The 144,179-nt window shown below is 41.7% G+C and overlaps 1 protein-coding gene across 2 annotated transcripts; it reads left to right on the top strand.

Annotated features, from left to right (window-relative positions):
- Positions 1-42,891: 42,891 nt before the first annotated feature.
- tgfbr1b (transforming growth factor, beta receptor 1 b) lies at positions 42,892-131,932 on the top strand. 2 transcript variants are annotated; one of them, XR_013932362.1, is made up of 10 exons: positions 42,892-43,205; positions 83,339-83,590; positions 96,886-97,149; positions 101,596-101,826; positions 104,985-105,152; positions 105,946-106,102; positions 115,160-115,284; positions 116,104-116,234; positions 126,916-129,178; positions 129,971-131,932. XR_013932362.1 is itself a non-coding variant. In XM_080417712.1 (9 exons), exons 1-9 carry the CDS (start codon positions 43,136-43,138, stop codon positions 127,039-127,041), a joined length of 1,524 nt encoding a protein of 507 aa, XP_080273838.1. In that variant the 5' UTR covers positions 42,892-43,135; the 3' UTR covers positions 127,042-131,932. The 2 variants fall into 2 exon arrangements, 1 of the variants encoding a protein (XP_080273838.1); XM_080417712.1 differs by having other exon boundaries at positions 126,916-131,932.
- The last annotated feature ends 12,247 nt before the right edge of the window (positions 131,933-144,179 follow it).

Here is a 144,179-nt window from a genome sequence, read left to right as displayed (position 1 = left end):
AGCTCTCTCTCTCTCTCTCTCTCTCTCTCTCTCTCTCTCTCTCTCTCTCTCTCTCTCTCTCTCTCTCTCTCTCACTGTACATATGACCTAGAAACTAAAGCAGGAACTACAGCCATTTTAATAACAAATGACAATCAGCCAATTACTACCCACTGTTGCCCTGTGGGTATAAGAGAAGATTTCCACAATTATGCCTTGCCTATATTTGGTGACTTTATATGAAGTAATGAAAATGCAATAAGTATATTTGTTGATAAGAAATGTTTGAAGTGTGTCTATATTTGATATGTATCGCAAAAACAAAACAGATGGAGATAATCACCTATGTGCCATGTCTTATTTTGCAAACAAATGGTTGTTTATTCTTTACCGCATGATGACTGACAATTATGAAGTGTTTCTGCTCTTTAAGAATGTACTATAATGTCTGACCGTGTTGTCTCGTCCCCTTGTGTGTTCACCTCCCTGCCTACACAGCACAATGTCCCTCCATAACAGTATTATCGTGCTAGGCAGCTTCGTAGCAGTCGATCCTCGCCATTGGGTTTGTCATGTATTATTATTATTATTGTTGTTGTTGTTATTATGATTATTATTATCATTACTACTATTATTATTATTTTTATTATTATTACAATATGATATTTCTTTGTCCTCCGGAGTACAGCTGGGTTTGACTGCATTTCAAAATCTGTTTTATAGTTTTTTTTTGTTTTTTTTGTTATTATTTCTGTGATTTATTGAGCATTCTTGGCGCAGTGGAACCAATCAATAGTCCTGAGCACAACCCCACCCTCCTGGAACGATCTCAGCAGCAGGGGGGCTAAGGAGGATGTTGAGGATTCTAACTTACAGTACCGCCGAAAATCTATAATCGTTTTGTCCGGGGGACGTATAAATCGGTCTGGTCCTTCGCAGACTCTGTTCTGGCTCTATCAGATGTGCTCCCAGTGGTGGAAAGTAACTAAGTACATTTACTCAAGTACTGTACTTTTACTCAAGTACATTTTTAATTCAGGACTTTTACTTCATTACATCACTACATTACAGTATTGATACTTTTGCTTAAAAAAAAATTCACCACTGTGTGCTCCCTGTTGCGTGACAGTGTCAACGTGGTGCTGTCTTGTACCAGGGATTCGCTCCACTGCTTCAACATCCTCCTTCAACCAGCCTTTCCACTCTGAAAAAGTGTCTGAACTAAAATGTTTGAGAAGAAATGTGTGTGTGACAAAAAGGTCAAAAATAATGCATATCATCATTGACATATAAAGAAGAGAAAATAAGTGTGTTGTCTGTGTGTTTCGTCATAAAACGACGTAAAAGCAAACAAAAAACATCAATCTGCCAGAGCGAAATGAAATGTGAGCTGTCAGATTTGTCAGATTCCCAGGCTGAGGTAAGACATATTGAGCCTGAGTTGCTTGGTTCGATATTTATGTTTTATTTAACTTTTATTTAACCAGGATAATAGTGCCCATTTTTCAAGGGAGACCTGCTGGCCAAGCTGGACAGCAGCATCACTTAGAACTCAGCTATAGACAGAAAACTCAAAATGAGACAACATTAAAAGAACTTACATTTGAAAACAAAGTTCTAGGCCATGTGTTGTTCAGTGGTTACCGGCCCACAGGTTGAGAATCGCTGTTCTCACTGGTGAACAAAGTAAATACTCAAGTTTTCACAAGCACAAATTTACAAAGTGCATTTTTCTTTTTAATATCAATGCATTGCCGTATTGAAATTCAAAACATTTCCAAAACAAATGTAAAGAAATAAAAAAGAATGCAGGAAGTTAAAAAATAGAGAAAATAGCAGATCCACAGTGCGAGCTCTATGGGGCTTGGCTGCTATACACACACACACACACACACACACACACACACACACACACACGCGCACACACACATGCGTGCGTGTGCACACACACACACACACACACACACACACACACACACTATCTGGGAACCCATTCGGTAAAAAATATATATATATTTCCCTTTTTTTGTAGAATCACACACACACACACGCACGTGCACACACATACATACACAATAGTCTGCATGTGCATAAAATATAAAATAAGATTGGCTCGATACAAATACAACTTTTCTTCAATACAAACAGAACATAGGCCTTGTACTGTAGAAAAATGTGTCCAAAAAGAACACCAAAATGTATAATCCATGAGTGAGAAAAAGCTACAGTAAAGATGGACAATAGAAAAGAAGGCTCTGGCATTATGCCATCATCAGTTGCCAGGAGTGAATCCCAAATATAGCCTTCTGTCCTGTGTCTCTTCATAGGCTGTCTTGCTCACTGCCTTCCTGTCTGACTCAATAAAGATGTAAGCGGGGAGTGGACTGCAATCTACCTATTAGTAGTCACCCACAGTCACTCCGTATCTGAAGTAGCAAACCCTCCACTGGCACTTGAACTCCATCTTTCTCAGGCGGTGTGAGCTGCATATAGCACAAGATCATTAAACTCTAAAGTTGGATTTGCAACTTGAAATTGGATTTACTGCACAACTTATTAAACATAATTCAATGCAATGACAGTTACAGAAAGCAATGCAAGTATAATTAAGTGTCAACAGAACCTAGTCAATTCAATTCCACTATGTCAGCTACAGACGTTATTTTTTTGATCTCATCATATGATTTTCCTTTGTATAGATTATACCCGGTGACATGTCATTATCACTGTAGCTAGCTGCAGGTATATTTATATATTATTTCATATCGTCGCTGTCAGGCACAAACCTTGTATCCCCATATTTCAACTGTTTATGTTTTTTTGTAAATGAATGACCTACTTCATCGAGGTCAGCAGGTCAACGAGCTCACAACGCGTCGCAGCTTGTAGATCGCCTATTTTTTACTATTTTAACATTTTGGGACTTACAAGGTTTTTTCAACAATGTATTATTTCAAACATTGTTTTCTTAGTAGCTTATTTCAACCATTTTCTGCAGGGGCGTGAAGCCTCATCTGTTTGGTGGCAGTCCAACTTTTAAATGCATGTTATTTGTCACTGTCATTTGATTGCCCTGTCATGATTTTTGATCCCCATCAGGTGTGTCATTGTTGGTGTGGCCTATATAAGAGACCAGTGTTAGTTATACCGCCATTTGTTGATTCTGATGAAGGCCAGCAGGCCCAAACGTCGAACTTCATATATGGAGGAGCCAGATCTTGTGCAACACTTTTTTCTTATTTTTATGCAGTCCAACTCGTCATACAGAATATATTATCCTGTAACTTGAACATAGCTAAAAACGTAACCACTAAGCATTCCTGTTTTGATTATGTCATTAGGTTGTCAAAGATGGTCTCTTTTTTTCTAAATCATGGCGTTGCGGTGCGACATTGTAGATCTGCTGTTTTAGCTAAAATTCATCTTACGAGAAGCATAAGGATTAAGTGGTTAACGTGCTGAAAACCATAAATATGTGCCTTTTGTCAGATGTACAAAGGGGCGCTCCAAGGATTTTTTTTTGCAGTGGTGGAAGAAGTAGCCTACTCACATTTTTTACTTTAGTATAAAGTATCAATACCACCATGTAGAAATGCAGTTACAAATAAAAGTCCGGTATTCAAAATTTACCTGAGTAAAAGTACAAAAGTATTGGCATCAAAATATACTCAGAGAGAGTACCAAAAGTAAAAGTACTAATTATGCAGACTGTCCAATTTCGCAAGTTTCCAAATGTATGAAATCCTTTGAAAATAGCAGATCTACAAGCTCACAACGCCTCGCTTTGTGTGCTTGCAGATCGGCTATAGTATTAGTAATGGAAGCAAAGGAAACCAAAGTTCTGCTTGTGGTGAGGCAGACTAGGGAAAAATTACTGAGGCACTCCGTCTTCAGGTGAAAAAATATTGATTTATTTTAGCAGATGATGAGCAAGGCAACAGCTGACCGACGCGTTTCGACACATCGGTCTTCAACAGGGTCTTAACAATCAGAGTGATTAGTCACTCTTTAAGTACAGGTTGTGGGTGGCCATCATGTGACTCCGACCAATGAAAGCATTACACACAGAGATGACGTCATCATATGCAAAATGAATTTAAATAATACATAATATGCCAAAAAATACATAATACTTATGCACACCGTAAGTGACAAAACCAACACCGAAAGTAAAAAGTTAACTGGGGAGACAGAAAAAGCCCAATCATCACAGTATCAGGAAATCAGCTATAAGAACGGCAAAAGGTCAGCTTAATCATTTAGGCCTGGAAATGTAGTGGCTTGTAGAGTGACAATCCGGAAAGTCTCCCTTTGGAACACTTTGTTTAATCTGTCACCACCTCTAATGTCATTAGGGATGACTGCAACAGCTTTAAGAGAGGTCCTTCTCCATTAAGAAGATAGACCACAAAAGTAGTGTTGCTATTAGTCAAGTCATTAATCAAAGTGATTGATTCTGAACACGTCAGTGAAACAATTTGTTTTAGGTACATTATTTGCTACAGTGAACACAGTGACCACAGGAGAAATTACCAACAGGTTTTTGTAGCCATGAAGCTTGAGATGGTATTGGCTGTGTAAAATCAGATAAAAATAAATAAAGATAACCTCTTATTCCTTTGCAACTTGGAGCCACGCGAGAGGGCCTAAGAGCCACATGCGGCTCTAGAGCAGCAGGTTGCCTAGCCCTGTCTTATATTAAAATATTTAAAATGCTCAAAACATATTTTAAGGCTCTTGTTGCACTGCACGAATGTAACGTGGTCCAATCAGAACTGGAATGTTTGCAAATGTAGGCTATATATTTAGTCATGGTGACATTAAAATATGACCTATTAAATGCTGAGCTTGTAGATTTTTCTGGTAAATCGCAGACATCTCCAGAAGGGACCGTACCTATGTTCCCCGGGTCCTATGTTCCCCGGGTCCTATGTTCCCCGTTTCCTAGGGAGAGCGGGGAATATAGGACCTAACCTAAACCTAACCCTAACCATAACCTTAGTGGGGAACATAGAACCCGGGGCACATAGGTATGACCCCCTCCAGAATGTGGGGTCGCACACCTGGCAAATTCATTGGAATTTATTTCTGTCTTGACCTGAGTTAGTTCAATTCTCCTTAAAAGTTGTTGAAAGTAGTTGGCGTTACTCTGCTGTAGGCATTTAGCTATACTGTACTCTCCTAAAAATCTAAAATGATTGATTAGGCAATTAATCCTAGCTCAAATTATTGGTTATGACAACACATAGTGTATTTCTTTTTCCTCTACGTCATCACATCAATGAAGTTCAATGAGGATAGTTTACAATTGCAGGTGTAGTCTGAATCTGATTGATTTAATCACGTTGGTTTATGATTTCAGTCATCTGGCTGAATCCTGCTGTACTGATTTAATCATTTAGAACAGAATTTGTATCTATGTTTATTGCTGATATTACATTTCGTTTGCATGATTAAACATTAAAGGTAGGGTAAGTGATATTTTTTGGTTAAAACAAAAAGTATTTTGTTAAAAGGTTAAAATACTATATTCTGATAGTAATCATTGCTATAGAGTGTTTGTTCAGTAACAGGAGTCTCCCTGTCTCTCCAGCTCTTTAATAAACAGAAAATACATTTTTCGGTAGGTGTCAAAATCTCAGCCAATCAGGAGAAAGTACACATTTTTAAGCTTCATTTGTATAGTGTTCCAGTTCCAATTTTGTCTGCTCATTTCTTAGTGTCATCACTTCCAATTTCACTTGTTTAATCTGTATCCTGATTGAGTTCTCTATCCTGATTGGATAAAATTGAAAATGAAACTGAAACTGAAACGAAAATGCATTTTCTGTTTTATAAAGAGCTGGAGAGACAAGGAGACTCCTAATACTGAACAAACACTCTATAGCAATGAGTACTATCAGAATATAGAGCTATTTAACAATTATTTTAACCAACGCAAATCACTTACCCTACCTTTAAGTAAACAGCACTTTTACACTGCACTGTCCATTGTCAAGTTCATACTCAATTATGACACTTTTTCAATATGTTATTTATTTTTTGTGATACAAGGTATTGTACAGTCGTACAAGCCCCAAACTTGAGCTTTGCTTGGAGCTTTGAAATAGGGCTTGAGTGGTTAATTTATAAGGTACTTCCTAGAAATATAGTGGAGTCAAAAGTTGAATATTTGTCTTTGAAATGTAGTGGAGTGAAAGTCATAATCCAAAAATACAAATACTAAAAAGTATAGTAAAGCACAGATACTGGCAAAATATACTTAACTAAGTCAAGTAAATGCTCTTAGTTACTTTCCACCACTGCAGATCAATAAGCTCATGTTCCGTTTGTAACAGCACGAGGCCAGCAGAACCACTCCAGCCACATCCACTTAAACCCAATTTTTCTAAAAGTAGAAACTGATATCTTTGAATGGAATAGAAAGCATTACCAAGTGCTTGCACTCATACTCAAGTTGATTGCCCTGCTCAAGGACATCACATCAAAATCAGCCATGGCAAAACACTTTCTCAGTCCATTTCAGACACACCAGACAAAACTACACTGCGGGAACCCATTATAAGACCTGAGGCCGATTTACAGCAGTGGTTCTCAAACCTTTCTGACCCCCAAAATGATATGTATTTGGCCGCTGACCCTCCATCTGAATGGTTGGATTGTTTAGAGCAGGGGCTAATGAATTTAGGCAACAGACACTAATGATAAATAATACTAGGCCTTATAACGACAAACGAGATTCAATTATTCTAGTTTAATAGTCCACACATACAGACTGTATAAAAGAGATGGACAAAGCCACACCTCTGGTTTCTACAGACCGAAAATGAAGCCGATTGTTCAGGAATTTGAAATCCGACATCTTTAATATTATGCCAAACAAGCGACCGGGAACAGGAACCGGAAGTCAATCCCTAATGCTATTGGTTGGGTAGCTTGTCAATCAAGAGCGGGGGCGGGGAATGAAGGCTATTGGTTGTGTAGCTTGTCAATCAAATCATCCCGCCTCTCCTAGAGCATAGCCTAAAATAAATGAGACCATAATTTAGCAAAACGCATGATTGAAAGGAGACTTTAAACTAGCGACTGGAAGCATATAGTATTTATGACAATGTTTATTAAGGTAAGAAAATTAAGTCTAAAGTTCGTCAAAAACCCATCCGCTTACATTGAGAGAATATTCTTTCCGACACCAGCAGGGGTAAAACAGCGAAACTGTCTCTGAACTGTCTCTTCCGTATTGGAGTCAATGTAAAAATCTCAAGCTGGCCCCTTGAGTCCACATAACATAAATACACACAACTAAATGTTTATTGTTATGCCACAGTCCAAATAATTCTGTGAATGTATATTAAGAGCTTATTATCGCATAAAATATGATTTCATAGTATAGTTTGTTGCTCAGAAGTCAGTCCATTGTCTTTCATACGTATTCGTCAGGGGTAGGCTACTCAAATAAGAATCTTTAAGGGTCCACAAAGAAAGATTTCAATGAGTCAAAGGTTTGGTCGGTCAAGCCACACTATATATATTTATATAACTACAACTAAAGTAGCCTTGACTTGACAAATTTGCTTTGCTTTGCTTTGCTTTGCTTTCTTTTATTTTATTTAAATATATGTTTTGCACTGTATTAATAATCTAGCTACAGTAGTATGTATCTGCAGTTGGCACCGCTCTTTAAGTTTTATTGCAAATGAAATCTTCCCAGTTCGGTTTGCTTGTAATAGACGACACATACTGTACTGACCTTCTCAAATGCATGGTTCATACTGTACTCTACCTTGCAGATATTGCGTCAGTGTGTGCTCATTATGCTCTATTCCAAGTTGCCAGGACAACGGACTGTAGCAATCAAAGGACAGTGTAGTCATATCCTCATACTTACTGTAAATATCTACCTCAAGTATAATAGGTGAACACGTCATGGGGACTAGGGTGAGCAGAAGGTTCTGGATGCAAAATAGGGAGGAAAATATATAAAAAAATAGGTATGATACATGTTTATCACATGACTCCAGAGATAACGTGTAGACAAAATTTGGAGTAGCAAAAAGTATGTTTTAAAGAAAATGCAAAATGGCAGATGATTCAGTTATTGGAAATGGACATGGCCTATATTGGGAGTTGTATCATGATTCATGATCCAAGGTATCCGGTGAATTCAGATTGTACGGCGTACGGTGAAATAGTTATATGCCAAAAAGTAACAGCTGGTACAGTGCTACCATGAGGCCCTTTTGAAAATGTTTGAATGTCTTCCTTGGCCTTCCTCCACTATGCACAAAAAATTTAATTAAATAAATGTTTGATGCTGATCAGTCCACTCTGAGATTAGCTCTGGACAGTCAGACACAGACAGACAGACACACAGGCACACAGGCACGCACACACGCATGCACGCACACACGCATGCGCGCGCGCACGCGCACACACACACACACACACACACACACACACACACACACACACACACACACACACGCACACAAGAACATAACCTCTGTCACAGGCCTTCGGCCTGGTGGAGATAACATTAATAACCGTTCAAAGCAACTGGAAGTTCTCTCTTCCTGTTGCTTTGAACGGTCATTAATGTTATCTCCACCAGGCCACAAAGCCATCTCAAACAGACACTTCCTCACATTTCTCACCACTTTTTTCAGCCATGGCAAAACTATACCATTGAAAAGGGCTGTAACCTTCAGGGTTGCCAACTCTCACTCTTTTGGTGTGAGACCCTCTTCCAGGCTCCTTCTCAGCTCTCAGCTATCCAATAACCGTGTGTGTGTGTGTGTGTGTGTGTGTGTGTGTGTGTGTGTGTGTGTGTGTGTGTGTGTGTGTGTGTGTGTGTGTGTGTGTGTGTGTGTGTGTGTGTGTGTGTGTGTGTGTGTGTGTGTGTGTGTGTGTGTGTGTGTGTGTGTGTGTGTGTAAAAAGCTACACGACAAGCACCTACAATAAAGCACCAATATCACCCCACTGGAACTAAACAACATAGACACTACCAATAGACACTATCTTTTCTCTCTCTCTCTCTCTCTCTCTCTCTCTCTCTCTCTCTCTCTCTCTCTCTCTCTCTCTCTCTCTCTCTCTCTCTCTCTCTGCGTGGTATTGAGGTTAAATTTAGGCATACTATCTGTGAGATTAGGGTTAAGGCAAGGGTTAGGCATAGTTTTTGTGCGGTTAAGGTTAGGGTTAGGTTTAGGCTTAGTCTTTGTGAGGTTACGGTTAAGGTTAGGTTTAGGCATAGTTGTTGTGCAGTCAAGGTTAGGGTTAGGGGATCGGCGGGTCAATCGTTGTGAAGAATAATATTCTATGACTTTTCAAAGGGGAGTGAAAACACAAAAAAAACTAGTTAAGCAAGATGAATATTATGTCTACATTCAATCATTTTCCCTACAGCGGAGTTGAGTCTCTCTCCCCCCCCCCACCCTCTCTCTCTCTCGTGTGTGTTCCACGTGCTCGTCGCAAAATAAACACAAACTATTTCTCTATTTCTGTGTGCAATTCCTCTCAAATAATCAGCCCCCGACCCCTCGCACACGCTCGCTCCCTCTCTCATTCTGTTTTGTAATGTTTTTTTGGATCTCAATGGAAATATTGCAGGCTTATACAGGACTGGAAGGTAATATTGCGGTACTATGTGGGAGTCGAACTAAAGGGCAAGACATTTTTTGTTGTGGGCAGGAGCGGTGGTCATGTCCAGTGACACCCTCCCCTAGCCATCTGGCTGTAATGCCAGAACACATTCGGACAGTCCGCCTTCTCAGTAAAGGGGGCAAACCTTTGGAACGCTTTGCCTACGATTCTAAAACTAGAGACGGATGGTAATGTGTTTAACAGAGGACTCAAAGTATGGTTGAAATCAATCAACTGTGCTCACATGTATAGTTACTGACCATCTGAATGGTTATGTCTACTTTTATTTCACAAGTTTATGTATTGGGTTTGATTTTAGAAAAGCCTCCCGTGGACAGGTGTTGAAAACTAGCACTCGTGCTACACTTTAAACAGTGCATCTGGTTCATCCAATGCAATTGTGATGTCCGTGTCAAATAAATAAACATAACATAACATGTGCTCTCATTGGCTGTAGCACGGATTTGCTCGGGGGAGAGATCGTAACCCCATTCATACTTATATGATGTCTAGTCGGCGACAGAGCCAAATATTATAGTTTTTGTGCGGTTAAGGTTAGGGTTAGGGTTAGGTTTAGGCATATAACCACGGCCACCTGGGCGAAACGCCAAAGCAAGAGGGAGTCCCGAACAAATACACATCAGGCTACATGGCATGGAAACGGTTGGGTTCATGATGACCACTATAGGCCAACTATCTTCAGCAGCACAGTCACTTTTCATTGTACATATCGCCGTTCCGACGTGCATCTTGCTTTGTGATCCTTGGTACAAAACACTTGTTTTTAAATCAATTTGTAAAACATAAACTAAATACCACTTAACACGGCAGCTGTTCTGCTGCCATGTTAAGTGGTCAGATGAGTGGGCCGCGTGCATTTTCAGATCATGTTTATTTTAACGATCAATCAACCCAGCTTGGATCAGTGTACTTAAAATTCCTATTCATCAACATGAAAACTCATTTTTCAAGGTTTCAAAGAAAACATACCGTGACTTTATTTTCTTCGTGACGTTATTATCTTTTTTTTAAATATTTATGTTATATTGCCAATAACATTTAAGTGTTTTGCAAACTATTTGGGGGCCCACTTGCAATATCCTCACGGCCCACCAGTTGAGAATGGCTGAAATAACCATTGACACGAACTGAACTGACCCCCCCCCCTCCCCCCCCCCCCACACACACACACACACACACACACACACACACACACACACACACACACACACACACACACAAACCTTGATATACATAGCCCTAAACTTAGATAGACATCCCAATTCTCTCTGTGTGTGTGTGTGTGTGTGTGTGTGTGTGTGTGTGTGTGTGTGTGTGTGTGTGTGTGTGTGTGTGTGTGTGTGTGTGTGTGTGTGTGTGTGTGTGTGTGTGTGTGTGTGTGTGTGTGTGTGTGTGTGTGTGTGTGTGTGTGTGTGTGTGTTCTATTCTGGGGCGTATTCTGGCCGGCAACAGCCTCTCAGAGTAAATTCAAAGGTCCCTATTCACCAGGGAAATGACCCTGAGCCGGGAGCCATTGCTCAACCACATGCAACTGCATACAAACAAAAATGTTCCAACCGTGTGTGTGTGTGTGTGTGTGTGTGTGTGTGTGTGTGTGTGTGTGTGTGTGTGTGTGTGTGTGTGTGTGTGTGTGTGTGTGTGTGTGTGTGTGTGTGTGTGTGTGTGTGTGTGTCTGTCTCTGTCTGTGTGTGTGCGTGCGTGCGTGTGTGTGTGTGTAGACACTGCAAAAAGCTAATTGAAGAGCTCCTACGCCTACATACTTTATCTGTGGACAGACAACAGTAGCAGAGCTTCTGTGTTTTTATCTTTGGCTATGACCTTGGGTTTTGCTGCAAGACTCGTAGCTATTCTGTTTTGTTTTCTTTTCTTTCTTTTTTTCCCCTTACATTCTGTCCATGCTGCATATCAGCTGTGTGCGTCATGACTGTGTGCATGTTTTTGTGTACTTAGCAGATAAGTTAGTCATAAATGGTCTGTATTTCTAAATAGTCTAAATAGTCTACGATAAATGGACTGCATAAATAGTTCCAGACCTCCAACCAGTCCATCCTAAAGGTCAGTCCCCCACCTCTGATCAAAGTTATGCACCTAAGGGGCTTAAGTAAGTGGTTAAATGATTATGCACGAGCACGACCATGCACGCGCACGACCATGTACGTGTGCGCACCTTAGGAAGGACGGGAGACAATTATTTTAGCGCTTAGCAGCACACCTGTGACTGCATCTTTCAACTGCATGATAAATGTCTATGTAAGCGCTGAAAACAGCTGTTATTATTTTTAGTCGTGTTGAAAACAGGTACAGTTTGGTGTTTTACAGATGAGTTTAGGAACTCAAGGTGCCCAGCTTGACAGTCCTGGACAAACCGAGGGAATCTGGGCTCCGTATTTAGGTGCATGTGGGCATGCTGGAGCTCTTCAATTTCCTTGTTGGTTCATGTCCAGCTGGTAATCTTTTCCAGATGGAGACTTGGATGAAATGATGCCTGTGACCCATTTACGAGGTAGCAAACAAAAACAAAAATGAGTCCTATACCCTGTTATACCCTCAGTTAGACTGCTCAATGTGACACTAATACTTTTTAATTATCTTCACCAGGGTGGAAAGCCTGGGAGGCAGAGAGTAATCAATGTGCATGTCTTTTGTCTTTGTTACGTTGAGACGAAGACATTAGTTCTTGCACCAGTTTAAGAAATTAATCAACCACATGCTTGCTAGAGAGAGAGAGAGAGAGAGAGAGATGGCCGAATGTTCACCATTTATGACTTGCCAAGAATAGGGACACTAGGGTTCATTGGTTAAGCCAAACTTAATTGTTTTAGAGTTTTGTTTTGTTATATTTATTCGCTCAATAAAAACAGCACGTACGGTGACAATTTTAAAAATACAGAAATAAGTGCAGGTGCCAGTTGAGAAAGGAAACCCATACAGGGCTTATACAAGGTTCTCACCAAAAAATGTAATGTAAAAAAACAAGAAGTAAGTTGAACATAAGTAATCAAACATAAGATACGACAAACTATCTCCAACACACATTGGACAGAGCCTTTCTCCACACTGCTGTCTGGGTGTGGAACAGCCAGTGGTGTAAATTAACTAAGTACATGTACTCAAGTACTGTACTTAAGTAAAACAAATAAAAATGTTTTAGAGTATTTCAAATTTTCTGTACTTTTACTTCTACTCCACTACATTTCAGAGGCAAATATTGTACTTTTACTCCACTACAATTATTTGAAAACTTTAGTTACTAGTTACTTTGCAGATATACATTATTACATTATAAAACATACATTAACCATTTCAGCCCTATTTTATACCTATAGGCTATTTGAAAATAGCCGATCAACAAGCTCACAACGCACCGCGATGCGTTGTGAGCTTGTAGATCTACTATTTTCTACTATACTATATGTTAGAACTTTTACTTTTGATACTTTTGGTACTTTAAGTACATTTTGATACCAATACTTTTGTACTTTTACCCAAGTAAATTTTTAATTCTAGACTTTTACTTGTAACAGTGTACTTTTACATTGCAGTATTGATACTTTTACTCAAGTAAAACATTTGAGTACTTTTTCCACCACTTGGAACAGCCTACCAGAGCATGTATAGTTAATTCCGTCATAGAGGCAAGTGGAGAGGCTTGATTCATCAGGCTGGCCCTCAATCTATGTTTAAAGTTACTGAGTGAAGATGAGGAACTGGCAATAAGTATGTGTGTATTCCAGAGTAAAGAACCTCTGTGTTTAAAGGAGAACTGGCTATAAGTCGTACGGCTCAAGGGAGGATGGAGATTATTCGATTGTCTAGTATTACATGTGCATGAACTTGCAAAACGGTCACAAAATACACTTTTAAAGGTGCAGGAAGCATATTCAAAAGGTAAGTGCATTTATAGATGCCTGGGCCAGGACTGGACTGTGTTAAAGGAGTAGTTCACCCAAAAAAATACACACCCCAGGAAGCATTGAATTCATGGAGACCTTTTTGTTTTTGTCGCATTCCTAAGCCAATAATTTGATGACCGGCGGTCTTTCCGGTAGGAGACTCAAAGAGTCTCCTTTGAGTCTTCATACTGGATACATTAGCATCTTTCGCCGGTAATCAAATTATTGGCTTAGGAATGCGACAAAAACTAAAAATCTCCATGAATTCAATGCTTCATGGGGTGTGTGATAGAAAATTCTGGGTGAACTACTCCTTTAATGTTATAGATACTAGACTAGACTAGAGGAGCAGATGGAGCCAATTAATGGTTAGAACAGGTAGCTATCTTTACTCATTTAATTTGGGTAATGAGTCATTTGTGTTTATTAGATGGGATGAGTACCAAAGTTTTTGGTCATAAGTCATGTTATTGTTGTGTTTAATGCATTTTAAAGCGTGAAATTATTTGAAAAGTCTGGACGGAAATTGGCCCATGAGAAAAACTTTTAAACTAAAATTGGTGCTGCAAGCTCTGTTGCCTCTGTGTGTGTGTGTGTGTGTGTGTGTGTGTGTGTGTGTGTGTGTGTGTGTGTGTGTGTGTGTGTGTGTGTGTGTGTGTGTGTGTGTGTGTGTGTGTGTGTGTGTGTGTGTGTGTGTGTGTCTCTCTCTCTCTCTCTCTCTCTCTCTCTCTCTCTCTCTCTCTCTCTCTCTCTCTCTCTCTCTCTCTCTCTCTCTCTCTCTCTCCCTCCCTCTCTCTCCACCCACTGGTCCCGAGGCCAGAACAATGTCTGGTGTCATTTAGGTGACAGGGAGAGTGGCCAGCTCGTCGTTAAGTGTTAATCGGACAGCCGTTCCCATCTGTTCCCATCGTGGCCTTCCAGACAACCTGCCTGCCTACCATCTGCTGCCCACACCTCCCTCATCATCACATTGAGACCCACAGAACACAGCACACCGTCCTGCATGTGAATGGCTAGAGTCAGAGGTGGAGAAGAGGAGGCGGAAAAAGACCAATTAAAGACAAGTGGGCGAGGGGACAGAAAGTTAACCAGAGACTAGCTCTGGTCCGTATAGCGTTAGGAGTGCTCCTTAACGCTACAGGTATATGGACCAGAGCTCACCAGAGACAAAGATGGAGAGAGGTGGAGACATGAAGGGTGGAGGAAGAGATGATGGAGGGAAGGCAAAAGGGAGAGTGACGAGGGTCAAACGAGGTGAGGGGTAAAGAGAGAGAAAGGGATAGAAATAAGAAACAAATGGAAAGAGGTGGAGAAATTAAGGGCTGGGGGCAGGGAGATGGATTTTAATTATTTGTCGCTTAACCCCTGAAAATGATGACAGCTATCCAATCAAGCCAACGACCTGCGACGGATGGATTCATATGAGGTAGCGGATTAATATGGAGTTTAAGCTTTCCCCAAATCCTCTGCTTTCTTTCTTCTTTTGGTTCTGTACACTGAAGCAGGCAGCATAGGTGGGGTCTGGGGGAAACGAGTAGTGTTGAAGGATCCCAGTAAGATAGACAGAAAACCAGTAGCGCTTAAGGATCCCAGTAAGATAGATAGAAAACCAGTAGTGTTTAAGGATCCTAGTAGGATAGATAGAAAACCAGTAGTGCTTAAGGATCAGCAGGATAGATATAAAACCAGCAGTCCTGAAGGATCCCAGTAGGATAGATAGAAAACCAGTAGTGCTTAAGGATCCCAGTAGGATAGGTAGAAAACCAGTAGTGCTTAAGGATCCCAGTAGGATAGGTAGAAAACCAGTAGTGCTTAAGGATCCCAATGTGTCTCCTAGGGTAGGTACCCTCACAAAAACATGCTGTAATCCTGGTCTCTATACTGCCTCCCTCTGGTCAGCCGGGGCGCCTGATGGAGGGGAAAGGAACTGGTTGGAATAACGTGTTCCTTCCACGTGCTACGTCTAACCAGGGGACCTCCCCCCTGTCAGGTGATTAGAAGCGGTTTGCTAGCTCTCATGCATTGAATGCATTGTAGAGATTGTCCATTTTCACCAAGATATTTAGTATTGAGAGGTAGAAAGTAATGGTAGACTCCGGTCAAGTTAAGTTGTTAACCCTGGGCGTCCCTATTTTGGGTATGTCATTATAGATGCAAGCGTTCAACAACACCTCTTGCCCAATGTCCTCAGGTTTATGCATACTCTATTGATTTTGTTATAACTCCACTCTGCCTACACCTCCTCAGACTTGGCCCCATCAATTTTACCTTATTCCAGAACGTGGGTGCCCAAGGCTGAGGTACTCAATTAAAATGACTGACAGTTGAGGCCACTGCAGTCAGCGAGGAGGAATCTTTGAATCCAGACACCTCAAATTCAGCGTGGGGTGAACATGCCGGCAGTTCAACGCTAATCGACCAGAGACAGTGACACAGTAATAACTGGCAGGACAAAGTGTGATAATAAAATTTAAGTGGCTCAAATATAAATTCTAAACATGTTCTACTACTAACCAATTCAATAAAAAAGAGAGAGAAAATAGGCAATCTTACAAGGTATTTTTGGAAGCGTTTTGAGAATTTCTGCCCATAATGGCATACCTAAATGGGCATACCAGGTTGAAATTGCCGAAGTGCTTTAAAAAACGTAGACTGTAACTTTTACACACAGCATTCATTCACAGTGCTCTCGTCTCATAGAGAACGAATGACAAAAATAGTACCTAACTTCCAGGAGACTGATCAATGAATAGTAAACTTAATTTTATTTGGGAAATTAGTATTAATTTATTAATTTTACTTAATAATATTACATTTCCTGACAGTAGGCTGAAATGGGGAGAGGGATGGGGAGTGACACGCAGCAAAGGCCGTCGGTATCGGGTTCGCTGTCAGGCTACATTGTAGCCCAGGTGCCCGGACCGCTACGCCAGCGGTGCGGGCCGGAGATCTATATCGCTGTCTGTCTGCCTGTGCCTATCTGACCGACTTCCCACCCGGCGCATCACTCACTCAGGTCCTCGACGTTACGCACACCACGTTTGAAGTCAATCGGTTGGCCGGTTCTTGAGATACATGAGGGTCACACTCACTCACATGCACACACAGAGATTTTGTGCATTTATTGAAGGATATTGACAAAATTAAAGTTGCATGTTGCCCTGAAAGAAAACAAAACGTAAATAAGCTGGGCAGAACAGTTCCCTGGGAGCACAATGGAAAAGAAGCTTTAAACATGCAAGGTGCCCAGAGGCAAAAGTCAATCCAAGACTATATTACCGTATGTAGAACATTAATACATAAGGGCAATTCCAGGTCCTTTCCATAAGGCATACAAAGCCATTAAAATGCATGAAAGGAATTAAAAAGCATAAAATGTAGAAATAGCAGTGAGAGTTGGTGCAATACTCTGCAGGTTTGTTCCAACTATGTGTGGCATAGCTAATAACTAAATGCTGCCTCACAATGTTTTCGAGGATCCATATAATATGAATTATGAATCCATGTAATTTGAATTCAATATCCACCATGACTCACAGGATGCCAGTGCAGAGATCTGAGAATGATGGTGTTATGTGTTCATCTTTGTTAGCAGATGCATTTTGAACGAGCTGTAGCTGTCTGATAGCTGTTTTGGAGAAGCCTGAGAGAATGACCCTCTAACCCGCTGGAGATAAAGGCATTGATACGTTGTTCTTGGACAGACATATCATCTAACATTCCTGCTATATTTGCCAGACCCAGGGGGTCGGCCTACATGAGGCTTTGTCGGTCGGTCTGTCCCTCTTTTCCTACCTGTCTGTCCCTCTTTTCCTACCTGTCCCTCTTTTTGATTGGCCAAGCTTCGCGTGACGTAGTGCTCTGATCTTCAGATTTCAACCACTAGGGGTCTGGCAGTGCTCCGAGGAGCACTTTTTCTAGTTTATAATAGCCTGACTTTGTTATTGACTTATGTGGCTATCAAAATTCTGTTAGAAATCCATAAGTACACCAAGAATTCTGGCTTGGCCTATAACCTTCAGAGACAGGAAACCTACAATAGGTGAGCACTAACCTTCAGTATTTCTTCCTTGGCACCAAAGACAATTAATCTCAGTTTTGTCTTAGATTTTGGCACTTATTCAGTCACTGATTTGTTCAATGCATGAATCTTTTAAATGTCGAATAGAAAAGGCCAAACATGTCATAGCAATCGATTAAGGTAAAAAAGTTACAAAGTTGTTGGAATTCAACTCCGTCATAGATTGTACTTGATGAAGAAGGGTAGATTTGATATAGGTCAGTAATTCCTGATTATAGAAGCATCTCCGTTACACTTTGTTCTGTCGTGTTCAAAGCCTTTGGAAGATTGCCTTTTCTGGATAAGGGCCCATTTGAACATCTTGAAAGCCTTCGCGGCCTCACCCATCTGACCTCTTGTTAAGTGGCCAGATGGGTGCGGGAGCGTGTTTATTTTGATGATGCAATTAATCGATTGTGTTTCCATCTTGGATCAATGGAACCAGCGTAGTATTCTGACGTTTTTTTTTCTGATCTGCTCCTTGTAATCCTGCAACACAAACATCGCTCCCTGTCGTTCTGAGTGGCTGAATGTGATTGAACCACTCAAATCTCATGCTGCCCTCCGACCTGCTGGTTTGAGTGCGTGGAACACTGCTCTGTTGGTTTGGACATTATTGTGCTCTACATGCAAGATGGGTGCAGAGTGGGGATGGGCCGATAATCGTCATTATCGTTTATCGTGATAAAATAACGCTCATAATAATCGTGTTGCAGAGATTTTAAATTTATCATGAAATTATCCTCCGTCACATACACTAGGAGGAATTTGTTGAGCTGCAAATTCAGTACGACTTAAACCCTCTATACTTGATAAAACAGACCTGTAAAGAGTGCATTTGGTACGCTCTTATTTCACTCTACACAAATCGATTTGCCAAAAATAGCAAGCTCACTGCAAGCTTGTAGGTCGGCTATTTTTGGCGAACGCTCCCCCCCAGAATAGGGATGCTGGGGGTTTCAGTCGCGATACTATCGTTAATCACAATAATATTTACCACAATAATCGTGACATGGTACTTTTCAAATCGTCCCATCCCTAGTGCAGACCTGCTCAAGATGTCATGGATTTGCATCTGTCTTATGGCCTGTGATGCTCTTTGTCTTTCCCATAGTTGTTATTCTGTGTGTGCTGTCCACAATATTCTAAAAAAATAAGAATGCCTGGCTGTGCCTCAACGAAATGTTACATAGTTATGATTCTGGCACCCGGCTAAAATACCACCACTTGTTTAACAAATGAGCAACCACCACTTCTGCACACCTTCTAGACCCCTTAACAGACGACGTCACACTGATAAGAACCAGTATGCGCGCAATGAAACCCATTCTGTCAGGTCTCGCTAGGACGCGCCTCACTAGCCAACACACAAGAGGAGGGGGTTGGGGTGTGCTGAAACCAGCACACCCCGAAACAACAGGTTGAGAATTGATTGCATGAAACAATCACCTGTGCATCCAGTCTCAATGTTGGTAAACAAAATAATTGGTCCATTGAAGTTGTTTAATGTATTTTCAATTTCTTCTTCACTGGTTAGTACTGTATTGTGGAGAGAGACGATAGTGAGGCAGTGCATACCTCATGTTGGTCTGTGTACGAAACACACGTCATAGTCGCATTTGAGTGCAATGTATCGTACTTGCATTTTGACACCAAGCTAGTCTGAGAATTCATACTGCAGAGAAAGTTCATCCAGGTCATAATGGGTGGATGAGGACAGCTTCCAACCATCCATTGCTAATGTGTTTAGAGTTGGCTGCTGCAAAGCTCCTCTAGAGACTGGAGGTGTGCATATTAAAAATGCTAAGAACAAATATCACAGGGAAACAGCATGGTTTATTTAATCAAATTCACCCACTGGCCTTGAACAGAACACCCACAACTCCCGGCATTATCAATTGGCTGGCATTATTGTCTCCGCCAGGCCGAAAGGCCGTCCGTCCGTCATTCTGTCTGAGGACAGCTAATCTCCGGCACCGTTGGGATGATGGCAGCGAAACTGCACACACACTCCCTGTATGCCAGAGCAGAACCTCTGCCCCAAATGTTTCACATGGGCCTGTTATAGCGCCACCAGGAGGCCAATTTTTTTTACAGTACTCCTACAGATTTTGTCCAAACATCACGCAAATCACACAGTATCTCTATAGCCATTAAACAAAACGGGTTTCAGATTTTTCATATTCCATCCTGATTGGCTAAGATTGGCTTCCAAAGTTTGCAGGAGTGCTCAGTTTTGAACCAAACGCCTCAAATCATGAACACAGCGTGGGATTTCCGTGAAATTGTGCACGCACATTCCCACTTGACTAGGCCGAAGAAGAAACGCCACTTGGAAATGTTCAAATCAGCCTCATGGTAGCGCTATAACAGGCTGATTCGTGCTTTTACCTATAACTGCACCCATCTGTGTAAAACTTTGTATGCGCAATCCGTAGAGGCCAAGGGAAAAACCTTTGCCCTAAATTTTTCACATCTGCCTTTCATAGCGCCACCAGTAGGCCGACTTATGTAAAACTAATTTTTTGATATTACCCCTTCAGATGTTATCAAAATTTCACGCAAATTGGTACATAGTCTATAGTCTATAGTCATGTGATCAAGACGGATCTGTTTGATTTTTAATATTCCATCCTGATTGGCTAAGATTGACATCTAAAGTTTACAGGAGTGGCCCGTTTTGAACAAAATGCTGCAAATCATGAACGCAGCGTCCAATTGCGGTGAAACTTTAGACGCACATTTACACTACGTTGAGGAACAAATGCCACCCTTTTAACATTGCCCTATTACATTGCCTATTTTTTTTTACATTACTCCCACACATTTTGTCCAAACATCACGCATTATCTCTATAGTCTAGTCTAAGTCAAGTGATCAAGACAGATCCGTCCGATTTTTGGGCGGTGAAACCGCCCCTATAAGTGAGATTTGGAAAAATGTACATTTTCCTGCGCTGTGATCTGGGGCCAGGAAATTTGTACAATTATCCTGCGCTGTGATTGGCCAATCACAGTCTATTCAGGACTGTGATTGGCCAGTGTCACATGACACATGTGCATAGCCCTATATAAGAAACCATAACTTGAAAAAAACCAAAAATTTGTTTTTTTCAAGTTATGGTTTCGTCCATCATAAAGAGTGTTTCAATAAATGTATTTATCTTTTGTACATGATTGGTTGACTCCATTCAGTATTGTGATTAGCTAGCAAGACACCGCCCACTTCACACAGGGTGCGATTTTTCATATTCAATCCTTATTGGCGAATTCCGAACATTGCTGGCCCACAATAACCTACCTGACCTGGCGGAGACCTGTGCTCTGAGGAGCACTTTTTCTAGTTTATTTTTTTTTGTTTTCCCCTTTTTCTCACCAATTTAGTCATTATGCCAATTAATTCCCCCCCCCCACACACACACATTTGGTCAGAATTTTGGTCAGAATTTATTGAGAGGATAGCCCCTTGAGATGAAGCATCTTATTTTAGAGGGGGTCCCATACACATAAATAAAACATTACATACAATACAAATACACAATACACAATACACAATACACAATACACACGTACAGATACAGTTCGCTTGCTCACCCTCTCCCACCCACACCCCCAGCCCTCAACTCATTTTAAACAAAGAAATGGGGAATACAGTACTACTATGACCTGTATCAAAGTCAGAAATAAACATAAGTACAAGCAGTATTAAAAGCATGAACAGGACGTTTCGAGATGTGATTACAAGGAAGTCCTGCAGCAGCCAAGAGAGGTAACAGATCGGACAGAAAGATAAAGATTGTTCCAGTCAAATAGTGGAATGACCTGCGTGCAACTTCTTCTTGCCTTAGGCTGCAGCCAATCAAGCGAACTATACAGAGAACGCGTTTGTGTCACTTTTTTATTTGAGCTAAAAAAGCATTATTTTACACTTTGGCTATTCAAATATAGCAGATATACAAGCTCATAGCGCGGCACCGAGTGCCGCGCTACGAGCTTGTATATCTGCTATTTTTGAAAAATCGAGAAAATGTGTGCAAATGAATATATTTATATTCTTTTAAAGCGAAAATTTTTAACTCAAATCCTTGCTTCTGGGGTCCCTGGAACAAAACATTTTCAGATGGGGGTCCGCGACAAAATACATATAATTTTGGGGGTCCTTGACTTGAAAAAGTTTGAGAACCACTGACATACGTTTTTCAGAAAACTGTTAGGATTTAGAAGACATTTTGTAGAATCGGAACCTCAGGCCTCAATGGGTTAAGAGAATTGAGATTAGTATCTGTGGTGTTCTGATAGACAATATCAGCATCATCTACGATGGGAAGTAATACTTGGGACTTCAATTTGAGTGTTGTCACTGCTGTCGTATCCCACTGACTCACCTGCCAGTGAGGAGCCCCCACCGGGAGGACGTAGAGCCTTCGTCCTACTCCTCCCGCCCAACACTCCCTGCTGACAAGTGCCGCCCCAGCCTGTAGGAATACGTGCAAATGACAAATATCATTATCATATATATATCATTTTCAAGTTTTTTTGTGGTTGACATATACAGGAACAGAACAGAAATTATGATTGTTATTGTTATTTACGTCTGTGGGTCTGTTGAAATGTGTACTGTAGCACGCATGTTTTCTTGGTTGAGTGAGAAACACAACAGAAATGATAAATGTCATTGTTTATTTATTGAGTTAATTCTGTCCGGGTCTGTTGAAATGTGTAGCAGAGACTTTGTTTGGGTGAGTCATGCAGTGACGTCAGAACATGGTTAATTAGCCTTATCTCCCATCTTGCCCTGCCTGCCATTTGCATGGCATTCTGGAGGGTTTCCTTCCTTTGAGGACGGGCTCACCCCGCCGCCCAACTTGAGTGTCTTGTCTGTTGGCTCTCAGGCTCCAGCATGGAATTGTGTGTGTGTGCGTGTGCGCGTGCGTGCGTGTGCGTGTGCGCACGTGCGTGTACATGCAGTTTGCCTTCTGTACCACATTGTTCTCAGTAACACATAATTTCACACAAGTAAAGGGCACTATTTGGGGGAAACAGGTAACAAGTGTGGTCAACGGTGTGGCGTGGTGATAGACATTTGGTATTTTCCAGACTGGAGGAAGGCAGAGTACCCGCAGCCTGAATGTCATGCAGGTGGATCCAATCATGACCTAGTCTCTCAAGACAGCCTATCTCTTCCAGAGCTTTCAAATGCTACTGTTACATAGATGGTCTGTAATTCCGTTATTTCAAAAGCTGAGAAAGTGGAAGCTGTCATCTGCAAGAGTGTTTGACCAATCAGACATGGCACTGCTTATGGCCTGTGTCACAGGTGATGCCCTCTGTCCCTTTCTCTTTCGTTCCCACTTCGTTGTTATTCTGTGTGCTGTCCACAATATTCAAAAAAATGTGAATGCCTGGCAGTGCCTCAATTAAATTTCACAGTTATGATTCTGGCCTCCGGGCTATTACACCACCACTTTACAAATGAGCAACCACCACCCAAAAATGTTTTTGAATTTCTATTTCTGCTAAGCAGCTAGCTACATAGGCTTTGACTAATTTGGCTTCCGGTCAGACTTGACTGCACAGGTGAGCGGGAAGAGGGGGATTGACGCGACATCTGCTTTGTTTTCTATTTTATTTTCAGAGCTGTAGTAAGTACACACGGTTAGACAGAAGCATTGGAAACTGTGGGAGCCAACGCTCTTGAGAGACGCATCATGACCAATCAAGTGATCGCTTTTCATTACCTTTAAGAGCAGTGTGCTGTGCTGCTCAGCATAGCAGTATAATGCTAGTCTCAAGGCAATTACCAGAAAGTAACTGTAATTTATCCCAAGCATTGTGTAGAAGGTGCAGAGTCATCAGCAGCAAATCTACAGCACCTCAAACAGACCACCAAGAGCAGATGATGTAACTATCTTTGGTGGAAATAACAAATGCAATTAATACGTCTGGCACTGGTCCTCTGAGAAGCATGTGTCAGTGTAAAGCCCAATTCATAACCGCAATTCATATTCGCGAAATATACTATGCACACACAAAATAATGACTGCTCCGCGGGCCTTTTATTCCAGCCTCGACGGACATCTTTCTTGCCTATTGTCTCTGCCTATTGTCTCTGCATACCTGTCTATGTGAACTGCCCATGAGAAAATGATGCGGGCATGATGAAACTATGAAAAGTGGTCTGCTGGACTCTCCATCCACGTACGTGTCTGCTTCCTGCTTTTAACAAAACATAACTTGTGTTCAGAGCCTTTAGTGCAGTAGCCATGATCATATACTTGGAGGCCAGTCTATGACATCCTTACAATGAAATCATATTGATGACATCAGGGATCTCCATATATGGGAATTGTGGTTGCTTGGCTATCTCTGGAGAACCACTAATCCGACCAACGTCACACCTGCCTGTGACGTGTAAACGCGCTCTTGTAAGTCCTCGGTAATACTACTCTCTCACTTCCATATATGTCACAGGCGCACTCCATATACTGTATGAAGCCATTAGTCATAGCATTATTCCATTCCACATTAGGACTAAGTCATCATCACCAAAGCTCATTATGACTGACTGTCACACAACAACACAATTTCAACCTCAAATACAAATGTCAAAACCGGACACCAATAATGATGCTAAACTAAGCATGATTGCATTAATTTGTCAACAAATCATTTAGATGTCCACCATAGACTAATAATCAATGCATCGCCAGTACAAAAATATATGCAGTCACTCCAGGTCAACAGCAACTAAAATATATTTAAATCTAGGTTTGATCTCTTTAAAAATAAACTTTTTAAGAAACCAAAACAAAAGACTACTATCATCTTTTCACCAATGTATTCTAAGAAGAAGAACGCTCACTTCTGGTCAGACTCGAAGGAGGAGCCAGGCCTGGACAAACAAAGGTCTCGAATCCCACGTAGCTAAACTTGTAAAAGAAAGAAACAAGCTAAGAAACAAGGTTAATGGCATGCTCGAATTAGCAGAAAAAAGCTTCCTCGATGACAAAATTGAGGAAAATAAAAGCAAACCACGAGAGCTTTGGAAGCTATTCAACTACCTAACTAACCTACTAGGCTGCAGCAAGAAATTGAAAACCAGGTTTACAAACATAAGCCTCAAGGTGAATGACACTCTCTTCACATCCAAACATGAGTAAAATCCTCAACATATTCTTCACGACCATAACCTCAGATTTGGTTGAAAAACTACCCCCTCACTCTGGGTGCTATGGTGAAGAGCATGTTGACTCATTTTACGAAAAACAGGGTGTACGCAAAGATGATTTTAAACTCTCCCCTGTGAAAACAGAAGAGGTGTTTAAAAAATGTAGTGCTCTTCATCAACACAAAGCCACAGGCCTCGACAATACCCCCGCCAAATTTCTAAAAGACTCGGCCGCCTCCATTGCTCCAATCATTACCCACATAATAAACCTCTCCATCATACAGGGACGGGTCCCTAACGATTTCAAAAAAGCAAGGGTGACCCCTCTGTACAAAAAAGGAAACAAATTAGACCCTGGCAACTACCGCCCTATTTCTATTCTTAGCTCCATCTCGAAAGTCATGGAAAAAATAGTCTATGAACAGGTCGATAAGTATCTTGCCGAAAAAAATCTAATCTACAAATTCCAATCTGGTTTCAGAACAAACCACTCCACTGACACATGCCTTCTCTATTTGAACGACTCTATCAAACAAGATGTCGACAAGGGCAAATATTGCGGCATGGTCATGCTGGACCTCCAGAAGGCCTTTGACACCGTCAATCACCCAATTATGATCAATAAGCTCAAAGCAATAGGTTTTGATGATACGTCAGTGAACTGGATGAGATCCTACCTGGAAGGGAGGGAGCAAGTGGTGGAAGTAAACGGCACCCAGTCCCCCCCCCCTCCCTGTGACTTGTGGTGTCCCACAACGAAGTATACTAGGACCTTTACTGTTCCTGATATATGTGAATGACATGTCATCGGCCTGCGACTGCAAGCTGTTCCTGTTCGCAGATGACTCGGCCCTGCTAGTCTCGGACAGGGACAGGCTGCAGGTTGAGAAAACTCTCAGCTCCGAACTCAACAAGATCTGCATCTGGCTCTCTGACAACAAACTTTCATTACACCTGGGTAAAACTGAATCCATCCTCTTTGGGTCCAGTCCTAACCTTAGCAAGGCAGAGAGTTTCACGATCAAAGTGGGTGATGATGTCATCAAAAGAAAGGATGAAATTACCTACCTGGGCTCCATCTTGGAGGCAAACCTCTCTGGTAACAAAAACGCTGAAAAAGTGATCAAAAATGTCAACCGAACAACACGCTATTTGTGGAGGATTGATCGCCTAGTCAGTAAGAATACTCTGAAGATTCTTGCAGGGGCCCTCATTCAAGGTCATTATGATTATGCATGCACTTCATGGTATCACAACACCTCCAAGGCCTTAAAAACAAGGCTCCAAACATCCCAAAACAAACTTGTAAGGCTACTTCTTGGCCTCAATCACAGAACCCATCTAACCCCTGCTCATTTTGCTAGGATTGGATGGCTTAGGGTTGAGGACAGAGTACAGCAACTTGCTATGGGCCTGGTCTTCAAGATACACCACAACATTGGGATCCCCCTGTATTTGTCAAAATACTTCCAAAATGTTAATGCAGTCCATGATCATAACACCAGAGGCAGCTCCACAAATCATGTTCAACCCAGATTTGGCTCAACTAAGGGTATGAACTCGTTCTCATGCTATTCATCAAAAATGTGGAATGCCCTACCAAAAGGAGTAAAGGAGTGTAAAACCCTACTCACTTTCAAAACTGCCCTAAAGATACACCTTCAGGAGGCTGCAATTCGAAAATGGCCCCTGTCTAAGTCTTAACCTACCCCCCCCTACCCCCCCCCCCCCCCCTCCTTCATTTTCCTCTTTTGTATATATATTTTTTTTTTCTTCTCTCGTCATACCAGTAACCTGAAAGCTGATTGTATGACATTCTGTATAGTAGTGTGTATATCTGCCTGCCTCTTATATTTCATCATGATTTGTGTGCATGGGGTTCTCATCTTAAACAAGCTTAGTGCTTAATGAGGGTTTCCAGTTTAGTAGACCTTGTATTGTGAATTTGTACTTCCATGTACTGTTATGTACTGTCATGTACTATTCTCATGTCTTTCTAAATAAACTACATCAATCAATCAATCAAAAGGCAACCCACAGTGCCTAGAGCCTCCTGGTGTCGTCCAACACCTGCTGTTAACATCTCACCAGCCACCCTAAAAGCCCCCCAAGAGACAGCGGGGGCAGTAGCATGCCACTTGGACACAGGCCGGGGTCTGATCAGCCTCGGTCGGGTTGCCTGGAGGAGGGTGTCTGTTGCCAGACCCAAAACACCCAGTGACTCCCCAGGTAACAACACTGATGATGTGTCCAAGTTTGTGCATCAGCAGATGTTTTATTAACAGTGTTCAGAACAGAGAAAATGAATAATAACAAAACATAGGCATAATATTGGACTCAGACTGGACCGTGGACCACTGGTGGTTCGTGAACGTATTGCATGTGGTCCCTGACCATGCATTTAGTAATGAAGGAAAGTGAAGATTTTTATTTTAATTCCACAGAAAAGGGAATTAGAATGTCAAGAAGGGGAAGTGTACCAGATTGCCTGATTGAGTCATCATTATTAGGAAATGTGCCCATATATAATCACATGTGTCTGCTTACTCATACATAACAAGATACAAATCAGTTAACATGAGTTTAATGGAAGGTTGGATAAAGTAAGAGAACAGAATAAGGGTAACCGGAATAGATCGGTGGTTCTCAACCTAATTATGCCATGGACCTAGTAGTCCGTGGACCATTGGTTGAGAAACAGTGGGACGTATATGGGATGCATAGCAAGTGTTACCAAAGCACTAGTCTTAGCTCATATCCCCATCCACACAACAGTGGTCCCCAGGTTGACTCTTTAGTCAGGTTGGTGGTCCCTGCATGGTTCACAGTCAGTTGAAAACCCCTTGCTCTAGTCTGAGCAAAACAGACTTGAGTTACAACTGTACTTAGACGCTCTTTTCCGTCTACACCAAATCTTATCTCTTCGCCAAAAATAGCAGATCTACAGTGCAAGCTCACAACACGACTTATAGGACTTCCCACACCCACACTTTCTGAAATGAACAATGAGGCCGTCATACTCTTAGCACTTAGAATAACAAATGACACTGATCATCCCCTGTATCGCTACTTCAAACTCATGCCATCTGGGCGAAGATACAGAACCTTGAAGTGGAAAAAGATTTGTTTTAGCAGGACTTTTAGCAGACCGTGAAGACAAATATCCCTTTGGGGACATAAAGATTATTATCATTATCATTATTTGGGGGCCCTTGGCATGGAAATGTTTAGGAATATTTTATGAGACACAATTATGTGTGCAAAGTTGACATTTTGGCCTTGTGTTGGTGCTAGAGGAAATGTCTCGCGGTCACTCAAATGGTGAAGGCTCTTCCTTCAGGGTGCACGAATGGACTCAGCATGTTTCATGGAAATCTGCCCATTAAAGTTTGTAAACTTTGGAAAGTCACACCGAGATGCATTGCTACCGGCATAGATTCTTCAGAAACGGCAAACAGAAACAGAAAGATATTTTGGTATTTCAGCCCATGGGGGAAACTCTTGTTTTTCAGCATCACCCAGCTCAGTGCTGCCCACAGAGGAGAGTGTGTGGGGGGGAGGGGGGGGGACAGTTAGGGGTTAAGTGTCTTGCTCAGGGACACCTCGACACATTGCCCGTGTCGGGAGTCAAACCTATATGGGACCTTATGCTTCCCTTTTATGTGTATTAAAAACCACTAGAAAAATGCTTAGCGCAAGAGAGGAGCGCATCATGCCGGGGTGTGCTGTACCATAGGAAAACTAGAAAAAGTGCTCCTCGGAGCACAGGTCTCCGCCAGGTCTCCGCCAGGTCAGGTAGGTTATTGTGACCTCCTGGTGGCGCTATAATAGGCCAATGTGAAAAGGGTGACATTTGCTCCTCAACATAGTGTGAATGTGCGTGCAGTTTGACCGCAATCGGACGCCGCGTTCATGATTTGCGGCATTTTGTTCAAAACAAGCCACTACTGCAAACTTTAGATGTCAATCTTAGTCAATCAGGATGGAATATGAAAAATCAAACACATCCGTCTTGATCACATGACTATAGAGATCATGTGTACCGATTTGCGTGAAATTTGGATAAAATCGGAAGGAGTAATATGAAAAAATGTGTTTTATATAAGTCGGCCTCCTGGTGGCGCTATACAAGGCAGATGTGAAAAATGCAGGGCAAAGGTTTTTCCTTGACCTCTAGGGAGTGCGCTTACAAAGTTTGACACAGATCGGTGCAGTTATAGGTAAAAACACGAATCGGCCTGTTATAGCGCCACCATGAGGCTGATTTGAAAAATTTCAAGTGGCATTTCTTCCTCGGCATAGTGTAAATATACGTGCAAAAGTTCAAGGAAATTGCATGCTGTGTTTATGATTTGAGGCATTTTGTTCAAAACGGAGCACTCCTACAAACTTTGGAAGCCATTTTTAGCCAATCAGGATGGAATATGAAAAATCTGAAAGACTTGTTTTGTTTAATGACTATAGAGATACTGTGTACCGATTTGCGGGATCTTTGGACAAAATCTGTAGGAGTACTGTCAAAAAATATGTTTTGCACAAATCGGCCTCCTGGTGGCGCTAAAAATAATATAATATTAAAAATAGAAAATTTTGAGTGTTTCACAAGAAAACTATTCATATATTTGATGCCTCATTCATAAAGATTGATGCCTTTTTTTGGGGTGATAAATCTACCTTGTTCCAAAAAGAATAAACATGTGCATAGCTTTATCACCACGTAATATTTACTTTCTGTGTGGATCTATTCATGATACAAACAGTTCAAAAAACATTCGGGCGAATTAATTGACAGACATTGACATTGACAAAATAACAATTAACTAAACGGTGTGTCAGGATCTTAAGACACACATTGCAATCCAGCCAGTAGATCATATACTGTACAGCATGTTGTTTGCGACCAACATGTTGAACATCATTAGAGCCGATAGCGGGGCTAAAAAGCCAAGATAATAAGATTAAAACAGTGAAAAAAGTAATATTATAGAGCCATGATCCCAGTTGGTACCACACAGTTTACCATAGGGCTGCTTATCAGCCTCCCACAATGCTTGTCTCTGTGGGAACCAAAACAAACCCCAGCTGCCAGAGATTCTCACAAATCTTGTGATCTTATCGCTCTTTGTTTAATTGCTATTTTATTCCAAACATGCAGTGTTTCCTCAACCAACCTTTTCCGGAGCTAAAAGACAGCAATTCTTCTGCTCAGAAACAGAGATGTAAGAGTCACCTATACTATCGATTCATATCTGTGATGAATAGAGTCAAGATTCAAGAATTTCAATTATTTCAATCGATCAAGTCTGTCTGTGGACACATGGAAACTGCTTGGAATGCTCGAGACATTGAAAAGACATAATCACACTGTAATAACAAACCCAATGTATAAGCCATGGCAGCTTTGGATTTGTTCACACTATCTCAAATATGATCATATCTGGACTGACTTTCCAGATCGGATTTGTGCATTAAGACAAAAGGACCACACTGAAAATCAGCTCTCTTACTTTGTTAAAAGTAAGAGAAATAGCTGATCTAGATATGGATCTGCTATTTTCTGCGAGCGACACTGTCATACGACAAAGTATAAATCAGGCTTCGGTGTCTCCAGACCAAAACACATTTTAGAAATCAGATTTGGATCACATTTCAAGTATTTAATTGAAAGGACAAAGGGCTGACACATTGACGCTTTACTGCAAAAAAATAACAAGGAAAAGACAGAGGCACACATGAAGAAAAATATACGCACAAGTGACATATTGGTTTCCCCTTTTTATTTTGCTACAGTGACAAGATGTTTTAGATTAAACAAGTCTGCAGTGAGTGACAATTAATAATGTGTCTTTTGGCAGTGAGTGAGGCTGTATTGAACTTCGCAGTGAAGTGGCAGTAGGATTAAACAACTAATTGTTATCAAGCTCGTAGCTTCTCTTCGCCCACAACTCTACCTTGGGGGCTCCAAGGCACAGTTGCTTTGCATATAAAAGAGTATAATTGTTGCAGTCGTGAGAAGAATTTCCACAATAGTGAAATGATAGGCCGGGGCATCCATTCCTGTAGGTCTCAAACCAGCCCTTATTGGGGCGGTATAGGCACAGATCATGGGTTCACGTCTATAGAAGCTTGTGATCAGTGTCCCATCTCAGGTACTTAAAGGTTTCATGACATGCTGGTTTACAAAACATTAAAAGTCTTCATCATGGTCTTTCAAACGTGTAATAAAAGGATTTAACTGAAAGATCCACTCCAGTGCGCCATGGCAGGTTTTTTTCTCTGTGTTCTGAAGCCTTTTCAGCTGCAATGATCCCCCCAAAGGAGAAAGATAGGAGAGGGGCGGGAGAATATGTGGCGGGATTAATGGACTTTGACATCAAAGTCTACAGGCAAATCACAGCACTTTTATGAGCCTAATTATTCAGAAAACCCCAGACCACAGAAAATCCACTGAATGTTAAAAAAAAAATTGGGGGTGTAATTGAGGTCAGAGAAGCAAAAAAAGAAGAAAAAAAACATTAACCGCACAGAATAGATATACAATACTATGTGTAAATATGTAGATAATTTGTTTGTTTTTATTGATATCTCTCCCTCTCTTACCCTTGCCCCCACCCCCTCCCCTTCTTCTTCTTCTCTTTCTCTTATGGAAATAACAAAAACGATGGAGCTTGCACAAAAATTAATTTCCCCCACTGTTTTACACCTGTAAACCCGTGATGTGACAATAAAGTTGATTCTGATTCTGATTCTCTATGCCCTATTCCTGTCTACACAAAATAGATTATTTTTTTCAACCTGGCATCCCTATTTGGGCATGTCATTATGGGATTTTTATTTTCAAAAATGTTCAAATAACTTGTGAGCTTATCACAAGTTTGATATTCTCCAGATGTCCCCCCCCCCCATTCAGCTAAAAGAATTTTAATTTTATTTAATGTATTACATTTTTTTTCATTTTCCAAAAAAAATATTAAAAATAAATGAAAAAAGTTATCGAAAAAACACGGCCCCCTCGCGCATTAGGATGGCAGGGTGAGTCGCCAGAGCCAAGGACGGGTGTTTTTGATGAATCTAACGGGTTAAAAATGAAGTTTGAAGTTATAATGGGTTTGTATAGGAAGGGGGCGTGTCTGATAAAATGAATATCAAATATCTAAATAATGAATCAAGCAACTTAAAAACTGTCTGGGGGGCTCACTAAAGCCTGAGTAGACGATAAAATGAGCAAAAGTTTTTTTGAAAGTGAAATATCCCTTTAAGTGGTTTGTTTCAATGTAAATCCTATTGTTTTGAAATTATATATATATTATTATTATTTTTTTATCTAAATTTTTATCCCACGATTTTGTAACCCTATTTTTTACATCCAGTGCCAATTGTCTATGTAATCCTGGGCACTACCTTCCCTCTGCCAACCTAGGGAGGCCAGGGCCGAGCTCATGCCTCCTTCAATGCATGAGAGCCAACTGACCTTCTTGTCACCTGACAGGGGAGAGTTTCCCTGGTTGGACGTAGCGCGTGGAAGGAACACGTTATTCCAACCAGTTCCTTTCCCCTCCATCAGGCACCCCGGGTGGCCAGGGGGAGGCAGTATAGTGACCAGGATTACTGCATGTTTTTGTGAGGGTATTAACTACCCTAGGAGACACGGGGAGAACATGCAAACTCCACACAGAAAGGCCCTTTCGCCAACCCCACCTAGGGTATGGGCACTGATGACGCGGAGGAGAGAACACGCCCCCAGCGTCCCCTGCGGGAATCGAACCCAGGACCTTCTAGCTGTGAGGCGACAGCACTAGAAATTATTATTATTAATCATTATTATTATTATTATTATTTAAATTCCTTTTCATGTATCTTCCTTACTACATTCCTACTAATCTTTCCCAATAAAGAAAACAACATGTAGGCTATTTTGTATTATGTATTCTCTATAGAGGAATGTGTTGCGTTAGGTGAAGAAAGAATGTTCTCACAATGTCATCATGAACTGTGGCTTGCCTCTTTCTCATCACTCCTGCCCTATTTCTGACTAATATTAATGCACAAATGCTAGAGAAAACGTCTTGGGTTCATTCACATATTGCTTGTCCGGATCCATTCATTTAAACTCTACAGCATTTACTCATTTAGCTTTGTTTGTTTGAACTGGTGGAAATTATTTTTGAGAGTAACAACATGGGTATTGTGACAACAAAATGCCCAAATGCACCTATAGTAAACATGGATCTTTGATGATGTGAAATGCCTCCTAATTTTGTGATCCCCAATGTTACAGGATGACAAGTCACTAAAACTGTCTACTCTGTGAGTTACCTGCTTTTCCATCTGACTTTTGTTTAAAACCTTTGGCTTGTTAACAAAATAGATACAAAATATAACAGTGTGTCATTTTCTGCATAATCTGGACCAAAGAAACCCCCCAGGGTAAGCGTACTCTTGGTGTGAATGGGTAAAGATACATAACAACTTTTGCTTCACATTGTGCCAAGATTCTGGCGAGAAAAACAACATATATCTGAAATTCTTATGACAAGGTTTCCCTTTTACAAAAATGTCATTGTTGTGGAGCATTCCTGGTTGAGAGGAAATGCCTTAGTTTTAAATGTATGATGTGCTTCGGCCTGTGGGGATGTCATACCAGGATAGACACAAACTTCCACATACCAAACTCCCTCAGCTATTCATGAGACACTGCAAAAAAAGAAAGAAAAGGTAATTATCAGATATATTAATTATTAATTTGCTACTCTGATTCACATCATGTGTCTTCTGCAGACCGGTCTGACCCCAAGCGCTGGGTGTTTAGCAGAAACCAAAAAGTGCAAGGGCCAATTAGCATCTGTTAATCACAGGGCTCTGAGTGCAGTCTACGCTGATTGTCTCTTCCACTTTTTGGTTTCTGCTAAACGTGCGGCCCACCCAGCACTTGGGGCCAGACCGGTCTGCAGAAGACACATGATAATGTGAATTTGCATGACCTGGATGCTTTACCATGCTATACAATATTTACATCAGCAAGATATGGCGGCCATAGCTGAATGGTTAGTGAGCCTGCCTCGCACTCCGGAGGTCCCAGGTACGATTCCAGCTCTCAGCGATGTGTCTGAGCAAGACACTTAACCCCTATAACTGCTCCCCCCTCTGTGGGCAGCTGAGCACTCAGCTGGGCGAAGCTGAAAACTGAAGTTCCCCCGTGGGATGTGATAGGTATAAAAAAAAATCCAAAAGAAATCAAAGCACCTCCCTGAAGTTACAGCAACACACAGTATTTTGCCCTTGTCCTATAGTCACCACTTGAATACATTTTACATTACGTTGGCTGCGTTCTGAGTGACATGTATAGCCTATTATGCAAATGTATTTATTTCTCAATACTGGGAGACTGATTGCCCCGCTATACCTCAATATTCATCCACTGTTATAAATTACAATAATGTCATAATGCACCGTATCCACTTTTAGCTGAATGGGGGGGACATCTGGAGAATATCAATGAATCCCCCACTCTCTCTCTCTCTCTTTCTCTCTCTCTCTCTCTCCTGCCTGCCCTCAATCTACACGTATTTAATATCCATCTTCAGGAGAGAGATTCCTATCCTTGCTGCGGTGCAGGGATCTTTTCTGAGCCTTTGGACTTCAAAGGTATTAGGAGCTCCTGGCGCCAGGGGAGGCTGTTAGTCATGAGCTGTGCTATGGCAGACATTTCCATATATCACTTGCTCTTCAAAGCGAATATCCACCAGGCCAGCACACGCGGGGGGAACCCGATCTGACGGGCGAGTCCGCAGCCGGGGAAGTGAGGGCCGTGCCATAAAAAGGTGCTAAGTGCCTGGCCAAGACGTTAGCCACTTTGGGTACGGGACCCGTTGCATGCCCTCCAGAGAATATTAGATGGCCCAAACAGAGTGCATTCAAAAACCACTGGCGCTTGGCCCAGATCAGATTTGCGGTTCGAGCTTGTCGATGCGGTGAGGATTAGAGGAAACAGACACTGGGGTTCTTCGATGTTCACCACGGATATCGTGGTAAGGCCTTAATGGTGTAACTATCACTGTCATTTCCACCTACATGTCATCTTGACTGGAGAATATCGCACACACACACACACACACACACACACACACACACACACACACACACACACACACACACACACACACACACACACACACACACACACACACAACACACACACACACACACACACACACACACACACACACACACACACACACACACACACACACACGCAGACGCAGACGCACGCACGCACACGCACGCACGCACGCACGCACACGTGCACACACACACACACACACACACACGCACACGCACACGCACACGCACACATACACGCACACACACACGCGGTTTCAAATGAGTTGTGCACGTCTGTCAGAGATTGCAGGAGGGAGTCTCTAGGCCAGGGCCAGATCTCTGCCACCAAAAATAACACTAGATGAGAGTGGCAGAGAGAGAGGGCCACCCAACCATTCCTGCCCTCCGTTGGCATCCATCCAGCCGCACCACCAGATCTGAGTGTGGCGTCACGAGGACGATCCCAGGACAGGGGACAGTACGTTCTCTTTTAGGCAAACATTGCATGCCTGCCACAGCGAGAGAGAGAGAGAGAGAGAGAGAGAGAGAGAGAGAGAGAGAGAGAGAGAGAGAGAGAGAGAGAGAGAGAGAGAGAGAGAGAGAGAGAGAGAGAGAGAGAGAGAGAGAGAGAGAGAGAGAGAGAGAGAGAGAGAGAGAGAGAGAGAGAGAGAGATTGCATTAACATTATTATTATTTTACTGCTGAGTGGATCAACCACTTTTGTAGTGTGTGGTTTCTACATTTTATATTAGGGCACTCAATATTCCCGATGCCGCATTTTAATACCTAGTAAACATCTGTCTTTCACAAAATTGAAAATGAAGGCCAGAATGCACTTCAGGTCTCCGGTCGTCAAGCAACCAGATGGCAGGTTTTCCGTTACGACAACCAGCAGTGGTTATATGGATGCTGCTCCCATGGCTAACTGATCATTCGTAGTTATAAAAGATCCTGGAAGGTTCCATGCTCAAACATGCTGAGGTGTGCGGCCAAAATCAAAAGTGGTACATTGTCTCTGTCGGGTGGAAACCTCATATGTCCAAAACTGTTACTTTTTCAGATTCAAATTCAAAAATAGCAAAAGTAGCAGATCGACAAGCTCAAAAGCTCAAGAGCTTGCAGATCTGCTACTTTTGATACTTTTGTGTGACGATGTAGTACAATCAAATAGGGTATTCATTTACAAAAAAACACAAAAGGTTTTCTGCCAGACAGCAAGGACATTTATTTACGTTTATTTAAATAAAATGTTTCGTCCCTGATCGCTGGCCTAGCCGTCCGGGCACCTAGGCTCTAATGTAACCTGACAGTGCATTGTGGGGTTCGAGTCTCGTTCCTGATGATCTTTACTGCATGTCTCTCCCCATCTCTCTCTCCCTTCTACCTTATTTCAGACCATTTAAATTCCAGAGTATATAGGGCTAGATTTGTCACAGTTCAATAGACAAACAGTCAGGCACAGAGCACAACTACTCAACATCAACCCGACTAAACAATACCATCACAACATGAACACTGTTCATGTTGTGATGGTATTGTTTAGTTGGGTTGATGTTGAGTAGTTGTGCTCTGTGCCTGACTGAACACAAATAGGCAACATGAACACAACTACACAACACAGGCACAACATCAAAACACACAACTACACATCACCAACACACACACACACACACACACGCACACACACACACACACACACACACACACACACACACACACACACACACACACACACACACACTCACACACACACACACACACACACACACACACACACACACGAAAAGACACATAGGCATGCACTAGCAGTCTTATCTATAAATTCCACAAATCCCTCTGCGTGTCTATGTGTTTAAGTATACTAGACCATACCCGTAGGGGGATATGAGCACCCAAAGTGTGCAGTTTGGGTTATGCGGTGAGAACAGACAGTTTATCAGGGATCGAAAGTGAGTTTGTACTGTGTAGTGCAGTGGTTCTCAAACTTTTTCATGGCAAGGACCCCCAAATTGACACTTGTTAGCCCGCGGACCCCCATTTGAAAAGATATGCGAGGGACCCCCATAAGAGAAGATTTGTTTACGGCTGTAGCAGTGAATCTCAACCATTTTAATTTCAAGGTCCCCCAGTTTGACATGCATTAGGGCTACGGACCCCCATTTAATGGCATTTCTATCCTTGGACCCCAGTTTATATGGTAAAATGTATGTTAATTTAACTGTGAGAGTGTACAAATGGAACCAAATGGACCCGTTAGTCCATTTGGTTCCATTTGTACACTGTCAGAGTTGCAGACCCATAAGGGTCCATTTGGTGCCTAATCTATCATTTAGCTGGGGACCCCCTGGAACTCCCTCAAGGACCCCTGGGGGTCCCCGGACCCCACTTTGAGAACCAATGGTGTAGTGTGTACACGCACATCCCGTCGTGGAGGAACAGAACACCCACAAACACCCGCGCATATAAAGATCTAACAGGCGGAGCCGTTCCCCGTCGGCCGTTGCCAACACACACACGCGCGTGCGAGCCGTTGCGAGCGCGCACAAACAAACACACACACACACACACACACAGGGCCGCTTCTCCCTACACGCACACTACGCAGGGCCCCTACCCACCGGACCCAATCCGCCCAGAACCGCGAAAAAAACGAACCCAATCCGCCCAGAACCGCAAAAAAAAAACGCGGACCCCCGTGAAACATCGCGGACCCCATCGGCTGTTTTTTTTTTTCATGAAGAAATTTCCCTGGGGTCTCCAGGCCGTGACCTACAGACATGGCGAAGGAAAACTGTGAACACAGCCACGCATGCAAGATGTTGCACATGAACGCAGCAGCCGCACTGAGGCGCTCCAACACAAACACTCTGACATTAAGCTTCACACAACAAACATCAGCAGCAAACATTCACCACAATGACAAACAAATTACGTCCGCGCAAAAATAAGCGAGGGCTCGCTTATTTTGTCTTTCCCTCCCTTCCTCTCTTCCTCTCTTCCTCTCTCTCCCTCTCTGTCTGTGTCTGTCCGTCTATTCTCTCTCTCCCACCCTCCCTCTCTCTCCCTGTGTGTGTGTGTGTGTGTGTGTGGTGGGGGTGGGGCGGGGGGGACAGCCATGACGCAAGGGACTTTTGAGATCGCCATCCCCAAAATAGGTTGACTTATTGGGATACATGCGTGTGACTGGTCGCCCCTGCCGGTTCTCTGATTTTTTTTTTAAAAATAGGCTCTGTCATGATTAATTGACCACACATATGAAGTGAAACAACTAAATTCTATCCAAACGATATGTTATAAGTGAATTCCGTGCGTCAAAGAAGAAGTTTGAGAGCGTTTAGTAAGCGAAAATAAGAAGTCAAGGCACTCGTACCCTGACTCGCACATCAACAATGGCTGCCGTTCGTCTTTTTCAGGCTGCGAACTCGCCACCTGATTGGCCAACTTTTGCTGTCAATCACAGAACGATGAGCGACGTTGCCATGTCCAGGTTTTGTAAGCGTGAAGTGGGTGTGAATTGGTTAGAGAAAGTGCGTCCACGCATGCGCAGTGCGCGGCTTTGTGTTTTTTCATGAAGCTGGTTGCTTGTTGCTCGCGCACGATCTAGCGCTGCGTTTGGCCTTCTTTTCATAGACCTTGTTGCTTGTAGGGTTCGTTTCGTTTGGCCTTGTTTTCATAGACCTTGCTGCTTGTTTCGCGCGCGAAACCTGGCAACGACACATGCGCAGTTTGATCTCCCAAGACACCACCCAAGACAGACAGACCGACAGAGGTTACTAGAATTATATGTAAGATGTGTGTCCTTCGCATATCTCAAAAAAACATCCAACCAATTGCCTTCACAATATTGCGAGTGTATAATTGCAGACACCCCAAGGGACTGCATTGTCGAATGTAAACGTCTGTCGGATCAGAGGTTCTCCAGAACTGGCCTGCGCTTCAATTACATGCTAAAAAAACATTTTGGGCATCACCCATGAATGACACGATGTGAATGATGGGCGTTCTCCTGGCCTGATCGTTCTTAGCATCTGTGCCATTTTAGATTTTTAGCTCTGTATACTATAGCAACACAAGATTTTTCAGAAAACCCTTGAGATTTAGAACATTGGTTGAGAATAGTGGTTCTCAAAAACCACTGCCATTTTTGAAGAATTCAGAAAAGAATATTTTAAGTGTTTTTTTTTTTACACAAATCTTCTCTTCCGGGGGTCCCTGCATGGCACAAGAAATATCAGATGGGGGTCCGTGGCCAAATACATTTGGGGGTCCTTGGCACGCAAAAGTTTGAGAACTACTGATTTAGAAGACATTTGTAGAATCGGCCTCAGGTCTTAATGGCATAAGCCCTTTTGTCCAGGGTAAGAAGCTAGCAATCTACTTCCAGTGGCTCTGAGGCTATGAGGCCACTGCAGCCCCTGGGTGCCTAGAATCTTTTGATAAGGAAGCTTTGCTGACACAACATCTGTTGTATACTGTATGTCCTGGATGGAGGGAAGTTCACATCCACAGATGCAATGGGCTGTTCGCATGAACCTCTGCACTGCCTTTGCTATTGAGGTCGCTACAGTTCCCATCTCGCCCCTCCCGTTTTTATGGGAGATCTTCTGGGAACTCAGATTTCAGTTCCCATGCCTAGCTGGCACTAATGCATCCTGTCAGGATGCTCTCGTGGTACCTCTGTAGAAAGGCCCGTAGGACCTTGGGGCCCATACCAGACTCCTTCGGTCGCCTCTGAGAAGAACCGAGGCATTTGATGTGTCTTCTTTACAACTTGGTCAGTGTGTGCGTCCCAGATGAGTCTGCGTTTATAACGATGACAACTAAATTTCAGGGGTCCCCACCTTTCAACAGAGGTTCTATTATGCTGCCTTCTACACTTTGGGAATACAGGTAGTCGCAAGGCTCAAGTTAAACATACAGTAATGCCCGGCAATAAGCTATAGGGTCTAGGGTCTATGGGCCCTATCTTGGCCTTTATGCCTAAACTTCTTAGCCATATTTTACTATTTTGAAAAACATTTTAAAATAGTTCAACTAGCCGATCTAAATGGCAAAAAGGTTTAGGGATAAGGGGTAAATGCAAGAGGTAAGGCAAGATATGGCCCTATATCTATATCTCAGTGCTTGGATATATCCAGGGAATATAAAATACCTGTTAAAGCTCTCAAGATTTGTCTGTTCCTTCCTCAGAATCAATTAACTAGATCGATGGTTTTCAAAATGTTTGTGACCAAGGCATACCAATGAGCCAGTAAACATCTCAAGGCACACAAGTATTCATAGCGAAAATAGGCAATCCAAAAGCTCACAACATGTCACATTAAAGATCTGCTATTTTCACTATTTTGGGTAGAATATTTAAATAGTTTATTATTATCATTGTTATTTTGCCTATGATGACATGCCCAAAATAAGGGGGGGGTCAAGCTATTATTTGATAGCAACTGTGGATAGAAACATGAAATGGCAGGAGAGAGAGAGATGGGGAATGACATGCAGCAAATGGCCTTGGGTCGAAATCGAACCCGGACAGCTGCGCGAAGACTTAACGGTATTAATGGTATGCACTCTGCCAGGTGAGTCACTGGGCCGACCCTAAAAAATACTTTTCTTTAGAGTGTAGAAGTTGTGGTGTGTGTGTGTGTGTGTGTGTGTGCGTGTGCGTGTGCGTGTGCGTGTGTGTGTGCCGTGGTGGTGTATGTATGCAGGGCCATGCAGAGCCCAGATAGACATCAAACAATAGACCATCATCAATCTCTGTCACGGTCACCAAGGACTGGACAGCACGGTAGGTCAAAGGGTCTTTGGTATGTGTGTGTGTGTGTGTGTGTGTGTGTGTGTGTGTGTGTGCGTGTGCGTGTGCGTGTGCGTGTGTGTGTGTGTGTGTGTGTGTGTGTGAATTCACGGACACTACATAAAACTACAGCAGTAGACAACATATGTACCTATGTGTGAGGATTATAATATAAATTAAATGCACTATTTACCATTTATGTGGATGAGCCTTCAAATTATCATAGAATGTCACTGACAATATCATGTCTGGGAAGCGCAGCAGCACTTATATGTCCATTGTTATTATTACATTGTGTCATCGTTATACATTTCTTTTCTGTCTTAAAATAATAATAATAATTATAATAATAATAATAAAAAATAATATAATATATCATGTACAGTTCTCAGTAGAACAGATAACTCTATCTATCTATCTATCTATCTATCTATCTATCTATCTTGGTGGAAGAAGTAGGTACTGAAATGTTTTACGTAATAGTATCAATACCACAATGCAGAAATACTCTGTTACAAGTAAAAGTACTCATTACGTGGAATGTCCCATTTCACAAGTTTTCACATGTATAAATGTATACAAATCTTTTGAAAATAGAAGATCTACAGTAGGCCTATATAGCAGGTTGGGCGACGGGCGGGTTGTGTAGGTAATAATGTGTCCTTTGCAGTCAGGACTGCAGACTCGCTTCCCATTTTCTGCTGCAGTCTGAAAACTCACCTTTTCAAACTGCACCCCACTGGGATGTGCACAGGGGCCCCTAGCACACCTCATGTATTGTATCCCTTTTTGTTGCTTTTTTGAAAGAGTCATGTGTGTGTGTGAGATAAAAATGGGTTATTTGCAATCAAGCGGCGATTCTTGACATATTAAACAGTCATTAAGTGGTTAGCCTTCTGCTCTGAAATTTATAATTTCCTTCAGTCTCTATGCAGGAGTGGGGGGGTTCATTAAATCATACCCTGCCAGTTGTTAAATGGCAAAAGTTGAAATAAGTGAAACAGCTAAAGACCAGATATGATATTGAAATGATTATCTAATTTCAGTGGCATTTCAAGATGTGCCTGTGTTACCCAGCTGTTTTAATCAACAGTCACTCCATTGAAGAGCAACAGACTGTTTTGTTTACAGCATAGATTGCAGTCACACAACTCAGGGTTGCCACCGTGGGCGGGGCCACCATGGGCGGGGCGTGGCAGCGCTCCCAGCCAATGGCTGCGCATCTGTCTCTCCCCACTGACTCAGCCACCACAAGGCACACTACCAGTGTTGCCAAGTCTACTACTTATTATAAGCAACGTTGGGCTTGTTTTTAAAGTTGCTGCTAAATATTGGAAGTTGCGGGTTGCATTTTTTGGGGCTTGTTTTGTTTCTAACGTGGAGTTACTTATTTGGATTTGCTGCAGTTTAACCACTTTAACCCTATATACACCGGCTATTTGAAAACTCTCTATAGAAAAATCTGGGATTGTTTTTGAAACATTTTACAACACAAATCTTGGCACAATATTTTTTCAGATGAAGGTGCGTTTAAAAAAAGTAAATTGGGGTCGTTGACATAAACGTTTGAGAACCACTGGTTTAATTAAAGGGGTACTTCACTCTCGCCGGGGGACACATTTAAAAAAAATTATTAAAAATAAATGAAAAAAGTTATGGAAAATTCATGGCCCCCTCACACATTAGTAGGACACTGCGTGTCGTGAGGGGGCCATGAATTTTCCATAACTTTTTTCATTTATTTTTAATATTTTTTTTAAATGTGTCCCCGGCCCGAGAGTGAAGTACCCCTTTAACAACATTAGACAATTAAAGGGGTAGTTCACCCCCAAAATAACTTTTGATTACTGACCATCTGGAGCCTTGAATTCATAGATATTTTTTTGTTTTTGTCACATTCCTAAGCCAATAATTTGATTATAATAAATGTGTCCCCATTGATTCCGGTAGGAGACACAAATGCATTTGTGTCTCCTGCCGGAATCAATGGGGCTAAATTTATTATAATCAAATAATAAAGGAAGGAATGCGACAAAAACAAATAAATATCCATGAATTCAAGGCTCCATGGGGTGAGTAATCAATAGAAAAAAAGTTATTTGGGGGGTGAACTACCCCTTTAAAGCTCTGGGCTTGTTTTCATTGCTTGTTTCTCTCGCACAATCTGGCAACACTGCACACTACCACCGCCACAGACAAGTTGAGAGAGAGAGAGAGAGAGAGAAACAGAGAAAAACAGAGAGAGAAACAGAGAGAGAAACATACAGACAGACAGATGGAGAGAGAGGGGCATAGAGCGAGCAAGTGAAACACACAGAGAGAGAGAGAGAGAGAGAGAGAGAGAGAGAGAGAGAGAGAGAGAGAGAGAGAGAGAGAGAGAGAGAGAGAGAGAGAGAGAGAGAGAGAGAGAGAGAGATCCAGCCAGTGTGTAACCGTAGTAGTGTGACAGTGGACTAACAACCGAGAGAAAAAAAGCCACGATGGATGCGTTACCGTGTTGCCTCGCGCTGCTCGCGCTCTTATTCGGAACGAGCATACATGAAACTAACGGTAAGAGAAAGAAGAACCTTCCATGTTTGTTTGTGCCATTCTGTTCTGTGGTTTGTACTGTGTGTGAAGTTAAAAAGCAGCGGTTCGAGCCCCTCCTCTCCTCTCCTCCTCTTTGTTTCATTCCTCTCTCTCCAGGCACACAAACCCTGTCTCTCTCTCTCTCAAAGATGGCGCAGGTCGGTCGCTGTCCGGGTCCGCCGAGCCGTGCGTTATAGCAGTGGGTTCTCGAACGTTTTAATTTCAAGGACCACCCCCCATAACTCTGACAGTGTACAAATGGACCCGTACGGGTCCATTTGGTTCCATTTTGTACACTCTCGGACTTACAGACCCTGTAAGGGTCCATTTGGAACCAAATTAACCCAGAGAGTCTCTGGACCCCACTTTTAGGACCACTGCGTTACAGGACAGGAACTCCTGTCTGAAGCAACTAGCAGTCAGAGCAACAAAACAAGAAAAAAAGAGGGCTTGAAAAAACACCTCGAAGGTCCCGTGTGGCCAACGGGGCAAGTGGGGCTGTTGTCATGGCCATTTGGACTTTTTTTTGGGGAGTTTGGAGGAGTCAAACACATCCAACACCCCTCCCTCCCTCTTGAGTAAATCAAAGTTTTAGTCAGCACCCTGCTGCTGTTTGCTTTGAGTTATTCATTAATTTACCTCTCAGTTTGAACCCCTTTCTTGGACGGGAATGGAAGTCACACACCGACTTGCCCTCCGGGGCTGAATGTTTCTCATTCTTTCATAGTCTTCCTGTCTGTGTCCGGGGCTCTAGCCTCTCTACCCGTTATTTAAACCGAGCCCTTTTCAACTATTTCCTGTCTTGGGGCTGCTGCTGCTGCTGTGCACGAAACTAGTGTACTTCTGCAAAAAAAAACGTCAGCTGAGCTGAACAAGTTTTCCCCCACTGGTTGAATTTGATTATTTTCTCTTCTTTCTGCCCCCTCACCAATTCTTGTGGCGTGACTGTGAAGTGGCCCAGTGTGTCTGTCTGTCTGACTGTCTGTCTGTCAGTTCTCCATGCAAGCTGTTAAAAACACATTCTTCTTATAGTCTAAACAGCCTTCTCGGTGGGGTCGGTTATTTTCCGTACTACAGCTCCATGGCTGTAGCACGCTGCCCCGTGCTGCTCGCTGGCTAGTACTAGTACCAGGGCTAGCTTATTTCCTAGCGCCCGTTACTTTTAAACCCAGCTAAACTGATGTTTGATATTTAATTTGCAAACCCCTGGCTGCCTCATGTGGTTGTTTAATAACACACACACACACACACACACACACACACACACACACACACACACACACACACACACACACACACACTGGAAGGAAGCTGTTCTTGACACATTGGCCAGCTGCAAACACAGAACTGTACTCGTTGGCAAAAATGAATGATTTGATTTTATGCTCATCATTTATTTGCACGTGTGTCCAATGTCCATGCGTGTCCTCATGTCCATCCCCTCGTGTTTGCAGTGATTTGACGTTCTCCACACGGTAGCCCCTAAGGGAAGCTGTGGTCTTTCTTTGTCTCGGGCTGCAGGCAGCATGTGATGTGGTTGTGCGAGGAAAAAAAAGACAGCGACCCCCCCCCGCCCCCCTTTTTAAACCATGAAATAATAAGCCCCGGTTTATACTATCTGATAATGTATGGTCTGTCTTCTGTTGGTTTGTGTGGGGGATTGCTTCGTTTGTGTGTTATGTGTCGAACACTGCCTTTTTTTTTAAATCTAAGCATCCTTTAGTGCTGCTGCACATGAGGAGAGGAGAGGTGTGGTGTGATGTACAGATATCTACCATGCTTGTCTATGCACACACACACACACACACACACAGCCCTGTGTCCTCACGTAAACCATCCCTGTGCTAACGCCTCTAAATTATTTGTTGTTGGCTCTGGGGCAAGGCAGATCATTGTTATTATTATTATTATGTCCAGCAGTAGGGTTTTTGTGTTCGTGGTATGGTGTGGGTTTGTGGTATGGTATGAGTAGCATTAATGTTTTATGTTTACATCAGAAAGAGAACCGGTACCATTAATGTGGCAAAAAAAAACTGTACACGTTTGTGCATTGCGCTTTTGCATGCGTGATTGCGTGTGTGTTTGATTGGTACACATAAGAATCTCATTGTGAGACGGAGCAAGCTTGAAGTGAATATGCTGGTTAAAGGTTCAATTCCGACACCTCCACAGTGGGACAGTTGTGATTGGACATTCGCACGGACACCTTTACAGTCACCACACACACTCACACACACTGAGACTGTGAGCTACGGCTTGGTAAATAAGGAAATGAGGGTTTTCATTTTTCATCGTGGGCTGCTATTATAATGTAATACCATGCTGATAATTCTTCTGTGCTGATTTATGGGTATTGCTTCATTTTCTCATTCAGCCTAGTTGGCTTTGGTGGAACTGCTATCATTGAAGTTTGGGGTCTGAGGTTATCAGCGCCATATAGTAATACCACCTACAGTATAACAACATGGTAACACTTACATGAGCACTTATTTTCATTCTGGGGATATAGCAAAGAAAATATTCAGACATTCCACTTCGTTCAGACGCAGGTGCGTTGGACGGTGACAAATGAAGCAATCATGAACAAAAATCTTGCACTCTGCTCTTGCTCAGCAGCATTAGTTTTTTTCAAATTGACATGACGTTTCGGTCCCTCTGGACCTTCATCAAGAGAGTCTTACACCATTGATACCAACATCATCTTATATATACACCCCTTCTATGTTCACAGGTGTGAGACTATCACACTCCTCTGTAGGAGTGTCTCTCAGACAGCGATTGTCTGTGGACTGTGTGTGACTAATCACCCTAACCAGACAATTCCAAACATGGACATGATTACGTGACATCATGACCTACAGACCCAATGTCAACACAACCGCATAGTATACATTTACATTATTTACAGAAATGCACAACTAAGAAATGTGAACATCGGCTTTGCAGCTTTCATAAATCATTCCAACGTGTGCATAGTGTACAAAGTGTATCTTAGATGCACCACCTTGATACTTCATTTAAATTTCCATTCTGGGGATATACCTGATATACTGCAGCTAGAATTGGCATTTATGTTGTCGCTTTATACCTTAAAGCTTTAAATATTAAAAATGTGCTTGCTTTTGCATTGCTTACTTATTCTTAGTTTGTAGATCTGCGTCCCTCCAATGCAATGTGATACATTTTAGGGTTTTCTGTTTTCTCCTTTCTTCAAACTGCAGCAACACAACGCCAACAAAACTAATACATGTTGAATTTCATCTTGAGGAATTTACAGCTAAGCACAATGACATACAGGAAAATGACCGTAGCGACAAATTTAAAAGTGCTGCGTGATCAGTTCAGTCAGTTGTGACGTGAATTTTTAATTAATAAGGTGTTTTGTTATACATTGCCTAAGTGTGATTTACATTGCAATTGGAATTGTTCTGAATCGGATAAATCAACACGTTAATGTTCAGCGTGACGTTAATTGAATCATCATTTAGAAATGAGATCACATACGCACAAATTGAAATGTTATGATTCGTGCAGCACTAGCCCTTAGCCTAATGTTGTTTTTTTGTGCTTATATATGTTTAACTTGTCAATGGCAATCTCGACTAAGTTGTCACCATAACACTTCTAGAAAGCATACCGAAATCAGTAATCAATCAGGGTCATTGTCTCTGAGCTGCATACTGTATATTGTATAAGTCACCACTAGTCACCTAGGTTTTAGGCAGAAATGCTCAGCTGATGCTGTGTGAGGGTAATGTGTGTCTTCTAGCTAAACTCAGCCTATTGCCTAGTCTCCCTCGCTGTCTTAAATCTCATTCTTCCGTCCTCCTGAGTCTTTCACTTCCTGCCGTCCCCCTAGGCCTTGTAAATTTGTCCATTTTAGATGAGCAGGCTGTATAAAGGATGTGCAGCTTAGTACCCTACAGAGGTGTAAGAAAATACACCAGAGTATTGTGATATTGTGTCATATATACAGTTATAAGTTTCCATGTGTTCATGGCTTCATTTTTTTTTGCGTTTAAACTAGTCTGACCGCTAGTAACAGTGTTGTATCTTCAGACATTTGATTCTTACATAGTCGAGTGCAACAGAGCCATAGTAATATTTCTGACCATGCTCAAGTCACTATGACTCAGACATAACCATATAAGGAGATCCCAATACAGGTTGTTATGCCCAAATATGGAGTGTGTTGTCTAACCTCAATGTGTCGTCATGTCATGGCATCTGATGCAAACAAATAAGTCAGCTCCATATATGTATATATATATATATACATATGTACCCATATATGGAGCTGACTTATTTGTTTGCTGTTTTGCTGTTTTTTGTGAGAAGAAAAAAAGCAGGAAATCAAAGAAAGACAACAAGGTGTCTACATATTTACACATAGCAGATCCATCCGAACATTATATACACAAGGTATTAGTAATAAGGTCTATGAGCATAGCAGCTGGTATATACTATTCATAATATAGACATTAAGGTGTAAGAAGGGTATCAGTGCGTTATGCATGAGATTAAGGTGCAGAGTGTCAAGTTTAACCACATAGTCCACAAAAAGTTGCTTTTACTGGTATAATCCACAGGTAGGTCTATGAGGAAAGCAAAACTCCAAGGCCAGCCTCATGACATGCGGTGGTCATGCCTTGTTGGTAATCTGGCCCTTGATACTACGGTAGGCTGCCTTGCCCGGCCGCGGTCGTTGTAGGGGTTTGTGGCTGGGCTGGTGCCTGTCATTGATGATGCGTTGAGCTCCAGGAACTTGTACAGTTCCTGGAGCGAGTGGAGCTCCCCTCCCAATATGCGTTCTGCTGACCGCACCACCTGCTGTAGGTTTTTATTTTCTCGGGCAGTGCAGTTTCGATACCAGGCTGTAACACAGCCTGACAGGACACTTTCAATGGAGCTGTTATAGTACAATCTGAAGATGCGGGGGCTAACTCCGGCGAATCCAGTATAGTTGCTGCTCGGCCTTTTTCCTCATGTGCGTGGTGTGTATCCCACTTGAGATCCTCCTCTGTGTGTACTCCTAGGAACTTGAACTCGCTGACCCTTTCCACTGCAGCTCCATTGACACGTTCCACCAAAAAGTTGGTGGATCAGTTTTGACGGTATGCAAACTGACTCAGGTCAAGGCAGGTAGTGTGGAGCAGATGTATTCTCTCACCAGCTTCTCAAAGCGTGAGAGTGACAGGTCTCCAGTTATTCTGACAGATGTCACCTTGGATTTCTTGGTGATGGACACAATGGTGGACATTTTGAAGCCTGCTGGGACCGCAGCCTGGAAGACTAGCTTGCTAGAATGTTAATTTTGTATAAAGTGTACTACATTTTTTCAAACCTGTGCCTCAAGTCCTGTCATGTACGGCTGATTTTCATAATAGAGAGAGTGGAGATTTGTATCCTTGCATTCCGGCTTCAATCCATACGTGGGCTGCCATTCACTGCATGGCTAAAGCTAAGGAAGCACTTCGCAGAGGTCCTATTTTCCTCTCCAGGGACAAACTGGCTTACTCAATACATCACTCAATGTCTCTGCAAAAAGATTTGCACCGCTCTCTGCTTAATGGAGGGCATCTGTCACCAGGGTACTCGTTTTAAATGAACATATAGCCTAGGCCAGTGGTTCTCAACCTGGGGGTCGCCAAATAATTTGGAGGGGCTCACCAGATACCTTTCTGAATGTGCAAAAAATATAATATTTTTAAAGAAATAAAATATATATATATTTTAATTAAAACAACGTTCATCATTTTCTGTTTTCTTGGTTAATATTTCAGTAAAAGCACAATCAAGAATATTTAATTAGTAGGCAACATTTTTCAGAGGGGAGAGAGAGAGAGAGAGAGAGCGAGTGTGTGCGTGCGTGTGTGTGCACGCACAGCAAGGCTACATAGGCATTCAAGACCAGTCTCTTAAGCAGAGAAGGAAATTGCTTTATTTCTCCCAAGCCTGCATTTAAATGTGTCAAGTAAGTTTGTTGTTCCTGCAGCTGAAAGGCACCTGCGGAATCTTTCAAGTCATGAAACACCCCTATGTCCATCTGAGCGGCCATTTTGGTTTCTTTCCTTCATACTAGGAAATACCTGTGTGGCGTTTGTTTTTCCGCTGCTGTGCTTTGGTCAGTGTTGTAATGAGGGGGCTGGGGGTGGTAGGGGGGTGAAGGAATGTTAGGCATGTGGTTGATCCTGGACAGCCTGTTGTCCCAGACCAAGGAAGCACAACTAATTTGAGTAGTTGTTGCTGTGCCAGTATGGCCACTAGGATTCATAGGCACTGATGCATTTATGAACCCCCCCCTCTCCGCAGTCCGCACTCCCCAGGGCTTCATAATTATGGAGGGGTGTGTGTGTGTGTGTGTGTGTATTATTGTTGGGTTTGGGGTCAGTTGAACACGTTTTTGCTGTGGATCGTTGCTTTGAAAGATTCCACATGCGGGTAAAGAAAAGACACCACACACGTGATTGGTTAATTAATTCCTGTCAGACTTGCGTTGCTCTGAATTAAAGCCGTGAGGTGCATTATCAGGAATGCTGAGATGATTTGTCAGGCTCACAAATGTTGGTAAGGCCCCCTGGGAAATGTCTCATTGTAGGGCTGTCACGATTATGAAATTTTACTTGACGATTAATTGTCACATAAATAATTGCGATTGACGATTTAATTGTGTTTTTGTCGTTTAACCCATTAAGACCTGAGGCCGATTCTACGAATGTCTTCTAAATCCCAACAGTATTTTGAAAAAACGCATGTTTCTATATCAGTGGTGCTCAAACTTTTTCATGTCAATGACCCCCAAAATTATATGTATTTGGCTGCCGACCCCCATCTCAAAATATTTTGTTCCAGGGACCCCCCAGAAGCAAAGATTTTAGTTAAAAATGTTAAATGTTAAAAACAATATATATTAAAAGATTTGCACACATTTTCATAATTTTCCAAAAATGCCAGATCTACAAGCTCATAGCGCAGCACTTGGTGCCGCGCTATGAGCTTGTATATCTGCTATTTTTTAATAGCCAAAGTGTAAAATAATGCTTTTTAGCTCAAATCAAAAAGTGACACAGATGCGTTCCATGTCTTAATGGGTTAACACTAGAACATACTGTTTGAATACATTTTTTATTTCTGTTTGGCTTTTAGGCTCAGTGCAGATATGACAAAATAACTTAAATGTACAAAGAAATTGACTGACATATTTAATAACTACGATTATCTCAAACAACTTTGATTAGGCGATCATGTCATTATTTTGACAGGCCTAGTGCTGTGCTACAGTTCCCGTATTACTCCCCACTAACTTGTGTGGGGTGCATTTCTGTATTTTCGGCCGACCACTCTCGCTCCCCTTTCTGAAGTGCTTCAGAGTAACAGCATATCATTATGTATTTAAGTGCATGCTACTTGGCTGCAAACTCAGTAAACTATTGGTGAAAATGGTTCTGCAGTTAGTGTTAATGTCTGTACACACCGGGGGTGTTTATTTTGTGTGTACCAGTACTGTAACATTACTTGTTAGTCAACATTTATTTTGTCCTATTTTCTTGATGCTAAAACATCAATGTGGTATTTGTGATTTCGCAAGTTGGTGTTTATTTCAATTTTGAATATTGAATTAACATTAGAAAGAACACGTCTGATTTAAGTTTTGCTGGTGTCAAGAGGCTGAGTGAAAAAATAATGTAAGAATTTGTAATGCATTTATTGTCAGAGCTCAGAACCTTTTTTTACTGAAGTTTGAGAGGGTTGAAAAAGTGCACTCGGTAGAGTTGGTATTGAAAACTTTGCTTGGTTTCACACCAAGGGACCTGATACACTCCAAATAAACCCAAATCTCAGTTGTCAGAGTTGGCACATACAGCGATCCACTTGAGAATCACACCTTTTACAGCAATTTAGCATTGGCCTGCTTTTCAACACTTATTTTCCAGGCGATAAGGCTCCAATCATTTTCCTGCTTTTCTGTCCAGCGATTGGGGCACCTCCTTCTGGCTGGGCCCCGCTCTCGCTGTGCATTTGGCAAAGGTTGGGTTAGACATTACTGACCCAGAGTGGTTTATGCTGTTCTCTGCAGACCTCAAACCAAGAATCTACTGATAACCCCCACTCTCCCTGTGCACAGCTAATTGGTGCTGGAAGGACCACAGTGGTGAAAAGTTGACTGTCTGTCGACTTCATGACCAGGAGTTTAGAGCGACAGCCAAGGGGAGTGCAGAACCCGTGTTGCATGCAGGCCTGCTCCTAAAATAATCTCCTGTTGTACACCAAGTAGCTAGATAGCTAGCATGCATTCTGGTGCAGTGCCATTGTGACACATTGTGTACAAATTAAATTGTGTAATCTAATTTGGTTACACAAATATCTATTTGTCACTCTATTATCTTCCGCTCTCTCTCTCTCTGCTTTTTTCCCTGGTGCAGCTGGGGGCATCAGACAGCAAATTCAGTTCAGGGAGGCATTCATCCAATGCTATCTTAAAAACTAAATAACATTCGCCCCAATTTACTACCCTCATGTGTACTGTGGTCCCTGTCATTGTCACCCCCCAGTGTTTGTCCTTTAGAAGGTGTTTTTTTCAACCTTTTCAGGCTGTGACCCCCCAAAATAATCATATTTGAACTGGGGACCCCCACCCCGATAAGCACTTGGAATTGTAGGAGTAGAGGCATTACATTTTGTTTGACTCTGTTCCACAGATAAATATTGTGTAAATAGTCCATCTGCAAGTTCACACCGCCTCGCAGCGCAAGGCGTTGTGAGCTTGTAGATTGGCCATTTTCACAAATTTTCCCTTTTTCTTAAATTTGACAATTTGGCCAATGTTTGACCAATTTTTATAGTCTTTATAGCGAATGGAGGATTGCATAATCTCCTCTAAATACCATCCCCGGCCAACCAGTAGGCCACATTCCCCTGTCGTTCTCCAACCACAAGGTCCCGGCCGAGGTGGAGGCGATGATGTTGCCTCAGAGCTTGGACTCTGTGGGGGTGGGAAAGCATTTACCTTATCTGATGTATCTTTGACAGAACTTGTAAACATTGCTTGTATACTCAGCTTGTCGCACATAACTGTGTCTCGCTGTTTAAATGTTAAAATGCAATGTGCAGAGGGTTATAACTACTGAATTCTTATAAGATGGGAAGCTGCCAAATTTACAAGTGGCAATCTTTTTGCATTTCGAGCTGAATGCACAGTGCATGGCTACATTTTTTTTCGCATTGAACACTGAAACAATGAATATAGATTTTACTTCAGTTTGGTTTCTTTATTTGCTTCATAATCAGAAATTGCACAGGGCAGATATGACAAATAACTTAATATACAAAGACATTACTGATACATTTAATACTTTTATACTTTAAAAAAAAATTAAGTTAGCAGAAATGGCAGATCTACAATCTTACAACACATCACGAAAGCTATTTTATTGGAAAATGTTTGAAATTAATTGAATGTTTGTGTGTGTGTGGGGGGGGGGGTAATAATTGGGGGGGGGGTAATACTTGTGACAGGCCTAGCCTTATTGCATTTACCCCCTAAATAACTACACTATTATAAGGTAAGATTTTACAATTCCCAAGCTTAACTTAAAAAAAAACAAAAAAAACGTAACTTAAATTTATTGTTAGGTTTCTGAGCCTTTGTGACTCTACCTCTAACTTATCCCTGCCCCCATTCTCTCACCAAACTATGTACAGGTTGTTTTTAAAAACCACTTTAACAACGCTATGGCAACCAGTGTGTGGATGAGCAGGTTGTGTCTCATTATTGGAAAGCGAAAGTGAGCACAGCTACATAGTTTTAAAGTACACCAGCTTCACCTTTTTTATATCTGGAGGATTTTGAGGCAACACATCAAGTAAACTGTAGCCATGTGAATCAAGGGTTCCCTAGCCATGTGGCCCATAGTCAGGAGCGTATCTCCCGTTTCTGTAGCGTGAGGCAGCTTGATGTTCAAGCACACCCTGGACATGACGCCAGTATGTTGCAGGGACTTACCCCCAATCCACCCCTTGATGCCTCGTGCCAAGCAGGGAAGGCAGTGGGTTCCATTTTTACAGTGTTTTGTATGATTTGGACTGGGATTGAACCCCGACTTCCCAGTCTCAGGATGGACACTATAACCACTAGTCCTCTGAGCTGGTCTTACACATCGACTGGTTAAGCAGGAATGCACTGTACTCCCTTAATATTCTATGATCCCGAATGGATCCCGCACCTATAACTTATTGAGGTGTGTGACGGTTCCCTGTAGTGGGCCTATGTGTAGTTTTCTATATGTATTTCACCTTGATGTTTCACTTAGGTTATGTGGTTATGACTATGAGTTCAGTTGTGCATTTGCTTCGGCCTTCTAATTTTGTGTTTCTCATTGGTTCCTAGGACTTGGGGAGCAGTGTGTGATGACAATCAGGCTAATTGGGGAGCACTTGGGCCTGAGTGCTCACGCCCCTTTAAAAAGCCTGCTCCCCAGTCCTTTGGCAGATGCTTGATTTTTGCACCTCACCCACATGCACTCCTTCCAACTCATGCATACACGCATTACGCATACACCGTACTGATTTCCACACGTCATCTGTTAATTCCTAGTTTGTTTATTTGGTTTAGATAATTTAATAAATACTAATTTACTTTTTGAACTGCGTCTCCCCTGTTTTTTTATTGTGCGCTCCGGTACCCCTAGGCCAGGGTCATAACTGGCTGAGAGTGTGGCCATTGATTGTTGTAAATGTGTTGGCACGTTTCAATGGATTAAAATCTAATCAGCGGGTGACATGGCAGCATCTTTGTGCTGTGTGTGCATGTCCGAACGCGAAGAAGACCACCCCCCACCCACCCTACTCAAAAGCATGGATTGGTGATGTCGATCGTGCAGGTGTAGCCTGTCAAACAGCATTATCTGAGTATTTGAGTGACACTTTCTACACTACACACATGCACCATGTCAGTACCTTGTGTGTGTGCTCCCAAAGGTGCATCATCCCCCACACACATGCCCCCCCCCATATATGCACACACGCATCAGACACACCACCTCCAGGTAGACTATACAGTATGACTATTATAAAAGTGATTGATTTATAATAGTCTGAGTGACAGCAGTGGATTGGATTGTGTTAACTTGTAGCCTCAGGCTGTGATTATATGCTCCAGTTTCAGGCACAACTACACGCTCCTCTAAGGACTGCAAACGCAGGATTATGGTTATCTGCAGATGTGCATGGGCTTGTTCTTTAGACTTTATTTAGACTAGAAAGTCTAAATAAGGACGGGAATCGTCAAATCAGGAAAATTGCAATGACGTGCTTGACACACAAGCATCACGTCAGCTACCCTCATGCGCCGTAGTATTTCAGTTCAGAATAGCATAGAATCGTGATAATTTCACTTCAGTAATGTTTGATGGTGGAAGGAAGAAGAAGAAGCAGGTGGGCAGAGATGAAAAGCAGTTATGACTGAGAGAAACGGCATCATTATCTCAGGGTTTCTCAGGGTCCAGCCATGTCTTGATTCTGTTGTAGGTTTAGTTTGATCTGTAGGGAGAGCGTTTGAAAAGATTTACATACAAATGAAAGACACTATACACAGAGGCCACATCACGTGTGTCTTGGGGGGTGAGGGGAATGCGCGTGTGGCAGCCTGGCAGGTGGAATTTCAAACCCTGGTTATGGGGGAATGGGGAGTTGAAAAGCAAGCTGTGGCATTCTAATGATGCATGCATGCATTGAAAAAAATTTCAACAAAAAGCTAGGGTGGATATTAGCTGTACTCTGGTAGAAGCAACCATTTTACAAATGCACATATTGCACAGTCTTAATTTTGACAGATAATTCTGATTTAGTCTTAGTCTAAAGGTCCTTACACACCGGGGCGAATTCTTCATGCGAATAAATATGTTTCTTTTTTAAACCTTAAAGTCAATGCAAGCGTCCACATCAGTTTCGCGAAGCGAAAAAGCGTCTTTTAATTATTCGGAACGAGTCCGAATTTTGCGTATATTCGCATATTCGCCGGTGTGTAAGGACCTTTATGCTTTGGAATAACACACCATTTAGTTTTAGTCCCATATTAGTCATCTGAAATTGTTTAGTCTAGTCTTAGTTGACTAAATATCAAAATCTTAGTCTTGGTCAATAAAATTAACACTGATATAGCATATGTCATATAACTTTTAGTTTACATCTCTATTCATTTGTGGAAGCAAAGAGTAGTTAACTAATAAATACGCTCATTCGCCAAGACTAATTGTTGTGTTCTATGTGCAGATGAGCCACCCACCAAGTCACACTCCATATTAAAACCTGCCAGGCCAAGAGATTAGGATGTTTTGTTTGGAAGGAGGTCCACATCTGTCACATCTATTTATTTGCATGTTTCTGTGCGTGTATGTCAGCTCTGCTGCAACACACACTGATGGCCGGGTGTGTGTCAGCAGCCGGTGTGTGTGTGCAGTTGTATGGTTGTGGTTTTGTGTGTGTTTGTGCAGACTCGCGAGTGCATTTCCCAGTGAGGAACATTTGTGCATCTGCCAGTCTGTGTAGGGATGTGTGTGTGTGTGTGTGTGAGAGATATAACAGCTGCTGTGATCTTATCGCTCTGCCTTCTTTTATCAACACACTGCATATTCATAAGACATGTCCCATGTTCCTATTCTCGCTCTCGCTCACCCCCCCCAATATTCTCACTCTATCTGATTCAAAATTATTGAATTATAAAATGTAGAATAGTGTGTGCTTAGATTAAATGCCTAAATCAATTTTAGGTATTGGCTAGAAGGGTCCAAATGCGATCCACTTAAAGACCAGAGAGACTTTAAGCATTCATGAAAATGACTCTGGGGCACGATATGGAAACTGCATGTACAGCTAAAGCTAGCCAATCACAAAAATCCCTTTATTCCCTTTATGCTCCAAGTGTTTGATAGCTTGTTTCAAGTTCAGCTCATTCAACTCGTCTTTACCTGCGCGTCACAGAGAAAGCAGTTCAAGACGTGCAGGACCTACACACTCACCTCATTGAAAATTAATTACTCGACGTGTTAAAAGACTTCAATGCAGCAAGCAGCTGAGCTTACCAAAGCCTTCCATATGAAAAGCTTTACTGTTTACAGTTCAGATTAAAAACGGCAATAAAGAGCAATAATAAAGTTTATACCAACAGCAAGAAGTCGCTGACGTAGCTGCCTTTACTCCAGTGTTACTTTTTTAAGTGCCCCCCAGTAGATGGTATAATACAACATGCATTGTACCAAATGTTCCTACCTATGTACAGTATATAATATATTCCAATACTGCAGTGGAGAAATTCAGATGTTAGTGACTTGGTGTAAAATAACATTGATTGCAAATCTTGCATTTATACCATTGTATAGCTATGTATTGAGGTAAAATGTAATGAGATGACGTTTTTTCCATATGATGATTTGTGCATCCCGTGCATGTGCACTGTGCACGTCATAATTCCCTCTCCAGTACTTAAAAACCAAGACCAAGATTATTCCTGTGAAATGTGCAGTGATATTTTGGCATGAGCTGTGGGAAACCTGTGGGAAACCTAAAAGCTGGCTCTTATTTTTTTGTTGCTTTGTGATGCAAAACCTATTTAGGTGTGACCATCTGTGTGAGGTCTCCATCAGGGGTTGAGGTCATGTGTGGGTGGGTGTTCAGGCTTCTGTGCTCACACCAGTCACCAGTGTGAAGTGTGTATTGCACAATATTTCGGTATTATTGGCTTAGAAAACAAGTGTTGGGGGAAATGAATGCAGGCTTCTGCGGGTGTTGTGGAATCGTAACATTGATTCTCAACACGTTCTCTCGGCTGCAGAAGCTGCACATCTTTCATCCTGAAGCTTGTGAATTGCAGACAGTGTTTAATGCCGAGCACATAGCCAGGTATGTCTATATATTCATGGCGCTGTGCTCTCCCGGTCCGAGAGAGGATGTCAAGGACAGATGAGTCTTGTTGTTGTTGTTGCTCTCGTCCCCGTCCCAGTAAACTATCGGCTTCAGGGATCGGTTTGGTTTTATATCACAACTCTGAGCTTTGGCTCACAGGCCCAACAATGGGAGGGGGTGTGCATGCAGGCCAGCAGGCCTTGTTAGTAGTGTGGCCGGGAGGGGGAGGTTCTTCTGGGCCCCCACATATGCATGCGCGCACACACACACACACACACACACACACACACACACACACACACACACACACACACACTCAGCGCACATCTCAGCGCACACAGAGCGTACATCTGTTAGGGACAAAGGACTAGGCATATTGGAGAGGGCTAAAGGGAGGGTGGGGTGGGGGGGAGGCTGTGACCTATGGAAATGACTCTGGGAGCTGACAGGTCCTGCTGAATAAGGGGAAACACAGACACACATAGACACACACACAACACAATGATTTAAGTAAAAGTGTGGGGGCAGGGAAACATGTGGCCAGTAGAATACAGATCTGTACGCAGCGTGTTTATGAGTTAATGTAAATGGTGAATGTTGCATTAATATAGCGTTTTGTCTCCAAAGTGCATTACAATTAGCATTTTTCATCCTCTCATTCACACACATTCCAGTCACGATGCATGACGTGACAACCCTGGGACTTTCCCCAGCATTTGGAACCAAGGAACTGTTGACGCCGTTCCACAAAAGTGGAGACAAATTCGACCCCAATAACTACAGAGGGATTTGTGTAAACATCAATTTCGGAAAACTCCTCTGCTTGATAATTAATCAGAGAATCCTACATTTCCTCACAGAGAAGAATGTCCTTGGCCAATACAGACCATATTTTTAATCATTTTAAACATTAAAACATTTTCAAAAATAGCAGAAATAGCTAAACTCAACGCATTGATTATTATTATCTTTTTGCATGGATTTCCTTCGCCATATGCCTTGGTGGATTGTGGCAGAGTGAACGTATAGCGGGTTCAATCACTTGGCTTAAAATCCTCACTTCTGTTTACGATTTGGAGACGGGGAAAAAATACTTTTAGGAGGTTTTGAAATGGTCGGTTCCTCCTTCAAAGTCCTCCACTGTGACCTGAAATAACCGCCCCGTCTCTTACAGTAAAGAGTCCTTAGGCCTGTCACAGTTATTACATAATCCTCTTAACGCAATAATTTGAGCTAGAGGCAATTATTTTGCTGAATGATTAGAATTGTTTCCATTTATCTTTATAAATACATACAGGATGTAATTAACAGAAATGTCATAATTGTCATTATTATTTCCACGTTGTCCACACTGTTAATCACTTTCAACCAGGGCTCCCCATTTATGTTCCAATGTTGTTTATGTTCCAAAAACACAATTAAATCATTAATTGCAATAACAATTCATTGTCAACTAAAATGTCATGATCGTGACAGCCCCTAAGCGTCACCCCATTGGATGTAATGAGTTTATTATACTACAAGTTCACAGGTAATGTGAGTTGCCTTAACCTTTATTATTATTGTTTCATCCATTAAGACCTGGAATGCATTTATGTCACTTTTTGATTTGAGCTAAAAAAAGCATTATTTTACACTTTGGCTATTCAAAAATAGCAGATCTACAAGCTCATAGCGTGGCACCGAGTGCCGAGCTACGAGCTTGTAGATCTGCTATTTTTGAAAAATCGTGAAAATGTGTGCAACTCTTTGAATATATATTGTTATAAGCAAACATTTTTAACTCAAATCTTTGCTTCTGGGGGTCCCTGGAACAACATATTTTGAGATGGGGGGTCGGCGGCCAAATCATATCATTTTGGGGGTCCTTGAGATGAAAAAGTTTGAGCACCACTGATATAGAAACATAGGTTTTTTCAGAATACTGTTGGGATTTAGAAGACATTTGTAGAATCGGCTTCAGGTCTTAATGGGTTAAATGGTTATCCTAGACTGAGTGTTTGCCCACAGGTTAGAGGTGTCAAGTGTCATGTACTATTTGGGTGACTTTCCAGGAACCGGGTCGCTGTCGCTAGGACTGCCACGATGATATAATGTTAGATGCAGAGGCCAGGTGGTTATACAATGGTGGTGTTTACCATACTTGTATTGTCTAGCAAATGTATTCAGGTCCTACGTACGATGTACGACTTTGTTGAAATAGTTTAGCATTCTATTCAAAAACCAAATGATCAAATGTAATTTGCCAAGTAGTTGTACGGTATATGCACTTTTATGCAGTGTCCCAATGCAACAGTCCCCAACTTTTTTTGCCCCCCGTTGGAAGTACCCCTTCCAATATTTTCAATATATTAGATTGATATTAGATTGTTCATATTCTATTCCTGTTGCTGCCTTCCAAAGTTTGCAGGCACTAGGTACTAGGCAACCTGGCCTGGCAGAGACCTGTTCTCCAAGGAGCACACTTTTCTAGTTTACTGTCTGTTTACGTGCCTGTACTTAACTTTCTTGCCCGCATATGAAAGCTGAAAAGCCTTCAGAGAGAGAGAGAGAAGTGGCACCACATGCATCACCCCATTCAAGTCCCTCCCTGCTGCTGCTATCTGTAGCATCAGAACGGCAGCCAGTGAAAAGATGATTGAAACTTAATGATAGGAGATGAGGGTCCTGATAGCCCATGCCGTTTTCAGTATTTCACGGCTACATTTTGAGGGAAAAGGCAAATTTCCAGACGCAAACAAACACACCAGCATGTGGATGATTGGATAATGGAGTGGTCACTTATGTACACGTTTCAGCGAACTTAACCATGGTTTACCCCATTTGGATTTCACGTGAGAATGAGAATTTTCTATTTTTTGTCGGAATTAAGTCATTTAGCTGAATCAACTATTTAGATGTGCAAGGGTGGTTTATACTTAGTTGCGTGCTGATTTATACTAAGTTCACAATGTGTTGCGTTGTGAGCTTGTAGAGCTGTTTAATTTTAGACTAGGTGACTAGACGGTTACAAAATCATTGTTTAGCCGCCAGTGAAAATAGTCGCGTACATCCCTAATGCTAAATGAATCAAGGCGTATTTGGCTTGTAGATGAATCCAAGTTAATTCAGGGCCATCTCACGTTTTGTCCACTCACCTGACATTGCCCGGCTGCTTGTTTGCTATGACTCAGAATAAGTAATGAATTAATTATTAGCCGGTAAGAGAAGAAGGTTGAGGCCCCTGGGGGTGGGGGGGGGAAACTCTTGTTTTGACTGCAGTGAGTCGAGTGCCAAGTAGGCCACCTGCATACGAAGCTGGATCGCCATTGGCAATATGCTGGGATGGCAGTGAGAATCTGCCTGTGGCTCAGTCTGTTCCACCACATGTATATAAACATGTACTGGTGAAAGAATGTAAGAATAAATGGCTTAACCATTTGGCGAAAATAGCAGATCTTCCAGCTCACTGTGAGTTTCTAGATTGGCTATGTTTATTGCTATGTTTGTTTCTTCCCCACCAAAAATGTTTAGTAAACGGCTGAATGTGTATTGTACTGGCTTGGGCAACAAGTTGACGACATTGAATAGCAACAAGCACTAATGCTTTGTTCTCTCTCTGCAGCATTTTTCTCTCTGTCTCTGCTGCTCTCTCCTTTTCATCAAATACTCTGCTGCTACTGCTGCTGCTGCTGCTGCTGCTGGACACTGTTGAATGCAGGATAATTCACTTACTGCCTCAGATGTTTCTCCTGGTATGTGTGTGTGTGTGTGTGTGTGTGTGTGTGCGGGTACTGTGGGATAATTCACTTACTACCTCAGATGTTTCTTCTGTGTTGTGTGTGTGTGTGTGTGACAGTGTGTATCTGTGGGCAACTGTATGGTCTGTGGGCGGGGTGGTGGTGGTGGGGGGCTTGTAATCCAATTGCTATTGATTTGTGAAATGTGACGCCATTGTTTTGTGCCATTCTTCTGCTTCCCCGTCCTCCTTTGCCATGCATCAATGTATTAGATTAAACTTGATCCTCTCTTTTCATTTGGAGCCTCTCCTGGGGGCTGCCCTGCTCCCCCTTCCACCACTTAACCCATTAAGACCTGGAACGCATCTGTGTCACTTTAGATTTCTTTGGCTATTAAAAAATAGCAGATCTACAAGCTCATAGCGCGGCACCGAGTGCCGCACTACGAGCTTGTAGATCTGCTATTTTTGAAAAATCTTGAAAACATTTTTTTGTGATTTTTTTTTTTTTTTTCAAAAAACTGTTAGGATTTAGAAAACATTTTTAAGAATCGCTTCAGGTCTTAAAGGGTTAAAAGCCCAGCAATCTGTCTCTCCCCCCCCACCCCCCCATCCGCTCTCATCCTAACCCTGTTAAAATCGTGGCCTATTTAGTCTTAATCAGATTGCGTTTTATGGAATCGGGTTGGTCTGGAGGCACTACAGAACTCAGTGACTGCAAATTACATGGCTCTTAGAGATTCCAACGGCACAGAGGAAGTGAATGCAGCCCCATTTCCAGCATCTGTTAAGAGTGTTTTCACGGTCCATTCTTTTCAGCACCAAGACCCGAGTCCCGCATCACGTCTCACTGATATCGATTCATGTTCTCTTTTCAGAGAAACATCTTTTCATTGGTTGCAGCAGTTCTGATGCTGCAGATGGCAGCAGGGCCTTGAAAAGGGGGGGCTAGGCAAGTGAATGTGGTGCCATTTCTCCCTGAAGGGTTTTTAGCTTGCCGGCCGCCAGTGTCCTTCGTATCTCTCTAAAGCAGTGGTTCTCAAACTTTCGTGTCAAGGACCCCTAAATTGATATGTAGTTGGTCGTGGACCCCCATCTGAAAATGTTTTGTGCCAGGAACCCCCCACCCCCCCCCCCAGAAGAGAAAATGTGTGTTAAAATAATTCTAAATTATTCAAACCCTTTCAAGATTTTTCAAAATTTGAAAAGCGTGGCACAAAGTGACGTGCTGTGAGCTTGTATATCTGCTATCTTTAAATAGCCATGTTAACACATTTTGCTGGGGACCCCCTGGAACCCCTCCAAGGACCCCTGGGGAACCCACTTAGATTTTTTTTTTATTAATGTGTATATATATATATTTATTTTTATTTCCTCTTACTTGCAGTTGCTTTGAATGCACTGTAAATTGTAAAAAAAAAACAAGTTTTGTTCTACTACATTTAATCAGAGGCCACTCAACTAATTATAACTAGGTTCTGTTGATAGGCTTTTTAAGTCTTTACATTGAGTACAGACAAAGAGACAAAGAGACAAGTCTGGTCAGCATTGCAGAAAACCCTTTTACTTAATGTTATTCCAAACGTGGGGTTCAGAAACTGCACTGCAGTTTCCTCCTATAGGCCTTCCTACACTCATTTCTTTGGCCCCCTCTCCTCCACTCGCCGTTTACTGAATTGCTCAGTGCTCAGCTGTTGTGTGTTGCACATGGAGAAGCCTATACCGTCTCCTCTTTTGGTGGATAGGAGTGTGTGCTGGATATGGATATGGTTGTGATCCTATAAAAGTATATATTTTAATCTTTGTTATATAGCCTAGACACTTGTGGCATGTTGGGTAAGACTACTAGATGCTCCATTCTTAACGGTGCATATTGAACATTTACTACTGAGAAATAAATATGTAATTGAGACAGAATGAAAGAGATTTTTGGAGGGAATGCGGGCCGGGCATCACTGGGTGGATCTGAGACGGTTTCATCCCACGATAATGGCACACCATTAAAATATTCCACTAGCGTAGGTTGCTACCACGGCACTGTAACAGGCGAAGCACGTTTCAATCGGAATTATTATGCACGGCAGGCAGGTAGCTAGCTCGGGTAAGGATATATTGGGAATGACTCCTCACAAAGGAGTTGGACGTGGAAATATAACCAGTGCTCTCTTGCAAAAAGGATGCATGTATTAGCCGAGGGGTGTGATAATTGTGATTTTAATCAACTCTGAAAATGGGATCAAGAACGTAATATGGAAGGGATCCAACCCAGGATGTTACCGTCATAGAGTTGACGCAGTGTCCGGTCAATTACTGGCATGCCCCTTGTGTGGCATTGACAGTGTTCCGCTGTACCCTGCAGTGGTGGAAGAAGTACTGAGATGTTATACTTACAATTACTTACTTTTAATACCACAATGTAGAAATACTCTGTAAGTAAAAGTCCTGTATTAAAAAGGTACTCGAGTACAAGTACAAAAGTGTTTGCATCAAAACATACTTAAAGTACACAAAGTAAAAGTACTCATTATGCAGAATGTCCCATTCCACAAGTTTTGTGTACAAATCTTTGGAAAATATCAGCTACTGTATATGAAAATAGCCGATCTACAAGCTCACATGGCGACGTGTTGTGAGCTAGATCGGCTATTTTCATATAGCTGATGTGTATATATATAGGGCTGAGGTGGTTAATGCATGTTTTAATTCAAATCTACAAAGTAACTAGTAACTCCAGTTTTCAAATAATTGTAGTAGAGTAAAAGTACAATATTGTCCTCTGAGATGTAGTGGAGTTGAAATAAAAGTATTGAAAATTGGGCTATGCTCAAGTAAAGTAGAAATGCCTCGAAACTGTACTTAAGTACGGTACTTTGAGTTAATGTACTTAGTTACATTCCACCACTGGTACCCACTGGAATTCAAGCTGCTATATTTGCCTTCCTCCTTTAAAACAAACCACATGGCTTGTCTTCAGTGCGTATTTCCAGTATTGATCCTCTCTCGGCATCAACACAATCGGTTTCCAGATCACTGCTAAATCGTCCCTGCTGGAAACCTATTAAAAGGTTCCAAAGTTTGGTTGATTTGGGGTCAGTGTTTGTTCCACCAAGCCGAGCAGAAAGAAGGCTGGCGGGCCTAAACTGTCTGCTTTTAATTCAGTAGTACTGTGTGGATTGAGACAAAGGAGAACACAGAGATTGATGATAGATAGAGACCATCATTGATCCCTGTGGGGAAATGCAGGTGTTGTATCAGCAACTGGGAGTAAGCATTAAACACAGAATAGGTACAGGTTAGCGTAGAGAGATAATAATAATGATAACATCTAAATGAAATTACATTTGTTTTGCTTAACAAGGTTGCTTAACAGACTTATAATAGATTTGTGCTCATGACTGTTAATTCGGTTATTTTATGTATTTATTAATTTGTTTATTTAGTTACAGCTTGCCCTGCGTTGCCCTCCCAAACGTGAGTGTGTGTGTGTGTGTGTGTTCTGTGTTGTGTGTGTGCAGGTTCGCTCACTCAGTTAACTCATTCAGTACCAGACTTATTTCTGTCTGTGTGGTCCCAGTGCCAGGATTTTGGATGAAAACAAGCCTGAGCTTTTACCAAAAAAAGAACGTTGTGTTAAGAGTTGTCATTTAATTCAAATCAGTGGTGCACATGCATCGATTGTCTAACTCAGTGGTTCTCAACCAGTGGTCCGGGGACCACCAGTGGTCCTTGAGGGGGTAACAGGTGGTCCCCAGCTTAATGATGGAGAGTTGGTAACCAAATAGATCTTTAACTCTTGAGAGCGTAAAATGAAAGCAAATGGACCCTTACCGGTCTATTTGCTTTCATTTTGCACTCTGAAGAGTTAAAATAATGTTAAACATCTGCATTACTCAATTAAAAATTGTTATTTTGATCAACATTTGCCTTTTATCTCTCCTACATGGTACCACATCAACACAGCATGGAATTGTGGACAAAATCGTATCCAATGATAACAAAATATTCTAAGTTTTGGGTCTGAGAGACAAAAAAATCTGATCAAACAGTGGTCCGTGGCTCAAATGCCGAATAAATAATGGACCTTGATATGAAAAAGGTTAAAAACCACTGGTCTAACTTGTTGAATTCAGCTGAAAACGTATATCGGTGTTTGTGATTAGCAGCACTGTGGTTTCATATGCAAGCTTGTCAACACAACGACACAGTACAACTCTGGACTATTGATGGACGGTTGGATGCTTCTCGTCACAAAGCTTACATTTTTCACCAGGGTTGGGATCCGGAACCGGATCCAACATCAAGGAACCGTAATTGGTTCCATCACATTTGGAACCGTTTATTGGAACTGGTTTTATCACACTGTCAGAGCTGGTAATGTGTTGACTTCCTCTCTGCTATACAATTACAATACCGGTGGTTCTCAGACTTTCTTTTATTTCAAGGACCACCATAACTCAGGGTTACAGACCTGTAATTGTCCATTTGGAACCCCCTGCAGGAATCATTAAATGGAACCGTTAAGGAATCGGACCTTTAAGAGGGAATCGTTAAGGAACCGGAATCGTTAAAATCCGAAGATCCCCCCCAAGTACATTTCACTGTCTTTTCATGACATTTTTCGTAATGCTGCACGGTCTGACAATAATGGATGCCCGAATCCTCAGGGCAAGTTAAAATAACCGGGAGCTTGTAGATCGATGCAACACGTTGTGAACTTGTAGATCTGCTATTTTCAATATTTACGAAGATTTTTTTAAACGTTTTGACTATAATGACTTGCCCAAAATAGTGATTGATTTTCAATTGATCATTTTATGTATTATTGTTTTTGCTCAGTGTCTCTGTGGCTACTAGCCAGGCAGTTGTCAGGAATAATAGACATGTAGCCTATTTGTTCAAGGTTGCTACAACAGGAGGATAAGTGGCTGTTTAGTTTATCAAACCAAGTGACCTTTCTTTCCTCAGATTAATATTTTGACATTCTTATGCTTTATTTCAGATAGGGCAGTATAGAGTAATAATTTATTAAGCACCTTTCGAAACAATGTTACAAAGTGCTGTACACAATATAATTAAAAGATTAAGATTAAAAAAGTTAAAAGCAGGGTATAATAACACAATATTGCAATAATACAATACAACAAGGATTAAAGCAAAACATTAACCTGTACAAGTGAGTCAGGTAAAAACTTAATGAGAGAAAATGCTTTGTCTCATGAATGAAGCCAAGGGCAGAGAGAGAGGAGAGGCCTACACGGCAAGACGGGGGTCAAATTACTTTATAATTAATTATTGTACATTACACTCTGCCTGGGTTGTGCTTCAGGATGAAAACACGTTCATTACTAATGAACACATCACCGGCAACAAGTTCTATTATTAAAGGTAGGGTAAGTGATTCTCTTTTGTTGAAACAAGTGCTAAATAGCTCTATATTCTGATCAGTAACAGGAGTCTCCATGACTCTCCAGTTCTTTGTTAAACCGAAAATGCATGTTCAGTTCGGGATACCGATTTTTATCCAATCAGGATAGAGAACTCAGACAGGATACAGATTAAACAAGTGACATTGGAAGTGATGACACAAAGAAATGCGCAGACAAAATCGGAACTGGAACACTATAAAAATGAAGCTGATAAATTGGGTACTCTCTCCTGATTGGCTGAAATGTTGCCACCTACCTGAAAATGTATTTAATGTTTATTAAAGAGCTGGAGGGACAGGAAGACCCTAGTTTTAACCAAAACATATCACGTACCCTACCTTTAGTCTGACAATTCTGTGCTCACTCAAAGTCTTGCTTAATAGTAAATAGTTCTCCTTGCAGTAGAAACCCTTGAGCGGAAAAAAAGTAATATTGAAAACCATTTGAAACTGTAGAAAAGTTCAACTCGGGAGTGTTCCTTTTAGATTAACTTTCATTCTGAGGTTGTTTTTTTTTGTTGTCTACTCTGTACTAGTGTGCCTTTTTAGATTCTTCTACTCAACAAGGCCAGATGTGCCTCAAAATCCACATCAGCTGTCAGCTGGCTCCGCTTTACTGGCCGGCCCGGTCCCGTTTGATCCTCCAAAAAAACAGTGAAGTTTCCCTCTCGTCAGTGCACACTCGCGGGCCCCGGGGGCCTCTCCCCAACACCTCCCATCTGCCGCTCCATTAATTAGGACGGGGAAAGAGTGAGTGAGCGAGCGGGGCGTGGATCCGAACCCGCCGAAATGATTAGCGTTAGCGCGGCTCTTCTCTTCATAGCCAGTATTAGCCACCGCTCAGACAGCTGAACGGGGGAATGTGTCTGAATGAAGCTGTCGGGGGACGGAGAGACAGCTGGGAAGGGAGGGGGTCAGCCGAGGACAACTCTTGACTCCAAAATGATTTCAGTTTGTTTGAAATTCCGAAACCTCACTGCTTGAGGCCAGAGCCTGCCTGACGTACCCCCTCAGTCTCCACTCATACACACATACTCCCCCCACCCCCTCAACACTCAGGAAAAAAAGGAGTTGTGCGTTTCCCTATACATCTTTACAGTTGTTTTAATTCATTTAGACCTGAGGCTGATTCTACAAATGCACACTTTGAAGCTAATTTTTTTTTTCAAAAATGGCAGATGTACAAGCCCACAGCGCGAAGTGTACAAGCCCGCAGCGCGAAGTGATGCGCTGTGAGCTTGTATATCTGCTATTTTGGAATAGCCAAAGCAAAAATCTAAAATGACACGGATGCTTTCTCGTTTTTAATGGGTTGATTTGGTCCGCCGTCCTTTGCGGTATTTGTCACTGTATATTCGCATATACGACAAACTGAGGTATCTAAAATTGAACCCATCCTAAGTATCCAGAGCTACGGGGGGCAGCAGTTAGGGGTTAAGTGTCTTGCTCAGGGACACCTCGACACGTTGCCGGGGTCTCGAACCATGGGACCTACTGCTTCAGTTCCCAGGCTACGGCCAACCCCCAACAAACAGTTGTGTGGTATCAATCAGTATACTCGTCAGTTGATTGACATCGTGAAAATCGGACACAATTCATTTGGAGCTCTATTGGCGCGCACACACACACACACACACACACACACACACACACACACACACACACACACACACACACACACACACACACACACACACACACACACACACACACACACACACACACACACACACACACACACACTTTAAATGGCAAATATCGACTTCTGCCCTCCCCGATCTCCTCGCTCATTCGTTCTTGCTTTTTCGTGTTTCTGCATCTCCCCCTCCATTGTTATGAAGAGAGAGAGAGAGAGAGAGAGAGAGAGAGAGAGAAGGGGGAAGGAAGGACGGACGGACAAGTGCAGTGGGAGATATAATTAGGGAGCAGGGAGAAGAGGAGAGCGATGGGCTGGGGGATGGATTTTGAGGGGGGCGTTTGGCCGGCTGCGCATTGTTGGCCCGTTGCCTTGTTACGGCATGTGGGCGTGAAATTATGGTGTTTAATGGATTAGACTAGAGCACTGTTGTTTCCCAAACAGTGGGTCGGGATCCATGTTTTTTTTTAATATTAAATATTATATATATATATATATATATATATATATATATATATATATATATATATATATATATATATATATATATATATATATATATATATATATATATATATATATATATATATATATATATATATATATATATATATATATATATATATATATATATATATATATATATATATATATATGTCACAGTACGTTTGGAGAACCAGTACGATTGAAGACAGAGCGCTCGTTTTTAGGCACGGGGCTCCTTCGGGGCGAGGCGGGGCTTTTCGAGACAGGGTTTATTAGCGAGGCTCGCGAGGAGGAGGAGGAGGACGGCGCTGCGAGGCGGGGGGTTATTACGCGAGGCTCGCGAGGAAGAGGAGCCTCCTCCTCCTCCTCGCGTAATAACCCGTCCCGTCCTCTCCTTCTCTCCTTCTCCTCCTCCGAGGAGGAGGAGAAGGAGAGCGCGGAGAGGCGGGGCTTTGATGCGCCGACGGAGACCTGTCTTTTGTTGTTCCCCCCCACATAGCAACCAGGAAGCTACGCTAGGGGAACCATAATATCTATGAGGGGAACGCTGAACACGCGTTCACACGCACGGCGCGCCGACTTAGTGGAGCTTGAGGCCGAGGAAGCGCGCCCTCGCGCCTCCAGGCGCGAGTGCCCGCGGTGACCGGCCGACGCTCCACTAGTCGACTCAGCGCCGTTTGATTTGTAAACCGATAGGGACAGAATAGTTCTTTTCATGGATCACTGTGTGTGTGTGTGTGTGTGTGTGTGTGTGTGTGTGTGTGTGTGTGTGTGTGTGTGTGTGTGTGTCAGGGAGAAAGTAAAACAAAAGCCAGAACACAATAAAAGTATCTAAACAGTCCTGCTTTCAATAAACCAAAAAAAGCATGAGCGCGAGCGCGCGTGTGTGTGTGTGTGTGACTGTGTGTGTGACTGTGTGTGTGTGTGTGTGGCCATATATGTTTGTGCACAAGCCTGGCTTGTGGCTCCCTCTAGTGCTGGGTGGGTGGTAAAAACGAGCGCGCTTTCTTCAATCGTACTGGTTCTCCAATCATACTGTAACATATATATATATATATATATATATATATATATATATATATATATATATATATATATATATATATATATATATATATATATATTCTAAATATTAAAACAATTATATTAATCACAACTTTTCATCAATTAAATGAATTCCAACTTATTTCAAAAGTATTTCATGAATAAAATAATTTCTATAAATAAATAAACAAAGCGTTTTAAGATACAGCGAAAATAGCAGATCTACAAGCTCACAACGTGGCGCAAAGCAACCCGTTGCAAGCTTGTAGATCTGCTATTTTCACTAGTTTGGGTCCCGGGCAAACGTCTAATTTCTCTTTTGGGTCTTGAGCTAAAAACAGTTTGGGAACCACTGGACTAGAGCATTGCAGCTCAGGCTGGACACAGGACTAGCTAGCCGTGTGTGGGTGGAAGGAGAGCTAGCTAGGAGCTACCGTGGGCTGTACAGCATGACTGCATTTTGCTAGCTATTAGCTATACTATAATGGACTGTGTCCGCCGGTGAGCGACCCCCAAGGCAGTTGAATTAAAAACCCTGCCCCCCAGTCGCTGTGATTGGCTGAGATGTGAGATGGAGAGTGCTCGTTTTGGTTCACTTCATAACATATTCTGTCCACCGACCTGTGAAAATTCGGACCATCGACTGCTCGGTGTGGGGTGGGCACTCGCTCACCTAGCCGCTCACTCAGGTGCTCAATGATGTGATCAATCCCATCGCCCAGAGCGACGGGTCATTGGTGTTCTAGGTGGAGGAGAGTAATCTATGCTCACAGACACAGTTAATGTGTGATCTCTTTCATTTTCCTTTTCACTTTACTTTGCCTTGTTGTTTTTGCATTGAGGATGAATGTTTTGCATTGATCCTCTTTGATCTTCTTTGATCCAACATCATCGTCTTCCAGATAACCTCTAGCACTACTATTCTGGTTGGTACGGGCTCAGTTTGTTCCACCTAAACCTAGCCGAGAGGAGGCTTATGGGCTAAAGTTTCTGCTTAACAATCATCACAATCACTATTTTCAATTTCGGCTTCCCACAATTACATGATCAACTGATTATTGCGATTTTAAAAAGGAGTATTAAATTGATTCCCCCAAGTTCAGCTGTAATAATGCGGGAGATACCTCGCGCACACAGTGATTTTGATAAAATCGTCTACGTGAATGCGGTTAAGGACTGGCTCCGAAGTGCTGCATTCAATTTTCTATCCGTGTGCTGCCTCTCACTCTCTCTGCGAGACTACTTCGACACTGGAAATAGCAGATCTACAAGCTTGCAGTGCATTGTGAGCTTGTAGATATGCTATTTTCGGCACATGACACTATCTTATGACGAAGTATATAAGTGTGGCGTTTACCAGCCGAAGTTACAAAAACGTCAAAGCCACCTTGCAGGTACAATAAATGGAGTGAAAGTTATATTTTATATTTTGAAAGTTATATTTTCAAACTCATAGAAGATGTCCTGAAGTGAATACAAACAAAAAATCTTAGTCTGAAAAGATGTGTTAATGTAGCACAATGTGGTTTAGTCTTGTGTTGTTTTGGTATTTATTCTAGGAGATAGCAATAGAAATATCTTTGTCACCAAACTCACGTGATCTCGAGTCTGTCTGTTCTCAGCCAGCCACAAATGCTGCTGATATCTAGCTACTCTTTTTTTTATGGTTCAAATTGCAGAGACGCTGTTGCGCTTAAAGAGTGCTGCATCTCCAAGAGAACATGTTCATCTTTACTAAAAGGACATGGTTTCTTCTCAGACGTTGAGGACAGAGTAGCCCGCAGTGCTAAAAGCAGGACAGAGGCAGCATAAATGATGGGTGGTTTTAGTGAGTGACTCAACTTTACCTTTCCTCTTGTCCATAAAAGAGCAGCTCCTGTATTCTAGCTCTTAATAAGCCATCTGTCCAGCTTCAACTCCAGTTTGCCAGGTACCCACTTGAAGGCCACAGGGCATGCAAGTAGGGTTGCTGCAACTATCAATTCTTAGTTCTATAGATTACTTTCGGGGTTAATCTAATAATCGTGAAGTGCGTTTTTTAAATATATTTTCAAATATATATATATATCAGCGAATCAATGCAAAACGCTGTTGTACAAAAACAGCCAATCTACAAGCATACAATGCATCGCTATACGACAGGTTGTGATTGATTGATTGAATACTTTATGAACACGATTTACAGGTAGTACAGTCAAAGGTTATGCTAAAATAATAACTCAAAAAGCTTGTTTCCATTATGGTCCATATGGAGGTCTTCTATTTCCATTACATTTGAAAATCGGTTACTTTTATTAACTTTGTATGTATTTATTAAATCATCATTAGTTTGATTAACTGTTGAGGCTTTTTTTTTTCACTTACACTACCAATGCCAAAAGCTTGGCAAATGTTTTGATTTTACACAAAAGACCTATCCTCGCGTTCTCTCACTCACTGTGTGTCCCTTCCCCCCCTCTGTCCTGTGTTTGGCCAGTCGAAGAGGCCCTTACCCAGCAGCCCCTCTACCATTTTTTCCACTGTTTAAGCTGTGTGTGTGTGTGTGTGTGTGTGTGTGTGTGTGTGTGTGTGTGTGTGTGTGTGTGTGTGTGTGTGTGTGTGTGTGTGTGTGTGTGTGTGTCACCCCTGAGAGGCCTCCACTGACCTGAAACACAGCGGTATGCGAGACTCACCCGCCACGACACACATACAGAGTGAAACGTGAACGAGGCAGTTCACACAGCAACAGTGTAGGCTGCAAGTAAAGTTGAGAGAGAGAGGTCAGCAGAGTTAAGAGATGAAAGAGAGAGAGAGCAGCGGAGTTGAGAGACGAGAGGGATAGATTGAAAAAAAGAGAGCGGAAAAAGCAAATGAAAAACAGGGAAAGGACTGGATCAAGAAGAGCCACTACGGAGAGAGCTCAAATTCCCACATTACCCAACTGTTTACACAGGCACGCAAGCACACTCACGCACACATGCACGCCACACTAGAGCTGTGTTTTGGCACGAATCCGCCGATATCTGTGTCGTCATGATAACACAGGTCACGATTCAATACATCGTGATATATTGCGATATTGTTAGCACACACACACACACACACACACGACAAGGCATGAATTAAGCATAACGTCATATATCTGTTAGCTGTTGTTAGCTTGTAGCTTGCAGATCTGATCTACAGATGTCGTGCCATGAAAGAATATATGGAAAACGGTGTCTCTGTAACATTCAATATCAAATAGCACACCTTTTTGTGCATTTCCAGACAGGAAACACGCACGGGTCGTACGCACGCACACACCGACAGACAGGCAGACCCACTTAGTGCCAACGTTTTTGGTCGAGGGGAAGACATCCAGACCGTGGGCTGTAGTGCACACACAGACATTACAGCTGCACAGTTGTTTGCCTGTGTCTGCCTGGCTCGGCGCACACAGCATCGTTGCTTCATGTTTATTCAGTCTGCAGTGCGTTCTAGATCAGTGGTTCTCAAACCTTTCTTTTATTTCAAGGAGCCCCCTCCTCTAGTTTGGTATGCATGATTAGGCCACAGACCCCCGTAACTCTTTTAGAGTGTACAAATGGAACCAAACGGACCCGTAAGGTCCTCTCTGAGTTACAGGCATATAAGGGTCCATTTGGTTCCTGACTATCAATCCTTTAGAGGGACCCCCCTCATTTGAATGCCACATGCTCGTCTATAATGACCTGGCTTTGTGTACTTGCTGCGCTCATGATGCAGTGCAGTGGCTGAGTTTTGTTGTTAGCCAGTGCATAAGCGAGAGGTACCCTGTCCTTATCTTTTTTTTTTACCCTTTAAGCTCACTGGCATTGGCGTCAAATAGGGGAGGGGTGATAAAACGTTCTCTGCAGTGGATCACAATGAAATTGATGTTGATAATAATGATGCTTTGGACATTAATACGATTCTTAGAGGAGGCATGGCAGTTGCTTTGAAGAACGATGCACCCGTAACTCACAGCCTGGACAATTCACTTTATGGACGTCTTGGTGTATGTATGTGAATTATGAGTGAGTGTCTTGTAAGCCTGTGTATAGCCTGTATCAATCAATCAATCAATCAACCAATCAAAATACTCTATGAATTGATGATCCATCACACAGCAGAAATAAATGCAACAGCCAGTTAGACTGCTTTTTTTTTTTAAACCTCGGAAACACATAGAGGGCGAACCGTCATTTTCCGAGGTACAATACAAGCAATGCAGAAACAAACTAGTTATATTCTAAACCAAGCCATGTTTGCACAGTTAATATTTACCTTTTTATTGTATTTTCTATGTTATTAAACTAATATTCTATAGTTTAATTAATGAACCCTCTGGTTTCCTTATTATATGTTTTGCCATATCGGCCAGTTGATTTCAGAATCTGTGATCAGAGTTTTTATGTTAGGAAGCAGTGAATGGCTTTGCGCAGCACCGCTACTGGGGCTTTCTAACTTTGCATAATGCAGTCTGTACTTACAGATCGGACATGCTCCCACGCACACACACTCAGACCTGCACAAACACTAACATTTACATATTGCTGCTCGCAGGCTAGGATCACTGGTTACACAATCTGGGAACCCATTCGGTGAAAACCGAATGGGTTCTTTGGGTTTTTTGCCTCTGGGGGCACCACCTCCTTTTTTGTGTAGGGACAGGAACCATTTCTTTGTCCACTTCCTCCCAGGTGCTTCTGTGTTTATTCTTCATAACAACAACACTACATGTTTAGGGTAGCGGTGCTGACAGAGTCTACTGGTAGCAAAATCTGTCTTGAGAAATGACTGGTTACAATGCACTTTATTAGACGCACGTTCTGGGTGTACCTGTCGTGATTTTTTTCGCTATCTCTCACACACACACACACACACACACACACACACACACACACACACACACACGTATATCTTTGTTGAGTCTGTCGGCGTGGGCGCCAGTCTCCATAGATTATCGCGAGCGTCTGCACATAGTATCTCCTCTCTCTGCAAGCCTGGCCCCGTGCACGTCTGCCCTCTACTTGTCCCGACCTATCACGTCTGCCCTCTACTTGTCCTATCAAGTGGAGCCTTGGGATTGCTATTGCATGACCCACTCACTGCCTCTCACACACTCTGTAATTGTAGTCACGTCAGTGATGGTGGGCATTAAGGAACAGCAAACATAATTTATTTTTTTCGGAGACTGAGAGGGGGTTGGTGTTGGGGAGTCTTTGCGGTTTGAATTGACCTGGTGTACGCATTTGATTGATCTGATCGTGGTCTCACATCACCGGCTGTTTTATACTCTGCACAGGTTTTAGCACCAAAACGCTTGTTTTTGATTCATTGTCTCGTCACATAAATCAAGTATATACAGCTTGTTGTTTTGTACATTGTGATGGTTGTGGTTTGATGTTTTTTCAGGGAAAAACATATTGTGACTCATTGTGAGCTTTGTAGGCTTTTCACACGGCACAATCCTATGATGTAGAAGTATAAAATAGGGCTTAAATGACTGCTAAACATCCCATTTTGTCATATTAATAGTGCAGTTTTCCCCCCTGTGAGGGCCCTTGCGAATTCATGTAATTAACTTAATTGTCAGCTTCTCATTAACTTTGAGAGAAGGGCTATTCTACCCAGCGATGTTGTACTAAAGGTTTTGAATGCCGAAAGAGATTGCTTAATGCCTATGCGGTTGGATGTCAGCCATTTAGAATCCCCCACAGATGTATATTATCTGAAATCTATAATGAAATAACAATTTAAGCATTTAGCAGCTGTTCTTATCCAGAGCGACTCACCCCCAATACAATAACATATCTTCCAACCTCTTCCACACTAGAACGGTAGTTTTATTCTATTAACTCTACCATACAGAATGATCAAAATAACATTTTATTCACTACATAGTAAAGCGTTTAAAAAAAAATCTAGATCTACAAGCTCACAACAGATCGTGGTGGTATCGTGACATGGGAACTTGTAGACCTGCTATTTTTAGCGTTCTTTCTTGTTGCACTGATTTCCGACAAGTCTAACAAAACAGCTGTCCAGGACCAGTGTCCCCGGTAGGCAGAACGGATGAGAGACGTAAGAGGGAATAGCTTTTGCTTTCCTCCTAGTTGTCTTTTTATCAGCTACTGTGTGTTTGAGAGCAAAGCTTGTTTGTATTCTCAAAGACGAGCCGTAAAAACGGAAATGAACGTAAACCTATCTACAGTAGCCGGTGTCTATAATCCAAATCCTTAAAATCTTAACTGATTGATGTAAAGTCTGGATATTAAAACTTGTGTCTGTTCTTTATATCACAAGTCAATCAATGTGACTTGAAATGTGAGTTTGCTGCCCCACAGTGTCACTTTAGTCCCGGGGGGTGGGAGGGGGGCGGTTGTGTGATTAATTTATCCCTCAGCGGCAGGATTTAATATTTTGTCCATAAAAAAGCTGTCTGTAAAAAAAGGAAACTTGGATGTTTGTGTTTTGCCACACTGTTGCCGTAAATGGTGCAAACTGGGGTACGCTACTCTCCTTCAACTTCCCTTCATCTCCTAGCTTGTGATCTTATTTTAGCCCTGAAAAAAGCATCCTCCGCATGTATACTTTGTCGTATGACGGGGCCGTGCGCCAAACAGATCTACGAGCTCGAAACGCGTCACGGACGCAACGCGTTGTGAGCTTGTAGATCTGCTATTTTCATCACGCAGACCACTGTACGGTGAAGTATACATTGAACTGGGGAGCGGAGCTGTTCTCATATTATTTATTTCATTTTATAGCATGAATATATTGGCAATCGCAGATTTTTGGACATCTCAGCACACCTGCCCCTCGTCTCCAATCACCTCCAAACTCCACAATAGCCTAGCCTGCATGCCACTTGGCGCCAGAGCTTATCCACTTAAACCCCATATGGTTGACCAGAGTCCCTCAGGACAAGTGTCTTTTCTGTTTTCTTCATTTTAGTATTTTTTTATTGAGCTTTTAAAAAAAAAAAGACAACTGTTAACATCAAAATCAACCAATGTCCCCCCTCCTCAGCCCAGCTCATAAAACACAAGAAAAGGAAAAAGAGAAAACAAAGACATACTAAACACAAAAAAACAACACAACACAATAAAGCTGCTGCCAATTATTTTCTGTTTCTGTTATTGTGGGGAAAGCTTTCGCATGAAAATAGCAGATCGACAAGCTTACAACACATAGCGTTTGTTGAGCTGCTATTTTCTGCGAAAGCTTTCCCCACAATATGGATGCTGGAGTTTAAGTGGTTAACCAGCCTTGCGTATGAACCCGGAATCCTGAACTGAGTCGTGGCGACCAGCGGAGCCCACACCCCATATCCCTGAATGTTTTTGATTCAGAGTCATATGGCACAGCCCTAGTTGTGTGTGTGTGTGTGTGTGTGATGTTCCTCATTCCTTTAGCTGTCATGGTGCCAGCTCTGTTTGGTTTCTAGACACTTACTCACACACACAGACAGACAGACATTTTGTGTGTGTTGTTCACAGACAGACAGACAGACATGTTGTGCGTGTTGTTTTCTTTCAAGTAAGTGATTCATGTTTTTCCCCCACTTTTAGCTTGAATACCACAACTTGTGTCTTCTGCGTGCGTGCACACGTGCGCACGCGCGTGTGTGTGTTCGCATGCATGCCACACCCTGCTAGCTGGAACCTTGGTTAGAGCCTTTTGTCTGGATCCTGTAAATTTATCTTCTCTCTCACTGTGTGTGTGTGTGTGTGTGTGTGTGTGTGTGTGTGTGTGTGTGTGTGTGTGTGTGTGTGTGTGTGTGTGTGTGTGTGTGTGTGTGTGTGTGTGTGTGTGTGTGTGTTTCTGTCTAGCCTGTTGAGCAATCTGTTGTCGACATTCATTTTGTGTTACGTTTTCTCTCTCGCCGTCTATCTGTTCTCCTCCTCTGTTCCCTCATCCCCCTCTTCCTTTCCTTCCTGTCTGTCTGAGAAAGAGACACAGCTTCATGTCTGCTGACCTTGACACGACCCTTGTACTGTATACACACACACACACACACACACACACACACACACACACACACACACACACACACACACACACACACACCACATGTACAGTATGCATGAGTGCACATACACAGAACCAGGTCCTGATACTCAGACTATGTCCTAATGTCTCTCTCTCACACACTCACTCGCGCCCACACACACACACTCACTCGCGCCCCCCCACACACACACACACACACACACACACACACACACACACACACACACACACACACACACACACACACACACACACACACACACACACACACACACACACACACACACACACACACACACACAGTATGCTAATCATCTGTCTGTGCCGTATAATTAAATGCTGCTGTGTTATTTTGGACCACTGTTATTTTAGAAGACAGAAATTAACAGTCATTGTTTTTGTCTCTCCACTTGTGTCTCTCATTGAACAACTGAGAGACTCTTTAAACTAGGGCTGATTCCAATATTCTTGGCCGATTCTGATCCAAAAAATATAATAAGTCTGACTTGCAAATGAAGATTTCTTTCAGATTCAATTCTTTTCAAAAACAAATTCTATCCTTTTTTTTAATGGGAATTTGCAATTAAATGGTATGTTCAGTAAAACATTGACTATTACCGGTAAATCACTTTTGAATAAATCACTTAAATGAATGAAATGAAACTATTTGGCCTTCATAAAACAACTCCTTACTAGACCCTCAGATAATTATTCTGCCAGAAAGAAGGGATTCTTCTGTTTTATTAGTGAAATGTGCTAAATATTCAATCAATATCAATAAGCGTTTAATTTTAATAACATGGAGGTATAATCTGTAGGGTACTGCTTTAAGACTTAACCAAGAGGTCACACATTTCATGCTGTCATTTGATGTTATTTCTAGGCGACACTGAGTAGATCTACAACATAACACTTGGTCGCATCCTGATGCATTCTTAGCTTGTAAATCTGTTCTTTTTGACCCACGACACCCTACGTAGTACAAACAGTTTAGAAGCCAAGAGACGAAGCTCTGACGTTTTGACCAAAATGAGAGGTAGAGAACTCGCATGAGTTAATTCAATTCCTCTTCCTTGTGTTACCAGTGGTTGCCAGGAAAATCAAATGTCCAGTCCAGTTAAACTTTTCTGCTCACGCTGAAAAACCTCCACACCTGCGGCATGTTGTTATTGCGCTGCACAAAGCGTGAGTTGCACAGCGCAAACGAACCACCGTTCTGTGCGTGCATATAGATATGTTGTTTTTGTATTTATATTTTTTTGCTGTGCATCATGTGTGTGTTTCTGTCTTTCTGACGCCTGCATATCTATGTCTGTCAATTCATTGGCCTTGTGAAGTGTGATGCTATGTTGCTGTATCTACCTGGCCTAAATTTAGGGCAAGAAATCTGTGGGTGTGTGTTTGTGTGTTTGTGTGCGTGTCAAGAATCAAGAAGGATTTATTTGTCACTCATACAGGTAAAAGTAGCAAAATGTTGGTTTGGAATGTCCGTGCAAGACTGCAACAGCAGCATGCATTTGCTCCAAAATGTGTGTGTGCGTGCGTGCGTGCGTGCGTGCGTGCGTGCGTGCGTGCCTGCCTGCCTGCCTGCCTGCGTGCGTGCGTGCGTGTGTGTGTGTGTGTCCTGCTTTGCTGAAGTGTGTGCTAAATGGCTCAAACCACCAGAGATTCCCTAAGCAGACATCTTCAGTTCACATGCAGCCCAGTTTATTGTGCGCTCCACCGCCCATGCCTGGTCTGTAACTGGCTGATAAAACGCACCTGTGGATGATGAGAAACTCTATAGGAACAGACTGACCGACAGACTGACAGAAGGACAGACGTGGCGTGACAGACAGACTTACAGCCACGCGATCATGGAATTTTACTTGACGATTAATTGTCGTACAAATTATTGCGATTAGCGATGATTGGGATGTTGCTCGGGACAACGGTTTGATACGGATGAAGCAGGCGTACATCGGCTGGCGTTGAATTGCCGAGCGATTGTGTGTGTATTCTCGAGGAAGCGCAGTGCGACCCTGCTGTTCCAAGCCTGAACGCAGGCGTCGTGTCGCTCCCTGTCTGAAAAGCCCTGTTGTAACAGTTGAAGCCTGAATACTCAATCTCCAGCCCTCTAAACTTAAACTAGCTCTTATATTGCCTACTACTGCTGTCAGCTCAATGGCACCCGTCTCTAAATGCACTCCGCGCACGTGCTTGCGTGCGTGTGTGTGTGTGTGTGTGTGTGTGTGTGTGTGTGTGTGTTTGTGTGTGTGTGAAAGAGATGACAGTGGGTGGGTGGGTAGGTGGGGTGGCAGAGTGAATGCTAGCGAGTGTTACTCTGTGGGAGATAATGAGGCTCTGTGTGTGCGTGCGTGCGTATGTGTGCGTGTGTGTCTTCAGCTCTTTATTCCCAACTGTTGAGTCACTCAAGCATATTCTCGCTCTCTCTCTCAAGCTCACTCACACGCACACGCACACGCTTGGTCACACCCCCAGGCAGCTAATGGTGTGTGTGTGTGATGTTATTAGCGTTAGTAGGACTGTCACCATCTCTTCATCACTGCCGTGGCATAGCTACAGCCTGTCTTTCCTTGTGCTTTATATGTGGGTCACGTTGTCTAAAATAGGCCCGTAACGTCACTGTTTAAAGAAACATCCAACAAGTGTCAGTAACGTGCAGGCAGCGAAAATGGTAAAACATTTCCCCGCTAATCTCAAACTGGCCCTGAAATCAAAGGGAGGTTGTTGTAAATTGTCTGCCCCCGCATCATGGTCTCCTGGGATTCATTCATGTTTTCTAGTTCAGCTTATTAATATGTTAGTAAACTCTAGTATACATTAACTATTTAGTTGAATGCCAAACCTTAAGATTTTCACAGAGCATAAATGTACGCACTAACTTCATAACTGACCCCAAAACATGAACTAGAATATCCTAAAACGACCTACTGTGAGTGAGCTGTGACTTGTTTAGAAATGAAAATGCACCCGAGTAACAACAGTTTGTTTTATTGAATAATAAAATATATACATTGTTGCTATATTTTCAAAAGATTTAAACTTGGTATGAAAAAAAAAATGAAATCTACAGTGCTACCTCTGCACTGTGTAAAAGATGAGTTGTTCAAAAGGTTTGGTACAGGACATGGAGTTTTCAACACAGTAGGGCCTGTGTTGCCAGTGTTATCTGGAATGGTTTATAGTCCCATTAAAATCACACCATAAAAACCCTTTCCTCATTCCACGGTCTCTCCCTTCCTTTATACATATCACTTATCTACGCAGATGTTACTCAGAGCTGAAATTATTCTCGCATGGAATGAGTTTGTGTGCACATACTGTCACATAGCAGTGATGATTAGTGATTTGCTACATGAATAGGATTGTCCATTCAACTGTGCTGCTAACATGAAATATCGACTATAATAGTGGTTCTTAACCCATTAAGACCTGGAACGCATCTGTGTCACTTTAGATTTCTTTGGCTATTCAAAAATAGCAGATCTACAAGCTCATAGCGCGGCACCGAGTGCCGCGCTACGAGCTTGTAGATCTGCTATTTTTGAAAAACCGTGAATTTTTTTTTTTTTTTTTTTTTTTTCCGAATTTTTTTTTTTTATTTCCGAATTTTTTTTTTTTATTTAGATTTTTTTTAGACGCGGCCTCAGGTCTTAATGGGTTAAAGTGGGGTACGGGGACCCGCCAGGGGTCCTAAGGGGGTACCAGGGGGTCCTCAGCTAAATTTGTTGATATAGCGTCACTATCATTTTAACCACTTGAACTATATTTTGGCTATCCAAAAAATAAGGTGTGGTGTCGCGGTTTTATACGGTTTTGTGAAATCTTGACGGTTCGTCAGCCAAACCGTGTCACGTGCATCGTGCGCACTCGTGATATGTAGTTATACTTCAGCGTACAGCGGGCCGCGTGTCGAAAATAGCAGATCTACCAGCTTACAATGCGCCGCGCCCGCGACGCGTTGTGAGCTTGTAGATCTGCTATTTTCGGCGCACGGCCCCGTCCTACGACAAAGTACACATTCGGCGGTAACGTGTGTAGTGCCAGTGTCGGGTTACTATAGCAACGTGACTGCGTGACTGACTGTCTGTCATAAAATGAACAGAGACGAGACAAGATGACACAAGTCTTTTTCTGCTGCCATGCACTCGTCTCACTGACCAAAACTTGTTTATACAACGAAGAATTGTGAAACATCTTTCTTCTTTCAGTCGTTTCAGGACTGGAAGTTGAAGGACTGTAGCCTACTGCAGTTTGCACCATTGACGGCAACGATGTGGCAAAACACAAACATCCAAGTTTCCTTTTTTACAGACCCCCCTGGAACTAAAGTGACGGCGTGGGGCAGCGAACTCACATTTCAAATCACATTGATTGACTTGTGACATAAACAACTGACGCAAGTTTTAATATCCAGACTTGACATCAATCAGTTAAGATTAAGTGCAGGAACATAGTATGTCCCAGTCAATAAAGTGCCGTTGTTTCTCCCTATAATGATGATGTTTGTTTCTTACACTGAAAGGAAACTAACTGCTTTAATTTGATTTAGCAATAGCAGCCTGTCTAAATGGTCATTTTGTCAAATGTTGGCTGGAAACGTAACGTTGCTTTGTTTGAATGAGTCGGCATTAACTGCTCATTAAATGGATAACTTGATTATGCATTTATTGCAGAGTGTGTATTGGGGAAAGAGCCATCTTGTGGCGATAGGCTGTCATAGCAGTCTCTGATTGCATATATTTAACAGCTGTCATTTCAGAGCAGGTAATGAGGCCGCTGGCCACAAAATGAATTAGACGGTTGAACCGAGTACCGCGTTTTTTGAGGGGGGCATCTTGGGTTTAAAATCTTGGAAACCGCACAACCTTATTCAAAAATAGCAGATCTACAAGCTCATAGCGTGGCACGAAGTGACGCGCTATGAGCTTGTATATCTGCTATTTTTGAAAAATCGTGAAAATGTGTATATATATATACTGTATATAAAAATACATTTTGAACTCAAATCTTTGCTTCTGGAGGTTCCTGGCACGACATATTTCTTGAGGTGGCGGTCCGCACTCCGCAGCCAAATACATATGGCAGAGAGAAGCTGCTGTTGGTTGTTGTGTCAGGTTGTGCTTACTGTTGGAAATGTGTTGAGAATAATAATATCGCTCTCACCTTCCATCTACAGTCTGACTCACTGTCTTATTTGTCTGCGATAGCGCTAAGCCTCAGTTCTCCTGAGTTAAAACCCATACTCCTCTCTACCCCCCCCCCTCCAGCTCTCCAGTGTAATCTTTTTAAAGTATCAGTAGGCCAAAAAATGATCTCGTATAAATGAATTGTACCCAAATTGTTTATTTGTTTGACATTTGACATTATTTCAATATTTTCATTATTGACTAACCGATTTTATACTTCACCATCCAACGGCGTTGCACAAAAATAGCCGATCTACTTGTAGATCGACATTTTTGTTTAAATGTATTTCTTTTTAAACTAAGTGGATGAGTTCATGGTTTCTCAAACCTCCAGGGGTCCTTGCTGGGGGTTTGTAGGAGGTCCCCCCCCAAAATGTGCCACTTTAACCACTTTATTCATTTATATGTTGGCTATAAAAAAAAATTGCAGATCTACAAGCTCGCAGCGTGCCACTTCGCGCTGCGAGCGTGTACATCTGCAATTTTTTAAAAATGTTTGGAAGATTGTGAATAATTTAGAAATACCTTCTCTTCTGGGGGACCCTGGCACAAAACCTTTTCAGATGTGGGGGGTCCACAGCCAAATACATCATTTTGGGGCTCCTAGGCATGGAAAAAAGTTTTGACAACCACTGTATTGGTTGGATCAACTTATGCACCCCTAGCTGAATCAACAGTGGTCTTTGAGCTAAATTTCCTCTCTACCCCCCTCTGCAGGCCTCCAGTGTTACTGCGAGCGCTGCAGCTCCAACTCCAGCTGCACCACGGACGGCGTGTGCTTCGTGGCCGTGCGCAAGTCCAGCGGCCGGATGACCACCGAGCGCAGCATGTGCGTGAACGAGGACGAGCTGATCCCCCGCGACCGGCCCTTCATCTGCGCCGTCTCCACCAAGGACGAGACCGGCATCTACCCCATGTGCTGCAACACGGACTACTGCAACAAGAACCCGGACCCCAGCGTGTTCCCTAGTGAGTTTTAACGCGCACGCACGCGCGCGCGCACACACACACACACGCACGCACATGGATTAAAGTTCTCAGTCGCCACCTCTGATTTCAGTCATTTGGATTCCATAGAAGTCAGCATGTCTTCTATGCAGTGGTGGAAGAAGTACTCTGTACAAAGTACCTGTTACAAGTAAAAGCCCTGTGTTCAAAATGTTACTCGAGTAAAAAGTACAAAAGTATTGGCATCAAAATATACTTAATGTACCCAAAAAAAGTGGTAAAATGTTTGAAAGTAGTAGATCTACAAGCTCAGAACGTGTCGCGGCGCGCTGCGAGCTTGTAGATCGGCTTTTTTCAAGTAGTATTGAAAAATTGGAAATTGGAAATACTCCAGTAAAGTAAAAGTACCTCAAAATTGTACTTAAGGACAGTACTTGAGTACATGTACTTAGTTACTTTACACCACTGCTTCTATGGAATCATGTCGCCGCGTTGTAAAGCTTGTAGATGGCCTATTTCCGGTTATTTTAAGATGAAAGAGCTAACTAGCATTAAAATCCATGTTCAATCTTCCTGAAAACGTCCGCGGGTATTTCATAAAAGCTTTCATAAAAGCAAAGATTTACGCCTCAATATGCAATTTCTTCAATTGGTTGGCTGTGAACGTCATAATTTTGCATATTGTGCTAAATATATGTTAATTTTATGAAACGGCGCTAGTGTGTGTGGGGGCTCCTTTCATGCTGTTTCGCAAATCGCAGATTAGGACAACACTTTTCAGCCGTGAGATTTTATTTTGCTTTAATCCATGCACACACACACACACACACACACACACACACACACACACACACACACACACACACACACACACACACACACACGTTTGTATTAGTATAAATCAACATTTTAAAAAGGCAATTTCATGAATGCCATAGAGAATGCCCTAAAGCTGAATATAGCCGTTAAAACTAACATCTACATTCCTAATCCTACCCCTAACCCAAACCTGAATCCTTTCCCAACTGGGGCTTTCTTAATCCATTAAAACCGTGAACGCATCTGTGTCATTTTAAGATTACTATGGCTATTCAAAAATAGCAGATCTACAAGCTCATAGCTATGAGCTTGTAGATCTGCTATTTTTGAAAAATCGTGATTTTTTTTCATTGCAAATATTTGGATATTCTTTGCTTCGGGGGGGTCCCTGGAAAAAAATATTGTGAGATGGGGGTCTGCGGCCAAATACATATCTAAAAAGGTTTTCTAATTCATAACAGTATGTTGCTGTATTAGTGGTGCGTCAACTTGTTCCATGTCAAGGACCCCCAAAATTATATGTATTTGGCCGCGGACCACCATCCCAAAATATTTTGTTCCAGGGACCCCCAGAAGCAAATATTGGAGTTAAAAATGTTCGCTTTAAAAATATATATATTTAAAAAATCTTTGCATTTTTGCACATATTTTCACGATTTTCCCCAAAAATAGCAGATCTGCAAGCTCATAGCGCGGCACTCGTGCCGTGCTATGAGCTGGTAGATCTGCTATTTTTGAATAGCTAAAGAAATCTAAAATGACACAGATGCTTTCCCCGGTCTTAATGCATTAACCAACAACCAAGATCCTCTTGTGAGGAACATTTTCTTCACAATGTCTTTTTTTCTCAAATTCTAATGTAGTTGTAGTAGTGTGTGTTCATCAGCCGACCTCGATTAGTCAAACACGAAGCTCCAAGACCGTCAGTTTTTAAATGGTGGAGGCCTTTTCCTTTTTTCTACAATGACGCATTTGTCATGATTTTAATACATAAATTTGAATGCATTTGTCAGAGCTGTCCATGGCCTTGGAATGAGATGTCTCAGCGCGGCAATTCAGAAAATTGACCTTTTTCCATTTCATTTCTCATTTCTGGTGAAAATGACGGTCGGTTCATGCATGTAAATGTGTGAATTCATGCAGTAATACCTCCTGAATGATCAAGCATGTATATGAGTTCACAGTGCCTTATTCATGTCATTCAACACACTAAGCACCTAACATTTTTTCTATGAATATATTTTTGTCCAATCTATGATAGAGTACGTTAAGGGATAATCGGGAGCAGGTCATTATTGAGAAATAAACCCAGACGGGGTGATTAGACACCACGGAGGGGTCTTTATCACCCTGAAGGTGTTTATTTCTCAATAATGGCCTGCTCCCCATTGATTATCCGCTTATTACACGGCTACTATTTCTCGCTTCATGTTTCCAAGAACATTCTTGAGAGCAATGTTTAGCTGTAAGTAAATGACACAGTGTGTTTATTTATCGCTACAACCTCACAGCACGTCACCCTGTGTCGCACTGCGAGCTTGTACATCTGCTATTTTTGAAAAAATGGTTTGGAAACTTTTTAATAATTTTCCAAAAAAAAAATCTACATAAATTTTCTATTTGTCATTGGCACAAAAGGTTTTCAGATGGGGGGGGGGGTTGTGCGGACAAATACATACAATTTGGGGGTTCTTTCCTTGGCACGGAAAAGTTAGTGAAAAACTGCTTTAGTATATTGGTCGGGCTTACAGTTTAGCTCTGAATGTTGTGTAATTCACATATAAGTCCTATTTGAAAAATCAAAAAAGTGCTCCTCTGAATACAGGTCTATGGTAGTTCGGGTAGGCTATTGTGGGCCAGCAATGTTGATTGAATGTGCGTGCAAAGTTTCACCGCAATCGGATGCTGTGTTCATGATTTGAGGCATTTTGTTCAAACTTCAGATGTCAATCTTAGCCAATCAGGATGGAATATGAACAATCAAAACGCATCCATCTTGATCACATGACTATAAATATCATTTGTACCGATTTGCTTGAAATTTGGATTAAATCTAAAGGAGTAATATAAAAACATTTGTTTAAATTAAATTGGCTTCCTGGTGGCGCTATAACAGGCGGATCTGAAAATTGTATTTTGAAATGGGGGTCCGCGGCCAAATACCGTACATAATTTTGGGGGTCTTTGAGATGGAAAAGTTGGCGCACCACTGATATAGCAGCATACTGTTAGGATTTAGAAAACATTTGTGTAAAAACGGACCGACGGACATGGTGCAAAACATCCTTGCCACGCCCTCGGCCTGGTGGAGACAATCACGCACACAGAATCGTGATCACAAACGGAATTGTCTTCACATGAACGTGTACTCGTCTGCATCAACTACCGAGGTCATTTTGGCTTTGGGAAAAATAACGAAACACTATTGCACACTAGCATACTGTCAATAATAAGAAAAACATCACTATGTGATTGTTGACAGGCTCAATTGTAGCGCAGATGACTAGCCAGGGTTTTTAGATCAAACGTCTTTGTTTTCCATGCCTTTGTTGTGATGATGATTGTGTGCTAAAAAGCCACAAGGAAAGTAGAACAAACAAACATCATGAGAGCCAGATGAGGCTCTGTCTCTCACTGTGTGCATCGATTAACTAGCCTGGTGTGACTGCTTAACCCATTCAAATCGGGAACACATCGGTGTCACTTTAGATTTCTTTGGCTATTCAAAAATAACAGATATACAAGCTGGCACCGAGTGCACTCGGTGAAATCGGGAAAATGCGTGCAATTCTTTGAATATATATATATATATATACATTTTTAATTCAAATCTTTGCTTCTGGGGGTCCCTGGAACAAAATATTTTGAGATGGGGGTCCGCGGACAAATACAAAACATTTTCGGTGGTCCTTGTCATGAAAAAAGTTTGAGAACCACTGATATTATAGCAACATAAGTATTTGTTCATAATAAAATGTTAGCATTTAGAAAACATGTGTAGAATCCCCTGAAGCAAAGATTTGAGTTAAAAAATGTTCGCTTTAAAAAACATTCAGAGATTTCCACAAATCTTCACGATTTTTCAAAAATATAAAATAATGGTTATAGCTATAAACATCTAAATGATCCAGTTCCCGGATTGAATGTGTTAAATGAGCCATCCCACCATCCCGCTGTGATGTTTCGGCCATGTCGCCTTAGCCCCACAGGAAGATGATTAGTCTTGTGATAGCAGGGATGTTGACACAAGATATTCTCAATTTGCCTGCAATTCCCTGCACACTTGTGTAGTCTTGTCACTGCTGATCCCCCCCGCCGGCTTGTATTCAGACTGGTAGATAGATGCTTTGTTGTCCTTGCGGAAATTCATTTTGTACCGAGCAGCCATCAGGATACAAAAAAAAATCACAAAACATAAATACACAATACATAGACAGGATCACACAATACATTGTCAGTGCATAGAAAAGGCAACCAGTCATAATTCAAGAGGCATCACATTACATCTTATGCAAAGAACTGAGATGGGGCTTGTTTGTTCAGAAGTCCTATACTTGTGGGGACAAATGATCTTGAAGCTCTAGCCTGCAACATTGGCACTGTGTACCGTCATCCTGATGGTAAAAGATTATATTGACTGGATAACGGGTGTGTTATATCCCTAACAATGGCTTTACCCTTCCTAAGCACCCGGGTCTCATACATTGCTGCCATGATCTCAAGTCGTACCCCAGCTAACTTGCTGGATACATTGATGATTTCATGGAGTGTGTTCTTATAGTACAGAAGTCCTGACGTCACTCGTCCATCCCCTGGGTCGTAAAGTAATTTCTCTATGGAGAATAACATTGGGTCATCGTAGAATCGTCTCATATAAGAATCGTGGTCCAAAAATAAACAAACTGTCGCTGCGATATTGTCAGGGAGGTGGCTCTGTGTCGTTTATGATAGTCAGTCAGTCAGTCACTCATATTTGAAACAGTCCGTTTCTGGCGAAAATGTAGCTAATTTGGCGGAATTAACATTAGCGTTTTCTCACCGTCAGTTGATGCTTCATATCCATAAGAGTAAAACCGCAGGGGTCATTTGTTTATTTTTGGAACACAGTTCTTATTTGACGCGATATTAAACACATCTATGGAAAAAAACGCGACCCAGGTAGGATGTGTAAATTACGTCAGACTGCGGTACTCTATATTAACCAATGATAATGAGCCATAACCAGGAAACAAAAAAAAAGTGAATGCACTCTCCACGAAAGATCGATGGAAGAGTACCATTCAACTTTTTTCCCACGTTATACTGTCTCGGTCGCGATTACATTTTTTCTTTCACGAAAGCACGGTGCAACCCTCCGTGATTAGCAACCATCAGGGGATCGATCATACCGGAGATAAATATTCTGTGACTACTTGAAAAGGTAAGAAAATTGAAAAATCGCTGGCAGTCTGGGCTTTTTGGGCCATTTAGTGAATGGCAGTGAATGAGTTAATATTCAACTGCACCAACCAGCAAACTCATCCACTATTCTTCTATAGCTTATCTCATCTTCCTCAATCAGACCAACAATACAGTAGCTGTGTCGTCGGCAAATTTAACAATACAGGTGTCGTTGTACAAATGGACCCTTACAGGTCCATTTGGTTCCATTTGTACACTCTCAGAGTTATGGTGGTCCTTGAAATTAAATAGTTGGAGAAGAACCACAGATCTAGGAATAAATCAAAATTCCATTTATAATTGTGCAGCCACAAGTTAGTAATAATAAGTCACTAATATATATACCTAATAATTATTACTGTTATAATTAATACCATCATCATCGTCATCATTTTTAATCACATTATATTACCATCATCACCCTCATCACAACCATTACCACCAACATTACCATCTCTGCCATCATCGCCCTTGACCAACCTGTAGGAGTCATTTGTTCAGCAACAACAATAGCCCTCCTCCCCACCTGGCTTCCCTCCCGTGAACACAGCCAGTTGTACTCGTATTGACTCGTGGCCAAGCTGGAGGCACCACGCAGAGGATTCAGAGTCCTAGTCTCCACAGTGCTGGGCAGCAGTGGTGGGAAAAGTACTCGCATTTCTTACTTAAGTAAAAGTATCAGCACTGCAATGTAGAAACACTCTGTTACAAGTAAAAGCCCGGCAGTCAAAATGTACTTGTGTAAAAGTGCAGAAGTATTGGCATCAAAATATACTTAAAGTTGAAAAGGTAAAAGTGCTCATTATGCAGAATGTCACTATTTCACAAGTGTTCAAAATGTATAAAAATCTTTGAAAATAGCAGATCTACAAGCTCAGAACGTGAGCTTGTAGATAGTCTATTTTCAAATAGCCAAAGTATATAATGCATGTTTTGTAAAAATCTGCAAAGTAACTAGTAACTAACGTTTTCAAATAATAGTAGTGGAATAAAAAGTACAATATTTGCCTCTGAGATGTAATGTAGAAGTAGAGTAGAAGTAAAACATCCGCAAATTTTGACCTAAGTACTGCAGGGTTTCCTCGCTACTTAACCTATCAGCCCTGCAAAACTTCTCAGAATAGACATTGCAAAGTTAAAGCTTGCATTTAACACTTCACCCAAAGTAAATTTTTAAAGAGTGCGTCGGCAGCAGCAGTGCCGACGCAAATGGAGGCCATGACACCGTGCCCCCTCAGTTTGGCTGCATGCCATTCAGAAATTATATTGTTGATGTCGGGCAGAAACTGAACTTGTTTTCTTCTTTTTCTTTTTACGTTTGTTCATTGGATTTTAACAGAATAATTTATTGCATACATATCCACAACATATTGCATTGCCTCACATAGATCGCCATATTTGAACTTTTTGTGTTTTTTTGTACATTAACTCTCTCAGTGTCAATTAAATAAAAAAATATGTTCTCTAAACTGCCAGCAATTTTTTTTTTTTCTAAGTAAAAATAATGCGCTTAGGAAGCGAGATACAGTCTTTTCAGTTATAAGTTAAAAAAAGAGTGGATGGGGCTGCAAATCTTCAGATAATGATATCTTGGGTTCTGAACATTTTTTTCCCACAAATATATATATATATATATATATATATATATTTTTTTTTTTTTTAAACTCAGGATTTTTTGTTCTGGCACTGAGGGCATTCAGAAAAAACTCGGGATAACTCAGGGCTTGGCACTGAGAGAGTTAACACCCCACTTGATCATAATACAGCGTCGCACAAAAGTAGCAGATCTGCTTCGCGCCACGTTTTGAGCTTGTAGATCTGCTGCTTTTGCTGTTTTTGAATTTGAATCCTGAAAAGTAACAGTTTTGGACAATGGACATATGAGGTTTCCACCCGACTTTATCTCAATACAGTATTTAGATCCCAGTGTCTTTGGTAATAATGTTAATGTATGTAATCTTGTTTAATTTCCACATATTCAACAAGTCTCATTAGGATCCAATGAGACCTGGTGTGACCTCATTGTATCTTCAATGATATACACAGCAACAGGTTTTCCCTCTGGTTGTCAAACTGGCAAGGATTTAGAGTTGGGGCCGTTGCGAATGATTCATGCAAAGGAACCCGTTCTGATTTATTTGATTTGCACAACAGTTATATAAACATAAGCATAACATAATAGCGCTTTCCATGGGAAAGTTTACAGTATTAGTTGTTGTGCTGGTGAGGTAAGAAACCCTGGGGGGCTTATGCGAGTACCTCACCGTTTACATTACCTATAGATTAATTTATTTAATATTAAAAACTAAAACTAAAAACGACAATAATGGAAAAAACAAGACAGGAAAATAAAAGTCTGTGATCTATAAACATAAGATAAAGAAAAATAAAATCACAGACTGGGCAGAAGAGACAAAAACAAAACCCAACAAAAGAGCAAAAGCAGTCCTGTAAGATACAGCACAGTAAATACCACAGAGCATCTGCTGTGTGAGAAGAACTCATGGAGGAAACAATGGCCAGCTTCTGCCTACAGAAGGAATTTAACCCCTGTTGCACTCTAGACACAAATGTTTTGCCAGCAAACATAGAAAACATTTTTTTATTGATTCTACTACTTAACCCATTCAATCCGGAAATGCATCTGTGTCATTTTTAGATGTATTTGCGCTATTAAAAAATAGCAGATAATATACAAGCTCATTGCACGGCCGCGCTATGAGCTTGTAAATCTGTCCCTGGAGCAAAATATTCTGAGATGGGGGTCCGGCGCGCGGCCAAATACATATCATTTTGGGGGTCCTTGACATGAAAAAGTTTGAGAACCACTGATATAGCAACACATGTTTTTCAGAAACCATTTAGGATTTAGAAGACATTTTGTAGATGTGTTCCTGGATTGAATGGCTTAAGTACCGAGTCTTATTTTTCTTCTCTTCCAAAGCCTCATTTCTGTAGTGTGGATCACGCTCCAGCACTTGGGCCGAGTAGTAACAGAGGTACAAATGGTGTTAACAGGCAGTAACACCGCAGACAGCTTATAGCGATAGCTGCCTGGCTGTGGAAAAAAAGCCTCAATATCCTCTTAAGAGATATGGCTGGTGTTAGCGTGTATGTATTTGTGTGTGTGTGTGAGCGCGCATTTGTATTACTATACTTGTGGGGACCAAATGCCCCCAAAAGTATAGTAGAATTCCAGTATATAGACATTGTGAGGACCATTGATTGTCCTGGTCCTCACAAGAAAAAATATTGTTTTATGGTTTAAAAAAAGATTTTTTAGAGAAAAACATTCAGGTTAGGATTAGACATTTAGACGTTTTTCTCAGTTGCTCGCAGGTGTCATGCACCGAAAAATAGCAGATCTAGATCACGTCGCAGCGCGACACGTTGAGAGCTTGTAGATCGTCTATTTTCCGGCTTTATGAGTATAATAATAATAATTATTTTTTTAATGGCGTTCATGAAATCGGTGTCCAAAAATGTTGATATCCTCACAGGTTTAGTAATACAAACCTGTGTGTGTGCGTGTGTGAGAGAGAGATAAAGAGAGAAAGAGAGAGAGAGAGAAGGATTATCCTGACATCTAAACAAACTCTCTCACTTCATTGTCTGGCGTTTAGTTTTCTCATCACGATCTGTAAGACCCCTGGTCATCATTTGAAGTAGTAACATCAACCGAAGTGTGGAACATCAGACAAGGCAGGCTTTGTGTCACTGCCCCAGCAGATGATAATCCTCTACTGGTTACGCCTTGTGCTACTTGATTCCCCAACAACTATGGCAAGCCGAGTTTGTTTCAACGCCTGGGGTGGAATAATAGAATTGTTTTTGACTTGCAGATTGCAGTCTTTGTTTTTCTTACTACGTGTCTCCTCTTTGCCTCTCCCGACGCTGTCCATGCCTTCTGCACTTTTTCTTTCTTTCTCATTTAATCTGTCTTTCTTTCTTTCTTTCTTTCTTTCTTTCTTTTCTTTCTTTCTTTCTCACTCCTACCGCTCACAGACACTGGTCGCGGCCAGGCATCGGAGAGTGAATGTCCTCTGTGTGGACGACAGTCAAAGGTCCAAACAAATCTAATAGTACAAACGTGTGTGTGAGAGCAACACACATTAGAATTCTGGTCCAGATACCCCAGCAGGGAGGCAGATGGTTTGTGGATGAGCTCTGCTAGTCCCTACTTGGCCAGTGGCTAGCAGCACTTCCATCCAAGTTCTGCCCTGTGAACAGTATGCTTTGCCCTCTGTATCACCTTTCAAACACTCTTTGAGGCATTTTAGCATCATCAGACATCGAAAAAATGCCCTGCTGTCGGGGTCGGACAATGTCACCATGATGTCATGGGCGATGTGCCATGACGCCGTGGCTTTTATTTTGGCGATGACCTTGACAACCACCTGCCCAAGTGACATGCTACTTTGTGTATGTCTGTCGGCTACGTTCTTTTCATTAGCTTCAAAGGTGGAATTTTGCTCCGTCACTGCTGCCATCGTTCATCAAAGTTGTTGTTGACATAATGACGGAAAACACACCGGTGTCCATATTAACACATCGAGTGCCAGAGGTTTTTTTAAACAGGGTACATCCAGTGCCAGCGTTTCTTACCGTTAACGCCGATCTGTTGCTGGACGACTGGAACAATAATATTTCTACCGCGATCCGCCATTGTAGAGTGATCGCCCGTCGAAAATGGCTTGTTTTGACCACTAAAAAAGTATGGAGATATGGACCTTTTCCTCCAAATCATTGGAGTGGACGGAAGTGACGTTTTTTCCGTCCACATCCGTCCATTCCATTTTAAAAGGGTCCTAGGATCATACCTAAGTTGCGTTAGAGCGCCAAAAAAAAAAGATGAAAAAAATGAAAAAACGAAGATTCTCGTTTATGGCACTCAACGGGTATATTTGCAAACACGAAGATTGTCGTGTTTGGCACTCAATGTTAACCCTTTAAGACCTGAGGCGATTCTTAAAAATGTTTGCTAGATCCTCAGTTAAAAAAAATTAAAAAAAAAAAAAGTTCAATGTTTTTCCAAAATAGCAGATCTACAAGCTCATAGCGCGGCACTCGGTGCCGCGCTATGAGCTTGTATATCTGCTATTTTTGAATAGCCAAAGAAATCTAAAGTGACACAGATGCGTTCCAGGTCTCACTACAGTTTGTCTGGTCTAAACAGAATACACAAGAACATTTTACTGGGTTATGAAAACATTTACAGTAGCATGTCATTCACAAGCGGTGAATGGCGGTTGAATGTGAGCTTTATAGATCTCAATTTGTTTGCTATCTTGCGATGTAGTGAGCTTGTACTGTAGATCTGCTATTCTTTGCTATTTTGCCATGTAGTGAGCTTGTAGATCTGCTATTGTTTGCGATTTTGCTATATAGTGAGCTTGTAGATCTGCTATTTTATCGATTTTGCTATGTAGTGATCTCGTAGAGAGGCTATTGTATCCATTTTGCTATGTAGTGAGCTTGTAGATCTGCTATTGTATCTATTTTGCTATGTAATGAGCTTGTGTAGCTGCTATTTACGAATACCTTGTACCTTGAGATTTTGACTCAAAAAGTTAGAAAACCGCTGGTATAATCACTCTTTTTAGTCTGGTTGACCCGTCCCCCTGTCCAGAGTCATATTTCACTTTGATTGGAAATTCACTGCACAGGCGACGACGGAAGTTTAGTTCTATTCTCTAGGAATAGGCTATAACATTTCTCAAGCACCCAGATGGAACGTGTCATGACTGACGAATATATCCCCACCCGCTGTTATTTATCCGCCGGCGATATTGTTTGATCGCACGGATCTCGCCGCCCTTTGACGGGGTCTTGATAACCCCCCCCTCCCCCTCCCCCTCCCCCAAGAGATGATTTACAAAACAGTTTGATTAGACCATCAGTCGCTTCATCTTCAAGAGGATTTGACATTTGTCAGCGAGCTGACAGGTGGATCACTGTCGTGGTCGGCTTTCATGTCAAACAGTGATGGTCCTAAGGGACGGGCATGATGACGGGGACGGGTGTTGACACTTTATTTTTATCAATGTGTTAACTCATTCAAACCGGGAACGCATCTCTGTTTTTAGATTTCTTTGGGCTATTCAATAAGATGAATAGCCCAACATAAGATAAGATAAGATGGCCTTTATTAATCCCTCGAGGGGAAATGAGTCAAGATGAGTCAATTCCAGGTATTCCAGTTAGAAAAGAAGAGATTTAAGTAACATTGCAGTAAACAGTGGTGGGAAAAGCACTCAAATTGTGTACTTATAAGTATCAACACTGCACTGTAGAAACACTCTGTTACAAGTAAAAGTCCGGTAATCAAAATGTACTTGAGTACAAAAGTATAGGCATCAAAATATACTATAAAGTAAAATATACCAAAAGTAAAAGTACTCATTATGCAGAATGAGTACTTTATCATATGAGAAATGATAAAGTTATCATATGTCTAATATTTATAAAAAAATCTTTTGAAAATAGCAGATCTACAAGCTCGCAACACGTCGCGATTGTGAGCTTGTAGATCGGCTATTTTCAAATAGCCAATGTTTAAATAGGGCTAAAGTGGTTAATGTATGTTTTATAATAACTATCAAACTCTACAAAGTAACTAGTAACTAAAGTTTTCAAATAATTGTAGTGGAGCATAAGTATAATATGTGTCTCTGAAATGTAGTGAAGTAGATGTAAAAGTATAGAAAATCGTAAATAATCCAGTAAAGAAAAAATACCTCAAAATGTGTACTTGAGTAAATGTACTTTACACCACTGAATACAAGTAACACTGCAGAAATATCACAAGCCTGCAGCTCGGGATCAAATAGGATCGCATGAGTGAGTTGTGAGCTTTATAAAGAGAGGCAAAGGTGAACAGCTCTACTCACAACATCCTCTGGAGAATAGGAGGGGGGGCCAAGTACCAGACACCGGGGGGAACCCAGGTTTAAATGGTTAACGTGTGTCTTTAAACCATCATCACCGACTTTCTACAAGCCGATGTTGAGCTTGTAGATTTGCTATTTTAATCGCTTGCAAAAAAAAAAAGATTTGAAGTAAATAATTAAATGAAATGTTTTGATAAATGATGTAATTTTGTGGGTTTTGTCCTGGGATGCCAGGATTAATGTTGTTACAGCAATCCTTTTTGTGTGATCTTAATGTATTTCATTTAGCGAATATTGATTTTGCCTCTGAATAACTGCAATTGTTATTTCTTCTGAACATCGTCCAAGTAAAATTTACTTTTGAGTTTGAACTGACGAAGAGCTCAGGCTCGAAAAAACATGACTAATAAATTGCATTGGAGCATAATGAGTGTGCGGTGAACTATAATTTTTTCTTTATGATCATTCCGAACCCAGCGCACCTCAAAAAAGTGACGTGTGTATTTCATTAGCTTCCTTTAACCCATTAAGACCGGGAAAGCATCCGTGTAACCACTTTATCCATATGTTATACTTTGGCTATTCAAAAATAGCAGATCTACAAGTCTGCTATTTTTTTAATAGCCAAAGAAATCTTAAAATGACACGCTTTCCTGGTCTGGTCTTAATGGGTTAAATCTCCTACATCAGTGGTTCTCAACCAGTGGTCCACGGACCACCAGTGGTCCTTGAGGGGGTTCCAGGGGGTCCCCAGCAAAAGATGTTCATACATTTTCACCCCTTTTATCCATATCGTATACGTTGGCTATTCAAAAATAGCAGATATACAAGCTCACAGCGCGTCACTTAGTGCCGCGCTGCGTGCTTGTAGATCTGCAATTTTTGAAAAAAATTGAAAAAATCTTGAAATTGTTTGAAGAATTTTGTAGAATGCTGCATTTTTTTTTTAACACAAATCTTCTTTTCTGGGGGTCCCTGGCACAAAACATTTTCAGATGGGGGTCCGCGGCCATATGTATCTCAATTTAGGGGTCCTTGGCATGAAAAAGGTTGAAAACCACTGTCCTACATCAAAGCCAAAAATGTGAATTTTCAACGAATTTTCCTCCTCTCTCCTCCTCCTCCTCCTCCTCCTCCTCCTCTCTCCTCCTCTCTCCTCCCCGACAGTTCCCACGGTGAAGGCGCCTCCGCTGGGGCCCGTGGCGCTGGCGGCGGTGATCGCGGGGCCCGTGTGTGTGCTGTGCCTGCTGCTGGTGCTGGCCTTCTACGTGTGCCACAGCCACCGGCTGGGCGCCGCCGCCCACCACCACCACCACCACCACCACCGCGTGCCCAACGAGGAGGACCCCCACATGGACCACCCCTTCATCACCGTGGGGACCACCCTCAAGGACCTCATCTATGACATGACCACCTCCGGATCGGGATCAGGTACAGGTGTTGTTGGGTGGGGCACAGGGACGCGTGTGTGTGTGTGTGTGTGTGTGTGCGTGTGTGTGAATTTGAATTTCGATTATTACCTGTTACCTACCCAGTGGTGTAGAGTAACGTAAGTACATTTTCTCAAGTACTGTACTTAAGTACACCTTTGAGGAATTTTGTACGCTTCACTGGCGTATTTCCCATTTTCAATATTTTTACTTCTACTCCACTACATCTCGGATCCAAATATTGTACTTTTACTCCACTACAATTATTTGAAAACTTTAGTTACTACAGTAGCTACTTTGTAGATTTTGATTGTTATTACAAAACATACATTAACCACTTCAGCCCTATATACATTTCGGCCATTTGAAAATAGCAGATCTACAAGCTCACAATGCGTCGCGAGCTTGTAGATCTGCTATTTTCAAAATATTTGTATAAATTTGAAAACTTGAAATGGGACATTCTGCATAATGAGTGCTTTCTACTTTTGGTATTTTAAGTACATTTTGATACCAATACTTGTGTACTTTTACTGAAGTACATTTATAATTCCGGGCCTTTACTTGTAACGGAGTACTTTTAAATTGCAGTATTGATACTTTTACTTAAGTGAAAAAAATATAGTCCTTTTTCCACCACTGCCTGTTACCTATACCTGCCTCATAAGGCCTTCACAGAGCGCTTCCACTTTTCTCAAGCAGCTGCTGCAGTCCTCACTTATCATCATCATCATTATATTTCTGCATAGAAAATTTGACGGATATTCAGACAGAGATTCAAATATTTATTTCTCAGAACTGTGTGTGTGTGTGTCTGTCTTGACTGTGTCTGTGTGTGTTTGAAGATGCTTACAAATACAATTCTTTGAAGTGAGATGATTTTGCTCTTAAGTGGTTTCTTTTCTCCTGCTAAAATTCAAGGGGATGCTGGACAAGTAATAAGCTCACTAGTGGCAAATACACGCTTTTTATCCTTAGAAACTGGTTAGAGCTGGTCTAAATCTATCCTTGTTTTTTTGTCATAATTACTGTTTGCTTGCACTCATTGGAGTGGTGCTTAAATGGAGGGGGGCTGACTGTCAGGGAGATGCTGGCAACGAAGCCACACATACACACGCACACTCGCACACTCACACAGACACATAGACACTCACACGGAGTACTGGCATGGGCTATGTTTTTAGTGGAGACATAAATTATCACCTCTCAATGGAACTTGCCGTAGGCAGCAGACAGTGGGGCCAAAGCGCTCGCTGGCTGCTTCTCCTGCCACCTTCTACACCATACTGCAGCATGCTGTGTGTGTGTGTGTGTGTGTGTGTGTGTGTGTGTGTGTGTGTGTGTGTGTGTGTGTGTGTGTGTGTGTGTGTGTGTGTGTGTGTGTGTGTGTGTGTGTGTGTGTGTGTGTGTGTGTGTGTGTGTGTGTGTGTGTGTGTGTGTGTGTGTGTGTGTGTGTGTGTGTGTGATTTGTGTGATTTCAACATTTTTGAGAAGTTGGCGTGGTTGCAAAAGTCCGGAATTCAAAATTGACTTGAGTAAAAGTATTGGTATCAAAATGTAAAACCAAAAGTAAAAGTACTAAAATGTTTGAAAATAGCCGATCTACAAGCTCACAACGCGTTATCTATGTATAAAATATGGCTAAAGTGGCTAATATATGTGTTATAATGCAATAATTTATATCTGTAAATTAACTAGTAACGTTTTCAAATAATTGTAGTGGAGTAAAAGTACAATATTTTCCTCTGAGATGTAGTGGAGTAGAAGTAAAAGTATAGACAATTGGAAATATTCCAGTAAAGTAAAAGTACCTCAAAATTGTAATTAAGTACAGTACTTGAGGAAACGTACTTAGTCACTTTACACCACTGCCAGAGGGTGAGTAGGCATGAAAGGTCACAGTTCTACCAAGGTCACAGGTATCCACCAAAACACCATGGTACAAGGTATTTCACAGTATACATTTCACCCCCTTTTTAATTAAACATGGTGTGTGTGTGTGTGTGTGTGTGTGTGTGTGTGTGTGTGTGTGTGTGTGTGTGTGTGTGTGTGTGTGTGTGTGTGTGTGTGTGTGTGTGTGTGTGTGTGTGTGTGTGTGTGTGTGTGTGTGTGTGTGTGTGTGTGTGTGTGTGTGTGTGTGTGTGTGTGTGTGTGCTAATTAACTATTCTGTGGCGGCACGCCATCATTTAACTTTTCCCGCCAGAGTCTCAAAATGAATGCATTTAATTTTTCATCCTTATCATAATGTTCTCTCCATATGAGCATGCAACATATTACCGTTAGAAAAGGTACCGATATGGGCGGTCTCTCCACTCGCTCTGTATCTACAGCTAAAGCCAGCCTATCACAAACATCCCTTCACGCAACAAGTGTTTTAATAGTATGTTCCAAGTTTGATTGATTGATTGATGTTTGATTGAATACTTTATTAACATGCTGAAAACGGTATGGCAAGTACAATTTAACAAGCTATGTTAAAAGGATAACACAAAAAGCTTTGGGGGCTCGTTCCCATTGTGGTCCTATGTACTCTGTACATAATCAAGACATACAATGCATACAATACATATCATCAACAACACAAGCTCATTCTCAGAATCAGTTTTATTTGTCACACCACAGTCTCACAGATGCAAAGCATTGGGTCCTCTTATATGCATTTAACTCATTCACTGCCAGAGTAAATACATCAGCTACTGCCAGCGATTTTTCGTTTTCCTTACCTTTTCAACTAGTCACAGAATATTTATCTCCATTATGATTGATCCCCGATCGTTGCTACACACAGAGGGTTTCACTGTGCTTCTGCAAAAACAAAAAGTCATTGCAACCCCCTGTTTTTGCTTTTTCTAGGCCGTTGAATATAGCATGTCTCGTCAAAAATGCAGAGTAAAACCAGGGAGGCGAGATACAGGTGTTTTTCCAAATCAAATAACAAGGAAGTGAATGGACAGTTTTTTCGATCACGTGATTTGCTGCTGCTTTGCTTCACTGGGAGTCAAATGGTGACTCCTAGGTTAGCGAACAGTGCCATCTAGTGGAAAACCACTGAAAACACAAAACTCGTCATACTCGTCAATGGCAGTGTGAGCCTCGGGCAATTGACTCGTCATACTCGTCAACAGCATTTAGTTTGTGCTTTTTGGGCGGTGAAACCGTCCCTATAAGTGAGATTTGGAAAAATGTACAAATATCTTGGGCAGTGAAACCGGCCCTAAAAGTTTGTACAATTATCCTGCGCTGTGATTGGCCAATCACAATCTATTCAGGACTGTGATTGGCCAGTGTCACATGACACATGTGCATAGCCCTATGTGATTGGCCAGTGTCACATGACACATGTGCATAGCCCTATATAAGCAACCATAACTTAAAAAAAACCAAATTATTGTTTTTTTTAAGTTATGGTTTTGTCCATCATAAAGTGTGTTTTACAAAAGATAAATGTATTTATCTTTTGTACATGATTGATCGACTCCATTCAGTATTGTGATTAGCTAGCAAGACACATGCTGACACTAAGTGGCTCTTTCAGATCAAAGCATATATATTGGTTGACTCCATTCAGTATTGTGGTTAGCTAGGAAGACACCGCCCACTTCACACAGGGTGTGATTTTTTATTAAAGGTAGGGTAAGTGATATTTTTTGGTTAAAACAAAAGTATTTTGTTAAAAGGTTAAAATACTATATTCTGATAGTAATCATTGCTATAGAGTGTTTTTTCAGTAACAGAAGTCTCCCTGTCTCTCCAGCTCTTTATTAAACAGAAAATACATGTTTCAGTAGGTGTCAAAATCTCAGCCAATCAGGAGAAAGTACCTATTTTTAAGCTTCATTTTTATAGTGTTCCAGTTCCAATTTTGCCTGCTCATTTCTTAGTGTCATCACTTCCAATTTCACTTGTTTAATCTATATCCTGATTGAGTTCTCGGTCCTGGTTGGATAAAATAGGAAATGAAACTGAAACTGAAACGACAATGCATTTTCTGTTTAATAAAGAGCTGGAGAGACAAGGAGACTCCTTTTACTGAACAAACACTCTATAGCAATGTGTACTATCAGAATATAGAGCTATTTAACACTTATTTTAACCAAAGAAAATCACTTACCCTACCTTTAAGTTAATTGTCATTTCTAGCTGAGTGAATAACAGTGGTGCCTCGCGGTGAGAGAGGCTCCTCAGACGGACTCCCTGGAGAGCAGTGGCAGTGGTAGCGAGCGTACGGCTCATTCAGTTATTTAGCAGCTTGTTTATAAACGTTCTATGATTTTTTTTATCCATAAATAGCTTATGTAGTAACTAAATATAGACTTATTTCTCATCTACAGCTGCTATTTAAAAAAAAAAAAAATCAAAATGCGCATCTGTTCACCTTATATCCCATGGCTTTGTAATGTTTTATACACAATGTTAAATTCATTGTGTTCATGTGTGTCTCCTCAGGTCTGCCCTTGCTGGTCCAGAGGACCATCGCCAGGACCATCATCCTCCAGGAGAGCATAGGGAAGGGCCGCTTCGGGGAGGTGTGGAGAGGGAAGTGGCGCGGCGAGGAGGTGGCCGTGAAGATCTTCTCCTCCAGGGAGGAGCGCTCCTGGTTCCGAGAGGCGGAGATCTACCAGACGGTCATGTTACGACACGAAAACATCCTGGGCTTCATCGCTGCAGACAACAAAGGTAATTGTTTGTATGGTTGTTGTTTTTTTCTTATTGCATGATAACAACAAAAACTAATAGAGAAACTAATTGGTACAAGGAGTGGAGAAGCCTACTTTTGACCACTATATTCATTTATAATTTTACCTCGTTCTTAATTTGATATAGGGCATAGCAGTGGTGGCTATTCTGTAGTGCCACAGATAGAAAACCCATGAATTTTCTCATAGATATTTATTATTTATATAAATTAATTTAAGCGTGGAACCAGGCCATCCAGGCAAGGTGAATCATGACCATAAAATATTAGATTTTGTACCAGAATCCTGACGTCACTGCCGCTAGAGGGCGCTATCCCCCTGGGTCGCAGCGTTATTATTTTTTTTTGTGTTGAAATCCCCATAGGGGAATCTTAGATCGCCTCGTATAAGAACTGTGTTCGAAAAATAAACAAATCGGGTGCTCGCCGATGTGTGTGCCATATTTGAAGTCGGCCTATTGGTTCTCGAGCTATGTGAACTACAGATGGACACATGGACAGAGATTTTGCGCATTTATTGTAGGATTAAATTAGGATAAATGAAGTCATAACAAGCAGGGGGGTTTGGGAGCTTCAGCCACGGCAATGATACTGCATATCGTGCGGCTGAGTCACCCTATTGCACCGCAGTTGAAATTCCTTCACCGCGACAGTCCAATTCTTTTGGCGAAATGCCCTGGGTGCTTCAAGTAGGAAATGGTTCAATATTTGGAGAGGAACGCAGCTCATCAATGTCAAAGTGTTGATAGGTTTGGACATTGTGGGCATCAATAAAAGCTCCTTGTACTTTGTAAGAAGCACTATTGACATGATATGCAAAGCTCTCCTCGACTCAACCATTTTTGCGCTCGTGGCTACAAATGCCGACTAGAGTAGTTATGATTTACCTCCCTGTGGTAATTGCCCAGCTCTGCTGTGTTGTGCAATGTTAATGGATCATGGCGCATAACATTAAAATGGAATTGCTCAATATGGGACCATTAATGAATGACACGTTTTGTAAAACATAAGCTGATGCCATGTATTCTTTCAGCTTCTATAAATCGAGGCTTTCGTCATAGTACGTGAAACATCAAAGCAATAAAAAGCGCAACTAAAACTGTTCAATTTCTAAAACTTAAACTACTTATGCACTCGTAAACACTAAACTGAAATCGAACCAAATTGAAGAACTAAATAATTCAGCTGAATACCAGACAAACGGCGTGTTTGTCCTTCACATGCACTGATTTAACACCCACTACACATTGGCTCGTCCAGCTGTTGTCTCTCTGTCCATCTGGAGCTGCAGGTCTTTGAGGAGAAAACAAATCCACCCATTAACCTCCAAATCCCATCCCCTCCCATTCTCTGTATCTGTCTCTGGGTCTATTTGAGTGTTCCTCAGATTGATGTACATTTCCTTTTCCTTTCCATTTGAAGCCAGCTTAGATGGCATACCTGTAGAATGAAGCGATACTTCTTCAATACTCTTCCTTTAAGTGATTCTCTCCCTCTCCCTCTCCCTCTCTCTCTCTCTCTCTCTCTCTCTATCTCTCTCTCTCTGTCACACACACACAATTCCAAGTGACATTATTGGCATGAGAAACTACTTTTACATTGCCAAAGCAAGTGTAGAATAAAAAATAAATGGCCTGCTAGAATAAGGAAATGTGTAGACAGAGCTGTGTAACATTGCAACATCTAAATGTATCTCTCACTCTCTTGTCTTTGTCCCTCTTTCTCACTCTTTGTTTCTCTCTCACTGTTATCTGGGTCTCCCATCAACCCGTTTGTATGTGCATTTTGGATTGTGTGCATACATTCCTGAATGGAAACACAAAATTCTAATTTGAAATTCTAAAAAAGGTTTTACGCTCGATTTCCGGGCTTTATCGGGTCATCCACGTCGGTTTTAAAATATTCCCATGTCAAACCAAACACGTTCCCGAACGATGCCTACATTTCAATTGCAGTCTTCCCAAATAATACATTCAGATTATAGAATTAATGAATGCCACTGAATGTTCATGGACACGTTCCATAAAGTACACTTTAAGATGAGATCTTAATAAGATCATCTCATCGTGCATCTCATCGTGATAATACTCGCCTACGAATGAGTTTGAATGTGCACAATTACTCTTAATTAGCGTCTCACACTTATTCTGTGATGGTTTCTGTCCTCATATGCAGTCCGAGTCCAACTTTGATCGGGTGGTCCAAATAAAGTCCATCATTTTGCAGGGTTTATTTTCAGTCAGGGACCAAGATAACTGCAGGAACACAAAACGATGTGGCTATCCTCCATTATATGCAGCATTATTAGGATTAAACTTGGGTGCTCTGGGCAATATACGGCAGAACTGGTACCGTACCGGAGAGTACCGACCCAATTCATTCATATGCGTCCCACCTGACTGGCGATTAATAGTGCGACCTACTGCTTATTTCATGAACCATCTCACAATGATCGCATATTATTAGTGGATGGAAACGTGCATAGATTCTTAGTTTTTCAGAAAATCAGCTGAATGGAAACCCAGTTTCTGTCGGTCTCTCTTTCTGTCTCTATCCCTTTGTCTATCTCTTTCCATGTCTGTCTCTGTCTCTGTCTCTCTCTCTCTCTCTTTGTGCCTTTGAGAGTGTTCCTCAGATAGATGTGCATTTCCTTGTCATTTCTAGTTGAAGCCAGAACAGATGCATCTGTAGAATAAAGTGATACTTCTTCAATTCACTAAATCCACAGCAGCCCAAACTGTTAAGATTAAGGCCCTTACACACCAGGGTCTTTTTTTGTGTGCAATTAATTCACACAGAACACGAATATTACATGGCAATAAAGTGACGTCATTCTTTTCATCCAGAGCAAGGTTAATTTGTCACTGTAAATAAAGCATCAACCTATACGAATGAGGCGTCAACTACTGTTTATGAAGATTTTCCTACCGTTTATTCATGTGCTATTTTGGGTGTGCGACAACGAACTATAAATCAAGCCATAACCTATCTTCGGTTTGTTCCAAGGTCAAGAAAGTGATTAGATTTTTAGTATATATTTCATGGTGTTTGTGACAGTGGAAGGTGCCGGTGGTGTGCATATTTTGGCCTAATCGTCGTTTTAACTCCTCAACCCTCTTTGTGTGTGTCTCGTCTGTAGATAATGGAACGTGGACCCAGTTGTGGTTGGTGTCTGATTATCACGAGCACGGCTCCCTGTTCGACTACCTGAACCGCTACACGGTGACGGTGGAAGGAATGATCAAACTGTCACTGTCCACAGCCAGCGGCCTGGCTCATCTGCACATGGAAATAGTAGGAACACAAGGTAACACACACACACACACACACACACACGCACACGCACACGCACACATCAACCTAAAACATGGATCCATTCGAGGTCTATTTGGACTCGTTTTCCCACAGCGATTACTTGCTCTGGACAGTTACCAGTTTAATGACATTACCTGACTGGCTGACTCATGGAAGTGGAAAATACAGACACATAGCTGTTCATTCAGCACAGCCATTTAACCCATTAAGACCTGAGGCCGATTCTACAAAATGTCTTCTAAATCCTAACATTTTTTTTTAGAAAAAAACTTGTTTCCATGTCAGTGGTGCTCACATTTTTTCATGTCAAGGACCCCCAAAATGATATGCATTTGGCCTCAGACCCCCATCTAAAAATATGTTGTTCCAGGGACCCCCTGAAGCAAAGATTTCAGTTAAAAATGTTCGCTTTAAAAGAATAGATTTTCAAAGATTTGCACACATTTTCATGATTTTTCAAAAATAGCAGATCTACAAGCTCATAGCGCGGCACTCGGTGCCGCGCTATGAGCTTGTATTTCTGCTATTTTTGAATAGCCAAAGTGTAAAATAATGCTTTTTAGCTCAAATCAAAAAGAGACACAGATGCGTTCCAGGTCTTAATGGGTTAATGGCAATGAGCTGGGTACAGAACGTACCGACACACAGCTATGTATAGATGTATACCGTACATACAGCTCCGTCTACACACACATGCCGTGAAGATAAAGAAAGTGCGGCGTTACACAAGAAACTTGACATCCCCTCTCTTTGTCACTCTCTGTCTGTGTCTCTCTCTACTGCAGGTAAGCCAGCGATTGCCCACAGAGATCTGAAGTCAAAGAACATTCTAGTGAAGAAGAATGGTACATGCTGCATCGCTGACCTTGGCCTCGCTGTCCGCCACGACTCTGCCACAGACACCATCGACATCGCTCCCAACCACAGAGTAGGAACCAAGAGGTATCCACAAACAAACCCTTCTCCTCTCCTGCACTGTCTACCTCTCAGCTTTCCTACTTTCTTTCTTTCCTATGCTGTCTACCTCTCAGCTTTCCTACTGTCTGTCCCTCCTACACTGTCTTCCTCTTAGCTGTTCTTCTGTGTCTTTACTATACTGTTTCCCTCTCATCTTTCCTACTGTCTTTCTATCCTACGGGGTCTCCCTCTCAGCTCTCCTGCCGTCTGTCTCTCCTACTCTGTCTCCCTCTTAGATTTCCTACTGTCTGTGTCTCCCACACTCTCCCCCTCCCTCAATTTTTTTCCGCTCTGTTTGAGAGGTGAGGGCTGGCAATGACGGATGACTTCTTGTCACATGGAAACACGAGCTGTTCTTTCACTCCAAAAGCGTACTGTCACCCATAGACAACCCTTTTAGTTTTCCGCTAAATGGCTGCACACTCTTCTTTAAGCAACTTCTCCTTTTTGACCCCATGTCATGTGTTTTGGGTATTTTTTGTTTATCAGGTTCTCCTTATTTCTTAAAGAGACATTTCTAAGACTGACCCAGTGCCTGTGTGTGGAGAACGATGGTTACGTAGGTAACCACGGTTATGTGAGCGATTGAATCACTCCAATATGATGTATCCCTCCGCGGCAGCGGAGGCACCGAGGTAGACTTGCCAGATACATCCGAGTACGGGGTTGTGCCACGGCTAGGGGGCGTCGCCCTCTGTGATGCCTCAAATTCCTATGCGGCCTATGCGACAAGTGCAAAGGCCGATTCACATGCTCGGAGGACAGCAGAAAAGGGGTTAGGTTGGAGAGTGACACTCATCATGTCAGGACCCATCCGGAAACACTCTGCACTCACAGAGAGCGCATGGAACAAAACAAAACAAACAAACATTTAAATCATTCATTACAATTATTTCTTTTGACAATGAACCATCAACTAAAATGTCATGATCATGACTGAGAAAAAACATTGCCATTGAATGTTTCTAGAAAGTACAGATAGCTGTCATCCTGTGCAGTCTTTCTAGAAATGGCGGCAAGATATAAAAATTGTATAACGAGTACGACATTTAATTGGAAAATATGTATGAACCCCAGAGTGCAGGATAAGTCAGTAATATTTTTTTGCTTTGTTTCCTGGCAAAAGACAAACTCTAGACTCTTTTTGAAACGCAACAAAGCCCTCATTTCAATGGCTTGCTCATCGAGTCCATTAAGCTAGGCCTTCCAACATCGCCACGCATAAAAATCTCACACACACACACACACACACACACCCCCCCCCACACACACACACACACACACACACACACACACACACACACACACACACACACACACACACACACACACACACACACACAGCACATTAGTGAGTCAGTTATTTCCAGTCATACTTTAATTAAGCTCTCACTCGAGAGTATGAAAGTACCTGTCTGAAAGGACTGTCCTAATGATACCATTTTCCAATTGAGTTCTCCAATTGAGTCCTGTATTGAATGTCAGGTCCAGCACAGAATGACACACTGTTCACTTGAGAGAAAAATCTATTGAGATACACCTCTTTTCACTAATTTCCCATTGCTTTTGGCGTAGACACTAAACATCGCTCGATGTCTCTTCTTTACATGCGCATACAATCACAGCAATCGAAATATTGTGTCGTGCCCGGTGAGAGTGGTTTGCACCTGCAGTCCTTGTAAAGATCGAAGGAAAAGGTCATCTAACGGAGAGGTCTATGATTGCGGAAGGTCTCGTAATATCAATGAACGGCACCTTAACTAACATCCATAGCATATCATATACAGTATGTATTTGCTGCTATGCTCATGCACCTTATGTCTTACCTCAGGTACTTACCGCACCTTATAATAATAATAATAATAATAACAATACATTTTATTTGTATTGCACTTTTCATTCACAAGGAATCTCGGAGTGCCACATGGTAAAAACACATCATCAAACCTTACTAAATATAAGGTTTAAAAAACAGGGTTTAAAAACAGATTTGGCGAGTCCAGGGTCTGTGGTGCTTTCAGATCAATAGGAATCTTCCTTTTCCTTATATCTTACCTCAATTACTTACCGCACCTTATGTCTTACCTCAGGTACTATGTGTAAATATGTAGATCATTTGTTTTTGTTTTTATTTATCTCTTCCCTCCCCTTCTTCTTCCCTTTCTCTTATGGAAATAACTAAAACGGTTTTATCTGGCCAACGACAAGAAAACCTAACAGACGTTGGGAGCGGCATGTGTCTTTTGTTGAGCTAGATGGCTATGCTCTTATACGGTCTTATAAGATAGTAACATCTGGGTGGCACAGCTGGGGTTGGATCCTCCACAGTGCCGGCCGGCTTGATTGATCACGTTCACACTGCACTAGTTGCTCCTACAGGGTTGTCCGGGGCAGCTGTTCAGCAGTGAGCAGAACTGGGAGGGATAGCGTGTTCCTTCAAATGCGTTAACGCCCTCCCGGTGAGACTGGAAGCTGCTGGCAACTCCAATGTGTATTAGAGGAGACAGGTAGCTGTCTACATCCTCCCACATAACCAAACAGGGGTCAGCATTGGCAGAGACTTTAGATGGAATTGGCAACAACTACATTAAGACATCATTAAAATAAATTAAAAAAACGTTAAACTAAGCAAAGTTGCAACATCTATCCCCAATCACAAGGCGCCTTTATTGGCCAGGTACACGGCAAAATCTTCAGGGGTAGTTTAGTTTTGGAGAGTGTCAAAACATGGACCCTTATGGCTCCATTCCTCCATATGAGATATTCAAATCGGCGCACACACACACACACACACACACACACAGACCTACTGCAACTTTATTATGCAGTCTGTACTCTACAGTAGGTAGAATATTTGTTACATCTACTTACAAGGACTGCAGATGGAAGTGAGCTATTTACTAAACGCAGCATCTCTTCAATTCCGAGGTCAGTGTATCTGGACATGACCCCTGGTGGAATAAACATTCAACGAAACTAGTGTTAGAGATTGAATAAATATACAGAATTTACGATACCATCTCACAGCTTGCTTCCTGCGTCATCCAACCTGCTGGGTTGCAAAGTCTGTTAACTCTGTCTCTGTCTGTCTGTCTATCTGTGTCTCAGTCTCTTTCCCTCTGTCCTTGGTGGTCTCATGTCTGCGACATGAGACGAGATTACTATTACATTCCTAGTTTTACTTTACTTTTCAGTAAATGGAAAAAACCTGTGTTCCAATGGATCCAATGTAGTTATTTACGGTAGTCACAAGCTCGTGTTTACACCTTTTCATTGGTTGAATATTTATAAAACCCACAGACAGACTTAACCACGTTGACTCTCACGTAAGAATAAAAAAAGCATCGTGTTGGTGATATGACGCGTTGTGAGCTTGTAGATCGGCTATTTTTGCTACTTTGTGTGACACTAGAGTATGACAAAGTTGTGCATTCATAGCCTCGCATGGCCAGACTATGAGACTGGTGCTTCTATGAGGACGTTTTTTTTCCAAGGGGCGGGATCAAAAGAATGGCTCTGCACGCAATTGGTTAGACTTAAAACCAACTACCAATTACAGTCTCCCATATTTGAATACTGGGCCCTGATTGGTCATCCCAGACTTCGGGAGCAGGAAATGGATTCGCAAAGGAGCGGGGACAGACCCAAATCGCAGAGGGCAATTTTTTGCCATTCAGTAGTCCTGGGGCTAGTGCATCCAAACAGCCCAGCCCGACCTGCTCCATGATCCATTTTGATGATCTGATATGGCAGCTTGTCCATCGGCTATATTTGATTGATTGATTGATTGAATACTTGAATGTTTTTCACTTTTTTTGTTGTTGTTTGTCTGGCAGCAACCTCTTATCTCCATATTTTAACTTTTCATTTTTCTTTTGTGTTTATTAATGGCTTACTTCGTCATACTACAGTGTTACACAAAAGTAGCAAAAATAGCCGATCTACAAGCTCAAAACGTGTTGTGAAGCGACGCGTTTTTTACAGTTTTGGACATTTTCCACCCGACAAACGATATGTAAAGTAAAATAGTTGTTCATCTCAAGTAACTCCACTGAAAACATACCAAAGTACGACCCTGGATCAATAAGTTAGACCCTCACTTTACACCCCAAAATCCATTTAAAAAAGGAAAGGATGGGAAATCAGAAACAGGTAGGAGACGTTTTTATAAGAATATAACAATTTATTATTATGAACTATCATAATGGGGTGCGGCGGTAGCTGACTGGATAGTGCATCAACCACATAATTGTAACGTCCCGGTATGATTGCATGCCCTCTCCGAACTTTCTGTCTCTCTACTCTCTTCCATGAAAATAAAGCAAACACGCTAATATTGTAATAGACATGACCTTTTAAAAAAAAGTGAAAAATAACTCTTGCCTTTTCTGAGCACAAGAGCTGCTCTAAAAATAAGGCAACAGATCATTTTAACCTGGAAATTCCAAATAATGTAAAAACGGTACCAATGTTGGCATTCTCATGAACGGCTTGAAAAGTGTGCCGCTTGGAGCACAGATCTCCGCCAGGTCGGGTTGCCTATGACCTTAATCCCAGCATAGTTTTCATCTGCAACAACAGTCGACCACTTTTCGCGTGCTATAGGAACTCCAATGAATCATCATAAAACAGTATGAGTTTAGAGTAAATATAACTAGGGTTAGTTTCTAAATGTTTTCAACACCATATGGATGGACGAAGCTGAGACAGCTTAGCCTGCCCAGAAAAAGAAAAGAAAAGCCTTGCTACTTTAATCATATTGGAAATGCATAGAAATATATTTTCTTTTTACCAAGGAGACTGTTATTGTTATTGCCTGCAGCAATAATTTCAATGGCCTTCACATCTGAAGCATCTCTCAGACTCACATTTACACCTCCTCCTCAGAGGCCCATACATTTCCCCACAAAACGAACAGGTGCAAAATGTACGTGTCTCGGTATATTCAACTTAACCTTGAACTTTATTTTTCCCAGAAGGGCAGTTTGTTTTGCAGCATATAGTGAAGTGCAACATAAAAAAACAGACAAACATTAAGTCACATAAGTAGCCCAATCAGCAAGGACTGGAACAAGCATAATCAACAAAACGACAATAAGAACAATACAATGATGACTAAGTGGTCATCCACCTCTGTAAAATATTACCAGCATAGAATTACAAACATTTACATCACAGGTTCTCACTTATTCTGTATTGAGAAATAGCAGAACACCAGTCAAAACAGAAATCCCAACACTCAGCCACAATCAAATCCAACACTAAGCCGCGATACAAGCCCCTAACTTCGTCAAATTTACGGATTAGACCGTAACACAATAAAATCAACCTGGCAGCCTTATTTGGGTCGTGTTTTTTTCAAATTTCAGAAATGACGAAAATAGCAGCTCTACATGCTCATAACGTGTCCCAATATGCTGCATTGTGAGCTTGTAGATCTGCTATATCCACTTCATCATAACAACAAAGTATAAAATTGTCCGTCGGTGGTTAAAGGTGGTGAAATGAGATACAAATAATGCTTGGGATATGATGGATTGTTTTCGTTCCTCTCAGCCACAAATTATGCTCAGCAAAAATCATCTGTTCAGTAAAGTACTTGAAAAAAGTACTTGAAAAAGAGAGAGAGGCGAGCAGTGAGCACTCAGCAGAAGAATAGTTCACAGTTCACGTGTATCGGTTGCACGGTTCTGGCAGAAATGGTATCTTCGAAAAAGAACACGAGCACTCACTTGATCCTTTCAGGATTTATTGTTTATTTAATCAAACATAAGCCCCAGCAGCAGATCACACACGGACGGACGTTTCGGTCCGCAGGCCTTCCTCAGCGTGAATGAAAGTACTTGAACCTATTAACTGGATCTATTGAGAAGCCCTTGTTTGAATACTCTCAACCACATTAACCCTGGTGTCCCTGTTTCTTTTTATCAACATTTTCACCATTTTTTTGGGAGGTGCTACCTCCGCCCTCACTGGCAGTGGTCAAATAATAATAATAATAATGATAATAATAATTGGCTACTCCAAAATGTTTTGAGAGAAACTAATTCACAGTTTTTCAAGATTTGTCTCTAAAATAACAGATCTACAAGTTCACAACGTCTCGTGAGCTTGTAGTTATGGCTACTTTTGAATAGCCAAAGTATAAAATAGAGCTTAAGTAGTTCATATAGGCCATGCCAAGGGGGTATTTTCTCTTCGAGAAACTTGTAGCTTTTTAAAACGTGTGTGTGTGTTCGTGCGTGCGTGACCAAGTGCATGCGCTGCCTTTTTAATAGCTAATATTAATATTGATTAAGGTCTTGCGATGCAAATAATTGTGTTGGTGTTACTAATTTATGCAAAGCTTCCAGCAGCAGCGCGTGCTGCCAGACTCGGTGGGCGTGGTGGTCGTGCAAGCAGATCTAATACAGCAGAACACCCAGGCTCTTGGGGTGCCATTCGTTATCTGCACAACACTCCTGTTCAAAGAATTTAATTACGATTTTTTTCTCCCTCATGCCCACTTGTGGAAGTTATTTGATCACAGGCGTTCTCATTACAAATTGTGTGTGTGTGCGTGCATGCAAATCGGTAATTGAAAGTTTTATCTGTATGAGAGCATTTCTCATTGCATTCCAAGATATAAGAAACGTTTCTCGCATCAAGATCCGAGTGCGATTCTACAAATGCCGTCAAGATTTCTCACACTTTAAAGATTTTTCAAAAATGTAAAAAAAATAGCAGATGTACATGCTCGCAGCGCAGCACGAAGTGACGCGCTGTGAGCTTGTAGATCTGCTATTTTTGCATAGCCAACGCCCAACCCTCTAAAAAAAAAAATTACACAAATGCTTTCCCTGTTTTAACACTTTACCTGCCAATCACGAGTATAACCGTTGATGAAAAATACACCCGTTTACTGCCAAAAAAATCCATCCACGAGTATAACCGTTTTTCAAAAATAAAAATTTTTTTTTTTTTTTTTTTTTTTTGTCTTTTTTTTTTTCAATTTATCCACACAGAACCAGAGATATCACGATCCAAAGATTTCTAGCTCCATTCACTCCTTGGTTAACTTATTACTTTAAAATCCTGTATCTCGGCTCCTTAAAAAAAAAAAATTAAACACTGGCACTGGGGGAAGTAAAATAAAAAAAACCCTCTGGCAGGGAATGTGTAATGAGTTAAGAGTTTCTGGCGCCCCACCAAAAATGTTTCAACCCCAAAGGAAAATCAACCACGCCAAAATTATACGAATTTATCAAAAGGTTAATGCAGTTATGCAAAAAGGCGGCTAATTTCCTTAACACATCGCGTGCCAAAAACGGTCCGGACCGTTTTTGAGAATCCAAACGAGGAGTGCCCAAAACGGTCCGTACCGTTTTTGACCCAATTTTATTTTTATACACTGGGCCCACGTGGGGCGCTCTAACAAAACTTTGGGATCATCCAAGGAGTTTCTGAGAAGGAGAGGCCGGATGTGGATCCATGTCAAAAATCCTTCCGGTCGGCCTTTCCAATGTTAACTCCTTGACTAAAAGCTTAATATCTCCATTTCTTTTTAATGTGGTGGAAGCGAGCCGTTTTCGATCGGCGATCTCTCTGCAATGGAGGATCGCGTTAGAAATATTATTGTTCCAGGCGTCGGGACCCTCCGCCGTCTCGCACGCACGCTTTGTTTCCATGCACTTCCGCGTCGGGGCTTCTACAGCACGAAACGTATCAACGTAAGTGGATGGAAGAATAGCAGGCACTGAACGTATAATATTTTAATAAACCTCTGGCACCCAATGTGTTAAGAGTTTCTGGCGCCCCACCAAAAATGTTTCAGCCCCAAAGGAAAATCAACCACGCCAAAATGATAAGAACTTATCAAAAGGTTAATGCAGTTATGCAAAAAGGCGGCAAATTTCCTTAACTGCTACTCGTAATCACGACATTGATCAATCACGCTTACTGTTACGCATAGTCACCCCCCCCCAAAGGCCTGTTCTGAGACAGGAAAAACCCTGCCTCTCGTCACTATTTGCTTTGGGGGGGGGGGGTGCACACTCACTGATTGGCGCCTCACTGATTGGATCTGAGGATGAGCGTGGTTGTTTGTGCTTGTGTAACACCAGATGCAGCACCAGGGGATTTGTGGGATGAGAATAAATCCACACCCTTAACCCACAAAATACCTTCTAAATCAGTTGTTCTTAAACATTTTTTGTGCCAAGGACCCCCCAAATTGATATATATTTGGCAGCGGACCCTCCTTCTGAAAATGTTTTGTGCCAGGGAGCCCCAGAAGAGAAGATTTGTGTTTAAAAGATTCAAATGTATTCAAGATTTTTCAAACACTTTCAAGATTTTTCGAAAAATGTCCAGAAATAGCAGATGTACAAGATCGCAGCTGTGAGCTTGTATATCTACTATTTTTGAGAACTACTGTTCTAAACCACTGCTCTAAATCCTGAGAGTTTTCAGAAAAACTTGTTGCTAAAATATATATAGCTAAAATCTAAAATGACACTGATGCTTTCCCTGTTTTAATGGGTTAACACAGATTGTTTTATGCCTGATTTGTACTTAGTTGTGCGCCGGTGTCTCGCACCAAAAATAGCAGAACTATAAGCTCACGCGCTAACTCAAGCTTTATAGGTGCCCAGGGTGGCCAATCCAGTCAATCTTCGTGTTGCATGTTTCACACACAGGGACGCATCCAAATGATGCCAAATAATTTTGGACATGAAACGTTTTCTAAATCAGCGATTCTCAACCTGTGGGCCGTGCGGATATTGCATTGCGAGGCGTTGTGAGCTTGTAGATCGGCTATTTTCACAATATTTATCTGTGGAACAGGGTCAAACTTAAATGTAATGTCTCAACTTCTGCAATTCCAAGTGCTTGTCAGGGTGGGGGGTCCCCAGTTCAGATATGATTATTTGGGGGGGGGGTCCCCAGTTAAAATACGGTTATTTTGGGGGGGTCACAGCCTGACAAGTTTGAGAACCACTGTAATAAAGCAAAAGATGGCAAAAATAAATAAACCATGTTGCGCTGTTCATGTTTTTTCAGGTACATGGCTCCAGAGGTGCTCGACGACTCCATCAACATGAAACACTTTGAGTCTTTCAAGAGGGCAGACATCTACGCTATGGGACTGGTCTTCTGGGAGATCGCCAGCCGCTGTTCTATGGGAGGTAAAGAGAGAGAGAGAGAGAATGCATGCGTCTACATTTTCACAGCATAAATGTATGACGTTATGTTGTCCATTATTATATCAACCCATAGTGCTACTACAGTAAACAAAAACAAAAAAACGTGCAATAAAGTATAAACAAAGTATAAAGCAAATATTTGAGACATGCTTAACCACTTCAACCGTAGCCTCCCTATAATCTGGAGTGAACATTCTGTTAACCCATTAAGACCTGGAACGCATCTTTGTCACTTTTTGATTTGAGCTAAAAAGCATCATTTTACACTTTCGCTATTCAAAAATAGCAGATCTACAAGCTCGACGAGCTTGTAGATCTGGTATTTTTGAAAAATTGTGAAAATGTGTGCAAATCTTTTAATATACAGTATATATTTTTAGAGCGAACATTTGTAACTCAAATCTTTGCTTCTGGGGGTCCCTGGAACAAAATATTTTGAGATGGGGGTCGGCGGCCAAATGAATATAATTTTGGGGGTCCTTGACATGAAAAAGTTTGAGAACCACTGATATAGAAACATACGCTTTTTCAGAAAACTTTTATTTAGAAGACAGCAGCATCGGCCTCAGGTCTTAATGGGTTAAAATAGATGATCTACAAATGTCAGCAAGTATCAAAGTGCAAAAGTTTTGTAGTTTTTTGCAACTTGCAACTGATGCATCCCTTTGATGAATCAGTTGGAAGATAGCCATGTATGTATGCTTTTTTATTGAGGCATTTTCAGATTGTTTACGGAGTGTGTGTGCGTGTGTGTTTGTGTGCGTGTGTGCGTGTGTGTGTGTGTGCGTGTGTGCGCGCCAGGCATCCACGAGGACTACCAGCTTCCCTACTATGACCTGGTCCAGTCTGACCCCTCTGTGGAAGAGATGAGGAAGGTGGTGTGTGAACAGAAACTAAGGCCTAACATCCCCAACCGCTGGCAGAGCTGCGAGGTAAACAACAACACACACTGTCATATTACACGCACACTCCTGCCGCGTGTGCAGACTGTGCACACTCACACACACACACACACACACACACACTAGCCCACGTTCTCAGGTTTCAACTTAATGCTAACCGCAGCAACTACTGTTAAACACACACACAGGATCCTGTGTTTTATTGCTGTGTGTGTGTGTGTGTTGTGTGCGTGCGTGCGTGTATTCTTGTCTACTGCAGGCAGTATAATTGAATTAGAGGTAATCCATCATTGTAAAAGGGTGAAATCTGAGCTGACAGCCATGGCGAGCACTTTGAAATAATTTAACCGTTGTGGGTCTAATGGCAAATAATGAACCGCAGATTTGTTTATAACTGTGTTGCTTACGGTAATACACTCCCCCGTTAATGAAGGAATTAATTCCTTTTCTCCGGCAGTTGAGGAAGTGATCTCTTATGAGCTTGTGTATTCGATTCCGGTGTGCAAACAAGTACTTAGGACTCAAATCCTGAACTGGTTATATGTATTTATATGTAATTGGCTGTTTAAAAGGTTTTCACGGCCCGAACGGGTGGTGTAGCGGTCCGGGCACTTAGCAGCCTGACAGCGTGTCGCCGGTCCCGATCCCGACGACCTTTGCTGCGTGTCACTCCCCATCTCTCTCTCCCCATTTCCTGTCAGTCTACTGTATACTATCAATAAAGGCAAAACATTACATAAAAAAGGCATTGCATTGCATCGCGATGAGTTGTGAGCTTGTCGATCAGCTATTTTCAAATAGCTGATACATACTGTAGGTTTAAAGTGGTTAAACTGACTTTGTCGTTATATTATATTAATTTTGACCCCCCTCATGGACCCCCGGACCCACTTTGAGAACCACCGTTCTAGTAGCCTCGGAAACCCAAGCCTTTTTTTTTTGTTTCAAAAGAAAAAAAGGCTGGGCGAACCATGCAGGAACACTGGTCTTAGGACCTTGTTATCTCCTAACCAATCAGAGTGCAGAGGGGCGTCGCTCTAAATTTGGTGACGTCAGCGTGCTCCGTGCACAGGCCGGGGGGGGGGGACATAGATTGGTGAAGCAATAGGAAGCGCCGGAGGAATCCGCCGGTGGGTTTGGATCCGCCCTTCAAGACCATCGATTGGGCTCGTTCTTTCAGTCTACCGTTCTAGTGGTTCACTACACTAGAGACTCATTATATATAATATATAACACTCTGTCTCTGAAGTGAGTGAGACCTTTTGACATCAATAACGGCGGCTGTGAACCAATATCTTCCGGTAGGTAAATAAAGATAATGCCAGAAACGGCTGCATGTCAGCAGAGGCTCAAATCTATATACATCCGATCAACTTGCATTTTCGACCCGAGCCCGTCAGGTGGGATCGGTTCCTGGCTGAAATTGCGGACTCTACTTCACCCCAAAAAAAATCTATAAATTACTCATACTTCACCCCAAAAAAAGCCTTGAATACGTTGCGAGAATTCTAATTTATAAAATTCAAAATTCTTTGAACAGACTCCCACAGTACACATTACAGCCTAGGGCGGACAAAAACAAACCGAATATGACTTACCATAGAATAGCCTAAAGCGATCCTTTCTCCCATAACGTATGGCTTTTGATTTTAATATTATAGATTCCATGGCAACCTGCTACATTGGATAATAATAATAGGCCTACATAATGTTGGATGCATTTATCCAACACGATAAAGTTTGCGGCTTCTGTTGCTTCTCACGCAGTGCAGTTCAGCCTGTCAATCACTGGAACAGAACACATCATGCAGCAGGACCTTGGCACGTCGAAGGCAGAGGCACAGCTGCAAAGGGCTCGTTAATTAATGGCTGAGACTGACAACTCCCGATGCGTGGTTCCATTGAAAAACAAAACCAGTATAACATAACACAGTTGGAAAAGGAAAGAATCCCTTCTGTCCTTGGCAATAACCAATCCTACAGTTTCAATATTATAAAAACACGACTTTCGACTTCTCCTGGTGGGCGTCGACTTGTATTAACTCATTCAGTGCCACTGGCCAAAATTCATTGTAAAAAAAAAGTGCCATTCAGTGCCACAGCCAAAATCCATTGTAAAAAAAAAGTGCTTAGGAGCCGAGATACAGCCTTTTTCAGTAAGAAGTTAAACAAGAAGTGAATGGAGCAGAACATTTTCAAATCATCATATCTTGGGTTCTGAATTTTTTTTTCACGTTTTAGATGTCCAGTGTTACAGGGCTTATATCACAACGGACGTTTTAGACGTCCAGTGGCACTGAATGAGTGTATTAACTGATTCACTGCCAATCACGTAGATCTACGCGAACCTATTTAAAGCCGCCACGTGCCAATCGCGTAGATCTACGTGAACAAAAAAATATATATATCTATATATTATTATTATTTATTTATTTTCAATTTGACCCAAAGACCAAGAAGATATGATTTTTCGAAGATCTAGACTCCTATCCACGTCCTTGTTAATGAAGTTGGCTAGTCAATTTTTTTTTTACTGTGTGATTTGAACCCTCTGATCCCAACCCTAAAAATGTTTTAGTTAACGCTAGTTCTGACCCCAGAGAAAGCAGGATCACTCGTCCTTTGTATCCCAACAATAGTCTCTCCTAATTTAGACTGAAGTATCTCCTATCAGATGTAGGTGCTGCTTCTTGCTAGCCTCGCGTGGCCAGACAATATCACACGACACACTGCGTGGATATTAGTCTGGTCCCTATCAACGATAGATTTTTTTCCAAGGGGCGGTTACAAAAAGATCCAAACGGACTCTATTGGTTAGACCTAAACCAATCAGAGCAGTGCTTCCTTGTTCACGAACTAATCAGAGCAGTGCTTCCTTGTACGTCATTGCTCCAAATAAGGTGATAAGCCCGCCCACATTTGGATACTGGGCCCTGGTTGGCTCCACACCACTGCGGAGGGAGAGAAATGGAATCTCTATGGAGGGGGGCCAGACCTAATCTGCCGAGGGCTAAAGTGCGATGCGATTTTGCAAAGGCAGATTCGGCTGGAACCAGGCTAGCTTCTTGCATCACAACTCTCTGAACAAACTCCTCCAGATAAGTGTTCAATTTATTGTCTCAGTTTACAGGTGGACGGTTGGGAAGGAGTGGGGGGTGGTGTGGAAGAGGGTTGTGGGAGAAAATATAAAACCAAATAGTTGTTTTATTTTTGTAACACAAACGCAATGTCATGTGTACATTGAATAAACCTCATTGAATAAACCTCCCTTCAAAAAACATCACAAGTTTACTTTATACCAGTTATGAAAGAGTGGGTGAAATTATTTTGTGAAAGCTTCTCATTAAATGCAGTGAAGCAGTAAGAATAAGAGTTCCGTTCAGCTCAACTGTCAGAAAGTATTGGAAATTATATTCATATTGGAAAGGAGAGGAAAATGAAAAGAAAAAATAATCATTGAACGTTTCTTTTTAGGTAGGTAGGTATATATTTTTGTTTTATTACAAACACACAGTATTCTCGCTGGCTGATAAGAATCTGCAAAGTTGAGGACCTTATCCCCTTTTCTTCTAGTGCATCATTTATGTACATCATGTTTGACCACATAATGAACATACTGTAGCATTTAGTAAACTAAGCAGCTGTTGAAACCCAGCACTGCTTGGAAAAATAATAGCCAGATCCTCTGATGGTTATTAGTGATAACAATCATACTGCCTGTTTTGCAGCCTCTTAGTTGGCCTGATAAATCATTCAGGATTTTCATCATGCTGCCACGCACGGCCTCTTTGACTCTGTTTCCGGAACAACTTTTGGTGATTAACTCGGGCGAAACCCTTAGAGGCATCAATATCTCCAATTAGAACAGAGGAGATTTGTCTACAAATGGCTACACAGTCTCAGGGCGCATGAACGATCTGACAAGAATAAAAATTTATCAGGCTAGAAGGAAACGCAAATTTCAGTTGTTTATCACCGTTTTTGTCAATTCTGTGTAACTCTAAGCAGCGGACTTTCTGAGTTACTGCACATGCGCAGTACCTCACCAGGTATGGACTACCCGGTGATAGCTATTATTATTACCTATATTACTGTATTGTCTGAAGGAACTAAACATAATTGTACTCTTATGTACACAAGATGTAACAATGAAACACAACCTTGAACCTTGAGGTTAAAATAGAATATGATCAGATGAAATTGGCATTGGGATACAACCTGTCTGTCGGATCCAAAACCATTCCTTTTTTATTATTTTTAATTAAAAAGTGAAAATAGCTGATCTACAAGCTTGTGAGCTTGTAGATCAGCTATTTTCACTACTTTTGTTTGACACACTTTTATGATGAAGTAGGGCATTCATTTGTGAAAAAAATTGAAATATGGAGATATCGAGAACAAGGTTTCTGCCCGGCAGTGATGATATTCTTTATTTTTATCCACTTTAACTGCCACAAAGTGGCAGTTAAAGTCTCCCTGTGGTCCACACAAAAAGAATAATAAAAACAATTTAAATCACACTAGTAAAACAAAACAAAAGAGGCAGAACAGGTCAAATATGAAGATCAATGAATAATTGAAATCACCCTGCATATGAAACAAACAGCAGTAAACGCAATAATGAAGACGCAAAAAACAATAAAAACGACCAAAGGTTCAGAAAAGTGAAATAATAAGAACGAAATGTAAGCATGAATAATGTATAGCACTCTGTCTGTCAGCGAGTGAGACCTTTTGACACTAATAAGACAGACTGTGAACCAATATGTTTCATAGACAGGTCAGCTTTACAAACTCGCACTGCGTTTCTGACTTTATCTACAAAAGAAGAAAGATCCAGTAGGTATAGAGTCGAGAAGAGGGCTAAGTCAATAAACTTGCTCCTGTTTTGTTTGGCTGCGTTCAATGAAAGAAAATCCTTTTGTTTACAGTTGGTAGACAACACATTGACCGCCAGTCGGAAGGTGGACCAACTCACTCCTTCCTTTGCTGATTTCTCGAGGAATGTAGCCAATGAGTCAATGACTGAGCTAAATCATGCAGCCTTTTGGGTTCTGACCGATCAAGTCAACCCTCCGAAAAGTCAATAGTTCTGACTCTGAGGAAACAGAATCCCTGATCTGTGGTTTGTAGCCTAACAACAAGGGTCTCTCGCTAGTTTAGATTTTTCACCTTTGTCAAAAATGTGCATTCTACACACTGTACCTCACTGTCTGAGGGAAACTTTGTATGTTCAAAACGGTTACTTTTCAGGAAATTAAAAAAAAAGAACCTGCATTGTAATACTGTTCATTGGTTCAATATTGATAGAGACCACAGACACACTTAACCACTTTCACTTAACACATTCGGTGCCAGAATTTTATAATAACAGATTACGTTGAGTGCCGGAAATCTCACCGCTGCGCTGTTTAAAGCTCTAGACTCCACGACCAGCAATCCATGTAAACAATGCATGCGTGCACGGTGCACGATGGTCCTGGCTAACGCCTGGAACGATAACATCTCTCACGCGAGTCACAATGGCGGAGTAATCGTGCATCGAAAGTGACTCGTTTTCCCCAGCGTAAAAAGTTTCGGAGCTACAGAGGTTTTCTTCAAGGAGATAGAACGGAAGCGGATGGGGAGCTATGTTTTTTGGCACGGTGATCCATCTGTCCCTAACTTATCAGAATCACCGTGGGTGATTCCAGAGCTGCGCTAGCACCCCCCCCCCCCCCCCGCCCCCCCCCCCCGTGTGAAAAAAAAAAGATTGAATAACACGGTTTTTACCGTGTTCGGCACCTAAGCGCTACTCTGGATCCCCTCTGTTTGGCTTTAACCCTAGCCCCACGCTAGAACTCCAGGTTCCAATCTCGGGTATTACTCCAGTCATAACGTTGGTACAGTCCCAACTTGTGTATTCAATTTCAAACTCAGTGTGTTTCATAAGAATGCAAAACACACACATGGGAGTAGGAGTAAATGGCTCACACTTTAGAAATCATAATCAGTTTTATTGTTACTTCCATAATACACAAGTGAGCAAAATGCTGTTCTCCGCAACTCATGGTGCTTGTCACATTTTGAAAACAGACACATTAAAAAGAGGTGAAGGCATTAAAAACATTACAAAGTAGAGAGAAAGCAGACAACATTGGTAAAAAATATTAAAAGTGTAATATAGATACAGAACTATTCAACTTCCATGTACATAAGAGACTTCTTAATAAAGTTAGTTTGTATGGTAGTTGAGAGGCTGGCATACAGGGAAAAGGATGGCAATACGATTGGTAACAAGACAAATTAATATGCCATACATTAGAATGGCATATTAATCCTAATTAATTTTATTGCCCAACATTTTGTCTTCATAATTTGCAAGGGCTTTTCTCTCATGATAACTCTCAGACAGAGAAGCTGCACTCTGTTTCCTCTCTCAGCCACTTATACTTCAGACATGCTCTCACCCTCATATCTGCCTCACCCAGACGACACCTCTTTACACAGTGCTTAATTAGTTATTTTCATTTAGCAGCTTCCAAGTGTACGCTATTTTATTATTTTTGATGTGTGGACTTCTATACTTGGTTTTTTAGCTTAGTTTGTCTTTTTAAACTAATAAAAATTCAAGGAATGCCATGAATTATATAGGAGCTGAAACTAAAGGTTGGCTTTGAACAAGTATCTTTCTCTTCTGGTTTCAATTGGTTAACCACTCACTAGACAAACTCCTCCAGAAAGGTCCAGCTGACATCTGGTGCACTGGTGGATGACTTCAGATGTTTAAAACCTCTTGAACACTAGCATCCCTAATTTTGTGGGGAACATTGGGGAACATGGGGAAATTTGCCGATCTACAAGCTCACAAAGTATCGCGTTGTGACGCTTTGTGAGCTTGTAGATTGGCTGTTTTCTGCTAAGAGATTTGGTGTAATGGGTAAAAAAAAATGGAGCGGACCAAGTACAAAGCCAACTCAGGCCAAGTTGACTAAGTATAGAGGGTTCAACTCGACATAGAGACAATAATGTGGAGTAGTGAGCAATCATGCAGAGCCAGGCACATTAGGGAGTGTGTTCTGTCAGGCGTTCTCTCTGCAGGGGGTCTTGTGGTAATGGTAATGGTAAATGCATTTATATAGCGCTTCTATCCGAAGCGCTTTACATTGATTGTGCCATTAACCCATTCACACACACATTCATACACCGATGGCGGAGGAAACCATGCAAGGCACCAACCTGCTCATCGGGAGCAATTAGGGGTTCAGCGTCTTGCTCAAGGACACTTCGACACTAACTCTAGGGGAGCGCCCCAGTCCGGGATCGAACTGGGAACCTTGCGGTTTTGCCAGTTCACTCTACCCGGCCATCACCCGGATGATGTTGTGTTTGGCACAGTGGTGGCAGGGGGCACTGGCATGTCTTTGGTGATGATCAGATTGTATCGTCGCTTCATAGTTTGTATGCCCAAAACCGGACATACAGAATAACATCGAACTTGGATCACTCCTGACCCTACGTCAATCTACAAGCTATCACAATCTGTAGATCAATAGTAATCTACTAATAAACGAATACATAAGTAAACCAAGAACCTATCATCAGTCTAACCGTAGAATATCAAAACATGATAATCTGTACATTGAAACAGTCACAATCCCAACAAAAATACATGCTTGCCTTAGAAAACTCTAAAAAAGTAGAGGCATTAAATGAAAAGAGGTGTTTTGTTTTTGTTTTGTTTTTAGAAAAAGGGCAAGCACCCTGTCATAAATGTGTCAGAAGAAATCTAAGAGATTTCAGGGCTGTTTTTGACCTTGTAGACCACGATCATGTCGTCTCTGTCGGGTGGAAACCTCATATGTCCAAAACTATTACTTTTCAGGATTCAAATTCAAAAACGTCAAAAGTAGCAGATCTACAAGCTCAAAACGCGGCGCGAAGCGACACGTTTTGAGCTTGTAGGATCTGCTACTTTTGATGTGACGCTGTAGTACGATCAAGTAGGGTAATGATTGACCAAAAAGTAAAAATATGGAGATAAGAGGTTTCTGCCCCGACAGTGATGATGTCTAATTTTGCTGTCATTCAGCAGCAGGCAGGATGTCCTTCACTAACCCACTTTACCACACAGATGAATGTTCTGTCTAGCCTGGACCCGCTTAACCTGTATGTCTGTCTGGGGAGCTATCATTACGTGTGTGTGTGTGTGTGTGTGTGTGCCATACAGAAACCAGACCTCACGCGTCATAATAAGAATGTAAGGGGATAGTATCAGTATGGTTTGAGAGCTACTGCAAAACATAAACACACAATCATGCACACACACACACACACACACACACACACACGCGCGCACACGCACGTATACACACACACACACACACACACACACGTAGCTGTTGTGCTTCTGTGATTTTTAAGTGTTTTCCACTAACTCAAATGCAGTGTGACTCTGTTGAATAGATGCTGTAGATTTAAACTTTGCCCCAGTGGCAAAGGTGAAACTGATTTTACAGCACAACGCGTTATTTAAAAAAAAATGGGCCTTATTCACTGATATCTTTCTAAGATTTAGTTTTCCCAATATTTTTTTCTCAAGAAAACATGACGTGTTCTTAACTTGCTGCAGAATTGTTCGTACCTGTGTTCTTATAATAATGAATCCCATTGTCCTCGTAACTTGAAAGCGCATACCACTTGTTCCCAATTAGCTAAACACCCTGCCAAAAAAGGGCTTGAGACTGTAGGGAATTAAGTCAGGAATGTCTAAACGAAAGTGTAAAAAGGGTGGAGGACCAGTTCTGAAGTGGAGGCACGATTGTTAGTAGCTTGTGGCAGTTTTCTTTGTGGGTCAGTCGTACATGGGTGCTGGTCCTGGGACCAGTGTGTCCCACACAGCTCAGGCTCCAGGACACTAAGTCCTTTTAATGTGATTTAACCACATGAACCCTAGTGTCCCTATTCTGGGCATGATACAATAAAGTGAACATTCAATGAAAATGGGTGCACATTCGCCAAACACAGATCTACAAGCTCACAACACGTCATAATGCACCCCCTTGTGAGCTTGTAGATTATCTATTTTCGGCAACAAAAAAAAGGAGTATATAGACCAATTATTTGTTTACCAACATTGAGACTGGATGCACAGGTGATATTTTCATACAATCAATTCTCAACCTGTTGTTTCGGGGTGCGCTGGTTTCAGCACACCCCAACCCCCTCTTGTGTGTTGGCTAGTGCTGCGCGCCCTAGCGAGACCTGACAGAATGGGTTTGACGCTTGCGCAGTATGACGCTTGCAACCAGTGTGACGTCGTCTGTTGAGGGGTCTATAGAGTTTAAGTGGTTAATGGGATGGGGATCGAGAACCGGCTCTTTTTGCGGAAACGGTTCCAAAGTGATTGAGACCTAAACATCAATAACGTTTAGGCTTATCGATTCTCTAGTCTAGCGGGTCTGTGTCGAGAGCCGAGAGTCATGTTATTTAATCAAATCACCGGTGTACAAACGGGCCACACTGTCTAATAAGATTGTTGTTATCAAAGCAACCTCAACGTTGCACATCAGAATGTATACTCTTTGCCTACCAATGACATCATCATGACCTTCTTCTCATTTGCCTTCTGTCTGGTAGAAGAATCAATACAAATGTACGATTGCCATCCCCCTTAATGAGTTTGAACCAGTGTTACTGTACATATCGGTGTACCTCTCTCTCTTTCCTGTCCTCTGTCCTCTACAAGATCTACAAGCTCAAAACGCATCGCTTCACGACACATTATGAGCTTGTAGATCGTCTATTTTTGCTACTTTTGTGTGACACTGTTGCATGAAGAAGTAGGGCATTAACTTATGGGAAAAAAGACATGCGTTGAAATGCAGAGATACAAGGTTTCTGCCCGACAGCGACGATATGTAAGACATAGTGGGAGCAAAGAGATGGAGTCTCTGTAGTAATGTCAGTTTTCCTGTCATCACTACAACTGTAACCGTTGCCCCTGAAGACGTAAGCAGAACAGGGTCCAGCACAGTTCCCGTTAGCTCCCGTTTTGGACTAGTTTTAGTTTCTTACTTTTTTTTTTTACACTTGCAAAGTGCCCATATAAGCTGCTGTTTATCACAGTTAACGACTCCTCTCCTCGCATCCCCCGCCGACAAGGGAAGACCCAGTTTCCACCGGAGAATGTGTCTCAGCCAAGGAGACACTTTGCTTATTAAAAGTGTAAATCCACCCACGGCCATCACACAGGGGACCTGTCAAAACTAATTGCCTCATTTAAGATGGTCTTTTCTCAGATGTTGGCGCAAGGTCCAGATATGTGTTGTGAGGACCACAGACATGCTGTATGTAGAGCAACTTTAATACAGGAACATTGTGTATATATAGTATATTGGTTAGTTGTCACTACTACATGGCAACAAATACAAATGTCTGGGTCTGTTTTGACTCACGCTCACCCAGTTAAGAACCTCACCCTGGGGGGGGGGGGGGGTGTGTGTGTGTGTGTGTGTGTGTGTGTGTGTGCGTGTGTGTACACCTGTGAATCTGTGTGTGTGCGAGCACGAACACCTGTGAATCTGTGTGTGTGCGAGCGCGAACACCTGTGAATCAGTGTGCATGCGTAAATTATGGTTTTGGACATACAAGGTTTCTACCCGAGAGTGACGATATATACGTTGGAAACATGATCGATCTTCCTCTCTCTCTCTCTCTCTCTCTCTCTCAGGCTTTGCGGGTGATGGCTAAAATCATGAGAGAGTGCTGGTATGCCAACGGAGCCGCCCGCCTCACGGCGCTACGCATCAAGAAGACACTGTCTCAGCTCAGCCAACAGGAGGGCATCAAGATGTAGACACAACCACACACGCACACACACACACACACACACATACATACACACACACACACACCCATCTCCCCGCCATGATTATTATTATTATTGTTATTATAAACAATATTGCCTTGATTATGGTTGATTGGCTCCTTCCACCTCGTTTGGGAGGTGTGGGAGGCGGAGAAAGAATCTCCCTTACACCCATTCTCTCTTCTTTCTTTCTTTTTTTTTTTGTTCTTTTCATTATTGCATTTTCTTTCTTTTTTGTTGTTGTTGATTGACAAGTGGATCATTGCTGAGAGACATTGTGCAGGTGGACTTGTATTGAAATCATCCTGTCATGTGGGTGTGTGTGTGAACGCACACACACACACTCAGACGTGAGGATGGAGGGGGTACGGATAAATGGATGGACGGTCGGACCGACAAATGGATGGACGGACGGATAAAAAGATGGATGCAATGGTTCTGAAACCTCAAAGACCCCCCTCCCTCATAACTCTTCGAGAGCGTACAAATGGAACCATTTCCATTTTTCACACTCTCAAAGACTTACTGACCTGTAAGGGTCCATTTAGAGAACCCCTTAGGGTCCCTGCACCCCACTTTGGGAACCACTGGACGGACGGATACATAGATGTATGTATGTATGGATGAACGGATTGATAACCAGATGGGTGGATCCAAGGAGAGAAGGAAGGAAGGGGGGAAACCGCAACTCCTTCCTCCCCCTTTGTGTAGGCCGCGTAACTCCCTGTGACCCCCCCTTAACTCGACCCCCCCCCCCCCCCACCACGTGCCATGGGCCCCACCCTCATTCCGGTGACATCGTCTGGCCAGTGTTACACATGGTACCACGGACAGTAACACAGTCAGTTGGTGTGTGTCCCCCCCCCCCCTTTTTTTATTTGTTAACCCACAACCCCATGTTACAGTCAGGGGGGTGTTGATAGGTCGGTTTAGTTTTTTAGTTTTTTTTTATTTATTTGTTTCTCAGTTTGTTTATTGTCTGTGCTATAGTTTTTTTCCCCTTTTTTAGGGGGTGTTTTAGCAGTTTTTTATTTGCAAGACAAAAAAACTGGACTCGACCTCATTCATTCTCAGTGGAAAACATGCTGCAACATACAGTATGCAATACAGATCAAACGTGGTCTATTTTCTATGCTCTGCTCTTCTGCTATCATGACTACAGCTACTACAACAACAGCAACAATCAACCGCCGCCATGCCTTCAAGCCAGGTTACCGTAAAGTGCCACTGCTTTTAACCACTTTAACCCTGGCCGCCATTTTGGACATATCATTTCAATGACAATTGCAAAAGATTTTCAAAAATTGATCTTTTTTTTTCTTTTCAAAGAAAATGGAAAATAGGGCTGAAGTGGTTAAAAAAAACAAAAAACAACCTTTGTTTCTCCTCATGTCCGCTGGTGTGTGTGCGTGCGTGTGTCCGAAAACGTGTTAAAAATGCTATGCAACAATACTACATACATTCTTCAGATAGTGACTCCATATTTGCAGATAGACAAAATCATTTTAGATTTTATATCGGCTCTCAAGCAAGCGATCAAAAATGATTAAATTATTTGTGATTTATTTTCACCTCAACATTTTATTACTGGAGCTATATTAGTGATCCCCTAGCAGATTAAATCACTGTCAAGTAAAAAAATTATTGATATTGATAGATACCAATGATAGTATTTAGTGATATTTTTTTAAATAGGGCTTAAGTTGATCCCTGAATTAAATTATGATGGCCATTATGCATGCTGCTTGTAGGGATCGGTTTTGTCCATTTTGTTGATTCCGTTTCTAATTGATAACCTGTTTCGGTTCTAAAATGGTACAAAAAAGAAATAAATCTAAAAGAGGCCTGAAAGCGTGTACAGTTTTATGTTTTCAGCCAGTGCTAGCAACGTTAGCACTAGCAGAGCCAAAAAAAAGGGATTCACAACGCCCCTCTCTCATTTGTATTACTGAAAAGCTGACCAAAGCGAAAAATGAAGAGTGACCCAAAGTCCAAACTAGTAACTGCATTTGTGGTGAAAGGACTACACACTTTTCCATATGTAGCTTTGTTTGCAATAATAAACAGGTTTTTCACGCATTTAGGAACCGATAAGCAGAACCAAAATGTTTTAAAAAATGTATGGGTACCCGGTAGAGATGCGCGGATGGGTTTTTTTGTCACCCAAATCCGCGTTAACAAGTTCATTATCCATCCGCCATCCACCCGCGGTACTTATATCATCCTATTTATAGATCCGCACCAACCGCACCAAATAATTGTTATTTTCCTGACGTTAGTTTTCTTATAAACAGTGTTACTCACCACTGTCGCGATGCAGTGACTGTATACAATCCACAACCATGGTAACAACAAGCGCACGTCTTCATTAAGTTACTTTCGCTTTCAACCACTTTGTTGCCATGTCAGCTTTTTATAAGCTTTTTATAAGCGACTTTTAATATAATAAACTTTATTTATATAGCACCTTTCATGACATAAATGCAGCTCAAAGTGCTTTACAGAAAAAGAAAGAAAAAGTGAAAACAAAACACAGAGCAAAAACAATGCTCTGTGTTGCGACTTTTGGGCTTGTTTGGCACTTGTTTTGGGCTTGTTTTCATAGACCTGGCTACTTATTTCTCTCGCAACCTGGCAACACTGGCTGCCTGGAAAGCAACATGTCGTGAGCGGCTATTTTGTGCCTGGTGTAAAATGACGTAATATTAAAATACTACAAACGCACACACGGTGAAATTTAGTGCTTTTTAAAAGCTATTATAGGCCTATAGATTGATATCATTAATTTAATTCCCGCATTATTTCACCCGCGGTTTATCCAATATGAATTAATAATTATATTTGATTGACCCAAATCCACCCAAACTGCGGTTAACTGCGGCAACCGCGGCTAAAACCGCGATCCGCGCATCTCTAGTACCCGGTACTTAGCATTTTGGATTCGGTTCTAACTTGGAACCAGAATTACTCTAGCTTGTTTTTAATTTGCAAAGACTTTTCCCCCCAATGACGCTTGAAAGGCAGCCTGCAAATCAATGCATTGAACAATGACAAACCATGCCGCACTGTGGGATTTTCATTTCAAAACAATGTATTTTTTGCGGAACAAGAATGTTTGAAACAAGAATCGATACGTTAGCTTTGCTTCGATTAGATCGGACCGTTAGATGGATGGTCACACCCGTGTGCTGTGTACAGAGAGGGAAGGATTGAGGAGGGAATAAAGGTTGGAAGGAAGGATGCTCGGGAGGCACACGCCACACGTCACACCACACCAGCCGACTCACTGGTGCCATTACTTCCCCCGCCCCAACAAGTTCACCCATCAGCTCATCGATCCAACTATTTATGGGATGTCCCTCTGTTTTTGTCATCTCTCCCCCCGGTAACGGAGACAGAGTGCATCCCGGTTGGCTGTGTGGAAGGCGAGCTCTCGGAGTGTATCTAAGGTCACTGCAAAAGTCCACAGTGGCTTCAGAAAGAGAGACTCAAACAAGAAAAGAAAGACTTGTAAGCATTACTAAAGTTGCCCTATAAATGTATATTGTTGGACTTTTTTTTTGTTTGTTTTGTTTGTTGTTTTGGTCTGTAATGGAACGCGTGGGTACCCAAAACAGCAGGCTCATGCGTTTTCTTAATTATATTCTTTTTTTTTTTCTCTCGTTCTGACGAAGGAAGATGTAAAGAAAAATCCTCTATAGAAAAACATGAGGTACATTCGTTTAAATACAGAAACATGGATATTTACAAAGCCATAGGTTTTTCCAGCATTTTTGGTGGCAACATCTGTTTTCTACTAGAATGTACATTTCTGAAAACAACCCAACCTAGAAATATAAGTAAACACGGATGACTCTGGTCATTTCGGTTTAGCAAGCCTTAAAGGGACCAACACAAAAGAGTCAGGATTTGCTCTTTAAGTTTTGTTGTTCTTGTTTTTATATCGTAAAAAAGATAAAATCTTTACTATGATGATAATAGGGTCATTATTCTATCTAAAGAACAAAAAAAAGTAAATGTAGCACCTGATTTAACAGTTGTTTTTATTTGTTTTTGTTTCATTCAGTGTCTGTGCTATTGCCAATATTGCCATACACTTAAACCTGTCAGCTGCATTTCAAAATATCTATACCAATGAGTTTCACGCTTGTGTTCAAGAACAAGCACTTGTCTTTTAGTACACAACGCAAACATTTATAAACGGGCACAAATAACAGTGTTGGCCAATTGTATAATCTGTAGTGTTCGATGCAAATGAACTGCATTCATTTGCATCAAATACTACAGATTATACAATTGTTCAGCAATAAGTGCACTTCAGAACCACTGCAAGGTTTAAATGTGTGGCAATATGGACGTCAGTCAGTCAGTCAGTCTTATCTGTCTGGCTGTCTTTATCATTTCCTTTATGGATGCATTAATGTATTGATGTGCTGCTACTTAGCTGTCTGCCTCGCTTTTTGGGGGGGCGAAGGCCAACCGTTGGATGTACATATCCTTGAAATGCCTACATTTGATTATTCTGTGCCATTGTTGCTCTCTGTCGCAAGTCAAGCCAACACTGCCGTTTGCCTGCCGGTCCTCTGAGAGATCTCTGTAGGTCAGGTCAGACTGGTCTTGGGATAGGTCGTTTTTTCAGTCCACTCGCAACAACGCTCACGTCTGAAACCCCTGTTAGGAATGCATTCACAGTCGGGTGTTGACTAATCTGTACAAGGGACGAGTGCTGCAAAGATTTCCAAGTCCTTTTCGGAGGCTGTGATGGATTTTGTAAAGAGAGCTAGCTCCTCTCTAAGCCCCTGTTATAAATGCTTGGTCAGGTCTTAACCCATTAAGACCTGGAACGCATCTCTGTTACTTTAGATTTCTTTGGCTATTCAAAAACAGCAGATATACAAGCTCATAGCGCGGCACCGAGTGCCGCGCTATGAGCTTGTAGATCTGCTATTTTTGAAAAATCGTGAAAATTATTTTTTCAATATTTTTCCGATTTTTTTTTAGGATTTTGAAAATGTTTAGAAGCAGCCTCAGGTCTTAATGGGTTAACAGCCTTGAGTGTCATCTGGGGGTAAACCCCAGACAGCTTGACTCGACAAGAGTTGAGTATAATGGACCACTTGATGAATGCCAGTCGACATGCAAAATGACTCCACAGCCCCACCGTGTCCTCTACAATAAAATATGAAGTATGCTCAAAGTGATAGGCAGGTAGTCATCAAGGGCCAGAAATGACATTAAACTTGTAAATATCTGCTTCTTTTTTTTCTTGTGTACCGCAAGACACAGTTGACAGTAAAGAAAGCGAAGAAGAAAAAAAGCTACCATAATAGTGGAAGAAAGTCAATGGATATTGCTGCTATCTTTAACAGAAAAGGGGGTGGAAGTCTTTGCTTAATTAAGTGTTGTGTAGAAAGCCGTTGCATTGAGTAGAGCCTACTGGAGCTTGCCAGGGAAGGAGTTTTGTACCCCAGGGTGACATGGGGGTAATGTGGGAGGGGTATGTAGGAGCTCCCTTGACTTACTGAATCGTTCATGCCCTCACCAGACACTGTTGCATCGTAGGGTAAGAACTGAATAAAATAGATGTCGGCATCGTTGGCCAAGCGTCGTTACCAAGCTCACTCACCAGCTGCTGTAGCTGTAACCATTACTTTCAATGGGGAACTTGTAACAATGCTTGAAAGCTAGTGGAAATGGTAACAATCCTATTAAGTGGTTTGTAGCATATAGCTGGCAGGGCAAATACGGACAGTAATTCCTTCATAATGTAACAAAAGGTCTAATGTAAGAAAACCAACAGAGCAAATTTCTGAACATGCTCACCTTTGCTATAAGCTTTCAGTGGACAGCAGGCTATCGAGATTGTACAGTATGTATTATGTGTATACTGCAAGATCATCCTCTTGGACCCATTTAGCAACAGCTCAACTCAACACCACCTCTGGTATTGCCTCTACCGTTTAAGGACAACGACTACGACAAACAAACTTCATTCTGTCTTAAGAATCACCAGCAGCCTTGTTCTTTTCCTTGCTCCAAACCCAAGGTGACTTACTGTACCTGTAAAAAGAACCATTGTGTACATACCACACACACACACACACACACACACACCGGGTATTTGTCTCTCTAGGTGTTGCTAGCTTTCTACCCGTCTCGTTGTCATTCACCTCATGTCGCTGTCAACATCGTCTTTTCCAGCCCATTCTTCTCCATGACATCCAGGTATATTCTGGTCGCGATGGCCACACTGCACCAGCTGATAGCACACAAAGCCACAGCCGATCCCGTACAAATAATAATATCTTAAATGGATTAGATGAGACCCTTTCGTGACTCACAGCCAGTGGAAGAGATATGATCTATTTATTAGGTCTGTTCCCTGGATGATTGGAGCAAAGCACTCAATATGCAGCCTTTTTATACTGCACTTTTTTAGTCGAGGAAAAGAAAAAAATGATTAGCTAATCTAACGATATTTGTCCTCTATAGATTGACAGAGGGCCAAATACGAGGACATGAGATGATATGCCAGCAGCACTACCGTTTCTAACCACGCACTGAAAAACTTCAAGCAGCCGTGAATGTATTGACTCCAGTGGGTCAGCCCTCACTGGGTCTTCAACCAATTCGGCAGAACCGAGCCAGAGCACAATCTATATAATGAAGCCCAAATGCCATAGCTACACATGAGCATGCAAATATCCATCACACGGGTCTCTCTCTTTCTCTCTCTCTCTCCCTGTCTCTCTCTCTCTTTCTCTAGTCTATCTTATGCAAGTTCGGGGCTTCCTATGTTTGTCCGCTCACTCGGTCCCGCCGTCTCACACAGGTTGAAAAATGTGTCTGTCTATGCTAACACGATCCACACACTGTGACGAGGACCTCAAACGGACCTCAGCTAAATAATGAACAAACTAAAAAAAAAGAAGGAAAAAAATGGAAAACATCCCTGTCAGTAACAGGGATCGCAATTACAGAGACAAGAGGGTTGATCTCAATTTCTCACAAACATTGTGTGTATGCGAGGCAGATGTAGGGAGGTTAATTGGCCATCCGCACCAATCACTATAACTATAAAGATATTGTTTTAAAAATATCAAGTTGATGGCAGAGTGCAAGCCACAACTATAACGACATTGGTGATAGGTATTTAACCAAAAATATATTGAAACCGACATTTAGAACCAATAGCAGACTTAATCTTGCTCATATAGATTAATAAAATAATGGAAAAGCTGTTTTTTTTAACATATATATAATATATATCAACAAATGGACACGGAAACGATTCTAATAGATTGTTTTTAATCGACTAAATCGATTAGTCTGTATTAACTTCGACACAACTCGTCGAGATGCGCTGTGAGCTTGATTTTTATTGTTCATTAATCTTAAGATCAAGGCAAAAGATTGAAATAATTGTGCTATTGACTTGAAGTCATATCGCCCAGCCCTAATTGGTCAACAATATAGTTATAGTGCTTGGTGTGGAACGGCCCTTAAGACTTAAGTGGCAGCAAGGTGCTGGTTAGAAGGCCACTGATGTGGTCCCCAAAAGGGCCAACAGGTCCATCAACAAATTGATGGTCTGTCAAAGTGTTGTGTTCACTCGCGAGTCTTTGGATAAGAGTGCCAGCTTAATGACAAAAATGTAAAGAAATGTAACTTGAGATCAAACCAACGATGTGGGTCACGAAAGGGCGGTGGTTTGGCGACTTGAGCTGTTCTCTCAGACAGGCTGTGTGTGCGTAGCTGGTGCTTCAAGGCTTTCGCGACCTTGACAAGGTTAGAATAAAGCTTTATCAAATTTTTTGGGGGGGACGAGACTTCCTAATTTCTTTCACCTTGAATGATCAGCCTGCATGTGATTGTGTCTCTGCATCAGCGCATCAACTGCTTTATAGATAAATCATTGAAAAGCTTAAAAATAAAAAAAACCTAAAAAGCATTAACATCGAAAAAGGTCATTAAATCAAAAAGAAAATACCTCCTTTGAAGACCAATGTGTTTTACCTCACTGTATATATTCTCAATTTGTTTACTCAAGTTTGCAATTTATCTTATTTATTTTTTTTGTTTCTATGAAATGTTAAAAGAAAAAAAAAATCTGAATAAAACTTTTTTTTTGTTGTCAATGGTACTTTTTATTTTTGTCAGATGACATTGTATGGTGTTTGTGTCGTGCTCAAGCAGTATACGATATTCCTCTTTATACCATGCTCTTAAATGACCTGTCAGTTGTGTTCAGCCTGAGCTGTACAGTCAAAGCGCTTTACCAATGTCCATGTACCCCCGCTACCCTGTTTCCCCAGCTCTGGTACAAAATGCCTTGTTCCGCAATGTTGTTTTGTTTCAAAAGAAAAGAAAAACCAAGTGGTCAAAATGTGGAGGAGGGCCCATGAAGCTGAATCCCCTGAACAAACTGTACCCGGGCCCTCCTCCCATCACACCCTCTCAGATTTCTAAAACACATATTATGATCTTGACTTTTATATATAAATATATATATAGCCTGTACAGACGAATGAGAGATCAGCATAGGAACGTAGAGGATTGATGCGTATGTTAACTTTTAACATAGTTGGAGTAGAAAATGGTGTGAATAAAGAAAATGTTTCATTACCAAAAACTGTGTCCATTTGTTTTACTTTATTTGGTGTTCAATTTTTATTATTATTTGAGAGGCAAGCACGCAGTGCGTAGGCACCCTTTTGTATTTGTTGGTTTTATTCTTCTGCCGCTATCTCACAACTACGCTGTCGGTTTATACGAGGCTTTGCAGTATGGTAGAGGGTCATGAAAAACGCCAGAGAAATGAAACTCGCAACCATTGGCCAAAGGGTGGCACTATAGCAATCAATTGAAAATGCAAACTTTTGAACAGGTACAGTATAACTCTTGTGACCCTTTTATGGCGATGTGGAGATTTCTGCATCTCTTGTCTGTGTCCCTTTTTATGCCCATATATGGAGTTATGTGTTAGGCATGCCCAAATATGTCTGGGCCAGTCTATGATGTTATATTGATGACATCCATACTCCATATATGGGGATCTGCGTTTTAAAAAAAAGAAAATTCTGGAGATCTGCTGATCCGACCAACTTCGACTTCCCACTCGGCACATCACGTCCTTGTCCCTTACTGTATATGCCCATATATGGAGAGCCCTGATGTCATCAGTATATGTACTGATCTATGGTTGGTTGGATCGGCGGTTCTGGACAACTGGATCTCCATATCTGCCTATATAAGGGCATATCGGTCGGATTGGGTGTATATAGATGAAATTGCTGTCCTGTCCTGAAAATGCATTTTCTGTTTACTACAGAGCTGCGGAGATGTCACTGAACACTCTGTGTCAATGATTACTATGAAGATATAGAGCTATTTAATAGAGGTGTAACGATATCACGATACATGGTTGACGATATGATACATGGACGATATTGGTTCATTCATGGCGATATGATACGAAAAATCGATACAGTAACTATTTAGCAAAATAAATATATCTGTGTGAAACGTGGATAGTTCAGGTTTTTTAAGGCAATTTATTTTTATTTTGGATATAAATAAGTAAACACAGTGATTCTCTGGCAAATACGTGGACATTGCATTTGAACACATATGGACAAATTCGCACCTTGACATGAACACAGAGATTACACACATTTATCGATACACCAAGTGTAGCGAGTAGCGATATGGAATGGAAAAGTAATTCAACCCCTCTTTTAAATTTTTCTTCTTAAAATTGCTAAATGCAACGTACAAGTATCGATACAATCGATTATTTGCATTGCAAAACGATATGAGGCAAAGTAAAACGATTCGATATGTTGCCGTTTACATATCGACATACCGTAGTTGGATTGTTGAAATTAAAATTGATGCATTGATACAGTTACTGTATTGTTACACCCCTACTCATTAACACTTATTTTCAGAAAATATATCATTACACCACCTTTAAGTATCAAAAGTAATGTATATTATAATTTTTTTAAGACAGAAATTCTTTAAATAAAGCCATAAAGAGATTGTCAAACTCAACTGAAGGTTCATAAAGAAATATGTATTTTTTTCAATTACTGTATCTTCCCAAACGAGTTTGCACCCTTGAGAAGAAAGGAGTACCACCGCGCCCCTGACAGAAAAAGACAGGTCCAGTGCATCACAGGAACGGGACTGTCAGCAGCGAAGAAGGGGAGGACTGGAGCAGCTCGAGTGTTTGTGCACTTGTCAGCCAGGTACTCAAACATGAACCAAAAAAAATGTATTCATACAGACATGGAAACATTCCGCTTGCACCATGCCAGCCTGCCTTCACCACTCTTCTCATAAAAGACACTTCAGTGCCATGGAGTTACCCATGCACCAAACGCTATATTGTTTTTCCAAGGATGGTTTAGTGTACAACAATGGACCGCAGGCAACCTACTAGTCGGGATAATCCAATATCACGATGATGAGAGATTTACAAATGTATCATTTTCTTATTCCAAATGTAGTGAAGAAAATAGTAATTTAGTGAAGTAAAAGTGTAATTACAAATTACATATATATACACAGTACAGATATACGTCAAAAATGTATTTAAGCACAGTACTCAAGTAAATGTACTTTGTTACTGTCCACCACTGGTAATGAGCCAGTGTGTGTGTGTGTGTGTGCATGTCAGTATGTCCCCCCAGGGCTGGACTGGGGCACAAATTCAGCCCTGGTATTTAAAGCCTTGACTGGACCCACTTCTGGCTCACCTAATGTTATTTTCCCTCCTTGTGCTCATCACATACAGTAAACTGTGGTCATGTGATGGCTGACTCAGCAGCCACACATTGAGACTATATTGTATGGTAACTCTTCCTTTTGGTTTATATATTTAGTGTGTTTATTTTCAGTTGTACATTATTAACCAGTTGAAATAACATCATTTATTTAGTTGTTTTTCTGTGAGTTCATTCGCATTTGAGTTGACTGAGTTTTCTTTGAGTTCCCAGTTCTGTGGGAAGCTGCTGTTCCATATCTGAAGCTAATGTGGACAATTGGACTGCACCATGGGGAGGGGCAGGGGTTATTAGAGTGTGTTTAAGTGGTAGTCTGTGTCTTTTCCCCCTTTGTGTTAACAGTGGTCTGGCCTGTCCCTATATATGTCCACCTCATGTGTCATTCTGGTTAATTCAGAGTTCAGTTCCCCTTGAGTTCAGTTGTATTGATCAATTCAGTTTTTGTTTAGTTATTTAAGTTGTACGTTTCAGCATCAGTTCTTCGCCCACATGAACCTTAGCGTCCCTATTCTGGGGCAAACAGTGGTGGGAAAAGTACTCGCATTTCTAACTTAAGTAAAAGTATCAATACTGCACACTCTGTTACAGGTAAAAGTCTGGTATTCAAAATGTACTTGAGTAAAAGTACAAAAGTATTGGCATCAAAATATACTTCAAGTACAAAATGTATAAAAATGTTTGAAAATAGCAGATCTACAAGCACACGTCGCATTGTGAGCTTGTAGATCTGCCATTTTCAAACAGCCAAAGTGTAAATAGGGCTGAAGTGGTTAATGTATGTTTTGTAATAATAATCAAAATCTACAAAGCAACTAGTAACTATAAAGTGGAGTAAAAAGTACAATATATGTCTCTGAGATGTAGAGGAGTAGAAGTAAAAGTATAGAAAATTGGAAATACTACAGTAAAGTAAAAGCACCTCAAATTTGTACGGTTCTTGAGTACATGTACTTAGTTACTTTCCACCACTGCACATTTTTTAGCTATTTTTGCCAAAGAGATTTGGTGGAAAAAGAGGTGCTTACTAATGTACAGCAACCCTAGGGGATAGAGTTTAAGCGCTTAACAGGGTTCACTTACTCTCTGATGCGTAATTGCATACATAACCTCTCTCACACAGCTGGCACAGTCCAAAGTTGTCACAGCTTGCCTATCAAATCAAGTAGATGCAAAGTACCCTACCAAAAATCTAGTGGCTTCAATGAATAAACTATTAGTCAGGGCTGCCCACAGCAATAGCCGGGCCCCTGAAAAATTCCAATGAATAGGCACTTCACTAAGCCATTTCACACTCAGTGGCAAGGATTTCCAGGTTATTGAGACTCTCCTGGCTCATTGTTGAGACCAAGTAGTTATTCAAATATTTTACATTATATCTATATGAGTTCGCTTGCCACAGTTACTTTGTCTCTACACTGTCTCTGTCATCCTCTCAGCTTTCCTTTTATACCACTCTCCTACGCTTGTCTCCCTCTCAGCTTTCCTACCGTCTGTCTCTCCTACTACACTGCAAAAAAAATAAAAATAAAAATACAGTATATTGATACTGCCAGCCTTTTTATGTTTTTTTTCATGAATTAAATCCCTATTTTATACTTTATCGTTAAGTCACGCAAAAATGTGACGCCTTGTGAGCTTGTTGGGGGATTTTCTTATTTATTTTTTGCATATAATGAAAATTGGAATTAAGGATGCCAGGTTGAAAGCTGTATGTGGGTTTAATAAATATTTAATCAATGAAAGGTATTAACAAGAGCTTGTGACTAAATAATAACTACATTGGATACATTGGAACACAGGTTAATTCCTAAAAACTAAAAGTTTTGGACATGTGAAATGAAAATGTACAATCAAATGATCATACAATATGTTTTTATTGTCACAAGCACTTACAATACAGCTACCGGCATTGAAATTCCTGTTTTCTTCTGATTGAATCTTGACCTTCAGGTTAAAATTCGTGTCAGATCCTGTGTCTAGATGAGACATGATCATTGACACGATCTAAATGTCTCAATAGAAGAGCAGGGAGACTAAATGTAACCACCCCTATTGTATAAGTTATATTGTATTAACATACTCTACCATACAGTTTCGACAAAAGTACATTTTGTTTATTTTTACAAAAAAGTTACATAGTGCTGCTTTAAGGTGAACCATGGATAGAACATACTGTGGGTGTGCCCATTCCATTGTGATCCAGACATCTTTGACATGACACTATTGACAATGAAACCCTGGTTTACAGCTTCAAGAACAGTAGTGCCCTGAGCGGTCCCCACATACCACAGCCACAGGACGTGGTATACGGTATGTGGTATATCACAATGCAAAAAGATGAACGACAGCAGATATTGGCTATTTAACCCGTTAAGACCTGAGGCCGATTGTACAAATGCCTTCTAAATCAGTAGTTCTCACTTTCAAGAAGCAGTTGTACAAGCTCGCAGCACAGCACAAACAACTCATTAAGCAACAACCACAACAATATTGTGGGTTGTGCAGGTTAGATTTAGAAAACCCCTGTGGGATTTATAAAGTTAATCTCACCTCGTGTAACAACAAAAATACAATACAAATGTGAAGTATTCCGAAAAATTGTTTGAACCCCGGCGTCTCTTGGATTTGTGTCATAAGTGTCCTTGAGCCAGACTGAATACCTATTTCCTCCCTTGGTGCCTCACATGGTTTCTTCCGCCATTGTAGTGAATCAAATAGGGGAATGTCACTGCAGACCACTTCAATCCAATATTTGAATGTAGAAATTCGGTAGTGTTATCTGAATGTTGATGCCTACTTTTTTTTTGTATCATTACTGGACTTGAATCAATGTCAAATGAGCAAATATTTCTCATAATGGCCTGTCTGCTACGTTCACTGCTCTGAATGTTGCAAACAGGCTTGGACTTCGAGCAGACTGTGACGTAATTGCAGCAGTGGCATTTGACTAACAGTAATGGTCCTGGCACACTGGAAGTGTCAATGACGTGAGCCAATTGAGGCCAATAGCTGGAAACGTGAGTGGGATGGGTTCTATGGTTTTGTTGCTTGCGGTGCAGTGTGGTATAAAGGCTGCTCCTGTTCTCATTGATCGGCTTGACAGAGCTGATTATGGCAAACCTGGCCTGAGGAGAGAGACGACTCTTAAGTTAACGCTGACACTGGAAAAGGCCTGGGTGAGGTTTAAGCACTTAAACCCCCGTAGTCTCTTGGAGAGAACTGGACTTGAGTTACAACTGTACTTTGGCCACTTTTTTCCATCTACAACAAATCTCTTCGCCATTGTGAGCTTGTAGATCTGCCATTTTTGGCTAATGTTCCTCCCAGAATATGGACGCTGGGGTTCAAGGGGTTAACTCTCTGCCACACAACAAAACAAAGCACAGTGCACGTGCGCACACTCACTCACTCACTCACTCACTCACTCACACACTCACTCACTCACTCACTCACTCACTCACTCACTCACTCACACACACTCACACACACACACACACACACACACACACACACACACTCACACTCACACTCACACTCACACTCACACACACACACACATTTCTTGTCCTACATCTAGGCCAGCTAGATACAGCAACATAGCATCACACTTCATAAGGCCAATGCATTGACAGACATGGAGATAGGTGTCAGAAATACAGTTGAGACTCACTGGAGAAGGGTTTATATACACTTAAACCCTATAGTTGACCGGGGTCCCCTAGGGCTTCAGTGCCATAAATCAAATTATCACCCCAACTCGCACACGGTTACTGGTTTCACGGGTAGCATCTTTGATGTTCATTAAGATAAACGGGCCACCTCGAAGGTTATGGGATCCAACAACATTATGTGAGAACTTGGCTGAGAGCCCATCGCTCTGAGAACAAGAGAACGAGAGTTGCAGTCGCATCATACAAGTCCCGTACCAATTGGTGTGGGCTCGCTTGACTGTTCTGAAACTACTGTTGTGAAACATATTACATTTAAAAAATAAGTGATGTTGTATTATGTTGTTCAAACTCTGAAGCTGTTTTTTCTTCAAAATGAAGTAGTCCAAGTAAACACAATTTGTCAGATTATTTTAAAGGAGTAGTTCACCCAAAAAATGACTTATTTTCTATCAATTGCACACCCCATGAAGCCTTGAATCCATGGATTTATTTTTGTTTTTGTGGCATTCCTAAGCCAATAATTTGATTCCCGTCTCCTACCGGCTAATGTATCCGGTAGGAGACACAAAGTAGATTATTTGTGTCTCCTACCGGATACACACCCAGTCATCAAATTATTGTCTTAGGAATGCCACAAAAACAAAAATAAATCCATGAATTCAAGGCTTCATGGGGTGTGCAATTGATAGAAAATAAGTAATTAAATACTTAAAATGAGTAAAAAATACTTAAAATGAGTAAAAATACTTAAATATGAGTAAAAATACTATTGAGTTCCTAAACTGAGTAAAAATACTTACAATGAGTAAAAATACTTAAAATGAGTAAAAATACTTAAAAGATGTTAAAACAAGTAAAAACACGTAATCAGTCAGTAAAAACTTTTTAAAGTACTTAAAATGAGTAAAAATACTTTAAAGTCATCAAAGTCTGTAAAAAGTAACTAATATAAGTCAAAGCACTTGAAAGTTACTAAATTGAGTAAAAATACTTACACATTCACGCGCGCGTGCACACACACACACACACACACACACACACTAAAACGACCGATCTACAATTTGAGGAAACGTACTTTAAGTACTTAAAAGTAACTTAGCGATGGCCAAAATGCAAAACCTCCTAAGTGCAAATTTCATGATTTTCGGATTTCACTGTGGATGAGGACTATAGGCTATGCTGCACATGCTCAGTCTGTCTGCAAGATAGTCCCGCCCCTCATTTTGTCAGAAAAAGTCATTTGACTAAAACCTCCTATCTTGTTCAGTGCCAATTAGTGCTAAAATGTTGAAGCGCAAAACCTCTTATCTGCACCAGAACTAGTTGAGCAGCAGACAGAGCTGAAACTTGGGAATTCTATGTTATGTAGACCGTCTAAATGTCTTTCAGTTTGTAGTAATCAATTATTTTCAAAATAAAAAAGTGTCTTCCACCCTTACTAGTTAAGTATTTGTTAGTAACTGTCAAGTTAATTGCATTGCCTTGTTGATTGCTAATGATTAGTGTCAGGTGGTGAAACTTTTATCACACCAAGAGTGTGAGTTGATCAAAAATGTTAATGGTATTACTTGTTATAGTACTGTAGAATGTCTTGATCTCAAAATGAGCATAAAAAAAGCATTATTTAACAACATAATGTTTGTTTGTAAGCCTAACTATTTCTAGGTAAAAACCTCCTATGTGCATCTATGTAGATAGGAGGTCATTTTTAGGTATAGATAGGAGGTTTTGGCATTGAACATTTTGAACTTGTGGTTAGAGGTTGTCATTGCTGCTTAGATGTGAACGTCCATGTCGTGATTTTTTAATAATTGCAGATCAAAATCACACGTGAACACCGTGGCAGCCAACAAACCTGTGAGAATATTGTGGTGTGTTGGTTGGAGGGTATAGGGTATGGGGGTGGGATGGGGTTTGGAGTTATGGGGTGTGGGAGGTGTGGGGTGGCGGTTGGGGGGTTATGGGGTGGGGGGTGCATGAGGGTTTGGGTGGGTGGAGTTTGGGGGTTGTGGTGTGCTGGTTGGGGGCATGGAGATCGGGGGTTCTGGGAGTGGGGGTAATGGGTTGGGTGGGATTTGGGGGTATGAGGGTATGGAGTGGGATGGGGTTTTGAGTTATGGGGGTTGAGAGGTGTGGGCTGGCAGTTGGGGGGTATGGGATTTGTGGGAGTGGGGGAGTATTGCAGGTGGTGGAGTTGGGGGTATAGGGTATGGGGGGGATTATGTTGAGGGGGGCATAGGCCAGTTAGGCCGGATCATATAGGATTGGGTCTTTGCGATGCGATGCAAGAGTGTGGTCTAGCCAACACCAACTCGGGACTCCTGAAGTGGGATGGGGGTTTGAGTAATGGAGGCGGAGATGTGTGGGCTGGCAGTTGGGGGGATGGGGTTTGTGGGAGTGGGGGAGTATTGCAGGTGGTGGAGTTGGGGGTATAGGGTATGGGGGGGGGGGGTATGGTCTAGCCAACACCAACTCAGGACTCCTGAATCGCTGCCCTCCACACTCTCCTATCTAGCATCAGGGTCTTGATCAGGGTCTTGAGCTCTACAGTGTTGTTAGCTAAGCTGTTACGCCGAAGTTCATCTACGTAGGGTGGTGCACTTATTGTCTTTCCTGGCTTTGCCCTGGGTTGGCTCCCATAGTGTCAGTTTGCTTGCCACTAGTT

This window comes from Gymnoscopelus braueri (genome assembly GCF_963280865.1).
Source record: "Gymnoscopelus braueri genome assembly, chromosome: 21".
Classification (NCBI taxonomy): domain Eukaryota; kingdom Metazoa; phylum Chordata; class Actinopteri; order Myctophiformes; family Myctophidae; genus Gymnoscopelus; species Gymnoscopelus braueri.
This window is presented reverse-complemented; position numbering and strand designations above follow the sequence as displayed.

Coding starts and splice junctions, on each gene's coding strand:
- tgfbr1b (XM_080417712.1), top strand. CDS start 43,136: ATGGATGCGTTACCGTGTTGCCTCGCGCTGCTCGCGCTCTTATTCGGA. Junction 101,827..104,984: donor CATCGCTGCAGACAACAAAG/GTAATTGTTTGT, acceptor TCTCGTCTGTAG/ATAATGGAACGTGGACCCAG. Junction 106,103..115,159: donor CACAGAGTAGGAACCAAGAG/GTATCCACAAAC, acceptor ATGTTTTTTCAG/GTACATGGCTCCAGAGGTGC.